Here is a 141,392-nt window from a genome sequence, read left to right as displayed (position 1 = left end):
AGTTTTCTAAGCCGAGGATTTCAAGTCTGGTGGGATAGGGTATTTTATTGTTTTCAGAGGAATGGAGAACTCTTCTTGTTTCCTGCTTTCTAGCTATTATAAATTGCGCAGCACAGCTGATCATCAGAAATACGAACCGGTAGCTTTTATTACTACCGATCGCATTTCACCCCTGCTTGAGCCTCATCTCAGGACCGCATAACCAAGAGTGAGGGTCTTAAGCGACTCCCAGTGACTCAACTTGCGTGTCCAAACACAAGAACCCACAATCTGTGGTTCAGGAGCTGCCTGTGGAGATGCTGCTTTTGAGGCCTCTTCAAGCCAGCAAAGTATTCAGACACTGATGCTGCATCCTGCAGAATCGATCAAATCTCCTCTCGTCTTTTCCTAAACTGGTTGTGAAAACACAAGTTCCTGTTCCATGAATGGACCAGAAGGGGGCAGCAGAAATTAAGAACTGAGCAAGGGACAGTCATAACTCTCTTGTCACCACTAGGTGGCAGCAGGGTAAAAGATAGGAACTGATAGCACCACATCAATAGGTGGGGGGAGAATCTAAATATTAGAACATATCAAAAGTTTTCCAAAGAGGCCCAAAGTTTAAAGGGATGAAGTGAGTGAGAAAAGGGAGTAGAACAGAAGCCACAAAATAACCATGATGTACCAATGTTTCAATTTATGATGTGCTCTGTCTCCCATCGTTGGTTGCTAAAGATGATGGGAAGTGTAGATCAGCACAGCTGCAGGACTTTAGCAATTAAAATATGGGTTTAGTTAACACTTTTCATATACAAGATTTTGGGTCTTCCACTATTTTGACCATACACCTTATTTTCCCATGTTTGTAATGGGCTGTTCTTATTTGTAAAACCGAAAACCCTTTCCAGAGCCCATGGCACAGATTTAATTCCCCAAATATGTAAATAATAATTTCTATTTGTCAAGAAATGGATGGTAATAGTGACTGGACACAAACAGCTCCACTCATTTGCAATACACTTTAATGGCAGTAGCATTAATTTAGCACCCACTCTAAATTTAATTTCAGTTTGGAAATAAAGTGCAGTCCCAAGTATTTTGCAAAGCGTAACGGAACCGTATTTGTCAATGGCCTTAGTTGCTTTAACACGCTTTGCACAGAAGAGCTTCTAAATTAGTGTTAGATCCGTGTTTCTTAACCTTGGACACTTTAAAAGGAGTGGACTTCAACTCCCAGAATTCCCCAGCCAGCTGTGTTTTGGAGCATATCCCAACTTGCAATGCTGGCTCAGGAATTCTGGGAGTTGAGGTCCATACCTGTTGTTGTGGTCTGCCAGCAGCCTGTGGAGCTGGCAATGGAGTCGGACAGTGATGAGGCTGAAGAAGAACATGGGCCAGTCCTGGAGGCTGGGGAAGGCCCGGATGAGGGCTCTGCATCAGAGGCAGAGATGGGGCCAGAACCATCTGGGAGTGAGGTGCGGACTCTGGAGCCTCCAGAGGCTGCAAGTATTGAGGCAGAGGAACAGGAAGAGCCTGTTCCTAATGCACGCATGAGATGAGCTGCCAAAAGGCAAGAACAGCTAAAGCAAAGAGGACGACTCAGGAGTAGGGCCAAGAGATGATTGGCCCCTCCCATAAGGCTTAAAAGACCAGCAACGGCGTTTGAGTTCTTTGCCGGAAAACAACGTTGATAGCTTTGTCTTGCTGCATTTATTTCTTGTCGGCGTCTTCTGCTTTTGAACTTTTGCCAAGAAAAGCCTTTGGCAGTTTGCCTGATTAAACCAAAGTTTGTGATTAAGCCTGAAGAATTGTGTTATGAAGAATTTGTTTTGATTTAGTTTGGACGACACTGAGAATGAGTTAATTCTCAGCTGTTCTAATAAAGTCTGTTTGTTTTCGAACTAATTGCGTCTACTACTGCCTACTTGGTCCTGGGTCACGACCCCTGTTAAAGTAGCCAAGCTTAAGAAACGCTGCTGAAAGATTACTAATGTAGTTGGTAAAGAGTAGAAGACTGGATTAAATCAAGAGACAGGAGAGCGGCTGGGGAATTCTGGGGGTTGAAGTCCACACCCCTTCAAGTGGCCACGGCTGAGAAACCCAGAGTTAGTTTGTGGGGACAGCACAGGTGGAGTAGGAATGTGGCCTCCGAGTGAAGGCAGGTTCGATCGTGAGCTCCAGGTCTTCTTCCCTCATTCCAGGTGGGGCTTGAAATGTGAACCTTTGCAACAGCCCAACCACAAAAATGAAGAGTTCCATCCTGGCTAGGTTTTCTCCAAGACAGTTCCTGCGACCTGCAACAAGTACCCCAAGGTCATTTTTAAAACAGAAGACAGAAAAGGAGACAGACAAAACCTCCTCTCTTTCCTACCCCCAGACCCTCCTCACACAGAGGTCTTCTTCACCCACCGACTGAGAAAGGCAAGAAGGCATCTTTCCTCAGAAAGTTCCCTTCGGCATCCAGAAAATGGTTGGGGTTAAACCTGTAGGGAGTCTCCCACTGGGTTTCGTCATAAAGCACCGATGTCAGAGAGGGAAATATTGGTGTTCCCTGCAGCAGAAGCAAATTGAGAAATTAGTCCAGGAAGAAATGAGTCCCGGCTTTTATGTTTTCAGGGGAAAAGGAAAAGGTTTGAGGTAGGCCCCCTGGCAGGAGTCCTGAATCCGGATGGTCCAAGTCAACGTAAGATGGACCTTCATGGACATCCCCATTCTCCGCAAAGCTTTCTCAGCCCCAGCATTTCTCCTGCCACTTGGGGCTCTGAGCACCACCTCCTAGGTCAGGGGTCTCCAACCTTGGTTGCTTTAAGATTTGTGGACTTCAACTCCCAGAATTCTGGGAGTTGAAGTCCACAAAGCGAGCAAGGTTGGAGACCCCTGTCCTAGGTCATACCTTTGGCCATACCTTTGGAATAAAGTAACCTCGGAAGTGGGTGTCCATGGCGGTGCAGCGTGGGAAATGTTGCACGATAGAAGCAAACCGCTGGACTTCATGAATCATAGCATTGGTGAAGGGCATCTGCTTCCTGTCTTCGTAGACCGGCAAACGTTCTGATCCAACGACTCGCTGGATTTCCTGTTGGACCTTCCCTGCAGGAAGAGCGAAAGTCCGAAAGTTCAGGGCCAGGAAGCTAAAGCTTCTTTCCTTCATCAGCCCCGGGGAGGCAGCTGTGTTTCTTTGACTTGTTCTTCAACTGCAGAAAGCTTGAGGAGGAGATCAGCTGCTTTCCAACCCTCTGAGCAAGTTGGGATGAGCTCCAAAGCATTCTGTCTGCTGGCCTTCAAGGACAACTGCCACTAGCCCATAATAACCACCTTCTAAACTTTGGAGGAACTCGACTGCTATCTCTGCCCCTCCTGTTCCAGGTCAGAGACTCTGTGGCCCTTGACGAGTTTGGAGTTGTTTCTGGCTACTTGTAATTTTCTCCTGGGTGCCACTGACAGCAGGAGGGATAAACCTGGCTCAACAGCCTCTCCTAGGTGACTTACGACTTGCGGGGATCAACCTCCCCCAATTCAGCCCAAAGCAGGTGCCTTAGCAAAAGAGAGTTCTAGCTTACTCTGAATCTCAGGGTACTTCATCATCATCAGGACGGTCCACTGCAGAGTGGTGGCCGTGGTCTCCGTCCCAGCCATGACAAGGTCAAGAACTGAGGCCACGACATTGGGGTTGTGAAATGTGCTCTTCTTGCCGTTCTCTCCCTTAAACACAAGAGGCAAAAATTGGTTTGATCAAACAAAAGAATGTGGACTGGGAAGGCAGACTGGGGTGTGTGGGTGTGTGTGTGTGAGAGAGAGAGAGAGAAAAAAGAGAGAGACATAAAGACAGAGAGAGAGAAATAAAGAGAGAAAGAGAAAGAAATGAAGAGAAAGAGAATCAAAGAAAGAGAGAGAGAAAGAGAGGGGAGAGAGAGAGCGGAAAGAAAGAGAAAGAAATAAAGAGAAAGAGAGAGAGAAATAAAGAGAGAAAGAGAGAGAGAGAAAGAGAAAGAGAAAAGAAGAGAAATAAAGAAAGAGAGAGAAATAAAGAGAGAGAGAGAGAGAGGAAGAAAGAGAGAAAGAAATAAAGAGAAAGAGAGAGAGAGAAATAAAGAGAGAAAGAGAGAGAGAAAGAGGAAAGAGAGAGAGAGCGGAAAGAAAGAGAAAGAAATAAAGAGAAAGAGAGAGAGAAATAAAGAGAGAAAGAGAGAGAGAGAAAGAGGAAAGAGAGAGAGAGCGGAAAGAAAGAGAAAGAAATAAAGAGAAAGAGAGAGAGAAATAAAGAGAGAAAGAGAGAGAGAGAAAGAGGAAAGAGAGAGAGAGCGGAAAGAGAGAGAAAGAAATAAAAAGAAAGAGAGAGAGAAATAAAAAGAGAAAGAGAGAGAGAAAGAGGAAAGAGAGAGAGAGAAAGAGAGAGAAAGAAATAAAAAGAAAGAGAAAGAAAGAGAAAGAAATGAAGAGAGAGAAATAAAGAGAGAGAGAGAGAGAAAGAGAAAGAAAGAGAAAAAGAAAGAGAAAGCGAGAAATAGAGAATCAAAGAAAGAGAGAGAGGAAGAAAGAGGAAAGAAAGAAAGAGAGAATCAAAGAAAGAGAGAGAGAGATAAAAAAAGAGAAAGAGAGAAAGAGAAAAAGAAAGAACGAGAGAAAGAAAGAGAAAGAGAGAGAGAAAAAAGAGAAAGAGAAAGAAGAATTGTAACCCTATACATCTCAGGAACCCAGACTGGAAAATTATTTTAGGATGCGCTTAAGTTTTCTGTGATCTCCTAAGACAGAGACGCCAACCTCTTGTTGCTGTTTGAAGAGCATGGAGTCGATGTAGCTTTGGAGCTGGTTCCTGCTGAGAGTCTCCTTGCTGGCTCGCAGGTATTTCTCGATGATGGTGCAAGTTTCCTTGATCCTTTTCAAGATCCTCTTATGGGGTTTGAGAAGGAAGCCAAGGAACGGGTAGACGTTATACAGCTGGAAAAGAGCAAATAAATCAAGACAAAAACCCATAGATGGGAACGAGACCTTACAATGATCATCTCTGTTCATTTAACAGGTAAAGGTAAAGGTTCCCCTCGCACATATATGCTAGTCGTTCCTGACTCTAGGGGGTGCTGCTCATCTCCGTTTCAAAGCCGAAGAACCAGCGCTGTCCGAAGACGTCTCCGTGGTCATGTGGCCGGCATGACTCAACACCAAAAGCACACGGAACGCTGTTCTCTTCCCACCAAAGGTGGTTCCTATTTTATCTACTTGCCTTTTTTACCTGCTTTCGAACTGCTAGGTTGGCAGAAGCTGGGACAAGGAACGGGAGCTCACCCCCGTTACGCGGCACAAGGGATTCGAACCGCTGAGCCATTAGCCACTGAGCCACCATGTCCCTTTTTCTGTTCATTTGTGTGTGGGGGTGTGTGCCTAAATTTCTTTTAGTCAATATTTTCGTTTTTTGATCTGCGCAGAAACCGGGGAGCTTTAGAGCTTTAACTAAGGAAATCCTTTCCTACGGAAAAACTCAAATTTTAATTCAACATTTTGAAGGTACGAAGAGCAGCTATTCTCCTTATCTTTTTTTTTTTTAAACAGCAAATAAATTTTTGCTTTTAGGGGGAAGCTTTTCTAATCTAGACAGAATCCATAAATGTAAATCTGGAAAAAGGAAAACAAAACACTTTATGGACGGGAAAAATAACAAAAAGACAGCAATGACATTTCTTTTGAAAAAGGAGCAATTTAAAAAAAAACAAAACACCAAAATTTTATCATGGCTCTGTTAGAAATCTGGTAAAGCACAAAGGAGTCAGAGGAGCCAAACATGGAAGCACAACAGATTTCTGCCTGATCTTTAGCATTTAAAAAAGAATTATTCTAGAAATTCCAGCAATTATTAATGGGGTTGAAAATTGATGGGGCCGAAGCTGCCTCCAAGTAAACCAGGAGGAAATGGGAGCACTTGGAAGGGCTGGTCCTCTTCTTCTGCAAAGCAGATGCTGGATTCCATCAAGAGAACGAAGGGGAAAAATTATAACCGGAACGCATCATTCCAAGTCCAGAACTCCGGTCCAAATGTCATTTTGGCTCCTGCCATTCTCTTCCTGCTTTCTGGATGGGAATGGGTGACTCAATGCCAAGATTATCTAGAGGCCCTGAAGGGGGAGGGAGGGGGTGTCCCTTGTTTCCTCAATTTCCAGAAACCCTGACATTTTCTCCTTCCCTTCCAGGCAGCTTTTCCAAGCCACTTATTTGGGTTGCTCCCCTGCGCATCTCTCCAGCCACAAGCATTTCTTTCTGAAGCAAGAAGCAGACATTTGCACAGGGAAGGGTCTTTGGTGGTTTTCTTCCAGATGTTTCATGACCCAAACTAGGTCATATCATCAATGTAAACCCCACTCCCTTCTAGCACTGATGATGTGACCTAGTTTGGTGATGAAATGTCTGCAAGAAAACCACCCAGCTCAGAGAACACCAAAGATCCTCCACCCCTCCTCCTCCTCCTCCTTCTTTTTCTTCTTCTCCTCCTCCTCTTCTTCCCCTTCCCCTTCTCCTCCTCCTCCTGCTCTTCTTCTTCCTCTTCTTCTTCCTCTTCTTCTTCCTCTTCTTCTTCCTCCTCCTCCTCCTCCTCTTCCTCCTCCTCCTCTTCTTCTTCTTCTTCCTCCTCCTCCTCCTCTCTGCAAACCCCACTCCCTTCTAGCATTGATGATATTATCTAGTTCGGTAATGAAAAGTCTACAAGAAAACTACCAAGCTCAGAGAGCACCAAGCACCCTTCATTTCAACCCTGAGCTACAAATATTCTCCTCCATTGGAATTTGCGATATGTTGCAGATGTGACCGATTTATCAACTGAGAGAAGGCACCTTTGGATATTCCTCCCTTGTGGTCCCTGCCATCTTGTCATGGCTTGGAGCAACCTTGGCAAAAGAAGCTGCTATCCAAATTTAGGAGAAGTCAGCCCTCCTCTCTGCATTTCAGGAGGCCTGGAGACACATTTTCCCCTCTGGAGCCTTGTGGCACAAAGCAAAGTTCCAAATGAATAATAAAAAAAAGTGGGAGGGGAGGGGCGATGTTCCTTTCTGTCACATTTGGGTTTAATTTAAAACCATCAGCCGGGCTGGGCGATTGTATCTCCATGGGAGGAATGCGCAGAACAAACCAAATTTGGCCAAGGGACTGACTGGCAGGAATTGAGTGTGTGCTCTGCTCACACGTGGAGAGACAAAGCTGGGAGGTTACAGCCGTGTTTTAGCTCCGGGTAAAAACATTTTTCTTTCTCTGCCTGGAAAAGATGGCTCCAATTCTTCCAACCTTGGTTCCTTGCCCAACAGACCTGGGAGGGTTTGAAACCTGATATGTCGTATGGAAGTTGAGTTTGGATCAGGGGTGAAATCCAGCAGGTTCTGACCGGTTCTGAAGAACTGGTAGCAGAAGTTTTGAACAATTCGGAGATCCAGCAAATGCCACCTCTGGCTGGTCCTGCCTCCATCTATTCTCTGCCTCCTGAGTCCCCACCATCCAGTCAGAGCTGAAGAAGCTTCTTGGATGAGAAGCGAAATGTCTTCAAAGAAAAAAACCCAGAAAGTCCAGTTGCCTCCTGAAAAAGCACCCTTGGGACTTCTCTGAAGGCCTTTTGCCCTTTGCAAGGAAAACCAAGGAAAGGCCATCTTACATGTAAGGCTGGAGCTCCCAGAAGACTCATCACTTCGTAGATGTTTCTTAAGAGCGTGGTGAAAGTTGGGTCGGCGTAGTCAAACCTTTCACCAAAGAGGATAGTGAAGGTGATGTTGGTTGGAGCTTCAGAGAAGGTCTGCAGTGCAAAAGGCTCACCTGAAAAAAGAAAGAAGAACAGAAGATAATTCAAAGAGCAGACGAAGGATGTAGAAGAACCCGGGATGAAGAACGGAAGAAGGCTCTCACCTTTAAAGGAGTTGACCTTCTCCACCAGGAAATTGAGCTCTTCAAGGATCTTTCCTTCCATCAGGGAGCTGCCCATCCCAAGATCCCGCATCGTGGTCAAGGCGAACCGACGGGTGTCCTTCCACAGTTCTCCAATGGAGAAGAACAAACCTGAGGAACACACTCCCTTCATTCATGTCCCATCAAAAGGAGGACCGTATCTCATAGAATTCCCTCAAAGGTCTCCTATAATTGATCAACCTTATTTCTCTTCTTACTAGCTCCATGCAGCAAAGAAGAGATGGGAATGAAGCTGACCAGAAATCAAACAGCAGAAACCTTTCAACCATAGATGGAACCAAGAATGGTTGCCTCAAGGGAAAGGACAACTAAAAGATGGTCAATGCAGAGTGATCTCCAGCCCAGCTCCACCTGTGCAAGAGCCATCTTGGCTGACCAGCTTCTCCTATCTCCCTTGCCTTGATGCTAAGGCCAAATATGGATGCGTGTTGTGAATTTCTGCCTGTGTGCATCTTCAAGAATTAAAGGGCGTTTAGTTGCATGATGATTAGAGTGTCCCTCAAGCACAGTTTCCCAAATTCTCTCTGATTCCCAGGGATTTTTTTTTAAAAAAAGCACAATATATACATTTAAAAAAACCAAACATGTAAAGGACGAGCACTGTGATTCTGCTGCCTCCCCTACTTTCCTTCCGTTGCATCTTTGGAAGGTTGGACTCTAAAGATCAGCTCTCTTATTTATTCCCAGGTACGGTTACCGTTCTCATGCTGGATCTGTAAGAATATGGGGATCGGAGGCCTGTCGATAAACTCATTTCTCTTGCTCAGGAGAGCTTCTTTCACCGCCTCGTAGCCAACCAGCACCACAATCTTCTGTAGACCCAAATGGAACGTGAAGACGGGGCCGTAGGTTTTGGAAAGCTGGAGGAGGACATGGACGAGAAGATGTTCAGAACCCATCCCCTGATCACATTGCTGAGAGTTGGAAGCAGGGGTGAAATGTAAAATTTGTTACTACCGGTTCTGTGGGCGTGGCTTAGTGGGGTGGTGGTGGTCATGTGACTGTGTGGGTGTGGCCAACTTTTTTTTTTTAACTTATAAAAGCATTTTTTCTACCACCTCTTCGGCCAAAGAGGTTGTAAAAAATGCTTTTAAAAGCCTCTGACGATCAGGCAACTCAGCTGGGATTGCCAGAGCCTTTTAAAAGCATTTTTAACAACCTCTTCAGCCAGAGATTGTAGAAAAAAATGCTTTTAAAAGGCTCTGACGATCCCAGCTGAGCCGCATGATCATCAGAGGCTTTTTTTTACTTTTAAAAGCATTTTTTTGGCCAAAGAAAAAATGCTTTTAAAAGTAATGATCACACAGTTCAGCTGGGCATGGTGGGGGGGGGGGCAGGGATTTTTGCTACCAGTTCTCCGAACCACCCACTACCATCGCTACCAGATCAGGCAATCCGGTCTGAACCGGGAGCATTTCACCCCTGGTTGGAAGCCTGTGAGGAATTTAATAGCCTAACAAATTCTATTTTATTTATTTATTTATTTATTTATCTATTTTGTTGAGTACGTATTAGATAATATATATAAGTATAAGCATGAATTGAATACATAAAGTGAATACAACTAAAGGGAACATTAGGACAGGGGCAGTAGGAACACTGGTGCTCTTATGCGCGCCCCTTACAGACCTCTTAGGAATGGAGTGAGGTCAACAGTAGACAGTCTTAGATTAAAGTTTTGGGGGTTTTGGGATGAGACCACAGAGTCAGGTAGTGCATTCCAGGCATTGACCACTCTGTTACTGAAGTCATATTTTCTGCAATTGAGTTTGGAATGGTTCACTTTAAGTTTGTATCTATTGTGTGCTCATGTATGTACCTTGATGAACGTATCTTTTCTTTTATGTACACTGAGAGCATATGCACCAAGACAAATTCCTTGTGTGTCCAATCACACTTGGCCAATAAAATTCTATTCTATTCTATTCTATTCTATTGTTGTGGTTGAAGCTGAAGTAGTCATTGACAGGTAGGACGTTGTAGCAGATGATTTTATGAGCTATGCTTAGATCATACCGAAGGCAGCTTAGCTCTAAATTTTCTAAACTCAGAATTTCAAGTCTGATGGCATAAGGTATTTTGTTGTGAGAGAAGGAGTGGAGGACTCTTCTTGTGAAGTATTTCTGGACTCTCTCAATTGGATTAATATGCAGTGCAGGTTCCAGACAGATGAACTGTATTCGAGAACTGGCCTAGCACATGTTTTGTATGCTCTAGTTAGTAGTGTAATATTACCGGAGAACGTTATGAAAAGTCATAAGTTTCAAAGACTGATAAATTTGGTTAGTTGGAAAAGAGGTTACCAAACTCCTTCCGATGTTTAGCTCCTCTCCTACAAGATCTACTGTGAGAGAAAGCAGCCCTTGAAGTCTAAACCAAGGCGAGGAAGAAGCCAACTGAGTTCCTTAGGTGAAGATCCCACCACCAGGGTCCCCAAAGTCTCTCTTTGAAGGACCCATCTCCTGAACCTCTCTGGTTAGAAGAACATTTTCCTATGACATGGTAAATGCCCACCCCCCTCTGAGTTGATTGCATTGAGAAGGAACAATCGAAGTCTGTGGTCATCAGGTCTTCTTATGATTTTCCTAGAAGCTGTTGTAGAAAGTTAGATGGATGGACCCACTGAGAGGAAGCTGTGTGAGATCACATCAGACTTTGTCCTCTCCTGGCCAATGTTGTCTAAAGTTTCAAATGGGGAAACATCTTCCCGTCACTCTCACTGCTTTTTTAAGGGAGGACCTCCAATTCTCTGCTTGTGTTCTATCTACGGATACATGGAATCCAGGGGTGAAATGCTCCAAGGTCAGACCACATCACCCGATCCAGTAGCGATGGCGGCGGGTGGTTCGAAGAACCGGTAGCCAAAATCCCTGCAGCCCCCCATGCCCAGCTGAGCCACGTGACCGTCAGCACCTTTTTTTTTTAACTTTTAAAAACATTTTTTTTAACAACCTCTTCAGCTGAACTCTTAAAATGCTTTTAAAAGCATTTTAACAACCTCTTCAGCTGAACTCTTAAAATGCTTTTAAAAGCATTTTTGGCCAAAGAAAAATGCTTTTAAAAGCATTTTTGGCCAAAGAAAAATGCTTTTAAAAACTCTGACGATCCCAGCTGAGCCGCATGATCATCAGAGGTTTTTTTTACTTTTAAAAGCATTTTAACAACCTCTTCAGCTGAACTCTTAAAATGCTTTTAAAAGCATTTTAACAACCTCTTCAGCTGAACTCTTAAAATGCTTTTAAAAGCATTTTTGGCCAAAGAAAAATGCTTTTAAAGGGTTAAAACAAGACTCTGACAATCTTGGCTGAGGTGCCTGATCGTCAGAGGCTTTTTTTTTTTTAATTTTTAAAAACATTTTTTTTAACAACCTCTTCAGCTGAACTCTTAAAATGCTTTTAAAGGGTTAAAACAAGACTCTGACAATCTTGGGTGAGCTGCCTGATCGTCAGAGGCTTTTTTTTTTTACTTTTAAAAGCATTTTAACAACCTCTTCAGCTGAACTCTTAAAATGCTTTTAAAAGCATTTTTGGCCAAAGAAAAATGCTTTTAAAAGCATTTTAACAACCTCTTCAGCTGAACTCTTAAAATGCTTTTAAAAGCATTTTTCTACCACCTCTTGGCCAAAGAAAAATGCTTTTAAAGGGTTAAAACAAGACTCTGACAATCTTGGGTGAGCTGCCTGATCGTCAGAGGCTTTTTTTTACTTTTAAAAGCATTTTAACAACCTCTTCAGCCAGAGATTGTAGAAAAAATGCTTTTAAAAACTCTGACGATCAGGCAACTCAGCTGGGATTGCCAGAGCCTTTTAAAAGCATTTTTACAACCTCTTCAGCCAAAGAGATTGTAGAAAAAATGCTTTTAAAAGACTCTGATGATCCCAGCTGAGCCGCATGATCATCAGAGGCTTTTTTAAAAAAACTTCTAAAAGCATTTTTTCGGCCAAAGAGGTTGTAGAAAAAATGCTTTTTTAAAAACTCTGACGATCCCAGCTGAGCCACGTGACCGTCAGCACCTTTTTTTAACTTTTAAAACATTTTTTTAACAACCTCTTCAGCCAGAGATTGTAGAAAAAATGCTTTTAAAAACTCTGACGATCCCAGCTGAGCCACGTGACCGTCAGCACCTTTTTTTAACTTATAAAGCATTTTAACAACCTCTTCAGCTGAACTCTTAAAATGCTTTTAAAAGCATTTTAACAACCTCTTCAGCTGAACTCTTAAAATGCTTTTAAAAGCATTTTAAACAACCTCTTCAGCTGAACTCTTAAAATGCTTTTAAAGGGTTAAAACAAGACTCTGACAATCTTGGCTGAGGTGCCTGATCGTCAGAGGCTTTTTTTTTTTTTACTTTTAAAAGCATTTTTCTACCACCTCTTGGCCAAAGAAAAATGCTTTTAAAAACTCTGACGATCCCAGCTGAGCCACGTGACCGTCAGCACCTTTTTTTAACTTATAAAGCATTTTTGGCCAAAGAAAAATGCTTTTAAAAACTCTGACGATCAGGCAACTCAGCTGGGATTGCCAGAGCCTTTTAAAAGCATTTTAACAACCTCTTCAGCTGAACTCTTAAAATGCTTTTAAAAACTCTGACGATCCCAGCTGAGCCACGTGACCGTCAGCACCTTTTTTTAACTTATAAAGCATTTTTGGCCAAAGAAAAATGCTTTTAAAAACTCTGACGAACCCAGCTTAGCCGCATGATCATCAGAGGCTTTTTGTTACTTTTAAAATCATTTTTTTGGCCAAAGAAAAAATGCTTTTAAAAACTCTGACAATCAGGCAATTCAGCTAGGATTGCCAGAGCCTTTTAAAAGTATTTTTACAACCTCTTCAGCCAAAGAGATTTAGAAAAAATGCTTTTAAAAGCATTTTTGGCCAAAGAAAAATGCTTTTAAAAACTCTGACGATCCCAGCTGAGCCGCATGATCGTCAGAGGCTTTTTTTTTTTTTACTTTTAAAAGCATTTTTTAAAAGGTAAAAAAGCGGAAGCCTGCTAGGCAAAAAATGGGAGGTTCGTTTTTGAGAGAGAGAGAGAGAGAGAAGGAAGGAAGGAAGGAAGGAAGGAAGGAAGGAAGGAAGGAAGGAAGGAAGGAAGGAAGGAAGGAGGGAGGGAGGAAAAAGGAGAGGAAGGAAGGACTACAAACTTGGCACTAGACGCAGCTTCAGAGGATAATCCAGGGCTGGAAGGGACCTGGAGGTCATCTAGTCCAACCCTGCTCCAGCAGGACATTGTTAGTGAGTTTCTGTCTTTTGATCCCCCCAGTCACATAGCCACGCCCACCCAGTCACATGACCGCCCCACCAAGCCACACCAAGCCCACAGAACCGGTAGGAAAGAAATTTAGATTTCACCACTGATGGAAGCCCACCTAGCCCTGTTTTGTATATTTATTGGACATACAACCCTCCTAATGCAAGCGACATAGTACACTGCCTGACACACACACACCCCTTCTACAACGGGGGGAATTTCTAAAGAGGATAGTTACTCTTCTGTCTGAGAAATAATGCAACCTGTGAAACTGCCAATATTGATATTAGGAGCAGAAACTGAGCTTTTAAATACGATTCAAATTAATCTAAAATATGGTTTAAACCAAAGGTTCAAATAGGACTTAAACCAAAGTAAACCAACCATGATTTAAATCAAACCAAGGTCTATCTATGCTGGCTGGAGAATTCTGGGAGTTGAAGTCCACAAGTCTTAAAGCTGCCAAGTTTGAAGACCTCTGATCTATCCTGTTACATCTCCATAACTTCACTTCTCAACCTGCAAAGTCTTAGATAACCATCCAGGTCATTCCTGCTGAGAACCGAAGGTTTGCTCCTTACCTTCATAAATGAGACATCCTGCCTTTGAATATCTATCAAATGCAAATTGCCAATGATAGGAAGGGGAATTGGTCCCGGAGGCATACGTTGAGATGACCCGCTGAGGTTGCTCAGAAACAGACTTGCTAATAGCAGCAGTAGAACCAAGGAGAAAATGATGGTTGGGTTGAGGAGGAAGGATATCCAAAGAGCCATGTTGACAGTAGCTTTGGAGATGAAGAATGAGGAACGGCTCTGATGCAGCAAGTTTAGAAAAAGCATTTTTATTTGGTAAGAAACCAGTTTGGCAATACTTCACAGAATTCGTGAAATGGCCCAGACCAGAGTTCCAGCCCTCTTCACAAACCCTCCCCCAGATGCTTGGCTGTGTCACTCAAAGTGTCAAAAACTCCTTGGTTGCCTCAAGATGGAAAACGTGGTTTACTCAGAGGGGCACCCATCATTCTCAATGCATTTTTTAAATATGAGCTTTCACCACAAAGAACTTGAGTCAATAAATTTACTGATTTAAGGCACATTCCATCTTCACTTTGGGTTCAAAGAAGAATTCAGAGAATTTGTTTCCTCTGAAACTGAAGAGAGGCCATCTGTCAACAAGAGGACATTTGGCCAAGAGAACAGGAGAGTGTTAGAAAGGTGAAATCTTCAAATCAAACGATTGAAAGAAATGTGTTAACTTTCAACGTTTGTTGGCAAGAATACAGAATCTCCTGAAATGCTGGACTTTTGTAACTCAGGGAGGCAATAATTGATGGAATCTCAAGGACGTTGGTTGATCTTACAAAATAGATGCTTCGGTCTCCTTCATCTGAGGAGGCCTCCTTTCTGTAGCCCCACGGCTTCTTCTTTTCCATCTTTTTTGGAGCAATTTTCATTGCAGGAAATCTAAAAGTTCTGCCCACTGACTTTTCCAAGCCACGACCTGGCAAGGACCTTTGCTTTGCACACAGGATCCAAAATCTCTCAGTATATTTATATTTGGCCACAAGGGAGGTCAAGACCTCCTCCATAGCTTGGAGTCCATGGCTTGTTACAAGATGGGCAGAGATCTAAACCCTATAAATAAATAAAGTCAGACTCCCTGAGATTTGTCCACTATAGATGTTTTTCGTTGCATAGATCTCTCTCTAGCAACGGACTCTCAGCGCTTCCTGGTCTCCAGGTCAAAGCACAACCATTTTCCTGGATTGTTCAACTGTTGAGGGTTGAGGAGGAAGGAGGTTGAGGTCCAAGCGATGGTCGCTTCTTTTGTTACCCTTGTCCACTCTTCAACCCGTTCCCCTTCTCGTGCCTCTCAACTGTTGGTCTTCCAACTGTTTGTTCTAGATCATTTATGAGTGGTTCGCCCAACGATGTTGCTCTACCAAAGGAGCGAGACTGGTATAACCATCACTTTCTCTCTCTTCCTTTTGGCCAAATGGCTCTCGAGAATCAATTGAGGAGTGGGTGTTTGTGAAGATAATTAGAACTGCAGAAAAAACAATGGCTACCAACCTGCCTTCCATTGAGGACCTGTATACTGCAGGAGTCAAAAAGAGGGCTGTGAAAATATTTACAGACCCCTCACATCCTGGACATAAACTGTTTCAACTCCTACCCTCAAAACGATGCTATAGAGCACTGCACACCAGAACAACTAGACACAAGAACAGTTTTTCCCCGAAGGCCATCACTCTGCTAAACAAATAATTCCCTCAACACTGTCAAACTATTGACTAAGTCTGCACTACTATTAATCTTCTCATCGTTCCCATCACCCATCTCCTTCCACTTATGACTGTATGACTGTAACTTTGTTGCTTGTATCCTTACGATTTATATTGATATTGATTGTTTCCTGATTGCTTATTTGTAGCCTATGACTATCATTAAGTGTTGTATCATTAAGTGTTAAATTTGTACCCTATGACTATCATTAAGTGTTGTAAGTATTGTACCTTGATGAAGGTATCTTTTCTTTTATCTATGCTGATATGCACTAAGACAAATTCCTTGTGTGTCCAATCACACTTGGCCAATAAAAAATTCACTTCACTTCACTTCACTATTCTATTCTATTCTATTCTATTTTATTCTATTCTAGTACATGAAGATACAGGAAAAGATATCTATGACTTGAGTTCCATGACTAAAAAGCAAGACATTGTTAAAAAAGATGCAGAGTTTTTATTATTAATAATAATAATAATAATAATAATAATAATAATAATAATAATAATAATAATAATAATAATAATAATAATAATAATAATAATAATAATAATAATAATAATAGAGGCCCAGGTTAGCAAGAAGAAGAAGAAGAAGAAGAAGAAGAAGAAGAAGAAGAAGAAGAAGAAGAAGAAGAAGAAGGGGCCGGTTTAGCTCAGGCTGGTAAGGCCTGTTATTAAGAACACAGAAGCCTGCAATTACTGCAGGTTCGAGCCCGGCCCAAGGTTGACTCAGCCTTCCATCCTTTATAAGGTAGGTAAAATGAGGACCCAGATTGTTGGGGGGGCAATAAGTTGACTTTGTAAAAATATACAAATAGAATGAGACTATTGCCTTATACACTGTTAAACAAAAAGAAGAAGAAGAAGAAGAAGAAGAAGAAGAAGAAGAAGAAGAAGAAGAAGAAGAAGAAGAAGAAGAGAGGCCCAGGTTAGCAAGCAGAAGTCCGCCGTAAATCGATTGTTCTCTGCAATGTTGATCATCACAGTTAACACAAAGAACCGAATCTGGGACTCAGATCAGATTTGGCAAGAGAAAGCGGGAGGCCCCTTCTCAAGACATCCCAGATCCTGCAGGCATTCTCCACTGTGGGATTTGAAATAACCGAGTGGGGAAAAGGCTGTGGACTTTGACTTTCCAAAACTTTTAGGTTAAAAACACAGCCAGGGTCCGAAGCTTTCAGGTTGCCTGGGGCAACAGTTGGGATGGGTCAATAGAAAGTGAATTTATAACTAACACGCGTGATCCCCAGGCTCTTTCAACACCATTCCCAGCTTGGGTCAAGCGAAGGCTGGTTTTCTGAGCTGGACTCGCTCGGAAGGTCAGCAATTTTGCTGACTTACGAACGAAACAAATTTGCAGAACTGGAGCAGCGGGTTAAAAATTAAAAGCAAGGGACGTAACGTTTTACCCGGAAGCCAAGAATTTCTGTGAAAAATTAACTGCTAACAGATGTGGGGTGGGGGTCAAGGCAGTGCCAAGAAAAATGCCATGGAGGAGGAATAAGGGGCGTGCATAAGCGCACAAACGTGCCTACCGTTCCTGTCCTATTGTTTTTCTTTTCTTCTTCCTATATATGTTTATATGTGTATATACTATATAATCTTTTTGTATGATGTTGTGACAAAATAAATAAAATAAAAATAAATAAAAATAAATTTAGGACACAGTTGTGGTTAAGGCACAGTTGACTTACACCTGGGATGGAGAGTCAGGATGGTCTCTCCAGAGAAGCTGGGACTGAAATATTTGAAATTTTGGGAGGGGGTGCCAGGTTGGAGAAGAGGGGAAAAAAAAAACCCCACTTTCTCTGTCTCCTTTTCTTCTGCAAGGGGAGAATGAATAAAAGGCTCTCTTAGAGACTTGACAAGAGGATCATCTAAACCAGGGGTGTCCAACTTGGCAACTTTTAAGGCCTGTGGGACTTCAGTTCCCAGCATTCTCCATGCTGGCTGAGGAATTCTGGGCGTTGAAGTCCACAGGTCTTCAAGTTGCCAAGGGTGGACAACCCTGGTTTAAACAAAGGGCTTAAGAGCACTGAAAATAATTACAGGTAGTTCTCGACTTACAGCCATTTGCTTAATGACCATTTGAAGTTGCAACAACATCGAAAAAAGCAACCTGTCTGCAATCATGTGATCGTGGCCCTTGCTAGCCAGCTCACACTTACAACTGGTTGCAATGTTCAAGTAATCACCATTTGCAGCTTCCCTTCCTGGCTTGCCTAGAAGATACTGGAGAAGACAGCAGGGAATGTCATAAGTCATTGGGGATAAATCTCCGCCCCCTCCCCCAACAGCTCAAATGTTGAGCATACTTACTATACTTTGCAACTAAGGAGGAACAGGTCCAGAGGATAAATCTCTCAACCCTCTTTGGATTAGAATTCTCTAGATGATTGGGTTTTTTCCTTCAGCCAGCAGAGGTCACTTCAGCTTCATATTGCAACTTCAGCTTTCGAGAAGTCACTAAAACACGGGGTGCCTTTGCAACCTACACAACCAGCAAGCCGTTCAGATAGGCAGCTGCATGGGAAGGTTTCCCCTCTCATCGGTGGATCTGTAGCCCTATGGTTTGCTAAGGCTAGATACTTCCAGAAAGCTTCACCTCCATTACTTTATTCATTCATACTTTATTCTTTTTTTTTAAAATTTACATTTATATCCCGCCCTTCTCCGAAGACTCAGGGTGGCTTACAGTGTGTAAGGCAATAGTCTCATTCTATTTGTATATTTACAAAGTCAACTTATTGCCCCCCCAACAATCTGGGTCCTCATTTTACCTACCTTATAAAGGATGGAAGGCTGAGTCAACCTTGGGCCGGGCTTGAACCTGCAGTAATTGCAGGCTGCTGTGTTCTAATAACAGGCTTCTTAACAGCCTGAGCTATTACGGCCCTTGACTTTATTACTGCTGAAGGACAGGAAAATCTAGTCCATCTTTCCCAGCCCGATATTCTTCTCATGCTTGCTACCAAGACATTTAAGAAAGGTTTGGGATGAGGAAGGGGCTCCGTGGAGATTCTACGAAGGGGGTGAATAACCCTACTTTCAAATCCTGAACCCACCAGGCTCAAGAGATGGTTGTACATAATTAATATGCTCTGAGAAAGGTCCTTGGTGGTCTCTGAGCTTGGTGGTCTTTTTGAAGAGCGTTCATTACCCAACCTGGGCAACACCATCAATGCTAGCAGTGTTACTTAGTTTGGGTAATGAAACATCTGCAGGAAAACCACCAAGCTCAGAGATCATCAAGGACCCCTCATTTCAACCCTGAGCTACAAGTTGTTGTGGTCCGCCAGCAGCCTGCGAACAGCGATGAGGCTGAGGAAGAACATGGGCCAGCCCTGGAGGCTGGGGAAGGCCCAGATGAGGACTCTGCTTCGGAGGCTGAGGTGGGGCCAGGGCCATCGGGGAGTGAGGTGCGGACTCCAGAGCCTCCAGAGATTGATAGTAGTGAGGCAGAGGAACAGGAGAAGCCTATTCCTAATGCACACATGAGAAGAGCTGCCAAAAGGCAAGAGTAGCTCAAGCAAAGAGGACGACTCAGGAGTAGGGCCAAGAGATGATTGGCCCCTCCCATAAGGCTTAAAAGACCAGCAATGGCGTTTGGGTTCTTTGTCGGAAAACAATGTTGATATAATTGCTCCTTGTCTTGCTGCATTTATTTCTTGTCGACGTCTTCCGCTTTTGAACTTTTGCCAAGAAAAGCCTTTGGCAGTTAGACCAAGGTTGGTGATAAGACTGAAGAGTTGTGTTATAAAGAATTTGCTTTGATTTGGTTTAGACAATGCTGAGAATTTATTTTATTTATTTATTTATTATTTACATTTATATACCGCCCTTCTCCCGAAGGACTCAGGGCGGTTCACAGCCAAATAAAAATACAATACTATAAATACAAATTAAAAATACAATTAAAAAACTTATTAAAATTGGCCAGAATTAAAATTTGGAACTAAAAACCCATTAAAACCCATTAAAACACTAACCCAGTCCAGCGCAGATGAATAAATAGGTTTTAAGCTCGCGTGAAAGGTTGGAGGTCCGGAAGTTGGCGAAGTCCTGGGGAGTTCGTTCCAGAGGCGAGCCCCACAGAAGGCCCTTCCTGGGTGTCGCCAGGCGACACTGTCGCGCCGATGGCACCCTGAGAGCCTCTCTGTGAGGCGCCGCAGGTCGGTGAGAGGTATTCGGTAGCAGCAGGCGGTCCCGTAAGTATCGGCCCTATGCCATGGGCGCTTTAAAGACATTCACCAACACCTTGAGCGCACCGGAAGGCCACAGGTAGCCAGTGCAGCCGGCGCAGGATAGGTGTCACTCGGGGCCACGAGGCTCCCTCAATCACCAGCGCAGCTGCATTCTGGACTAACTGTAGCCTCGGATGCCCCTCAAGGGAGCCCCATGTGAGAGCATTGCAGTAGTCAGGCGAGGCGTCACAAGGCGTGGTGACTGTGCACAAGGCATCCCGGTCTAGAAAGGCGCAATTGGCGCAAGCGAACCTGGTGGAAAGCTCTCCTGGAGCGGCCGTCAAATGGTCTTCAAAGACAGCCGTTCATCAGGAGAACGCCCAAATTGCGCACCCTCTCCATCGGGGCCAATGACTCGCTCCCGACAGTCAGCGCGGACTCAGCTGACTGTGCGGGATGCGGCATCCACAGCCACTCCGTCTTGGAGGATTGAGCTTGAGCCTGTTCCTCCCCATCCAGACCCGTCGGCTTCCAGACACCAGGACAGCACTTGACGGCTTCATTGGGGTGGCCGGTGTGGAAAAGTACAGCTGGGTGTCATCAGCGTACAGCTGGTACCTCACACGAAGCCACTGATGATCTCACCCAGCGGCTTCATATAGATGTTGAACAGAAGGCGAGAGAATCGGCCCTGCGGCACCCACGTGAGGCGCAGGGTGACCTCTGCCCCCGTCAACACCGTCTGCGACGGTCGGAGAGATAGGAGGAGAACCACCGATAAGCGGTGCCTCCCTCCCAATCCCCAACCGGGCGCAGCAGGATACCATGGTCGATGGTATCAAAAGCCGCTGAGAGGTCTAATAGGACCAGGGCAGAGGAATAACCCCTATCCCTGGCCCTCAGAGATCATCCTGTAGCGACCAAAGCCGTCTCAGTGCTGTAACGGGCGGAAGCGGACTGGAGCAGGTCCAGATAGACAGTTTCCTCCAGGTGAAGGGGAACTGATATGCCACCATACTCTCTACAACCTTCGCCGAGCGGGTTGGAGACTGGGCGATAATTACCTAAAACAGCGGGTCAGGAAGGCTTCTTGAGGAGGGCCTCACCACCGCCTCTTTCAAGGCGGCGGAAGACTCCCTCAACAAGGAAGCACTCGTAATCCCTGGAGCCAGCCTCGTGTCACCTCCTGGTGGCCAGCACCAGCCAGGAGGGCACGGGTCCAATAAACATGTGGTGGCATTCAATCTACCCAGCAACCTGTCCATGTCCTCGGGAGTCACAGGGTCAAACTCATCCCACACAACATCACCAAGACCGCCCTCAGACGTCTCGTCCGAATCACTGCAATCTTGGTCCAGACCGTCCTTCAGCTGAACGATTTTATCGTATAGATAACCGTTAAACTCCTCAGAATGAGTTAATCCTCAGCTGTTCTAATAAAGTCTGTTTGTTTTTGAATTGATTTTGCGTCTCATAATACCTACTTGGGTCTGGGTCACAACACAAGTATTCTCCTTCATCAATAATGCTCTGTCCACAAAAATCCATCTACCAAGCATTTCCTTCTATCCAGATAGGGTGTAGAATGGTTTTCAGAGAGATTGAAGTACATTCATGGAGAGGAAGCTTTTGTGATCCTTGGCAGAGACTGACATAAGGGAGATCCAAGTTCAGAAGAAGGATCTTAACTGAAAGCTGGTTCTTTGCAGTCAAAAGTTCAGAAGGATTTACTCTGAGGGCTTCCATGCCTCCTAGAGAAAGCAGCTAAATCTTTGGTTAGAAAAGAACCTTGGATCAGTTATGGGCTGTGATAGCTCAGGCTGGTAAGAAGCCTGTTATTAGAACACAGCAGCCTGCAATTATTTATTTTATATTTATTTATTTATTAAATTTGTATACCGCCCTTCTCCCGAAGGACTCAGGGCGGTTCACAGCCAAGTAAAATAGACAATACAATATAAGTACAATTAAAATACAATTAAAAAACTTATTAAAATTGGCCACAATTAAAATTTGAGACTAAAACCCATTAAAAACCCATAACTTAAAAAACTAACCCAGTCCAGCGCAGATAAATAAGTAAGTTTTAAGCTCGCGGCGAAAGGTTCGGAGGTCCGGAAGTTGGCGAAGTCCTGGGGAGTTCGTTCCAGAGGCGGGAGCCCCACAGAAGGCCCTTCCTGGGTGTCGCCAGGCGACACTGTCGCGCCCGGCACCCTGAGAGTCCCTCTCTGTGAGGCGCGCGGGTCGGTGAGAGGTATTCGGTAGCAGCAGGCGGTCCCGTAAGTAACCCGGCCCTATGCCATGGGCGCTTTAAAGGCGTTCACCAACACCTTGAAGCGCACCGGAAGGCCACAGGTAGCCAGTGCAGCCTGCAGGATAGGTGTCACTCGGGAGCCACGAGGGCTCCCTCTATCACCAGCGCAGCTGCATTCTGGACTAACTGTAGCCTCCGGATGCCCCTCAAGGGAGCCCCATGTGAGAGCATTGCAGTAATCCAGGCGAGGCGTCACAAGGCGTGAGTGACTGTGCACAAGGCATCCCGGTCTAGAAAGGCGCAACTGGCGCACCAGGCGAACCTGGTGGAAAGCTCTCCTGGAGCGGCCGTCAGGTGATCTTCAAAGACAGCCGTTCATCCAGGAGAACGCCCAAATTGCGCACCCTCTCCGCCGGGGCCAATGACTCGCTCCCGACAGTCAGCCGGACTCAGCTGACTGTGCGGGATGCCGGCATCCACAGCCACTCCGTCTTGGAGGATTGAGCTTGAGCCTGTTTCTCCCCATCCAGACCCGTCGGCTTCCAAACACCGGGACAGCACTTGATAGCTTCATTGGGGTGGCCGGTGTGGAAAAGTACAACTGGGTGTCATCAGCGTACAGCTGGTACCTCACACGAAGCCACTGATGATCTCACCCAGCGGCTTCATATAGATGTTGAACAGAAGGCGAGAGAATCGACCCTGCGGCACCCACAAGTGAGGCGCCGCGGGTGACCTCTGCCCCCGTCAACACCGTCTGCGACCGGTCGGAGAGATAGGAGGAGAACCACCGATAAGCGGTGCCTCCACTCCCAATCCCCCAACCGGGCGCAGCAGGATACCATGGTCGATGGTATCAAAAGCCGCTGAGAGGTCTAATAGGACCAGGGCAGAGGAATAACCCCTATCCCTGGCCCTCAGAGATCATCCACCAACGCGACCAAAGCCGTCTCAGTGCTGTAACCGGGCGGAAGCGGACTGGAGCAGGTCCAGATAGACAGTTTCCTCCAGGTGCAGGGGAAACTGATATGCCACCATACTCTCTACAACCTTAGCCATGGCGGGTTGGAGACCGGACGATAATTACCTAAAACAGCGGGTCAGGAAGGCTTCTTGAGGAGGGCCTCACCACCGCCTCTTTCAAGGCGGCGGAAGACTCCCTCAACAAGGAAGCACTTGTAATCCCCTGGAGCCAGCCTCGTGTCACCTCCTGAGTGGCCAGCACCAGCCAGGAGGGCACGGGTCCAGTAAACACGTGGTGGCATTCAATCTACCCAGCAACCTGTCCATGTCCTCGGAGTCACAGGGTCAAACTCATCCCAGACAACATCACCAAGACCGCCCTCAGATACCCCGTCTGAATCGCCACAATTTTGGTCCAAACCGTCCCTAAGCTGAGCGATTTTATCGTATAGATAACCGTTAAACTCCTCAGCACGTCCCTGCAGCGGGTCATCCCGCTCCCCTGGTGAAGGAGGCGGGTCACCCCAGGCTGGGGCAGCTGGGCGGTTATCTGCCGGCGCAATGAGGGAGGGCGTAGCAACGCCTCGCTTCCCTCAGTGCCACTAGGTAGGTCCTGGTATAGGATCTAACTAGTGTCCGATCAACCTCTGAGCGGCTGGACCTCCAGAAACTCTCTAGGCGTCTTCTCCGGCGTTTCATCCCCTCAGCTCCTCGGAGAACCAAGGGCGGTTGGGATCTGCGCGGGTCAGAGGCCGCAAAGGCACGACACGGTCTAAAGCCCCAGCCGCAGCCCGTTCCCAGGCTGCAGCTAGTTCCTCTGCCGTGCCGTGAGCCAGACCCTCAGGAAGTGGCCCAAGCTCCGTCCGAAACCTCTCTGGGTCCATCAGGCGCCTGGGGCGGTACCACCGTAATGGTTCCGTCTCCCTGCGGTGTTGGGTGGCGGTCAGAAAGTCCAGGCGAAGGAGAGAGTGATCTGACCATGACAAAGGTTCAATGACTATTTCCTTTAAGTCCAGATCTCTCAACCACTGACCAGAGACAAAATCAGGTCCAGTGTGCCTCCCCGATGTGAGTGGGGCCATCCACTACTTGAGTCAGGTCCAAGGCCGTCATGGAGGCCAGGAACTCCCGAGCTACCGTCGATGGCGAGCCGGCAGATGGCAAGTTAAAGTCCCCATGACTAAAAGTCTGGGGTCTCCACTGCCACCCGGCAAGCACCTCCAGGAGCTCGGGCAGGGCAGCTGTCACGCAGCAAGGAGCCAGGTACGCGACCAGCAAGCCCATCTGACATCTATGACCCCACCTCACAAGAGGATTCACACCCGGCAATCTGAGGTACAGTGGTCTCCCTCGGCTCTAGACTCTCTTTAATAGCAACCGCCACCTCCACCCCTACCCTGGGCCTCGGCTGATGGAATGCACGGAAACCCGGTGGGCACATCTCGACCAGGGCACACCCCTTCAGTGCCCAACCAGGTCTCCGTGCGCCTATAATATCCGGCACCCCTGAATCAGATCATGTATTAGGGGCCTTATTAACCACGGACCGTGCGTTGCATAACATCAGGCGAGGCCCAGGCTCTGAGGTCTTGACCATCCTTGCTACCAAGACATTTAAGAAAGGTTTGAGATGAGGAAGGGGCTCCGTGGAGATTCTACGAAGGGGGTGAATAACCCTACTTTCAAATCCTGAACCCACCAGGCTCAAGAGATGGTTGTACATAATTAATATGCTCTGAGAAAGGTCCTTGGTGGTCTCTGAGCTTGGTGGTCTTTTTGAAGAGCGTTCATTACCCAACCTGGGCAACACCATCAGTGCTAGCAGTGGTACTTAGTTTGGGTAATGAAACATCTGCAGGAAAACCACCAAGCTCAGAGATCATCAAGGACCCCTCATTTCAACCCCGAGCTACAAGTTGTTGTGGTCCGCCAGCAGCCTGCGAACAGCGATGAGGCTGAGGAAGAACATGGGCCAGCCCTGGAGGCTGGGGAAGGCCCAGATGAGGACTCTGCTTCAGAGGCTGAGGTGAGGCCAGGGCCATCGGGGAGTGATGTGCGGACTCCGGAGTCTCCAGAGACTGATAGTAGTGAGGCAGAGGAACAGGAGAAGCCTGTTCCTAATGCACACATGAGAAGAGCTGCCAGAAGGCAAGAGCAGCTCAAGCAAAGAGGACGACTCGGGAGTAGGGCCAAGAGATGATTGGCCCCTCCCATAAGGCTTAAAAGACCAACAATGGCGTTTGGGCTCTTTGTCGGAAAACAATGTTGATATAATTGCTCCTTGTCTTGCTGCATTTATTTCTTCTCGGCGTCTTCCGCTTTTGAACTTTTGACAAGAAAAGCCTTTGGCAGTTAGACCAAGGTTGGTGATAAGACTGAAGAGTTGTGTTATAAAGAATTTGCTTTGATTTGGTTTAGACAATGCTGAGAATGAGTTAATTCTCAGCTGTTCTAATAAAGTCTGTTTGTTTTTGAATTGATTTTGCGTCTCATAATACCTACTTGGGTCTGGGTCACAACACAAGTATTCTCCTTCATCAATAATGCTCTGTCCACAAAAATCCATCTACCAAGCATTTCCTTCTATCCAGATAGGGTGTAGAATGGTTTTCAGAGAGATTGAAGTACATTCATGGAGAGGAAGCTTTTGTGATTCTTGGCAGAGACTGACATAAGGGAGATCCAAGTTCAGAAGAAGGATCTTAACTGAAAGCTGGTTCTTTGCAGTCAAAAGTTCAGAAGGATTTACTCTGAGGGCTTCCATGCCTCCTAGAGAAAGCAGCTAAATCTTTGGGTAGAAAAGAACCTTGGATCTGTTAAGGATCAAGATGCCCATCAGCCTGTTGAAAGAAATGTCCATCTGGGTTCAGTTCCAAGTGGGGAAAAAGACACTGGAAACATAGAGACTGCTTGGGAAGATGGTTTAATGATGGACAGGAATCACGTGGCTTGAGTTCCTGAGTAGAAAAGGCGATCACATGTTTCAAGGTGTTGGGTGAAGAACCAAAGAGGGAAAAGAGAGACCAAGATGCTGAGACTGCCTGAGGTTATACCTTCTGTGGGTCCCCACCTTAATGTTTCCTGTTCCTGTATAGGAAATGTATCCTGATCGGTTGTCAGACTCCCAGGGGGCAGGGGTCTTAGCTAACTCTGCAGGTTGTCACTCAAGCTTGTCTCTCAAGCTTGCTTCAGTCTTGCCATGTGGGCGAGTTTCTGTTGCTAGATGGGTCCCATTGTGTTGCAGATGATGGTCCCATTGACAAAGTGGGAGGGAGGCAGGAAGCTGCAGGGAGCTGCTTCGTCTTTAAAACATGTTTCTCCATTTCTCATCCAGGGAAATATAATATTTTGCTATTTTAATATTTATTGCATTCTTCTAGGGGATGGGTGGGTGCTAACTTCCTACAAGCCAAACGTCAATGGACTCTTCGTGTCCCTGGAAGCTACCAGGAAGAATCAAAGTTGAGATCTGGTAGGCTATCAGTCAAGCTTTTCACCCAAGATTCGTAAGTTTCATACAGAGATCCATCCAGGAAACCAGTCTCTGAAAGTGACAGAATTAAAAGCAAAAAAATGTGCCACTTGTTAAGTCATACTGAAAATAGAATGCATTCGAAAGAAGAAAAAAGAATAGTATTTGGGGGGCCTCAATTAACAAATTCCTGATGGCAGCTGACGGGAAAAGATGTGTTCTAGACGGCTTTAATTTACAACATTGGCCCGGAAAGCCATTGTTTTCAATCAAAATTTGAAATGTAGAAATCCTGGGAGAAAATCCAACACGAATGGACAAAGTTCAGCGAGTTGCAAAATTACGAAATGTTCTTCTGGTCGGTCTTAGCAAGGATCCATCTTAAGTTCTTGTAGCCCACTGGCCAAATTCTTCATTAATTCTAAATTTTGGATCTGGGCATCTTCTAGAGAAAGGAAGGCAGGAAGAAGGCATTATGGCCACCCACCCTGCACCCTTTAGGGGATTCCTGTTGCCAGGGGTAGAAGACTGTTAGATATAAAGGTTGGCCTTCATTCAAGAAGGTCAGAAGAGGCAACGTTTCATCAGCACCAGAAGCTCCAATTGTCCAAAGGACAGACAGTAACAGGATCTGACTAACTAACTCTATCTAACTCTTCCTTCCGACCTAATGCTCATCTTGTCCCATTTTTAGCACCAGGCCTCTTTTCAAAAGCATTGAAAGCCCACAACGTGGCTTATCCCATCCTTTCCCGCAACTGGTACTCCTCCAGATGTTTTGCACATCAGTTTCTAGGTCTTCAAACCTATAGAGGTAAAGTCACTGTGGAAAACTAGAGGCAGTCCTAATTTTCTTATGGAGGTTCAGTTAAACCCAGTAGCTGGGTTTTGGAGCTGTAGGTGCCCTCCTTGGAAATTGGCCCAAATAAGATAAAAAATGAAACAACACTATTTATAATCATCAGTTTTCCTTCTTTCCTTTCCTCCCTCCCTTCCTTCCCTCCATCCCCTCAATCTATCTTCCTTCCTTCTTTCCTTCCTTCCCTCCATCCCCTCAACCTACTGGTATCTTCCTTCCTTCCTTCCTTCCTTCCTTCCTTCCTTCCCTCCATCCACTCAATTTACCTTCCCTTCCTTCCATCCCCTTATCCTGCCTTCCTTCATTCCCTCCATCCCCTCAACCTACTGGTATCTTCCTTCCTTCCTTCCTTCCTTCCTTCCTTCCTTCCTTCCTTCCTTCCTTCCCTCCCTCCCTCCCTACCTCCCTCCCCTCAACCTCCCTTCCCTCCCTTCCTTCCATCCCCTTATCCTGCCTTCCTTCCCTCCATCCCTCAACCTACTGGTGTCTTCCTTCCTTCCTTCCTTCCTTCCTCCTCCTCCCCTCAACCTCCCTTCCCTTCCTTCCTTCCATCCCCTTATCCTGCCTTCCTTCCTTCCCTCCATCCCCTCAACCTACTGGTGTCTTCCTTCCTTCCTTCCTTCCTTCCTTCCTTCCTTCCTTCCTTCCTTCCCTCCTCCCTCCCTCCCTCCCCTCAACCTACCTTCCCTCCCTTCCTTCCATCCCCTTATCCTGCCTTCCTTCCTTCCTTTCCTGTACCACCATTCTTTTTTTTCTTTTTTTTCTTGGTAATGAAACACCGTACTGTAATGCACAATGCACGCTTGCTTACGATAGTCACTTTTCACGTCCACTTTTCTTTAAACGCCACCCAAGTTTGAAACGTAAACCCTATTTCAGGCTCCACCATGGTCAAAGCCAATTTTGCCTCTGAAGCCTGAGATTATTTCGTAACCTTTTCTTTTTTCTTTTTTTTTAAAAGAAAAACCTGTTAATTCACGTACGTACGTTATTCCACATAATAATTAGGCTTCGCTTTAATTTCTGTCAGGAAATTCTGATCCAGAAAGGAAGTTGAGAAGGGGGGGAGGAGCAGACAGGCTGTATTTTCTGGTCAATCATCCGCCTGACAAAATTTCCGCCATTGTATTCGAACAAAAGGCCTGTATTCGAAAGTGATAAGACCCTCAGATAAGCCTCTGCAGGTTTTTCCTCCTATTGTATCTCACCCCATTCACAGATACGCCAATCAACAAGGAAGCTGTTTTTTAAAGCTCTTTTCCTGCGAAAGCCACAGTGCACCGTTATGTCCGCGTGAAGCTTGCAAATCCCAAACTCTGGCTCACGATTAGGGAGAGGGGAAAAAACCGCCCTGACGTTTTTCTCAGAGTCTGTTTTCTTCTACCTGCGGAACCAGCATGGATTTAAAAGTCTTGAACACCGCATCCCCAATGGCCAGCTGATCACAATTCGGATGCTTCGGCAACTGACTCGTATTTATGACGGCCGCAGTGTCCCGGGGTCATGTGATCCCCTTTTGCGACCTTCTGATGAACAAAAAACCAATGGGGAAGCCAGATTCACTTAACAACCATGTGACTAACTTAATGACTGCAAGTGATTCACTTAACAATGGTGGCAAGAAGTGTCGTAAAACGGGGCAAAACTCGCTTAACAGCCGTCTTGCTTAGCAACAGACATTTGGAGCTCATCTGTAATAAGAAAATTAAAAACAACCCTAAAAAATTAAAGAAGGCAGCAATGATAGTAAAACCACGATGAACCGAAACAGGCAACTGTAAATTACAATTGGCGGATTGCTGGGCTGTTCCAAATGTGTATAAAATGTTTTGCGTTGCCCAATCCTGTCTTGGCTCCTGTTCATGTACTAAATTCCATTCGAATTGTGTTAACATAACACATCTTGAGTTGCTTACATATCTGGCTGCCCAGATGAAGTTGCTTAAATTATTTCTTTGGAAGCACTAATGACTTCCATATTTCACCCCCCCCTTGTTATAACCCCAGACAAATCTCATTTTAATAAGAGTCAAAAGTGGCAAGAAGCTGGGAATCAGCAGCTGGACAATGGTCTAATTAACAACCTCGACCTTTGAATAATTACAAAGCTCAGGGTCCATTTTCCCTCCCCCAGAAGACAGTCTGCAGACGTCTAGCCTCTCAAAACAGAAAAAAAGTGCAACAGAGGGGAAAAAAATCCACACAAAACAAGGTTTACCCAATTGGAAAATCACCCTCTAGCATCAACAATGTTAGGGCCTCTGTGGCTCAGACTGGTAAGACAGTCTGTTATTAACACAGCTGCTTGCAATTACTGCAGGTTCAAGTCCCACCAGGCCCACGGTTGACTCAACCTTCCATCCTTTATAAGGTAGGTAAAATGAGGACCCAGATTGTTGGGGGCAATAAAAGTTGACTTTGTATATCAATATACAAATAGGATGAAGACTATTGCTTGACATAGTGTAAGCCGTCCTGAGTCTTCGGAGAAGGGCGGGATATAAATGCAAATTAAAAAAAAATGTTAGAAAAAAATGTTTCCTCTCCTAACCAAGCAGCATCTACGGGGGTGAGAAGTTGACAGCTATAAACATACGTGCAACACCTGTTTTCATGGGTGTTGCATGTATGATGCAGATCAAAAGTGGTAGGTTTTCAGTCAGAAGATCCAGGCTGCCAGAATTGGGTATGTCTAGACTAGTGAAAAGAAGGACTGGGGGTGACATGATAGTGGTGTTCCAATATCTGAGGGGCTGCCACAAAGAAGAGGGGGGTCAACCTATTCTCCAAAGCACCTGAAGGTAGAACAAGAAGCAACGGGTGGAAACTCATCAAGGAGAGAATCAACCTGGAACTAAGGAGAAACTTCCTGACAGTGAGGACAATCAACCAGCGGAACAGCTTGCCTCCAGAAGTTGTGGGTGCTCCATCCAAAACTTTTTGACCTTGTGCGTGGACAAGGACTTTGCTGCTAACCACAAAGTACTAAGGAACACAAAAATGTTGTGAGCTCTCAGATCAGCTGACAGAAACAAAACAAATATTCAAGATAAACAATAGTGGTCTAGACCAGGGGTCTGCAAACTTGGCTCTTTGAAGACTTGTGGACTTCAACTCCCAGCTAAGCTGGCTGAGGAACTCTGGGAGTTGAAGTCCACAAGTCTTCAAAGAGCCAAGTTTGCAGACCCCTGGACTAGACAAAGGTTACAGCTCCCAGGACTTTTTAGGTTAAACAAAGCGACCATTTAATTGGGAGCCAACAAAATGGATAAGCAGGGAACCTAGTGGGTGGTGGGTGCTCCTGCTGGGTCCTGCCCATCTCGTCTTTTGAGATGGAATGGAACGAAAGTTCTGGAATTTCCAGGTTGAGGAACATCAATCTGGTCTCTGGTCCATTTGAGAAGCTGGAGAGAAACCTCTACTAGAAGTTCGACAGCTGTAACGGTTACCAAAGAAAAGACGGAAAGGAAGCTAATTCTGAAAAGCTGAATCCAAGTATTGTTTTCAATACCGATCCGTTTATTGATTTTGATTTTTAGTTATTTCTTCCACTTCCTCGGCAACCCTGGAAGAGACGTCCAAGCAACACCAGGTTTGTGGCCAAGAGTTTGAAATTTAAAGAACAGCTAAAAATTTATATCCAGTTCTTGTAACTTCATGCCGGTCGAAGGATCTAAGAAACTGAAAGTCAGGAGAGCAACTGCAAAACTTTGCGGATACGGTCACATTTCTCTTCCAGGAGATGGTCTTCCATGTCAGATTGATCGTACTCCTTCATCAGAGCTTCTGCTTTCTGCACCGTTGTGTCTCGGGCATGGCCTTGAAGTCCTTCCAGATACCGCAGCAAAATGGAGAAGTATTGATCGGGGACCTGTAAGAGGGAGAAGGGAGGGAGAGCGAGGTGTTTTTAGCCAGCCACAATTAAGTGGAGCCGTGGCGTTGAGAGAAGACCCAGGCAACCTGGAGAGATGGACATCGAAGTGGCAACCGTTTTCTGAAGAGAAGAAGCTTTTCCTTTCTTATCCTATCCTTTGGAGCAGGGGTTTCCAACCTTGACAACTTTAAGACTGGTGGACTTCAAACTCCCAGAATTCCTCAGCCAGCTTTGCTCTGGGAACTCTGGGAGTTGAAGTCCACAAGTCTTAAAGTTGCCAAGGTTGGAGACCCCTGCTTTGGAGGATGGTTCTGTTCGGTATGGATGAAGAAAATCCAGCTTTTGGCTCAGGCTGCATCTGCATTTAATTCATTTAACAAGCCATCCTTTCTCAAGCTCATTTGCTTTAAAATGTGTGGACTTCAACTCCCAGAACGCTTGAGAGTTGACGTTCACACATTTTAAAGCAAATGAGGTTGAGAAACACTGAGGAACAAAACAATGAAAACCACGCAGCCTGCACAATGTGAAAAAAAACTGAACCTGGAAAAATAACCCACGTTCTGATGAACCCATCATTCTCATAAGGGGTGCCCTCTGGTGCACCCCAAGGGATGGGGTCGGGGCCAGCTCTGAAGGGCTCGTTTTGGGGATCTAATCCAGTACAGGTTGACTCTACTGGATGGTGTAGAATGGGCAGAAACGATAGATCACTATTCACTGGGTGATCCACCTCTTAGGAGGGTCTCCCCCTCCATCCCTGACCAGGTTGGGTACCTAGACCACAGCTGCTTACACAAGAGCAAGGAAAGCAGGGGAAGTCAGCTTGAGGCATCTCCCTCTGGAAAACCCTTAGATGGGCAAATCGTAGAGTTAACCGGACTTTGTAGCAGGGCTGCGTGGCTGAACCTCCTATTTGGGGATGGGAGCGGGGGGGGGGGACCTACCTGGTCTTTGTCATACATGTGCAGAAGAAGCCATGTCTGCCGTGTCTTCTGAAATTTCCAGGCTTGGGGACTCTCAGACCAGCTGCAACAAAGCCAGAAAGAGAAAGCAGGAGGAGGGAATTTAATAACCATCACCAACACCCCAAATCTCCACTTTCAAAGGTATCCAGATTGTTCTTCAGCTCCTGATCCGCCCGGAAAAAAAAAGTATTGAGCAGAACATGCAAAAAGAAAGATAGGATGGCTGGGGTATTCTGGGAGTTGAAGTCCACACATCTTAAAATGCTTTACAGTTGGGAAACACTGTTCTAGAGTCTTTGTGATGGGACCTTTTATTTTACAAAAACTGCTTTAAACCTTCCATTTCAGGGGTCTCCAACCTTGGTCCCTTTAAGACTTGTGGACTTCAATTTCCAGCAAAGCTGGCTGGGAGTTGAAGTCCACAAGTCTTAAAGGGACCAAGGTTGGAGACCCCTGTTCCATTTCGTTCCCAATCTGCCTACTTCAAATAAGTCCATTTTACTTTGGGTTTCCAAAGCTGTCCAGAAGGAAATTAAGATTACAGGGATGCATTTATATCATCCTAAAGAAAGAACAATTTTAGAAGGAAATCCACCATTGGCTCCTGGACTAGAAGACTAGACTAGAAGACCTCCAAGATCCCTTCAAACTCTGTTGTTATTCTGTTCTACTTATTCAGGCAGATTCAGCGATTCTCGTTGGCACAGTATTGAGTGCTTAGAAACACTGAGATTATGGAGCCAGCTTTTTCATGGCCCGCAACTCTGATTAAACAAACCTGGATTATAATTGTTTCTGATGGAATATTTAGACCAGGTTTGGACATACTGGTAAACTATGATGTGTTGACCTTAAGAGTTGTTTTGCATGTCTCAAATCACTCGTGCTTATGAAACAGGCTTGGTCATGGCCAACAATTTGTAATATCCAAACTTAGAGGGTCTGATGAAATTTGTGTTGGATCTGCACTGCAGTTTTTAGGAGTAATTGAAGCTTATTGGAATCAAAGCTTCTTAGAACAGTCCAATCAACCATCAACAATTTTTGCAAATGTTTTCCAAAATACCTTGCTTCTAAATCTAAAGTGTAGAGAAAGAGTTGCTGGCTTTCTTTGTGCAAACACAAAACTGCTCCCCAAGCCAAAATTTGTAACCGAAGAATGTGACATAAAATCTAACGCAGCTTGTTGCAAGTGTGTAAACAAGAAAATTACTTCCCTTATATCATTGAACCTTTGGATTGTTTTTTTTTTATTAAAAAAGGACTATTGCCTCTTTGATTAATCTCACAAAGGTTTCTCCTTGTAAAATGGTACTCTTTTATTAGAAATACAGAGCCCATTGGATCAAGCCAACCTAGAAATCAAGGTAGACACCAACCGCACCAATGAACCAGAAGCCAATACAGACAGAATCCAAGCAGCACATAGCAAATTAAAAGGGAAGAGAGATGGATGGGCCATCCTTAAGATGGATCGGTCCCATAAGAGTTGAGTATTACTTTACTGCAGAGCTGTCTATGTCCAAAACAGGCAAGATGGTGGCCCAACGATGGGATGGAAGCTCTACAACAGACATATAGGACATAGAACTGAGTTGAAAGGGACCTTGGAGGCCTTCTAACCCCCTGCTTGAACAGGAGACCCTATACTATTTCAGATAAATGGTTGTCCAGTCTTGTTTTGAAAGCCTCCAGTGATGTGGAGCACGCACAACTTCTGAAGGCAAGCTGTTCCATGGATTCATTGCTCTCACCGTTAGGGAATATCTCTTTAGTTCCAGGTTGTTTCTCTCCTTGGTTAATTTCCAACCATTGTTTCTTGTCTTGCCATCTAAAAAATGGTGGAGCTACCATCATGCCATATCGTAGTTACTTTTTGGAGTTTTTTGACCATACCCTGTGGACATCCTTACGCTAATTGGAGGAGGAGGAGGATTGTCCAACGATTAGAGTCAAACCAACAGAGTTTCCTGTGTAAACCATCACACAACGCAGCTGTCCCCCCTGTTTGTGTCCAGATGTCTGTGCTATTTTACACTTCATTCTGGTCCGGCTTGAGATCCTGGAGGATGAAGCGAAGGGAAATATAACTTATCACATTTCCCTCCCTCGATGAACTTCTTGGGGGGTGGCAGGGAAGGGAAAGGAGGCCTCCAATTTTGGCAGGAAAAGCTCAGCTCGGACAGGCAGAATCGATGACAAACAGGGTGGCCCAATCTTGTTTTATTTGTATGTTTTCATCCGGCAGGCGATACGTTATCAACTTCAGGGGAAGGGAAAGGGAAAAAAAGCACAATATTTCTCATTTTCCTCATTTCCACGGGGATATCCGAGCTTTTCAGTGCAACATTACAATACAGTCAATCCTCAAATGACAATCGTTCATTTAATGACCGTTCAAAGTTACAACAGAGCTGAAAAAAGCGACTTACGACCGGGTTCCACCCTTATGACCGTTGCAGCATTCCCCAGAGTCTCGCGATCAAAATTCAAGCACTTGGCAACTGGCATGTACTTATGACGGTTGCAATGTCCTGGGGTCACACGATCCCCTTTAGTGAACTGATAAGCAAAGTCAATGGGGGAGACAGATTCACTTAAGAACCATGGGGTGCTCCAAGCATGGAAGTTTTTAAGAAGAGACTGGAGAACCATTTGTCTGAAGTGGTGTAGGGTTTCCTGCCTGGGCAGGGGGTTGGACTAGAAGACCTCCAAGGTCCCTTCCAACTCTGTTATTATTATTATTATTATTACTATATGGAGTCTGATAATAAGATATTTTTTGTTGTTGTTGTTTTACAACAGAATTCCCAGTTTGCCACAGTACATCCCACCCGATATTTCTCCCTGAAGTTTCCTCAGAAGCATCACAATATTTTTTTCTCTTCCTTGCAAAAGAGGGTCTCAGAGCCGAGCGAGTCATCCCAGCGTGATCTTAAACATTTCAAAAATGTCTTGATTTATTTGGACTCACGATGTTTACAACAAACGTACAGCAAAGCAAACATTTCCTTTTTTATATTTTTTATCCTGGTCCAAGTCTCTTTTTAACCATAAACATTCCCTGACAAAATATAACAGAGGCCATAAACCTGGTCTAATGCTGAGGCGAACCATCCTGACGTGGCCGTTTCCTTTGGCGCAAATAAAGGACCGTGACCGGGGTGGGTGGGTGTCAAAATTCGGAGTGGACCGCTCAGGTTTCTCTGTCTGACTCCTTCCTGGAAATCCCGACTGAACTCGAAAATTTAATGTCAGGAAAGGAGAAAATGGCAGTCGAATAAAATGTTTTAAAGTGAATTTTCTTCACCAGGGGACTGCTTGTACTTAAGTCACATTTATAGGTTGTGTTCTGGCAATACAGGTAAGTCCTCGACTTACGACCGCAATTAAGCCCCCAAAATTTCTGTTGTTAAGTGAGGCATTGGTTATGTGAATTTTTGTCCCATTTTATGAGTCCAAAACTTTGGTTGCTAAGCAGGACAGTTGTTAAGTGAGTTTTGACCTGCTTTATGGCCTTATCTTGCCACTGTCGTTAAGTGAATCACTGCAGCTGTTGAGTAAGTGACACGGTTGTTAAGTGAATCTGGCTTCCCCCTGGACTTTGCTTGTCAGAAGGTCGCAAAAGGGGATCACGTGACCCCAGGACACGGCAACCCGTCATAAGTACATGCCAGTTGCCAAGCATTTTAATTTTGGAGATTCTGCCACGGTCAGAAGTGCGGAAAACGGTCAGAAGTCACATTTTTCAGTGCCGTTGTAACTTTGAAAGGTCACTAAACCAAGTGTTATAAGTAGAGAACCACTGCGCTCAGTTGCCTTGGTGTGACCTTTATATGTTTTCACGAAACTGAAAACTTCAAAATTCACCCAAAGGTTTGCAAATAATTGACAAGAATTATTTGGTCGTGAGTTGAATTGTGATCCTGCAATCGTGGTTTTGACAAGCCAGTTTTACTCGTATTTCAATGTCCTACGGCAGAATAGAAGCTCTCTTGAATCTAGGAGGTATTTATTTATTTATTTTGGAATGCTCAAATAGAGGAGATTGAAACTTTTTATCTGAAACTCCCCAGTGACTATTTTGAATTAAGAAACATCAGCAGAGCTGGAAAATATGAAGTCCTCGGCAGCAGAGAAAAAAAGACGAACCACAACGGGGATTTAAAAATCTTGATAGGCACGAATTGTTGGATCTACCTGCTGAGAACTCGCTGGGTGTTACATAATGAAATCCAGATCTCTTACAATGTGGGTCCTTTGGACTTGTCATCTAAACCCTTGCCGTGTTTGAAAAATATGACTTTGTATATAAATATAGTCGAATAACACCGAAATAAATTTCCATGACTCAAGCGTGTAAATAAACAACAATAATTCAAAACAGCAAGACACTGGGCGGAAAAAAAATTAAAATAAAGATACTTTCAACAGAGGCATTTTAACTCATATTCCCACACTAGCCTGCTCAGAGTCCTCGGAAGCCACCGAAAGGCGAAATTCAGGGCAGGTAGTCCTCGACTTACGACCACAACTGGGCCTAGAATTTATGTTGCTAAGTCAGAAATGTGTCAAGTGAATTTTGTCCCGTGTTATGACTTTTCCCGCCACGCTGGTTAAGTGAATCACTGCACTTGTTAAGTTAGTCAGGCGGGCGTTAAAGTCGCTCCGGCTTCCCCACTGACTTTGCGTGTCAGACGGTCGCAAAATGAGATCACATGAACACATAAATATGAGTCGCTTGCCAATCATCAGAATGTAAATCATGTGGCCATAGGGATGCTGCAATGGTCATAAGTGTGAAAAATGGTCGTAAGTCACTTCTTCCAGTGCATTAGCCCCGGTTGTGACATTCACTAAAAACAGGCAAGGCTTCAAACTCTGGGGTGATGGCCACCCTCCGTGACCCCGTAGATCTCCCTGGATTATAATGATCTGCTCAACTGTTCTGGGGCAGCTTCTTCATCCACACTGTTCGTCAACTAACTGAGGGGATCGACCAATGAAATGTGCGAATTGCATGCTAGGAGATGGTGCTGCTTGGTGTCAACCTCCATTGACCCAACAGACCCCAATGAGATGGACCTTTGAGGAGGACCTTAAAGGAGGGGAAACCCAGCTTGGTATCAGACCTAGAAGAAGACCTCTCCACATGAGGACAGAGCCTACTACAGTAGGTCTTCAAAGACTTGGTGTTGAGTGCAGGGTATGGCTACCAAAGTTTTGTAGATGATGTGGTAAAATTTAACCTGGCCACCAAAAGCATCAATCAATCAATCAATCAATCAATCAATCAATCAATCAGAGTAGAGCGGGAAAGGACCTTGGAAGTCTTCTAGTCCAATCCCCTGTTTGAGCAGGAGACCCTGTACTCTTTCAGACAAGTGCCTGTCCGGCCTCTTCTTAAAAGCCTCCAACTTCTGGTTGCAAGCTGTTCCACTGGTTAATTCTTCTCACTGTTAAGAAGTTTCGCCTTCGTTCCAGGTTGCTTCTCTCCTTGATGAGTTTCCACCCATTGCTTCTTGTTCTACCCTCAGGGGCTTTGGAGAATGGGTTGACCCCCCCTCTTCTTTGGGGCAGCCCAGGGGTGAAATGTAAAATTTCTTACTACCGGTTCTGTGGGCTTGGCTTGGTAGTGGTCGGGGTAATGTGACTGGGTGGGCGTGGCCAATTTCTTTTCCTTTACTTTTAAAAGCATTTTTTCTATAACCTCTTCAGTCGAAGAGGTTATAAAAAAGTGCTTTTAAAAGCCTCTGATGATCAGGCAACTCAGCTGGGATCACCAGAGGAGCCTTTTAACAGCATTTTTTTCTACAACCTCTTCAGCCGAAGAGATTGTAGAAAAAATGCTTTTAAAAGTAAAAAAAAACAACCCTCTGATGATCGAGCGGCTCAGCTGGGCATGGAGGGGGGCAGGGATTTTTGCTACCGGTTCTCCGAACCACCTGCCGCCACCGCTACTGGATCAAGCGATCTGGTCCAAACCAGGAGCATTTCACCCCTGGGGCAGCCCCTCAAATACTGGAAGGCTGCTATCATGTCCCCCCCAGTCCTTCTTTTCTCTAGACTGGCCATACCCAAATCCTGCAACCGTTCGTCCTATGTTTTAGTCTCCAGGCCTTCAATCCTCTTAATTGCTCTTCTCTGCACTTTTACCAAAGTCTCAACTTTTTTTTTTAAAATAACGTGGTGACCAAAACTGGATGTAGCATTTCCAGCATCTCTGAAGGCATCTCCTACGCTTCCATAGCACACTGTTAATGAACACCAGTGGATGCTGCCGTATAATGAGCAACTCTTTGAAGTCATCTTAACTGGAAGGGTTCCCGAATCCTCCTTTACAACAAATTCCTCTTTAATTATAATAAATAGCTGCCTCGTTTTTTCTTCTTCTTTAACATGGGGTTGAAAATATCTTCCCCTCCTCCATGGTTTGGTCGCATTCCATCCTTTTTCTTTTCTTTTCGGTCTCTGATGGCGAGCTCATAACTCAAAACAAGTTGCACGGAAACTCCCCTGAACAAACCCTGCATCGCATCGCACTGCGCAGGAAGGAGACAGCAAGGGGGAGAAGATGGCTAGAAGGAATTTCTATCCCGCTCAGGCTATCAGATGATCGAGAACTCCTGTGAAAGAGAACAGATCTTCAAAACCAGAAGCCACCCATCCCACCATGACTGGCGGCTTTTTTTTTTTTTATTTGCATTTATATCCCGCCCTTCTCCGAAGACTCAGGGCGGCTTACACTATGTTAGCAATAGTCTTCATCCTATTTGTATATTTATATACAAAGTCAACTTATTGCCCCCAACAATCTGGGTCCTCATTTTACCTACCTTATAAAGGATGGAAGGCTGAGTCAACCTTGGGCCTGGTGGGACTAGAACCTGCAGTAATTGCAGGCAGCTGTGTTAATAACAGACTGTCTTACCAGTCTGAGCCACAGAGGCCCTATGGATGTGGGGAAGCCTATTTTATTTCCCCCAGTTTTCCCCACCACGAAAACACATCTGGCGCCAATCCGATGAATTTTAAGGTGCTTCTGGTGCCATTGATTTGTTCATTCGGGGTTTTAAATATTGTTTGTTGGCAGTGCTGTTTTCACCCTCCGTGTTTATTTTTAACGGGATTGCCGTATCTCCCATTTCCTCGTCAGCTGAATAGCGGTTGTGGTGCTTCTTCCTGCCACCGCCATCATCAGACCCGGTTTCCGGTCTTCAAATGTTCAAACATGTATTGGCCATATGCTCTAACCGGGGGTCTCCAACCTTGGCAACTTTAAGTCTGGAGGACTTCAACTCCCGGAATTCCCCAGCCAGCGTTGAACTCCTCCAGGCTTAAAGTCGCCAAAGCTGGAGACCCCTGCTCTAACCCTTGCCGGCAAAACATGGACACTAACCTCACAATCGGTACAAAAGCAACGAGGGGCGCAAAGAGCCACGGAAAGACACAACGCAAGACAAGATAGGAAGAGCCACATCTGGATTAGAGAACAAACAAAAATAACGTAACATAATAACAGAGTTGGAAGGGACCTTGGAGGTCTTCTATACGAGGCCATCAAGAGAGGAAACGAATTGAAGTGGAAATGGGGGGAGAGGGGATGGGATGTAGTAAGAAGAACGAAACAAGAGTTCGTTTAGCGACCGTTCGAAGTTACGATGGCACTGAAAAAATGTGTCTTACGACTGTTTGTCACACTTACGACCTCTGCAGCATCCCCAGGGTCACGTAGTCAAAATTCTGACGATCTGCAACCGGTTCCGACTTATGACGGTTGCAGCGTTCTTGGGTCATGCGACCTTCCAACGAGCAAAGTCCATGGGGGAAGCTGGATTCACTTAACAACTGCGTTGCTCACTTAACAACGGCCGTGATTCACTTAACAAGGGTGACAAGAAAGGTCGCAAAATGGGTCAAAGGTCTTGCTTAACAACCGAAATTCTGGGCTCCCTTGTGGTTGTAAGTCGAGGACTCCCTGTATTCTCTTAACGGCTGCCTGATTCATTTAACAACGGTTCGCTTAAGAACCCCGGCAAAAAACAGTGTCGTAAAACTGGGCGTGACTCAGTCAAGAACCGCCTTGCTTAGCAGTGGAAATTTTGCTTCCCGCTGTGGTTGTAATTCAAGGAATATCTCTCCTTGCTTTCGGTTTGCTGGGCAGCCAAAAATCAAGGGAAATAAAGCAAACATCAATATCCACTCGGTTCATAAATATTGTATATTTGTCTCCTGCAATTGCTCAGTGCAAAAAGGGAGCCTGGAATTTATGCATTTGTTTTTCAAACCAGAAAGCTCGTCTTGCGATAATCGCTAACAGACCTTCCGGAGTAGCTATCAGCCCATGACAGATAACCGCACATCCCTTCAAAACAGCCGAGGATTCCAGCTGCTCCCGAAATTGTGTCGTAGAAGCACAATTTGTGTTCTGCTTTCTCTCTTGCTCTGGGCAGCTCGAATCCTGCGTCTCTCAGGCGGGAACACAATTAATTTCTTCCAGCCAGATGGAATAGTAGACGAAGTCCTCGTTCCTAGAAGTCGAAATTTTGGTTCTAAGAACTGCTGAAGATAGGAAATTATGGAAACTGGGGCACTGCGTTATAAATCTACCTTATGGAGAGATGTGGCTTAAATCTTGACCTGTCTTTGATCACATATTAGTCTTGTGGAGTCTAAAATAAGACCTTATTTGTTGAGTGTTAGGGTGGAAAAGGGATGGGTTAGAAATAAATAAAGTAGAAGCCATGGAAACTAGGGTGAGTAGACAGACCAGGTCCAGTGACATGGACTTAAGAGGGCCTCAGACTGATTTTCTCTTCTATAAGTTTGTTCTCCTTAATGTGCCATGTGGCGGAACAACTAAGAAACATTGCTAAAGGTGGCTACGAAGGTTCTCCATCATCCAGGTCATGGTTGTCCAATAGATGCTTTTCCAAGAGGCAACTGGACTTTCTGTTTTTTCTTTGAAGGTGTTTTGCTTCTCATCCAAGAAGCTTCTTCAAGAAAAAAAAACAACCAAGGAAGACCAGTTGTCTTTTGAAAAAAAACACCTTACAGACAACCGTGACCTGGAGGATGGAGAATCTCTGCAGACATTTAATCAAGAAACACGTGAAGGTGGGAAATTGTTGTAAATGCCACCCAATGATATTTCTACTCATTGCCCAGGAGAGAACTTCACAAAAAGGGTCAAACTTACGTAGTTAAATAGTTCAGTGCCAGCTCTGATCCCGATGGCTTCTGAGGCTGGTTCTTCCTGGCCCCGACCGTTGCTTCCCGCATTAGTTTCTTTTGTGCTTTGTTACGCTCCTTCTTCAGCTTTCGTTCCAATACCCTCTTCTCCTCTGGAGAAAGTTCTTCTTCTTTCTCCTCTTCCTCTTGTTTTCTCACCTGGGAAGCAAGAGGACAACCTTAATCCACAGCTCATAATCCACAGGTCCATTACAGACGGCCCACTCGTGAGAGAAGGAGCATCTGAACAGAAGTTTGTGAACCTCCTTGGATTGTCTATTGAGGCAATGGTTGGCTTTATTCATATTTGACTTGATGGTAAATTAAACCGTTTCAACTCCTACCCTCAAAACGACGCTATAGAGCACTGCACACCAGAGCAACTAGACACAAGAACAGTTTTTTCCCGAAGGCCATCACTCTGCTAAACAAATAATTCCCTCAACACTGTCAAACTAGTTACTGAATCTGCACTACTATTAATCTTCTCATCGTTTCCCATCACCCATCTCCTCCCACTTATGACTGCATGACTGTAACTTTGTTGCTTCTTTCCTTACGATTTATATTGATATTGTTTCCCGATTGCTTATTTGTACCCTATGACTATCATGAAGTGTTTTGATGAACCTATCTTTTCTTTTATGTGCACTGAGAGCGTATGCACCAAGACAAATTCACACTTGGCCAATAAAAAATTCTATTCTATTCTATTCTATTGTATTCTACATGCATGCAAGGAAATTTCATTCTAATGTATGCCGATTAGCGTACATCCAAAGTGACAATAAAGTTGTTCTACTCTTCTCTGCTCACGGACAAAGCAATCTATGCTAACATTTCACCTCGATCAGTAAAAGACAATAGAATATAAATGTTAAAAAGATCTACGTACAAATGCCAATGTCTAGGCCCATCTAACCATTTGTTTATATTAATATACTCTGTGTGTGTGTGTGTGTGTGTGTGTGTGTGTGTGTATATATATATATACACACACACACACACACACACATACATACATACAGTGGTGGGATTCAAAGAATTGAACAACCGGTTCTCTGCCCTAATGATTCCTTCCAACAACCAGTTCACCAAACTGCTCAGAAAGTTAACAACTGGTTCTCCAGAAGGGGTGCGAACTGGCTGAATCCCACCACTGTGTGTGTGTGTGTGTGTGTGTGTGTGTGTGTGTATGTTTTCTGAGGTTTTCGCGGGTGTTTGTATGTAGGTCTTTGGTTATTCGGGTTTTCTCCCGCGTAAAATTGGAAGTGTCTTGGCGACGTTTCGACGAAGTCTCATTCGTCATCTTCAGGCTTCAGCTCCCAGAAGCACAAAGCTGAAGCCTGAAGATGACGAATTAGACTTCGTCGAAACGTCGCCAAGACACTTCCAATTTTACGCGGGAGAAAACCCGAATGACCAAAGACCTACATATATATATATATATCTCAGATAGATTTTCCTGGCTCTCAAAGTACATGGCAAAGAAAACAAAAACAAAAACAATGGGACCTTTTTGGGCCCAAAAGACAAGAGAGATCGGGAATATTATTTCGAATTTGCGGCTTGTAGTTTTACATAGCAAGACCATCGCTGATGTATTTCGAGGAGGAAAAAATAAGAGAAGAATTACAGAAACGGACATAAAGAAAGCTTATGTTACAGAGACACTGGAATCACGCTGTGATTTTAGATTGGTAAAACTGGAGCTCGATCAATTGTGGGTTCTGTGCACTGAATATTCATTAAAATGAGTTAAGCAGATATCCTGGAAAGAGGGAGAAACACACAGGGAGCAGTTGGCTTCAAGTCTGATACAATGGAAACACAGGAGAAATGGCAGTTTCCTGGATTCTCCGATAAATGTTTAAAAAAAGGGTGGGGGGGCTGATTATCCTTCCTTTGCTGGGGATTTAATAAATCTGAAGTCCCTTTAACAAGGCATGATACCCACCCACTGATAATTCCTTTTTTAAAAATTATTTATGGGGAAAGGTCAGGAGAGAAAGTTAAAAGTTTTGTGGTAATGTGGTATTTATTTCTCTATGGGAATCCCTGGATCCAGCTTCTGAGAAGGAGGAGTAGGATAGGTGGATAGGGAGGAGGGGGAGGAGAAGAAGAAGAAAAGAAGAGGAGGAGGAGGAAGAGAAGAAGAAGCAAAGAAGTGGAGAAGAAGAAGAAAAGAAGAGAAGAAGAGGAGGAGAAGAAGAGAAGAAGAAGAGAAGAAGAAAAAGAAGAGAAGAAGAAGAGGAGAAGAAGAAGAGGATAATTATTATTATTATTATTATTATTTTATAATATATATATATATAATTATAATTATAATTATATATTATTATTATTATTATTATTATTTTTATAAAAAAGTTTTATTTTTACAATCTTATCAAATAATTCATCCAATGTACAGTTATATTATATAATAATATAATAATATTATTATTATTATTTACACAAAATGCCAGTATATACAGCAAACGAGATAATTATGCTGGACTTCGTATCACAGATATTATTATTATTATTATTATTATTATTATTATTATTATTATTATTATTATTATTATTATTATTATTATTATTATTATTATTATTATTATTATGGGGTCTTTGGAGCTTGGTGGGGTTTTTTTGCAGACATTTCATGATCCAAGTAGGTAACAGCATCAGTGACAGATGAGAGTGGAGTTTGCAGGAGGAGGAGGAGGATTAGAAGGATGCCCTCCATTGTTTCAACTGCCTTAACGGGACGTGTTCCTTGTCATCTGCTTCTTCCTGCCACCAAGAAAGAATTGGCTGGGATGATTCAGCCCGGCGGTCTCTACATTTAACTCGTGAACCTTGAGGTGCCTTCTTCTCAGTTATGCAATCCTGAAGCCTAGCGATGCTGTTCCATCTGAACATCTGCAGAAGTTCCCCTCCTCTGGACCGCAGAAGGAGGCTAAGCCAAGAGCTGGCGAGGTGCCCCGCCTGGCCGCTCTTAACCCAACTCTCCCTGCTTTCATTCAGCACACAGCTCTCAGATCCCAGCATCCGGGTTTGAATAGGGAAGTGCGGTGTGTGTGTTGGGGGGGGGATATACACACACACTACGTGCTTGGCTGCTCCTGGTGGCGCAACCGTCTTGTGGCTTGTCACCCTGGGGATCCTAAGGAGGATGCGTGGCTTTGCAGAGGCATTTCCAGGGTTGCGGGTGGAGGGTGGAGTGAAAGCTTAGAAGGCTTTGGAAAACCAGCCGAGGCCATGAGGGTTCTTCTGAGCCCTGGGATGGGGAAGGGAAGAGGAATGCCACCTCTCTTGCCAAGGACAGCAGGAGGAGGAGGAGGAGGAGGAGGACCACAGGGAGGCGGCTGCCTGCCAAGGCGCTCGGCAGTGGGACTGCGCTGGTTTCTTTAATGAAAGCCAGTATTTCTTCCGAGAGCTGACCCAGCCTCCAGTGACTGAAATCAATAAAACCAGTCGGGCGAGGGGCCCGGGTGGGGGAGGACACCCCCCCTCCGCCACTTCTCCATTCTCCACCAGTTTTCCCTTGGCTTGGCTTCCCACTTTCTCCTCTCCAGGAAAAGTTGAAACTCCGATAAACTAGGTGCTTTTTGCCTGAGCTGCAAAGATTTTCTCTCCCCCACCTCTGGTTTTCCTACCTCCGCACCCCCCCCCTTTTCAACATTTTATTTTCGCTTGACTGAAGGTTTGGTAAGAGGAACAGCCTTGCTGAACTCCCCGTCCGGCAAAACTCCCTTCCTTCCTTCCTTCCTTCTCCTTTTTTTTGGGTCTTTCTTTTTTTTTGAAAGCAATGAAAGAATTGTTTTGGAAGCAGGAACCTGCCCAAGTGGAGACCTCTCCGGATGCCTTCCTGACCTGACCCTACTTTTTGGGAGCAAGCTTTAAAAAATAATAATAATTATTATTAAATAAATAAAAACAAAAGGATTGGGGAGGGAAGGAGGAAATGAAATCCGGTTTAGAGCTGGGGAGGAAGGGGAAAAAAAACCCAAAACAAAACAAGAGAAACCACTATTGAAGAGATGAAGGAAGGGAGATGTGGGGGATTTTATTGCCTGGAAAAAATTCGCAGTTGCTGATGTGCTGAATGCTAAAATGGCTGCAGAAATGCACTGGAGGAGCTGATTCGGCCCCAAAGGCAGAGCAAGAAAACCACCCGGTGTTAAGAGTTCAATCCTTGTTCTTGGTAAGTTTATTTTATTTTAATCTTGGGGGTCAACGCCGGAAATCAAACAGCTCGTCACTTTTGTTGTTATGTAACCCCCCAAAATGTTTTCAATGCGCCTTCTTCTTCTTCTTCTTCTTCTTTCGTTTTTCATTCTTTAAAGACTGAGGGTGCAAACAAAGTGTAATTTTTACGGAGGGTTTGGCCAAGAGAGCTGTCATCGGAAGGAAGGGCCAAGTATGCGCGGAACGCCCGAGGGAATCGATCGCTTTATTCGTGGTTTGCCCCGTTAAGGTTTAACTTGGGTTACTGACAAGCGCTGGATTAGGCTGCCTGATGTGGTGTTTCCATTGGGGAACGTGATGGAAGCCCCGCGGCGAGAGAAGGGCAATTAGGAAGGCGCATGGAGTTTTTTCGATGCGTGTTCTAGAACCCTTAACTGGAACAGCCGCTATCTGGAGCGTCTTGCTTTTAAGTAGAATAACTGGACAAATGTTTTGTTTGAAATGGTATGGGCCTTCCCGCTTGAGCAGGGGGCTGGACTAGAAGACCTCCAAAAGTCCTTTCCAAGTTTATTATTCTGTTATTGTGACTACTTTTCACCAAACTTTTGAGACTTTTGAAAAGCTGAGCAAAAGAACGCGGTGGAGCAAGGCAGGACAAATTTAAGGTGGGACAAGTTTAATGCAAAAAAAGACTAGGGGTGACATGGTAACAGTATTCCAGTATCTGAGGGGCAGCCACAAAGCAGAGGTGGGGGGTGATCAACTTATTTTCCAAAATACCAGAAGGCAGGACAAGAAGCAACGGGTGGAAACTAATCAAGGAGAGAAGCAACCTGGAACTAAGGAGAAATTTCCTGACAGTGAGAACAATTAATCAAAGGAACAACTTGCCTCCAGAAGTTATAAATGCTCCAACACTGGAAGTTTTCAAGAAGAGACTGGGCAATTATTTGTCTGGAATGAAATAGGGTCTCCTGCTTGGGCAGGGGCTGGACTAGAAGACCTCCAAGGTCCCTTCTAACTCCATTATTATGTTATGCCACCTTTCCTCTCTCTCTCTAGACCATTGTGTAATCCAGCCAAATAATGTTATTGCAGTAAGAATAATCAGCATCTTAGGTGCATCTTAGGTGGGAAGATTTTCAAGGCCTTTCAGTTGTTCCTCCCTCTCTCCAGACCTTTGTTTTTTTGGAAGCTTCTGAAGTTTTGTGGATAAATCTTGCCGGCTTTAAGCAAAGGAATGAAAGGCAGACAGAGCTGGAGGGCAAATTCAGAAATGCTCGGCTGGAGGACGAAGTTCTCATACCAGCCACCGTGATATTTTTCGCATGACTGGAAATCTAGCTGACCGTAACATTTGCAGGGCTCAGAACACAAGTATCCTCGTTTTACTATCATTCAGTGGCTGTTTGAGGTTACAGCGCCACTGGGGAAAAGCGGCTTATGACCGTTTTTCACACTTATGACCGTTGCGGCGTCCCCAGGGTCACGTGATCCAGATTCAGACATTCAGACAACTGACTCATATTTATGACTGTTACAATGTCCCAAAGGGGATCCCCTTTGGTGACCGTCCGATGACCGAAGCCCATGGGGAAGCCAGATTCACTTAACAACCGTGTGACTAACTTAATGACTGCAGTGATTCACTTAAGAAGAGTGGTCGAGAAACGTCATAAAACCAGGCAAAACTCACTTAGAAACTGTCTCACTTAGCGATGGAAATTTTGGGCTCAATTGTGGCCGTAAGTCGAGGGCTGTTTTTTCCTTTCCATCTCTGAAAGAGGGACGTGCATGGAGCACCTCTGTTCTATGACCCTCTGTTTCAAGCTGAACATATTTCTGTTTCGCTGAAGAGGCTTCCTGCATGCAGTCTCTAACTCGACTCTTGAACGGAGATCAACGCCAAGAGATGGCCGGTTCCTTGAGATTATCTTCTTCTTCTTCCTTTTCCTCTCCTTCTCCTTCTCCTTCTTCTTCCTCCTCCTCTTCTTCTTCCTCTTCTTCCTCCTCCTCTTCTTCTCCTTCTCCTTCTGCCATATCCATTGGCGATCATGTTGCCGATCCTATTTTCATCAACAGCCACATGAAAAAGGGCTGCTGAGTTTTGTCCAAACCGGTCCCTTAGATTTTGAAGCCACAATGTTCTTCTGACTGGACCTCCTTTGCCTTCAATCTTTCCCTGGGGGATTGAGTGAAGAATGCCATATTTTTCCAGGTGTCGCACCCCATGTCCAAAATATTCTGACTTTCGCTTTTTAATAGTTTTGATGATTTCCCAGCCGGCTGATCCCCTCCTCATTTCTGATTTTGTCAACCCAGCTTATATGTAACAGCCGCCTGTAAATCCCCATTTCAAATGCTTCTAGTCTCTTCAAGGGGCTTTCTGTCCGAGACCAACTCTCCACTCCGTAGAGCAGGATAGAAAAGATGTAAAATCTGACAAGCCTCATTTTTCAATCTTAGGCTTATGTCGTGACTGCACAAGACCTTTTGCGGTTTGAAGAATGCTGTTGGAGCTTTCTCTGTCCTTGTCTTTATTTCAGTGGTCATGTCCCAGCTTGGGTTTAGCAGAGCTAGCCAAATATGATTTGCGCATCTTATAAATAGTTCCAGAAGGTGCAGGAGCAGCTGCTGGGTGTCCAAGGGTCGGAGTGGGCACTGCGTGGGTGGACGGATGGAGCATTTGTGCACAAACACGTCTGAGCACGGGGGCTGGAGGAAAAGTCATCCTCCGCTCGAGAGGTGGGGAGGGAACTGAGATCTGAAGAACGGAGCACTTTGGTTTCTCACACCAAAGTGTATTCAAGATTGCTCTTCTGGAGGACAAAAATAAACATTTGCCGCCTTAAAATGCTATAAAAGCATCTGCATTGTTTAAAAGATTCATAATCTATATCATTAAGGAAAATTTAATTTGGGCCTAGGACATCTGACAGGGCTTCATCCCTCCTTAGTAGCAAAATCTCTTTCTCCTAGAACAGGGGCCTGAAACCTTAAGCGCTCAAAGAGCCATTTGGACCCGTTTCCCACAGAAAAGAAAACACCGGGAGCCACAAAACCTGGGTGGGTGTGGCCAACTCAAGGTCACTCACTCCCACCCAGTCACATGACACACCCCCAGCCACGCCTACCCAGGTATGTGGCTCCCAATGTTTTCTGTGGGAAACAGGTCTCTCTCTGTCTCTCTCTCTCTCTCTTTCTGTCTCTTCTCTTTCTCTGTCTATCTCTCTCAGGCCAGGTGAGGAGTGACTAGAAGGGGAGGGCAAGGGGTGGGACCACCCAGTGGTAGGTTCAGCCGATAGGGAGCCACAGCAGGGGGACGAAAGAGCCGCATGTGGCTCTGGAGCCACGGGTTGCCGACACCCGTCCTAGAACATTGGTGCATTGGGACATGTATGGCTATGATTCTGTCTTCTGGTTGGTTTCTAGGTAGCTCATTGGTAGGACAACTACTCTCCGTGCAGAAGGAACCAGGTTCAACCCCATCAGCATCTTTAGATGAGCTTGAGGGAATGATTCTTGCAGGACCTCCGCTGGTCTGGGTGGACAAGACTAAGCTAACTGGTCAGGGCCTGTTTGCCTCCTTGACCTTGAATATCTAGCCAGCTTTGGACTTCCCAACCTGCCACAAATTTTGTCCAGTCATTCAGGCTGAGACCTTCCATCTTCTCTGGCTGCTTAAAGTCTGCCCTTGTGCTTCTATTGGAACCAGACTCTCAAGCTTTAGATGATACGCCTCTAGTGTTCATGGAACAACGAGGGAGTATTTGCCAAACCTTGTCCAGTAATGTTAGCTAATCCACATTTCTGTTTAACCAAGGATGAAGTTCTCTCTTCTATCTGGCGCTGATCCTAAGTTCTAAATCAGGGCTCTCCAAACATATTATGTTTGGAGAGAAACATACCATGTGCACTAAACCAACAGGTGGCATGAAAGTAGGGGCAGTCAACACAGGTTATGTAGACAGTAAACACAAGATCAATCCAAATGGACTCAAATGTCTATACACCAATGCACAGAGTATGAGGAATAAACAGGGTGAATTAGAAATCCAAGTAAATGAGGGTAGATATGATATTGTTGCCATTACGGAAACTTGGTGGGATGAAACTGACAAATGGAACATACAGCTAGAGGGATATAAATTATTTAAAAGAAATAGACCAAATAAAAGAGGAGGTGGAGTTGCACTATATATAAGAAATAACTACATCTCTACAGAAATAGAGCACAACAATGATGAAAATCATCTTGAATGTATTTGAGTCAATATAAAAGGGGTGAAAAACGATATTGCCATAGGTCTATACTATAGGCCACCCAACCAAACAGAGGAAGTAGATGAACTTTTTGCTAGTCAGCTAACTAAGGCATGTAGGAAGCACATCACAGTAGTAATGGGAGATTTTAACTACCCTGACATCAACTGGGAGACAAACTCTACACCAAGCGGAAGATCCAACAGGTTTCTAACAAACCTAGCAGACAACTTTGTTTCCCAAAAATAGAGAAGGCGACAAGGATCAGCCATATTGGACTTAATTCTCACTAACAGAGATGAAATGATAGAAGGTGTTGAAGCTACAGGAACCTTGGGGCAAGTGACCACGCAATATTGGAATTCAACATTACAAATACAAGTAGTAGAACAAAGTCAAACTAGAGTCTTGGACTTTAAGAGAGCTAATTTCAATAAACTTAGAGAGATCTTGAGAAGGATTCAATGGATGAGAATCCTCAGGGGGAAAACAACTCAAGAAGCTTGGGAAATTTTGAAAAGTGAGATTATAAAAGCACAGTCTAACACAATACCAATGAAGAAGAAAATAGTAGATCACAAAAGAAACCAGCATGGATGCATAAAGAACTATCTGACAAATTGAAAGACAAAAGGACAAATATAAAAAGTGGAAAGAGGGGCAAATAACTAAGGCAGAATATCAGCAACAGCCCGAGCCTGTAAAGATGAAGTGAGGAAAGCTAAGGCTCACAATGAACAAAGGCTAGCGACAAAAGTAAAAATAATAAAAAGCTTCTTCCAACATGTTAAAAACAAGAAAAAAGTCGAGGAAACAATTGGCCCATTGCTGGGAGAAAGTGGCAAGAAGATGACAAGCAACAGGGAGAAAGCAGATCTACTTAACTCATATTTTGCATCTGTCTTTACACCAAAGGAAAAAACAATCCAACCTATCAAAAACAGCATCACAAAAATTAGATTAGAAACACAAGTTAAAATAGGGAAGATAGGTAAGTGAACACCTATCTACCCTAGACGAGTTCAAATCACCAGGACTGGATGGATTACACCCCAAGGTTCTGAAGGAACTGGCAGACGTGAACTATATCTTTCAAAGATCCTGGAGCACAGGGGAGCTGCCAGAGGACTGGAAAAGAGCTGATGTAGTTCCCATCTTCAAAAAAGGGAAAAAAAACAGATCCAGGAAACTACAGACCTATCAGTCTGACCTCAATACCGGGGAAGATTCTGGAAAAGATAATCAAGCAACGAATCACCGAACACCTAGAAGCAAACAAAGTAATAACCAAAAGCCAACATGGGTTTGTCAAAAACAGATCATGCCAGACTAATCTTATCGCATTCTTTGACAAAATGACAAAATTAGTAGACCAGAGGAATGCTGTTGATATAATTTACTTGGACTTCAGTAAAGCATTTGATAAAGTAGACCATAACCTACTACTAGATAAAGTAGAAAATGTGGGTTAGACAGCACCACCACCAGATGGATTCAGAACTGGCTGACCAACCGCACTCAACGTGTAGTCCTCAACGGAACTACATCCACATGGAGGGAAGTATGCAGTGGAGTACCCCAAGGCTCTGTTTTAGGCCCAGTACTCTTCAACATCTTCATCAATGACCTGGACGAGGGGATAGATGGGGAACTCATCAAATTTGCAGATGACACCAAGCTGGCAGGAATAGCCAACACTCCAGAAGATAGGCTCAAGTTACAGAAAGATCTTGACAGACTTGAACATTGGGCGCTATCTAACAAAATGAAATTCAACAGTGAAAAAGTAAGGTTCTACATTTAGGCCAAAAACAAAATGCACCAGTACCGTATATGTGGTACCTTGCTCAATAGTAGTACCTGTGAGAGGGATCTTGGAGTCCTAGTGGATAACCATCTAGATATGAGCCAGCAGTGTGCAGCAGCTGTAAAAAAGCCAACACAGTTCTGGGCTGCATAAACAGAGGGATAGAATCAAGATCACGTGAAGTGCTAGTACCACTTTATAATGCCTTGGTAAGGCCACACTTGGAATATTGCATCCAGTTTTGGTCGCCACGATGTAAAAAAGATGTTGAGACTCTAGAAAGAGTGCAGAGAAGAGCAACAAAGATGATTAGGGACTGGAGGATAAAACATATGAAGAACGGTTGCAGGAACTGGGTATGTCTAGTTTAACAAAAGAAGGACTAGGGAGACATGATAGCAGTGTTCCAATATCTCAGGGGCTGCCACAGAGAAGTGGGAGTCGGGCTGTTCTCCAGAGCACCTGAGGGTAGAACAAGAAGCAATGGGTGGAAACTGATCAAGGAAAGAAGCAACTTAGAACTAAGGAGAAATTTCCTGACAGTTAGAACAATTAATAAGTGGAACAACTTGCCTTCAGAAGTTGTGAATGCTCCAACACTGGAAATTTTTAAGAAAATGTTGGATAACCATCTGACTGAGATGGTGTAGGGTTTCCTGCCTGGGCAGGGGGTTGGACTAGAAGGCCTCCAAGGTCCCTTCCAACTCTGATGTTATGTTATGTTATGTTATTAAACTTAAGACTTGTGGACTTCGACTCCCAGAATTCCCCAGCCAGCATGGCTGGCTTGGGAATTCTGGGAGTCGAAGTCCACAATAAAACTTGTTGCCAAGTCAGAAATTGCCAAGTTAGGAGACCCTTGTTCTAAATCATTCTTCTGAATCCGCAGCCTGATTCAACCAGGACACCGTATACTGCCAACCATTCATGGTCCTTCAGTAGAGAAACAATTTCTGCATCTCCCTCAATGCTTTTAATTTCGCTCATGCTGATTCCCAACACGTATTGATCTCTTAAAGTACTTTTTAGCGGGGGGGGGGGATGGCCAGGTCTTCTGGTTTATTTTTATTTATTTATTTATTAAATTTGTATACCGCCCTTCTCCCGTAGGACTCAGGGCGGTTCACAGCCAAGTAAAAAATACACAATAAATACAATTAAAATACAATTTAAAAACCTTATTAAATTGGCCAGAATTAAAATTTAGAACTAAAACCCATAAAAAACCCATAAACTAAAAAACTAACCCAGTCCAGCGCAGATGAATAAATGAGTTTTAAGCTCATGCGAAAGGTCTGAGGTCCGAAGTTGACGAAGTCCTGGGGAGTTCGCTCCAGAGGCGGGAGCCCCACAGAGAAGGCCCTTCCTGGGTGTCGCCAGACGACACTGTCGCTACCGACGGCACCCTGAGGAGTCCCTCTCTGTGAGAGCGCACGGGTCGGTGAGAGGTATTCGTAGCAGCAGGCGGTCCCGTAAGTAACCCGCCCTATGCCATGGAGCGCTTTAAAGACGTTCACCAGCACCTTGAAGCGCACCCGAAGGCCACAGGTAGCCAGTGCAGCCTGCGCAGGATAGGTGTCACTCGGGAGCCACGAGGCTCCTCAATCACCCGCGCAGCTGCATTCTGACTAACTGTAGCCTCCGGATGCCCCTCAAGGGAGCCCCATGTAGAGAGCATTGCAGTAATCCAGACGAGACGTCACAAGGGCGTGAGTGACTGTGCACAGGGCATCCCGGTCAGAAAGGCGCAACTGGCGCACCAGGCGAACCTGGTGGAAAGCTCTCCTGGAGACGGCCGTCAGGTGGTCTTCAAAGACAGCCGCTCATCCAGGAGAACGCCCAAATTGCGCACCCTCTCCATCGGGGCCAATGACTCGCCCCTGACAGTCAGCCGCGGACTCAGCTGACTGTACTGGGATGCCGCATCCACAGCCACTCCGTCTTGGAGGGATTGAGCTTGAGCCTGTTTCTCCCCATCCAGACCCGTGACGGCTTCCAAACACCGGGACAGCACTGATAGCTTCATTGGGGTGGCCCGGTGGAAAAGTACAGCTGGGTGTCATCAGCGACAGCTGGTACCTCACACGAAGCCACTGATGATCTCACCCAGCGGTTTCATATAGATGTTGAACAGAAGGGCGAGAGAATCGACCCCGCGGTACCCCACAAGTGAGGCGCCTGGGTCGACCTCTGCCCCCGTCAACACCGCTCATGCATCGGTCGGAGAGATAGGAGGAGAACCACCGATAAACGGTGCCTCCCACTCCCAATCCCCCAGCCGGCGCAGCAGGATACCATGGTCGATGGTATCAAAAGCCGCTGAGAGGTCTAATAGGACCAGGGCAGAAGAACAACCCCTATCCCTGGCCCTCCAGAGATCATCCACCAACGCGACCAAAGCCGCCTCAGTGCTGTAACCGGCCGAAGCCGGACTGAACGGGTCCAGATAGACAGTTTCTCCAAGTGCAGGGGAACTGATATGCCACCATATTTCTACAACCTTCGCCGCGAAGGTTGGAGACTGGACGATAATTACCTAAGACAGCCGGGTCCAGGAAGGCTTCTTGAGGAGGGCCTCACCACCGCCTCTTTCAAGGCGGCCGGAAAGACTCCTCCAACAAGGAAGCACTGTAATCCCTGAGCCAGCCTCGTGTCACCTCCTGAGTGGCCAGCACCAGCCAGGAGGGGCACGGGTCCAGTAAACATGTGGTGGCATTCAATCTACCCAGCAACCTGTCCATGTCCTCGGAGTCACAGGGTCAAACTCATCCCACACAACATCACCAAGACCGCCTCAGACATCCCGTCCGAATCACTACAATCTTGGTCCAAGCCGTCCTTCAGCTGAACGATTTTATCGATAGATAACTGTTAAACTCTCAGCACGCCCCTGCATCGGGTCATCCCGCCCCTGGTGAAGGAGGGAGCGGGTCACCAAACAGGGCAGCTGGGCGGTTATCTGCCGATGCAATGAGGGAGGAGGCGAGAACGCCGCTTCCTCAGTGCCACTAGGTAGGTCCTAGTATAGATCTAACTAGTGTCCGATCAGCCTCTGAACGGCTGGACCTCCAGGAGCTCTCTAGGCGCCTTCTCCGCGCTTATCCCCTCAGCTCCTCGGAGAACCAAGGAGCCGGTTGGGATCTACGCCGGGTCAGAGGCCGCAAAGGCACGACACGGTCTAAAGCCCCAGCCGCAGCCCGTTCCCAGGCTGCAGCTAGTTCCTCCGCCGTGCCGTGAGCCAGACCCTCAGGAAATGGCCCAAGCTCCGTCCGGAACCTCTCAGGGTCCATCAGGCGCCTGGGACGGTACCAACGTAATGGTTCCGTCTCCCTGTGGTTGACCAGGTCTTGTTTCTCCAAGACTGCAATCTCAGCCTTTATTAGAAAGACATCCTTTGTGATCAACAGAACTTACTTCTGTACGTGTGGTTTAAACTTGCAAAAAAAAATAGTAGGAAAAGTGTGGCTTCACTCAAATTAAATAGATATTCTGCCGAAGAAATCCTGAATACATTTCTGATCAGAAGAAAAGGCTTGCTTAGAGGGTACTTCTAGATCCATTTAGTAGTCATAGCAGACACATATGCTATTCTCAACTGAACAAAAATTAAGTTGTAAACCTTGAATCATGGGTGTTTGCTCTCCTGCGGTTTTCCAGCCAGCGGTGGGCTGGGAAGGCCTGGTACCAATAGGGTGGCCTCCAAATATTTTGGAAAATACTGTATCCTGTCCAAGACATTTGGCCAATATTTAATTTCCAAAGAGAGCTGTGAGAACTCTAGTTTGTCCCAAGGAGCATTAAAAAGTAATGTTACGCTGAGGATTCTGGAAACATTCAAGGACTTGAATTTCAAAGAGTCTTGGTGGAAATATCTTCTCAAGGCCATGGAAGTTAGAGTTACCGAAATAAACTTTACTAGCTACAGAGAAATGCTCGATTTGCACTGCAGTAGCTACATAATCCAGAGCTGCTGATCCAGTTCTGCAGAGGAATTATTGAGTCTGTCATCTGCACCTCTATAACTGTCTGGTTTGGTTCTGCAACCCAACCAGACAGACACAGACTTCAGAGGATCATTAGAACTGCAGAAAAGACAATGGCTACCAACCTGCCTTCCATGGAGGACCTTCTATACTGCACGAGTCAAAAAGAGGGCTGTGAAAATATCTACAGACCCCTCACATCGTGGACATAAACGGTTTCAACTCCTACCCTCAAAACGACGCCACAGAGCACGGCACACCAGAACTACTAGACACAAGAACAGTTTTTTCCCAAACGCCATCACTCTGCTAAACAAATAATTCCCTCAACACTCTCAAACTATTTACTAAATTTGCACTACTATTAATCTTCTCATCGTTCCCATCACCCATCTCCTCCCACTTATGACTATATGACTGTAACTTTGTTGCTTCTATCCTTACGATTGATATTGATTGTTTCCTGATTGCTTATTTGTCCCCTATGACTATCATTAAGTGTTGTACCTTATGTTTCTTGACGAAAGTATCTTTTCTTTTATGGACACTGAGAGCATATGCACCAAAGTCAAATTCCTTTGTGTGTCCAATCACGCTTGCCCAATAAAAAAATCTATTCTATTTTATTCTATAAACATTTCCAACAGTCATCAAATAAGCTGCTTTGGTGTCCAAAACCTTCACCATGTATGAACACTGCTGAGGTTCAGGCCTTGCTGTCCACTAAAAACTTCAGAGTTAAAGTTTTATCTCAGCCATGAACTTCCCTGGTATCTCCAAGAAACTACTTTTCCATCTGGACAATGGTATGGTGGCAACCTAGGGCAGCATCCCATTCCGGTACTACGTAACTACCACTACATCAAGCCACTGTTCCTCCCACTTCAGAACGGAGGATCTTTTGCTTGTGAGAGAATCGGAAACAACCGGTACGTTTGGACCCAGGGAAACCCTTTGCTCAGCCATGACATGTTCAGTGATGCAAGAGGGATGTGTACATGAAGGCATGTTTGTACAGCCTGCAGGATTGCCAAATGCTCTTTCGCATCGCATGGTTGACTCTGGAGGATGAATAAAGGCAGGAAGGAGGGTGTTGCACAAGCTAAACCTCTGATGGGACGTCTCTCAATCTAGGTCAATGTCCTATTTTTTTTTTTTAAGGGAACGAGACAGAATTATCCTCTGCGCTAACAGATGAGGTCTCCAAGGAACTGTGAACTTTTATTACTCGCAGGTGGAAATTTGGACTTGGAAATTTATTTATTTCTTTTAATTGCTCTTTGGCTACTTGTACCCTTTGGCTAAATTTTGACACGCTAGTTCTGACTGGAGGCCTCGAACAGGCCGTGGTTCTCAAGAAACAGCTGGATGGCTACATCTTTGGGTATAAACCAGGGGTGAAATCCAATTTTTTTTTACTAGCGGTTCTGGGGGCGTGGCTTGGTGGGCGCGGCAGGGGAAGGCTATTGCAAAATCTCCATTCCCACCCCACTCTGGGGCTAGTCAGAGGTGGTCTTTGCCGGTTCTCTGAACTACTCAAAATTTCTGCTTCCGGTTCTCCAGAACCTGTCAGAACCTGCTGGATTTCACCCCTGGTATAAACGGAGCTGCAAATTCTGAGTGTGGCATCGCATAGGGACTGAATTGCACATAGCAACTGGAAAGAATAATCAAGAAGAAGACACAATGTCCAAAGAAGGAAGCTCTTCAGAATGCAGGAAAAGCAACCTTCACAGGCAAAACCTCACTTTAAGTCATTTCTACTGTTATGCAGAACCCCCCACCCCCACCCCAAATATTCAGAGGTTGACTAAATACGAAGACAACATTAAGTATATACCATACACACAGATAAATGCAGACAGATTTCTGGCTTTAAAAAGTTCTTCTTTTTGGTACGAAAGTCAAGAACAATGGGATTCACCCTTTAGACTGAGCCATGATATCCTTGGTTTTGGGTGAACAAAACCACTGCGGCTTGTTCAACAAACTGTGATTAAGAGTGGGGTTCCTGTGCTCTTGGAGCTTGGCTGGTTTTTTTGCAAATGTTTCATGACCCAACTAGGTAACATCATCAGTGCTAGCAGAGACTGGGGTTTGTGGAGAGGAGGAGGAGGAGGAAGAGGAGGACTGTGTGATCCTTGATGGTTGCTGAGCTTGGTGGTTTTCTTGCAGATGTTTCATGATCCAACTAGGTAACATTATCAGTGCTAGAAGGGAGTAGGTTTGAGGAGAGGAGGAGGAGGAGGAGGAAGAGAAAAGTATTGTGAGGTCCTTGATGCCCTCTGAACTTGGTTGTTTTCTTGCAGATGTTTCATAACCTAGCTAGGCAACATCATCAGTGCTAAAAGAAAGTGGAGTTTGTAGAAAGGAGGAGGAGGAAGAGGAGAGTAGGAGAAGGACTCTGGGGTCCTGGGTGCTCTCTGAGCTTGGCTGTTTTCTTGCAGATGTTTCATGATCCAACTAGGTAACATCATCAGTGCTAGAAGGGAGGGGGGTTTGCAGGGAGGAGGAGGAGGAGGAGGAGGAGGGGCATGGGGTCCTTGAGGATTTCTGAGCTTGGTGGTTTTCTGTAGACATTTCATTATAAATATCCCCAAGGGGGAGAGTTTGAGCTCCACATAGCTTTGGCCAATAAAGGCAAACTCGGAATCAAGCAGGCCCTCCAAATCAGAGGATAATTCATGAGGGCCCGGGAAAAAAACCACTAACCGCAAGAACGCAAGACGTGGCGCCTCGAATTAGCTTCTCCAATGGTGTCGTTGTCGTGCAGACCCACACATGGGCGCACGTTCCCCTCCCTGGCTTCCCTGTGTGAAAGCCGCCCATTCCATTGTGCATCTCCTGATGGCGGGTGATGAAGTTTGGTCCCTTCCACAAAGCTTTCCTCCCTCCACGGAGAGAAGCTGGATCTCAAGTGTCAGGAAGGGCATGCAGAAGTTCAACCCAGGGGCATCTGCTAAACAGCTGTGGGTCGGGCTGTCTGGCAGTCTGGGCGCAGATGCTCTCATCCTCATATCTGCCTGCCTACACCTACGCTCGTAGCGACATATGTGCAGCAGGAAAGCCAAAAAACCGGCTGATTTTAATTTCAGGAATGCCATGCACCCGCACACAAATAGACAGACGGCGTGGTAAATGCCATGCATGCACGGGTCTGAGGCATCTTGGGGAGTTAATAGGATTCCTCACTAATACTTTGAAAATGCAACCTTTTGTGTGGCCAATAAAAATTCTATTCTATTCTATTCTATTCTATTCTATTCTATTCTATTCTATTCTATTCTATTCTATTCTTCCCGTCAATGCTTTCTCTTAAGTCGAGTCGAGGCTCAGGTCAGGAAGAGGATATTCTGCTAGAAAGAAAGTATTTTGTCCATAGCTAAAAATAAAAGAGCGTTCAAGTCACTGGTGAAGGATAACAGAAAGGAGAATAATGGGGCTCGTGGGAATTAAATCCAGTGAATTCTTGCCTTGATGCAGGCCAAATCATGGTTTATAGTCTTCCCTGAAGAGTTACACCTTGGAAGAGTATAGAGAAGAGCAACAAAGATGATTAAGGGACTTAATTAAGGGTTGCACCTTATGATTCTTGATGAACGTATCTTTTATGTACACTGAGAGCATATGCACCAAAGACAAATTCCTTGTGTGTCCAATCTCACTTGGCCAATAAAGAATTCTATTCTATTCTATTCTATTCTATTCTATTCTATTGATTCTTAATGAATGTATCTTGTCTTTTTATGTACACTGAGAGCATATGCACCAAAGACAGATTCCTTGTGTGTCCAATCACACTTGGCCAATAAAAAAATCTATTCTATTCTAAGGCTAAAAAATTCGAAGAATGGTTTCAGGAATTAAGTATGTCTACTTTAGTGAAAAGAAGGACTTGTGGGGGGGGGGATAATAGCAGTATTCCAATATTTGAGGGGTTGCTACAAAGAAGGAGGGGGGTCAACTTCTTCTCCAAAGCACCAGAAGTCAGGACAAGAAGAAATGGATGGAAACTAACCAAGGAAAGAAGCAACCTAGAACTAAGGAGAAATTTCCTGACAGTCACAACAATTAGCCAGTGGAACAGCTTGCCTCTGGAAGTTGTGGGTGCTTCAATACTGGAGGCTTTTAAGAAGAGCCTGGACAGTCACTTGTCTAAAACATTTTTTTGCACATTTCCCACATAATTTATTTCTTAAATTATCTACATTCCACTTTTCACTGTAAGGTGTTTAAGTTGCAAAAGTAGCTTAAGAACCAAAAAACAAAAAACCAACAACAAAAATACAATTTAAAACCCTGTGCTGTGAGATGACCCTGCTCTAACCTATTCTGGACAATTTTTCTTTTATGTAACCCATTTTGGCTGCCCGAGTTATTCTTTCCAGCTCATTTTATGCATTCTTCGGTACTTATTTCCTGTTCATAAAGAACAACAAAACAAATTCAGGAAAGACCAGCCCCGCCACTTGGAAGATCATAAGAGCTCCGAGCTTGATTGAGGAAATAATGTTCCTTCGTGGCAGAGATAGGATTGGTTTCCTGTAGGTTGGTTTGTGGATAGGAAACACGCAAAGCTTCCCTCTCGCTCCTATCTTTTGTTCACAAAAAGCCACAGAATGATGCCAAGAAGTGATTTCTAACCACATTTTCTTTCCTGGTTTGAGTGATCAAGTCGTGGTTGATTCTTAGCGACCACATTGATGTTCTCCAGGATTCTTTCTCTGAAGAAAAAATTGCCATTTTGTTCAGACTAGGGAAAAAATGAGAATTTATACTTGTGTAGAGCTGAACTCTCAGAATGGGAAAGGAGGCAGAGGATAGCAAGGGAAAGAATGACGTGAGATTGGAGGAAGAACGGCATAAATCCAAGATTTTTTGACTGCTTCTTCACATAATGTCAGAACACAGTTTGGCACTATATCTAAGCTATTTCTGGTGTTATGATCATTTTCATCTTTTCAGACTGACATCCATCTACCCATCCATCCACCCATCCATTCTTCCTTCCATCCATCCTTCCATCCATCCAACTACCCAGCCAGCCAGCCAGCCAGCCACCCATCTACCCATCCTTCCTTCCATCCTTCCTTCCATCCATCCATCCATCCACCCACCCACCCATCCATCTACCCATCCATCCTTCTATCCATCTGCCCATCCATCCATCCATCCATCCATCCACCCACCCATCCATCTACCCATCCATCCTTCTATCCATCTGCCCATCCATCCATCCATCCATCCATCCATCCATCCATCCATCCACCCACCCATCCATCCACCCATCCAAATTTTAAAAGAAATTTCTTTCTCTTAAAGACTTCTTACCCAAGGAAAATACTATGGATCTTGAATTCCCGTAACAATCCTTCCTAATATATCTTTACATTTTACGAGATTCTGGCAATAACTTCAGCCATCCAAAAATAATTCTCGTTTTCACTTGGGTCATTTTCACCCTGATACGCACAGGCCCAGTTTGACGGTGGGGCTATTTGGGGAAAGGGCTTGCCAAAAGATGAAGCTGTCAAAGCCTGTCACAGGATGGAAAAAAAATTGCTCCCGGTGCATCAGCAGAATTTAGAATTGAGCAAGGGATTCCTTAATAACCACACGGTCTTGTTTGTACCTTTGAGTGAGTTACACATGTAAATGCAAAATTGGAACAAATGCCTTAAAGATATTATTAGCTTTAATTTATGCAAAGGAAAAAATGTTGTCAACATAAACCAGGCTACTTAAATGCCTCTTGTAATGAGTGTAAATTAACTCTAAGCAAGCAACTCTTCTCATAGCCAAGGTATTCAAAAACGATTATCTCTTCTCCTTCTCCCGCCCCCCCATCCCCAGTACACCGATCCTGTCATTTCATTAACCGGCTTGCATGCACCAGTCAATATAAAATTCAGAAATTCAAATCACGCCAGTGCCCCAGTGGGAATTTCCTGCTGGTGGCAACGGAGGGGATTTTGTATCTAGAGTGGCTGTAAATGCAAAAGCCCCAAATCCTGAGCTGAACAGGGTCCCTCGGTCTTCCTTGTGCAGAAAGCCCAAATCCAGCAAATCTTACGAAAATCTAGAAGGAAGATGTGGTTACAGGATTGGCACTTCCCTGGCACCTCCCAGCTGGGAAATTTTTCTGTGGTTAGAGCAGCCACAAAGCTTCCCATCCCTCGATGGAGAGGCCCTACAATGTAGCCACAACTTCCCCGGGATGTGTGTGTTTGTGTGTGTGTGTAATGAAACTTTCCATCCAGTCGAACCTGGGAGTTTTGTAAAGTTAGTCCTACGGGGCTGTCCGAGACGACCAGGTCTTGCTTGCAATGGCTTCAACAGAAGTGGTGTTTTGGGTGACCAATTTGCAGGGCAGCAGTATCTTGAGTGGGCACTCAAAAATGTGGCAACGGAGCTGTTTTACGACTCTCACACCTTATTACTGCAAAGGGCAGGCTGTCAATTGAGGACTACCTATATATACTAAGGAAGTTAAACCTGGACAGAAATGATCAGAATTTTGCCACGTGAATCTTTAGCAACATCTACTTCATGCTGCAAATTGTTTGGTTAGGAGACGGGCAGCAAATACATTTAATCAATCAATCAGTGCCAGCTCTAACTCCATCCAATTTGACGACATTTTGCGTTAGGAAGATTTAGATGGCTTGGGACCTAGAATAATCATTTCCAAGAATTGCTTGCACCCACGTGGATTTCTCTGAACGTGAACTGCTTCAGGAATACGGCCATTCCTTCTTAAAAAGAAAAAAATACTGACAAACCAGAGTTTCTGTTTTTCCCTGACAGCCTCTCTGAGGGATGGGCCGCATCAGCAAATATTCCACATTTTTGCCTAACCTTGAGGTTTGCTGAATCATCCGAGAAAAGCCATGGCTTCCAATAACTGTCCTTTTCAAAGGAGTCTCATACGAGGCAGTAGTGGGTTTCAATTTAGTTTGCTAGTGGTTTGCTTGTGCGCGCGGGGAAGCGTCTGGGTGGGCGGGTGGATTCTCCCGTCACGGCCGCCGCTACCAGTTCTCCCAATCCGGGGCGAACCCAGGGGTGAAATGCTCCTGGTTTGGACCGGATCACCTGATCCAGCAGTGATGGCGGCGGGTGGTTTGGAGAACCGGTAGCAAAAATCCCTGCCTGCCCCTCATGCCCAGCTGAGCTGTGCAATCATCAGAGGGTTTTTTTTAACTTTTAAAAACATTTTTTTGGCTGAAGAAAAAATGCTTTTAAAAGTAAAAAAAAAAGCCTCTGATGATCGTGCGGCTCAGCTGGAATTGTCAGAGCCTTTTAAAAGCATTTTTTCTACAACCTCTTTGGTTGAAGAAGTTATAAAAAATGCTTTTAAAAGGCTCCTCTGACGATCCCAGCTGAGTTGCCTGATCATCAGAGGCTTTTCTTTTAAAGGCAAAAATGCTTTTAAAAGAAAAGAAAAGCCTCTGACAATCAGGCAACTCAGCTGGGATCATCACAGGAGCCTTTTAAAAGCATTTTTTTCTACAACATCTTTGGCCAAAAGAAATGCTTTTAAAGAAAAAATGCTTTTAAAAGTAAAAAAAAAAAAATTGGCTACGTCCACCCAGTCACATTACACCCCCCCCCACCAAGCCACGCCCACAGAACCGGTAGTAACAAATTTTACCACTGGGTGAACTGATAGCAACCCACCACTGATACGAGGGGATGAAAATAGCATTGCACTCATTTACTCAGGATAAAAAAAAAACAAACCCAATAAGTTTTAAATATTCAATGCAACCTGTAACGTAGACATTCCTTCTGGCACTACGAATAATTCAAATCTGTCGATTACAAAATGTTACCTTGGGATAAGATGGGGGGGGGGAGGGGCTAATAAATTTTATAAATTATAAAGTAAAAATAATGAAAAAGCATCAGCTCGGGCCAACTTCTGTCTGATAAACCCCGGTTTCCACGTTTTCACAACCTCCCTTCCAAAACGGAACAATTCCCACGATTAATGTGTACAAAGGGGCGGAAAGCAAATAGACGTTTAGAAGCATCTGCCCAGCTCATATTGGAAGGAGGGGTGTGTGTGTGTGTGTGTGTGTGTGTGTAGAAAACCCCCCACATATACACAATTTACTGTACTCAGCTGCAAATATAAACAGGCTCAGTTTTGCTACGCGTAGAAAAACATGTCAATGGACAATATGGACGATTCAAACGCAGTACAAAGCGCATCATTGAATCCGGGCCCCGATGCCAAAGCTTGCATTGATCGAGGAGGGTTTCCGAGTGCCAGGAGAGTGAAAACAGTGGCAATTTTCTACTTTTGCAAAGAGAGGGAGGCAAAAGGGTGAATGGTCCTCTGTTCTCAACAAAGGGGCTTCTTAGATCCTCCCTTCGCTGAAACGCGCCGGGTTTGGGTCGTTAAGAGACCGACTTTTCCAAGCGATGGACTGGGTTATGAAAAGCCAACTTTACCCAGCGGAGTGAATGACTCTGGCACGGGGCACCCCAGCTGGGAAAAATGCCATTTTGGGCTTCAGAGCTCTTCTGACGTTATTTTATACAGTTCCTGGCTGCCCGACGTGTATCTGGGGCATCCAATTGGAAGCATCTTCGCGGTCTCCTTGTGGGGCTGGGAGGAAGGTCTGAAGGCGGCTGAGATGAGGTTGAACACAAACATAACAAGGTGGTCTGGCTTTATCCTTCCTTCCTTCCTTCTTCCCTTCCTTCTTTCCTTCCCTTAACCTTCCTTCTTTTCCTTAGCCCTGCTTTCCTTCTTTCCTTCCTTTAACCTTTCTTCCTTCCCTTAGCGCTGCCTCCTTCCTTCCTTCCTTTCTTCCTTCTTTTCTTCCCTTAACCTTCCTTTCCTTCCTTCTTTCCTTCCCTTAACCTTCCTTCCTTCCCTTAGCGCTGCCTCCTTCCTTCCTTCCTTTCTTCCTTCTTTTCTTCCCTTAACCTTCCTTCCTTCCCTTTCCTTCCTAACCTTCCTTCCTTCCTGCCTCCTTCCTTCCTTCCTTCCCTTAGCCTGCCTCCTTCCTTCCTTCCTTCCTTCCTTCCTTCTTTTTCCTTTCTTCCTAACCTTCCTTCCTTCCTTCTTCCTTCCTTCCTTCCTAACCTTCCTTCCTTCCTTAGCTGCCTCCTTCCTTCCTTCCTTCTTTTTCCTTTCTTCCTTAACCTTCCTTCCTTCCTTCTTCCTTCCCTTAACCTTCCTTCCTTCCTTCCTGCCTCCTTCCTTCCTTCCTTCCTTCCTTCCTTCCTTCCTTCCTTCTTTTTTTCCTTTCTTCCCTTAACCTTCCTTTCCTTCCTTCTTTCCTTCCCTTAACCTTCCTTCCTTCCCTTAGCGCTGCCTCCTTCCTTCCTTCCTTCCTTCCTTCCTTCCTTCTTTTTTTCCTTTCTTCCCTTAACCTTCCTTTCCTTCCTTCTTTCCTTCCCTTAACCTTCCTTCCTTCCCTTAGCGCTGCCTCCTTCCTTCCTTCCTTCCCTTAGCGCTGCCTCCTTCCTTCCTTCCTTCCTTCCTTCCTTCCTTCCTTCTTTTTTTCCTTTCTTCCCTTAACCTTCCTTCCTTCCTTCCTTCCTTCCTTCCTTCCTTCCTTCCCTTAGCGCTGCCTCCTTCCTTCCTTCCTTCCTTCCTTCCTTCCTTCCTTCCTTCCTTCCTTCCTTCCTTCCTTCCTTTTCTTCCCTTAACCTTCCTTTCCTTCCTTCTTTCCTTCCCTTAACCTTCCTTCCTTCCCTTAGCGCTGCCTCCTTCCTTCCTTCCTTCCTTCCTTCCTTCCTTCCTTCCTTCCTTCCTTCCTTCCTTCCTTCCTTCTTTCCTTCCCTTAACCTTCCTTCCTTCCTTCCTTCCTTCCTTCCTTCCTTCCTTCTTTTTTTCCTTTCTTCCCTTAACCTTCCTTTCCTTCCTTCCTTCCTTCCTTCCTTCCTTCCTTCCTTCCTTCCTTCCTTCCTTCCTTCCTTCCTTCCTTCCTTCCTTCCTTCCTTCCTTCCTTCCTTCCTCCCTCCCTCCCTCCCTCCCTCCCTCCCTCCCTTCCTTCTTGCTGAGTGAATCTGGCTCCCCCACTAGCTTTGTTGGTCAGAAGGTCATAAAAGGGGCTCACACGATCCCGTCTTAAGTAGGAGTCAGTTGCCAAGCATCTGGATTTTAATCACGTGACCACGGGGATGTTGCAACGGTCGTAAGTGTGAAAAACAGTTTCTAAGCAAATGGCTGAATGGAGCTATAAAGTCGTAATGTTTCATGCAGCTGCTTAGGGCTATCCTGGCCTTTTTCACAGGAAGAGCTCTGACTTATGCAGACACCTTAGGAGCCAAAGTACACTTCACAACGGGTCCAATAATTCAGATAATCCATCTGTCCCAACTGAGGGGCCGTCAGTCATTTTCCATCCACCCCCTGCCTGACCACTACAAAAAAAAATTAAATAAAAGCGACAAACATAAATTAAAAATTCTTAGTTGTGTGGCTTTAGAGTAATACAATTTCCTCAGCCAGAGAGCAACATTACTCACTGAGTAATTTTCTCCATCAGAGGACTGAAATCACCACTATTTATTTAACTTACATAATCGTCCATCTCATACTTGTGATTATATATTGAATTTATATATACACATGAACACACACACACCTGTATGTATGCCAAAATATGCACGAATACATTCCAAACATCACCTCCTTGTGTACCTGTATTTCTATGTATATATTTCAATATATACAGCTATGTTGAACCACACCACTTATTTGCATTTCTAGATTGCAGATCCAGGAGAAGGAAAACATCAAACTGAGATTTAACTAACAATTACAGTACAGGAAGTCCTGCAAATATGTCCAAATTTGTTTTGAGGATTGTTCGCTGCTCTGAGTCACTGGTTTGAGATGGGAAGGTGTACAAATTGAATAAATAAATACATTTTTTTTTTAAAAAAGGAATCCAGATGCATTTTTAAATTGTGGCAATAGGGTTATTCAGGAGCTGCAAATACTTGTATATGGAAAACAAAGGAATGATTCTTTATATTGACATAAAAAGAAGAACAGGATTCTGTTAATGCCACTGTATAATTTGGGTTTGTCTGTACGTGGCACGTAAAGAAAGAACGGGGGGAAAAAGGACGGGAAGTTACAAGCAACATTAATACTGCAGATTTACAAGACTATTTCTGCTAAAAGTGAACATAGGGGGATTATTAACATAGAGAATAAATAAAACTAGCGGCATTACCTATGAGGAACAATGCAACCAGGAGATAAGTCAATGTTTAATTCTATTGGGTTTTTTTTGTTTTTGTTGAAAAAATGGATGTATTGCTGTGAGAGAGACTTCTTTCGTGGCTTCTGGAATTGATGTGTTTACCTGCAGCTGTGAAACAATAGATTCATTAGGTTTAAGATCCTGCATTTACTTTTCCTACCAGATATTTGCAAACAAACGGAACACAGCGAGCAGGAGGCGGTTACGTCTTAGCGCAAAAAGAGACTTTGGGGTGACCTGCCACTCAGCCCAGGATTGAGAAATGTTGCTCTCCAGACATGGGATGTGAAGGTGGCTTTCTTGCAAGCCGGGTGCGATAGATTACAATATTCAAATTTACAACCATCTGTTTAGTGACTGCTCAGAGTCCACAACGGCACCGAAAGAGTGACGGAAGACCCTTTAGTTTTAAAGTACGCAACTGACTCCCATTTAGGACGGTGTGCGGGGTCACACGATCCCCTTTTTGCAATTGGGAAAGCCAGATTCTAACTGAACGGCTGCATTTCTAACTTAACAACTGTAGTGATTCACTGTAAAAGGAGCTCACTCACCACGTGTCTCACTTAGCGATGGAAACTTTGGGCTCAACTGTACTCATAAATTGAGGACTACCTATATCTCTAAGGCAGGAGGATGGCTGAAGGGGGGATTCTCAAGCTGCAATGGTACATTTGCAAGCTGCAAACCATCCATTGCCTCACACTGCCCCCAAATGTTTGAAGGCTGGTTTTGGATCTCACAGCTTCAAAGAGGAGAACGATCATTATATCCCATTCCAATGTTTCAAAAACAAATAAGATGGGTTTGCTTCCAACCAACAATACGTGTGTGTGTGTGTGTGTGTGTGTGTAACTGACAAACATGCACACACATGTATATACAGACAAAATACCCAAGAACTTCTCTCTCTCTCTCTCTCTCTCTCTCTCTCTTTTTTGGCATTTCGATTTCACTTTCCACAACAACTGCAGCTGATGAAAGCCAAGAATTAAAATTAGTCTGAAGTCAGCTGCTGGTGTCAAATAAAAATCCCCCTTTCCACCTGATAATGTTTGTCTCACAATATTTTTTTTTTAAAACAAGGGGGCCACACTGCAGTTTATTTGTATGCTGTGTCGTAAAAAAAAAAGAAAATCAAAACCAGATTTTTAAAGCATGCATAAATGTTCCCTTTTGTGCACATCTTAAATTACGCCAAGTGGCATTTAAAAGTATGTTTTAACTCTGACCATTAGGGTGTTTACGTTTGCAATGTGTGTTTTTTTTTAAATTATAATGAAGTAAAATTTGGAATCCGTGACTAGTTAAACACTCTATTTGGATAATCCGCCGTGCTAATATCAGTCCCCCCCCAAAAAAAAATTTTAATTTCGTATTTAAAATTGATTATATCTGATGACACAATATTGACAAAGCAGTAACTATCTCTAATTACAAGGAGGATTGTATTTCGAAAGACGGTATAGACAGTTTCACGCTGATCAGGTTAAGAAATCTGGGACGTGGAGGCAGGTTTGGGCAAGGTGCGAATTCACAAGTTAAATGAACAACAAATGGGCATTTTAAACCCCTGGTGACTCACTGCCGGTGGACCGCAGTGCAAACCTTGCCGCGTTTCCCATTTGGAATAATTTCATTCATTGAAAATAAATCTTCTCGTTTAAATCCGGAAGACGTTTAAACCATGGGTGGTGCTGCGAAACCTTTCGTGATGTCAAGTTTTAAATATTTATTTAAAACTTCTTCCTCTCCAGTGATTAACGCTACGCTTAATTGCACCAAGAAATGCAAAAGTTACGATGAGGAGGGCGAGGGGAAACAGCGCCAGGGCCCAGGTAAAATGTCGCTGTTCGTTCACTAAGAATTGGATGGCACGCAAGACGGGTGGCCCTCGGACTTACGACCACAAATTGAGACCCAGAATTTCCATGGCTAAGGAAGGCCTGCGTTTATGACATTTTTGCGATAGTCGTTAGGTGAATTCCTGCCAATTGTTAAGTGAATCAAATGGTCACTAAGTGAATCTGGCTTCCCCTCGCTGCTTTGAAGCCAGCTGGGGACGTCAACGATGATGGTCATGTGACACACCCCGGGATGCGTGACGGTTGCTAAGCACCCAAACTTTGGTTGTGTGTGATTGCACAGCTGCTGGGATGGTTGCTCAGAGTCCCTCGTGGCAGGGCTGCTGTTAACTTCCGACAGTCGCTAAACGAACCGTCAGGAGGTCTCTTGTCAGCAGCATTTCAATGCCGGCAGTCCTCGACTTACAACCATTCGTTTAGTGACCATTCAAAATGACAAGGCAATGGAAAACAAGAGACTCGGGGCCGTTCTCACACTTAAAACCGTTGTAGCATCTCTCCACGGTCACGCGATCAAAATTCGGATGCTCGGCAACTGACTCGTCTTTAGTTTAGTTTATTAGATTTTTATACCGCCCTTCTCCCGAAGGACTCAGGGCGGTGTACAGCCGGAATAAGAACAAAATATATACAATTTAAAACAACAGTTAAAAAGAGCAAATTTTAAAAGGCTGAATTATTAAAATTTAGATTTAAAATTTAAAAATATAAAAATACCCAATTTATGACGGTTGCAGCGTCCCGGTGTGTGTGTGTGTGTGTGTGTGTGTGTGTGTGTCACGCGATCCCTTTTTTGTGACAGTCGACGTTGAGGGGGAAGCCGGATCCACTTAATGACCATGTTATTAACTTAACCATTGCAGGGATTCGCTCAGCAATTATGGCAAGAAAAATTGTAAAATGGGGCAAAGTTCATTAACAAATGTCTCACTTAGCAACATAAATGTTGGGCTCCACTGTGGTCGTAAGTCAAGGACCACCTGTATAGCCCTGGTTCACATCCCTTTAACTCAGCCGCTCTCTAAAATGTCCCTGTAAAGTAGGCCACTTTTACTATTTCCTTACACCCTGTCGGACTGATCGTGTGAGAGAGATCAGACTAAGCACTTGCAAAACGTTTCTAGGTGAAGCAAAGCTCCAAACCAGGATTTCCTGATTCACAAGTTTCCTTAAGCTTCCCACCGTCTCTGCTGATGCCTGGAAAACGCCACCTTGCTGAGTGGACAAGTCTTGGGTTTTAATCTTCACGCAATGTGGCAGCAGCAGCAGCAGCTTAATCCGTGGTGTAATGAAATGAAATAAAATAATAATTAAGCGGTTGCAAAAGGAAGGAGAGGCGAAACCGAAGCATGCCAACTCCATCCTCGGTTTTCCTCCACTCGGAGATCCCCTTCTCGGCCTGCTTTGCTGGGTTACAAAAATCATGTGGTTTGCACGTGACTCTGCATGGTGAGAAAAAGGACTGAAATCCTTAAAAGGCACCTGCTGTCGCTGGGAGAATGCAACGGAGCGACACCATTAAAAGGCGATTTTAATTTTATTATTAAAAGACAACTCTATTGCAAATGTCTTTTTTTCCTAATAAGGCTTCTCTGTTGCAAACGAGCTGGAAAGTCTCTCAAATCCCATAGAGCAACGCTGGCTGGGGAATTCTGGGAGTTGAAGTCCGCACATCGTAAAGAATGGAATAGAATAGAATAGAATAGAATAGAATTTTATTGGCCAAGTGTGATTGGACACACAAGGAATTTGTCTTGGTGCATATGCTCTCAGTGTACATAAAAGAAAAGATACATTCATCAAGGTACAACATTTACAACACAATTGATGGTCAATATATCAATATAAATCATAAGGATTGCCAGCAACAAGTTATAGTCATGCAGTCATAAGTGGGAGGAGATGGGTGATGGGAACGATGAGAAGATTAATAGTAGTGCAGATTCAGTAAATAGTCTGACAGTGTTGAGGGAATTATTTGTTTAGCAGAGTGATGGCCTTCGGGAAAAAACTGTTCTTATGTCTAATTGTTCTGGTGTGCAGTGCTCTATAGCGTCGTTTTGAGGGTAGGAGTTGAAACAGTTTATGTCCAGGATGCGAGTGATCTGCAAATATTTTCACGGCCCTCTTCTTGATTCGTGCAGTATACAGGTCCTCAATGGAAGGCAGGTTGGTAGCAATTATTTTTTCTGCAGTTCTAAAGTGGCCAAAAGTTGAGAAAGGTTGCTGAAGGATGGTTATGTAGGAGTTTACAGAGATGTAAAGGAATTTAAACTTCCACTACAGAGTGGAATGTGTAATTTTGGAGGGAAATTTACCCAAATTATTCATGCAATCAATCCTCCAAAATAATACGAATGTTGTCTACTAAAAATTATAAATGTTAAACAATCCTATTTTTTCTATGCTGGTTTATCCTTTTAAAAGAGCAAAAGATTACCATTGAAAAACCTGTAAAAACCATGTCAAATTTGCGATGTTGCTAGTTTACAGAATACAGACTAGAATACAGAATAATAAAAGAGTTGGAAGGGACGTCGGAGGGCTTCTCGTCCAACCCCCTACTCAAGTTGGAGACCCTACACGAGTGTTGGCGAACCTTTTCGGCACTGAGTGCCGAAACAGGAGCACGTGCGTGCCTGCAGGGGAGCACTGGAAACAGGAAGTGCATGCGCACACAGGGAAGCTGAGCTTCCGGTTCCCAGCACGCACATGTGCACCGGTCACCTGGTCTTCTGGTTTCTAACCCGGAAGTGCAACGGGTGATGACTAGAGATGGCTCTGCATGCCACTTCCGGCACGCGAGCCATAAGTTCACCATCACGGCCCTTCAGACAAGTGGCGTCCAATCTCTTGGTGAAAACCCTCCAGTTATGGAGCGCCCGTAACTTCTGAAGTCCTTCCACTGCTTAATTGTTCTCACTGTCAGAAAATGTCTCCTTAATTCCAGGTTGTTTCTCTCCTTGGTTCGTTTCCATCCTTTGCTCCTTGTCCTCTGGAAAATAGAAAAAATTCCCTGCCCTAGGAAAGACAGCTTTGTCTTCAGCTGCATTTGAAAACCATTTGTATCAAGGAGATCAGCTTAGATGGAGACTAATAATACCACCTTAATACATTGAAAGCCTAATTGATTTATGGTGGCATCAACCTGGTAAAAGAACATCTTTCATTGGCATCTTCTACGCTAATGTGCTGATTTCAAAATATGGTGCCATGGCTTGGTTGGGCAATGTTTAAATTCTGTCTGTAATTTTGAAGTACAGTAACAAGGCACACAGACACACAGATGCGCACACACACACACACACACACACAATATTTACTGACAAAGAAATAAAGGGAGACTACTATAGATCTATTTCAAGCTATTTAGCTCTCATCAGCTAGCCATATATATATACCTACCTACCTACTTTGGTAATAAGTTGCATTGTTTCATAAGCATGCTTTGTTTTGCGACAAATAAACAAGAATATTGTTCAGGTTTGCTAGAAGGGTTAACTGTCCGCGTCCTTTGAATATATCCATTTTCATCATTTGATATTCGGCTGCTTTATTTCAAATAAACGTAACTTTATTTTGTGACAAGCAAGCGAGAATATGTGTTAGAAGAGTTAAGAGGTCCCGTCCTTTTAGGTAGATTCATTGTCATCATTTGATCATTTTTAAAAAAAATTGTGGCAAACCAAGAATATTATTCAATTCTGTTAGAAGGGTTAAAAATTCCTGTCCTTTGGAAGGAAGTCCATTTTCATCACTTGACGTCAATGTGCTTCATTTCATAAACTTTAATCGCAAAAATACGATTCCTCTATCACAGCAGGGTTAACCGTTCCTTTCCTTGGAAGATGTCCATTTTCATCCTTCGATACCGAACGGCTTCATTTCAGAAACGGAAGTTTGTTCTGGGGGCAAGCAAGCCAGGATAGGATTTCATTCTGCTAGAAGGATTAAGCGCTCCTGTCCTTTGAACGCAGACCATTTTCATCATTCTCGTTTCACCGTGGCTAAACCAGCTTTAAGGCCGTAATCAGATGCTGCGATTAAATTAATGTCCCTTTCCCCTCCTGACTTAATCACGGGAGGTATTCCTCTCCAAGACCTGATTTTGGTAAAGAGAACCTCTCCGCCAATCGCGAAAGGTTGCTGGAGCTTAAAGGATTATGTTGGGAATTACGTGCAGGGGAAGGTCATGTGAATATATCAAATTTGGTGCCAGGAAGAGCTGCGAGGTGGTGGAGTCAGCACACCCGTCCCTTAAGCTGTGTTGTTGTTTACCTTCCACAGCTATGCAACATCACAACTAAACTTCAGCATGGCAAATGGAGAAGCAAAAACGTTCCCACCTGAGGCCAAGCGGTCGCTGGATCCCATCGCTTTGAAGCATGGCGATGCTCGCCAGGTGAGTGTCCCGTGGATTCATTTTGCAAACTTTTTCATTAAAACAACAAACAACAACAACAAAAACAACCCACCCCCACCCCACGGACCATAATTATTAGTTAAACTTGCACACACAGAACGGTGGAAAGGAGGACTGTTATGCGATTCGTAATTCAAAAGGAGGCCGTTGCATGGGTGAGCTTTTCCAAAACGGGGGAATATAATGGTCCGTGCACCGAGTAAATCCTTAGTAATCTTAAATCAGCTTCCTTAATGGCATTTTTTTTCCCAGGCAAAACTCGCGCTGCAAATCCAATGCTATCGCCGCGCTTAATGTAATTATTTTTCCTTTGTGGCTCATGTGATGCACCAGAACACAGAGCCCAGGAAAATGGGACCAGGGAATTATTATTATTTTTTTAATCTGAAAGTTCATTTTTATGAAGTGCTTCTAAGCTGTCTTGCAAATGCCTGAAAGATGGAGCAGCATCCTAATTGAAACACTGCTTCCTTCGGCAACCACCTTGGATCTGGAAGTCCCACAAAAACCTCTCGCTTCTCACCACTCCAAAGGAAATGGAATATAAACACCCCAGATTCTGACTATTAAGTCACAGAGGTAGAGGTAAAAATTAGATCCACTTGCCTGCAGATTGGTCGTTTTTATTCTCTTAAAGATATGGTTTCAGGACAGAATAACAGAACAACAAGAGTTGGAAGGGACCTTGGAGGTCTTCTAGTCCAACCCGCTGCTCAGGCAGGAGACCCTACACCATTTCAGACAAATGGTTATCCAGTCTCTTCTTAAAAACCTCCAGCGAGAAGGAAGGAAGGAAGGAAGGAAGGAAGGAAGGAAGGAAGGAAGGAAGGAAGGAAGGAAGGAAGGAAGGAAGGAAGGGCAGAATAAGAGAATAACAGAGACATCAGAGGTCTTATAGTCCAACCCCCTACTCTGGCAGGAGACATTTCAGACAAGAGGTTATCCAATCTCTTCTTGAAAACTCCCAGTGTCGGAGCACCCACAACCTCTGGAGGGAAGCTGTTCCATGATGAATGGTTGCTTTCAAAATTACCTGGCTTAACTATTGTTTTTTTTTTGCTGTGAGATTTTTGTTCTGCTTCTCCCATGTTAGGGGTGCAAGTGGCTGAAATAAAACAGGTGAGCAGCAAAAGTCCATGAAATTCCCAACAAATAAAGATCCTGAACTGAGTACAAGGAAGGCTTGTACATATTCCACACGGTAGTAAAGTTCTTGACTTACGACCATTCGTTTAGTGACTGTTCAGTGTTACCAAGGCACTGGAAAAAAGGTGACTGATGACCGTTTTCCACACTTGTGACCGCTGCAGAATATCCCCGCGGGCACGTGATTAAAAACTTGGGACATTTGGCAACTGACATGTACTTACGAAGGTTGCAGTGTCCTGGGGTCATGAGATTCTCCTTTGTGACCTTCTGACAAGCAAAGTCAAGATTTGCTTAACAACTGTGGCAAGGAAAGCCATAAAAGGAGGCAAGGGTCCCTTAACACCCACCACGCTTAGCAACAGACATTTCGGGCTCAATTCTGGTCTTTAAGTCTGTAGTTCCAGCATCTTTGTTAGCCACCCTTCGAGGACTTTCCTCCAAGGTTCCTACTGCATCCTTCCCTCTTTTCCCTCTTGGAAAACATACCAAAGGCAGAAGATCCTTAATGCAGATTTATTCAGTATTGATACCAGACAGTTTTTTACTCAACACCCTAAAGCAATTATCTGCATGTCGTAGGCTCCTGCGAGCCTTAAAAGCGTTCCCGTTGCATAACCGTGGAAAACTCCATTCTCCGAATTTCCCAGCTGAGAAAGGAGATCAAAAAGCTCCCTTGGCATTCATCTCCCACTCCTTTAGAGGCGCATGAGGTGGCTCCCGCTGAACATGATGTAGTAACACAGGCAGACAGGCAGCGCACGCTGAAATAGAATGGCCTTATATTGCTTCGGCTCCATTAACGATTAAGAACGGGATGGAATCGGTCCTCCCTCCATAGCAAATTGTCAAGGCAGATGATCCATCTCTGTAGAGACTTTAAGAGGCTGCTCTTGAAGATGCTACCTAAAGGCCATATATGGAAATAAACCCAAGAATACAGGACTGGCCAGGAGTTGCACGAGACAGAAAATAGATAAAATTAACACGAAAATCCAGACACTGGGTGCAGCCCCCAATTATTATAAGGAGGTGGTCTCTGAATCTAGCTTGGCTCATGAAATGTGTCCAATAAATCATTTCTTGGCAACAATGCTAAGAGAAGTTGCTTTCTTATGCGATTATTATTATTATTTTTAGACTTTTCGGTCAAGTCTATATCCCGATTATTTCTTGGTAAGGTCCTGTCCAAGCAGTAACCCAATCAAGACCCCTGTTTGCTCTCTGAGATCGACCGATGTGGATTAGAGCAGGGGTCTCCAACCTTGGCAACTTTAAGACTTGTGGTCTTCAACTCCCAAAATTCCTCAGCCAGCAAAGTTGAAGTCCACAAGCATTAAAGTTGCCAAGGTTGGAGACCCCTGGATTAGAGGTTTGCTATCTAGTGGGACTGAGGATGAAAACAAGGAGACAATTTAGTTTCTGAGACCTAACCATACGTTGTACAAAAATGCAACCGAGCCCCACCGCTAATATTCACAATGAAAAGCAATTTGGAGAAGGAACTTAGTGCTCTTAATTAAATCTTCTGGTCCACTCCAAATCTTCCTCAACTGCCTCGAAGTTTTTGCCATGTATGAAGCTCCAGAACTATATTTGGTTCCATGGGAGGGAGGGAGGGAGGAAGGAAGGAAGGAAGGAAGGAAGGAAGGAAGGAAGGAAGGAAGGAAGGAAGGAAGGGAAGGGAAGGGAAGGAAAGGAAAGGAAAGGAAAGGAAAGGAAAGGAAAGGAAAGGAAAGGAAAGGAAAGGAAAGGAAAGGACATATGTTATCCATACTTCTAAAAACCTGATGTTCACTTGAAGATATTGAATCATGCCACACAAAAATCTTTGAAGTGACAATCTGTAATCAAACGGCAAGTCCCCCGTTGGTCAAATCAGGCCCATTTAGGCTTCCCTGTTCAGCCCTAAATGACATGACTTGGAAAAGGCTGGTAGGTTATTTGTAGAGTAGTACCCACACCCTTGACCAAGCTGGATTTTCTTCTAGACTAATTCCAAAAACATTTTATCTTTGCTCGATCAAATACTTGTGGGTTACAAACAGTGATGACTCAGGACGTGAGCAACTGAAGCGTTAGTCCCAGCCAAACCTAAACCCTTCCTACTTCAAGGACAGACATCAAGAAGGTTCTGGTGACAGAATATAAACAAATCCTGGGGGGAACAAAATGCAAAGCACTTTACATTTTTTCCCTTTGGAATTCCAAGCCTTCCTGTACCAATTTGGAATCTTTTTTGCTGGGTTAATATTATTCTGCTTGACTCGGGGTGACCAACCCCAGGTGGCAGCTGTCACATTCCAACCCATGAGCCAAGCAGACTGTAGCACCAAAACTATGAGGAGTAAACAAGGAACTTTCTTTATAAGATTCCAGCAAGACTTGGCATGGCCTGCTGGATCCTGATCGTTTGAGCTATCGAAGATTTCAACTGGGATCTGAAACTGGAAAGGTTAGATGTTTCAAAATTCATTCCTGGTGTAGTAGCCCCTTATGTGAAGATCTGGGTGAGGGGAGCAAGAAATTCAGGCCGTAATCCAAATTCTGCTAGTAAATACCCCTGGAATTTATGCATTCAGAGTACTTATACAGCTGTTGCTCGCTTCATCTTTCATTGCAAACCTTAGGAGGGACCTTTCAGGCCAACTGATGTTGTTAAAAAGCATAAGCACCCACAAAAAGCTGTCGGCTTTTAATGGCACAGTTTGGCTGGCAAAGGGTCTGAGAGTTGAGGGGGTCCTTGGTGCTTCTCTGAGCTTGGTGGTTTTCTTGCAGACGTTTCATGACCCAACTAGGGAACATCATCAGTGCAAACCCTGCTTCTTTCTAGCACTGATGATGTTACCTAACTGGGCAATGAAACACCTGCAAGAAAAGCACCAAGCTCAGAGAAGCACCAAGGACCCCACAGTTCTCCTCCTCCTCCTCCTCCTCCTCCTCCTCCTCCTCCTCCTCCTCCTCCTCCTCCTCCTCCTCTCCATCAACCCCATTGCCTTCTAGCACAGATGATGCTACCTAGCTGGGTCATGAAATGTCTGCCAGAAAACCACCAAGCTCAGAGAGATCCAAGGACATCAGAGTCCTCCTCCTCCTCCTCTTTCTCTTTCTCGCTCCTCCCCCCCCTCCTCCTCCTTTCTTCAAACTCCACTCTCTTTTAGCACTGATGATGTTACCTAGCTGGGTCATGAAACATCTGCAAGAAAACAACCAAGCTCAGAGAAGCACCAAGGACCCCTCCTTTCAACCCTGAGCTACAGATATTCTCCTTTTATCCTGGAACCATCACAGCCTGACTCAGTTCAAACGCTGCCAGCAACACAATCAGAGACTCTTCCATTCAGCTCTCCAGACTGATCGATCATGTTGTCCTCCTCTAGGGCAAAAAAAAAAAAAAAAAAAACCAGATTGCCTGGCGTCGTCTTCTTCTTCTTCTTCCCAAAACCCAGCCGTGAAAACTGAGCCTCGGGAAGAGTTTTGCTGGTTGGCTTTTTTTTTAAAGACCCTCCCTGGAATCTTCCTATGGCAAAGCTGGCTTCCTTTACAGGAATGCTAGAAACTAGGCTGGTGAGTTTCACCCCCACCCCCACCCCCCCAAAAAAAAGAAAAGAAAAAAGAGAGAATGGGTGGGAGGGAGGGAGGGAGGGAAGGCAAGCAGGCAGCAGCGGCTGTAACCCAACACCCAGATGGATTATTCCAGGAATATCTGCCTTCCTACCAATCGATGGGAAGGTTCAGAAGAGAACAGCCTGTGTACCCCTCCCCTTCCAGATCCGAGAGTGAGTTTCCTATTTCTTGAAACTGGCTGGTAAACAGAGCTAGGGAGGAGCCACACGGCCTTTGCTGTGCCAACAGAAGCAGAAACTTTGTGAGTAATGTACTAGGAGGACAAACAAGTGCAGCTCACATGCGGGAAAAACACTCAGCCGGATCGCCCGGCCGGAGGAAGGTCTAGGATGGCTCTTTAAGAGCAAAGGGGTTGGGGGTGTGTGGGGAAGAGGAAAAACCATGGGAGACCCCCTCGGCTGCCTCTCTCCTTCACCTGAAATGTTATTTTATCAGCCATGTTTGACTCTGCAGTACAAAGGAACATGAGAACTGGATCGAAGGTAGGAGCTGGGGAAGAGAGAGGAGGGGAGGGGGGGGAATGGATGGATGGATGGACAGACGGACAGACGGAGGGATGGATGGATGGAGGGATGGATGTTTGTGGAGGGGGAGCAGAGCAAACCGCCCTGGCCAAACATTGTCAAAGCAAACAGAAGAAGGAGAGCTTGCAACCAACAGGAGGGATGGGATGTGGGGTAGAAAGGCAGGACTTGGCTTCAATGTCTGGAGGATTGTTTTGGGTGGGTGGGTGGGAAAAAGATTCCCAGTAGAGACCTGGGCATCCAAGTGTGGGTTTACATCTTGTAGGATGGCTTGCTTTAAGGCAGGGGCGTCCCACCTTGACCTGTGGACTTCAACTCCCAGAATTCCCTGGCCAGATGTGGAGCAGGGGTGTCCAACTTTGGCAACTCTTAAGACTTGTGGACTTCAACTCCCAGAATTCCCCTGCTCAAGCAGAAGACCCCCATGCCATTCCAGACATTTCTTCCTAAAAGGCAAGCCGTTCCACTGATTAGCTGTTCTAACTGTCAGGGTATTTCTCCTTAAAAGTTAGCAATACAATGAGAATCCAAGATGTGATGATCCCAACGATTATTCCTATCCTGTTTTCTTCAACTGTCATATCCCTGCTCTGAAAGATGCTCTTGTTAAACCAGCATCTCCAAGTATAGGAATGGAAGGGACCTTCAAGATTTTCTAGTCCAACTCCGCTGTCCATGGCAGGAGACCTTATATATCATCTTAGATCGTCCAATCCTTTCTTGAAAAGGTCCAGCGATGGTGCTGCTTGATTACAACTCCCAGCATTCCCAGCCAGTGGGCCACCGGTCAGGTTGACTGAGAATTCATGGAGTTGCAGATCAAAACATTTGAAGGACATCCGGTGGGAGAATATCTAAGGGGTTAGGAAGGTCCCAGATTTACAAATGAGTTATCTCCAGTTGGTTAAAAAGGGAGGTCGAATCAAACAGAAAGCTCTGGTTAGCCATCACTTTATTTTTGAAAAAAAAAGTCCGAAGTGCCTCTTTGAAACATTACGTTTCATTTTAATGGGTGTTTTTTTAAGGAAGTGCATTTGCGTCTGCGGCTCTAGATTTGGGAGAGATGTTATCTCAAAGACATCATGTTAATCCTTGAGTTTAATAAAAGGAAATTACAGTAAGCGTGCCTCCACAATAAGTTGGGAGGAAAGCAATTATAAAAACATTAAGTTTGGCACTCTTTGGGGGAAAAACGTCTTATAGGAGGAAGGCCAATTCTTAGAAATTACTCGGCGTGTTTATTTCAGATAAAAACGCTGAGGTTCTGCTTCCCGACATGTCGGAGAAGGGGCTAAATGAAAGACAAACAAGGAGCTTTAAACTGCAGGGAAAGTGCAGTGTTGAGCCAAGGCCAGGTTTTGCAGCTATGCACCAACGCAACTCTTGACACCTCAGCTGAACTTTTCTCGAGTTGCAGCCCAGAGATCTTCCAGCTTGTCTGAACTTCCAACCCTTGAGTCAGTTTAGATCTATCGGGATCAGCAAGATGATAATTTCTACTGGGCTGCAGGGTGGAAGGAAACAGGAGAAGGTGGGGTCCATCCATTATCCAGACCACCTGAGGGCAGGACAAGAAGCAACGGATGGAAACTCATCAAGGAGAGAAGCAACCTAGAACTAAGGAAAAATTCTCCTGACAATTAACTAGTGGAATGGCTTGCCTTCAGAAATTGTGGACGCTCCATCACTGGAAGTTTTGAAGAGACTGGACAACCATTTGTCTGAAATGGTATAGAGTTTCCTGCCTGAGCAAGGGGTTGGACTAGAAGACCTCCAAGGTCCCTTCCAACTCTAGTATTCTGTATTCTGTACTTTAACCTGCTCCTTAATCCTATTTTTCATTTCAGGGGTTGCCCTATTCTCACAATGACTGTATTTTCTCATGGGGTTCCCCCCCCCCTAAATTAAGGGAGAAATTCTAAATCACGTGTATACGGAAGCTTCCTTCCAGAACAACTAGACACAAGAACAGTTTTTTCCCGAAGGCCATCACTCTGCTAAACAAATAATTCCATCAACACTGTCAAACTATTTACTGAATCTGCACTACTATTAATCGTTTCATAATTCCCATCACCAATCTCTTTCCACTTATGACTGTATGACTATAACTTGTTGCTGGCAATCCTTATGATTTATATTGATATATTGATCATCAATTGTGTTGTAAATGTTGTACCTTGATGAACGTATCTTTTCTTTTATGTACACTGAGAGCATATGCACCAAGACAAATTCCTTGTGTATCCAATCACACTTGGCCAATAAAATTCTAATCTATTCTATTCTTGAATCACGCACAGACACGCTCAAAAATTTGGAAGGAAGGAAGGAAGGAGGGAAGGAAGGAAGGACGTAGTCTTTTTAGGTGTCTTCCCAAGTGAGCCAAGGTCTTGCCTGCCACATGAAAATGGCCAGAGGTAGGGAGGCTGATTCATGTGGCGAAGCAAAAACCTTCCCCATACAGGGATGAATTTTAGGAAGGACTTGTAAACATGTGAAATAACGTGGATGTTCTGGCAGATAAAATGCGTCTAAAAATAGAAAAACCGAAGGTCATCCTCTGCAAAATACTGGAAAGCAATTAAGAGCACAATACTTCTTGATTCAACCTGACACTATTAATAACCGAAACACAGAAATGTTTTACATGCCCATATTAAAAAGCTGCCTTTAAGGCTATGCGCACTCTATTACTGGGGGGGGGACATGTGTCTTGGGAGGAATGTTGTCTCAATTAGCAACACAAATATTACTTAAGTTTTTACAAGGAGTTTTCAGAAAAGAACACAATCTACTTTTGATTTTGCTTTGCAAAGATGGATTAGAATAATGCAGCCTTTGTAAGGGTCAGAAACAGAGCGAGAGAGAACTGCCTTAAACCAAAGTAACACAAAGTACCTAATAATTATTAAGCTGTATTAATAACTAACCCATTAGGATCACAGGATCTCTGCTGTTTTGTTTTTTTTAAAGACATAGACATTGAATGTGAATCTATGAAATCCATAGATCCATAGCAGGGGGTCTCCTAACTTGGCAAATTTGTGGACTTCAACTCCCAGAATTCCCCAGCCAGCAGCTCTAGGAGTTAAATATCTATGGAGATTCTCAGTCATCCAGGTCACGATTGTCCCAAAGGGGCTTTTTCATCAGGCGACTGGACTTCCTTGGTTTCTCCTTGAAGACGTTTCGCTTCTCGTCCAAGAAGCTTCTTCAGTTCTGGGAGCTGAAGCCCACAAGTTGCCAAGTTTGGAGAACCCCCCTCCCCTCCCCCGGTCTTGAGGAACCCCACCTGAATAATTCCACACCTGGAATTATTTCTGTTACCCCATAATACAACTCAGACCTGGTCCAATTCGGCATGCTGCAGATGTTGGAAGATGCTTTGATTTGGTCTCCTCGAAAGAAGGGCATTGATGTTCTTTGTTTTCTCTTCTCCTGTAGAAAAGCTGGTAACCAGCAGAAAAGACCGCCCTGGTCTCGGGAACATCATTATGTGGAGCTGTGAAGCCCTCAATGGCTCCAAAAACACCGAGGACCAGAATCTGTGCCACGATTTTCATCTGGTCATTTCCATTTTCTCTTTACTCTACCTCGTCATCTGTTTCCCCATCGGCCTTTGTTATAATGGGCTCTTGGTCGTGGTCAACCTGTGCAACAAAGCCACGATGACAATGCCAGATGTCTACTTTGTCAACATGGCCATCGCTGGCCTCATCATCAACGCCATCGCCCCCATGTACCTGCTGGGACCTACCAGCACCAAGTGGGCCATCTGGAATTTCAACAACGAAGTCTACATCACCTTGCTGATTCTATTCAATGTCTCCTCCTTGGTGATCATGTACTCCATTGCCTTGCTCAGCCTGGACTACTACATCGAGCGGGCTCTGCCCAGGACTTACATGTCCAGCGTGTACAACACAAAGCACGTCTGCGGGTTCATCTGGGGAGGGGCCATGCTGACCAGCTTCTCCTCTCTCCTCTTCTACATCTGCAACCACGTCTCCACCAAAATTATCGAGTGCTCCAAGATGCAGAACAAAGAAGCTGCGGATGCCATCATGGTGTTCATCGGTTATGTCGTGCCGGCCGTCGCCGTGCTCTACGCGCTCGTGCTGATCTTGCGGATACGTAAGGAGGCCACACCGCTGGACCAAGACACTGGAAGACTGGACTCCTCCGTGCAGAGGCTTCTGATCGCCACCGTTTGCACCCAGTTCACCCTGTGGACACCTTACTACGGGACCCTGATGGTCAGCACGCTGGCCGCCATGCAAGGCAAAGCGGTGGAGGAGAGCTACGGCCGGGCCTTGCATTTCACAAAGGGGCTCTCCAAATTCCTGGCTTTTTCCAGCAGTGTTATCCTGCCTTTGCTCTACCGGTATCTCAGCAAAAACTTCCCGGGGAAACTGCAAAGGCTGCTGAAAAAACTGCACTGCGGGAAACAGCCGTGTTCGCACGAACGCACAGTGGTTCAGCAAATTGTCACGTAGGTATGGAGGAACGCTGGTGGGTGCCGGGGCGCCGACCGGAGTCTGGAGGTTGCTGCCGAGTGAGACGGGCGCGCGAACGTCAGTGCCTCGCCGTCCTAGGCCTACCCAGGTAGCGACTCTGTGGAGGAAACTGTTGGGAATCCTGTCTGTGGGTTAAAAATCGTGGCTTGGTTCCATGAATTTCAATGCACTGAGTCGGTTTTGCAGGATAAGCTTTGTTTTAGCAATCTTGTGTGAAGAAAAAACAAAAAAACAAAACCCACAGCAGGCTTTTTGACCGAACACCTAGCACTTTGTAATCTTGTAGAGTTTAAAACGAAAAAGAGGTATTTTTATGTTTTCGTATAAAAGAATATGAATTTTAAAATTTACAAAGCAGTTTTATGTCAAGGTTGGAGCAGCAACCTTTTCAGTTAGGATAATTATCCATTAATAATCATGCTGATCAAATTGTGTAACAGCCCTAGTACGATACTAAATTTTTTTCCTAATCTGCAAAGTTAGAATTTAAACAAAATCTTCACTTCTAACTCTGAAGGTTTGAAGGTTTCTCTTCGAACGCAGTTGTGTTTTCCTCCATTTACAAACAAACAGAAAAATGGGTTTCCCCCATTTTCTTGACTTTACACTGTAAAAGCATTTCAAGCAACCAAAAGGATGTAATTTTGCAGGAATTGTAGGATGTTGCTATGTCTAGTAAAATGAAGGACAGTTTAAGATGAAGTCAAGCTTAAGGTGCCAACGAAAAACCCAGTTGCATTAAAGGAAAGGGCCCCTCCTGAATCACTCGCAAATATTCCTTAAGACGTACAACTTTCTTTTCATGGCTGAATTAAAAGCTGGTTCAAAGGGACGGAAGAGATAACACAATGGTGTGAAGGCACACAGGGAACAACAAGGATTTCTTATAATTCTGGCCCTTGTTTTTATCCTGCTTTGGATTTTAGTTCTCTCCCTACTCAGTAGTGCCATGTCTCTTCTGTCCCTTTGGTTGGACCTAACAGCAAGCTAGCATGAAGAAGTAGTCTAGACTAGGCTACCAAAAGCCATATATACCATGTCATCCTACGAGCACATAAGGACAATGTTTTGTATCTGCTCCACCCCATCATCACAAGAAAAGCTGTCCAAGAGGTTGGGAGATCCTCCAGAGGTCACCACATCTTAGAACAAAGAACTGGAAAAGGGGTGAGAAACATATCTAGATGTTCAGATGGCCTCCAACACAGGGCAACTTCTTTTCAGTTTAACTGGCTGCCTCCTAGGCATAACAGAATAAAACAGTTGGAAGGGACCTTGGAGGTCTTTTAGTCTGCCCGCCCTGCTCAAGCGGGAGGCCCTGTACCATTCCAGATAAATGGCTGTCCAATCTCTTCTTGAAGACCTCCAGCGATGGAGCACCCACAACTTCTGAAGGCAGGTTGTTCCACTGATTAATTGTTCTCACTGACAGGAAGTTTCTTCTTAGTTGTAGGTTGGTCCTCGCCTTGTTTAGTTTCCATCCGTTGCTTCTTGTCCTGCCCTCCTGCTTTGCAGTATAAGCCCCCTCTTCTTTGCGGCAGCCGCTCAAATATTGGAACATATTCTCCATGTTCCTCGGCTGAAAGAGATGATGAGAGTTGAAGTCCCAACTCCACTGGAGGTCACCAAGTAGGGGAGAAAGAGTAAATGAAGTGGTTTTGCTTCTCCAGAGGTGGGGTCAGATCAGGAATTTTGGATTTTTTTGAGCTGGCTGGTCTGCTCCTACCAAGCTGCCGTTCATAACAATCGTTATTTGCGCCACCTGACATTTTGGCTGGGACACAGGATCTCAGAGGTGTAGACTTGTAAAACAAATAGCTAAGAGGCCTTGAGGGCTGAACTGGGAGGTTATCGGAGTTAAGACACTAATTTAGCCTAGGGAGTCACCACAAAAGTCTAATTTAGTGGAGGGAGTTGCCAAGGTTCTCTTCAGGTAAAGAAGAAAACAATAGCTCATATGTTTACCAGGCTGCAAGGAGTCTTTGGCTTAGCCGAAGTCTGATTAGTCATGCCATCTAGGTCAGGGGTCTCCAACCTTGGCAACTTTAAGCCTGGCGGACTTCAATTCCCAGAATTCCCCAGCCAACTTTGCTGACCAACGCTTCTGAAGACATTTTCCGTGGTTATGTGGCCAACATTGCTAGACGCTAAGGGCGCATGTAATGCTGTTGCCTTCCCACCGAAATGGTACCTATTCATCTACTCGCATTAGCTTTCAAAACTGCTAGGTGCACAGGAGCTGCGGCAAGAAACAGAAGCTCATCCTGTTGCGCGTCGGGTCTCAAACCCAGGCCATCAACTTTCCAGCTGACAAGGTCAGCATCTTTAATCACTAAACCATCATGCCCCTCTCTGTAACTATACTATACAACTATATTATAACTCCCATAAACCCAACAGGCGCAGACTTCATTAGTTCACCTTACCACTCACAAAGGCCCTAACTTCTCTGTCCCTCGAAACCTCTCTGGGCCATCCTAGTTTCTTCAGACCGAAGAAAGTTAGTTTCTCGTTTCTCTTTCAACGGACAATGTCTTTGGCTTATTTCAGGCTAGATTAAATTATTTGGATCTTTGAGTCCCTGCAGGATTTCTTACCAGCCATCAACATTGGATATAAATTCAGCGATGTGACTTCCTCTTTCCCAAACTAAGCATTCCTAGGTCAAAAGACAATTCGATGTTTTGTAAAACAAGAAACAAAAAACCAGGAGCTAAATGCTCATGCCTTATTTAATGCCATCTCCACATTATTAATATCTTGCACATCTACAGCCACTTCAGTTCAAAACATCTACACATTTCTTCCCAAATCTTACTCATTGCTAATATCTTAAGAGGCGTGCCTTTTCCCATTAAAACTGAGTCAGTATTAGAGGGAAGGAAAAAATAAAAAACCAGGAGCTAAATGCTCATGCCTTATTTAATGCCATCTCCACATTATTAATATCTTGCACATCTACAGCCACTTCAGTTCAAAACATCTACATATTTCTTCCCAAATCTTACTCATTGCTAATATCTTAAGAGGCGTGCCTTTTCCCATTAAAACTGAGTCAGTATTAGAGGGAAGGAAAAAAATAATAAAAAAATCAGTATGAACCTAATAACCTCTAAGCTGGTTTCCAGAAATGTTCCACAGAACCACTAATGTTTATTCTTAGATCTCACTTTCCAAGAACTACATTCCCTTTTCTTAAACTCTGAATTAGGAGTGTTTTCCAGATCAGAATTTTAGCGCGTTCCAAAAAGCTAACAAGTAGGTATTTTTAATACAACCAGTAAGAGACGTAATATAAGGCAAATGTGATCGAAGAATGGAGATAGAAAATTTGAGGGGATAAGATTTGGAAATCTGTTCTCGTATGAACTTTTAGCAGACATTTCTGCTTAAACCTCTGAAAGATTCCAGCTATTTTTGTAAATAAAAGTATTAGCCATTACTCGCTGAACACATGAAACAGTCTACTGATGTAAAAAAAAAAAAAAAGAACATTTAAAAGAATTTATTAAATTATTTCCTAAGAGTCAGATTTTATCACAGCTGAAGAATAAACTCGCTCAATGGAAAGTACTGTATCTGGTCATACATAACAGAAATTCAGCACAGGAGTGCTGAGATTAACAGTATTATTTCAGAATAGTATTTTTTTTAAAAAAAGTGATTTTATGATTTGTAGGTCTCCTTTTAACCGGGGAGGCAGTTATGTCAAATCAATAAACTGATAAAATTGTTTACTTCGGAATCATCTTTCTCATTATTCCTGTCGATTTAACCACATTTCAAGTGTTTGCTTGGTCTTCTTGGCTTTAAGTCCAGGTGGTCCTCGAGTTACGACCACAACGGAGCCCAAAATTTCTGTGGCTAAGTGAGAAAGTTGTGAAGTGAGTTTTGCCCCATTTTGCGACCTGTCTTGCCACTCTTGTTAAGTGAATCTGGCTTCCCGAATGACTTGGCTTGTCAGAAGGTCTAAAAAAGGGGATTTGTGTGACTCCGGGACACTGCGACCGTCACAAATGTGAGGCTGTTGCCAAGCATCCAAATTTGGATCACACGATCACAGGGGAGGCTGAAAAACAATCATGGCACTTTTCCCCGCACCACTGTAACTTCCAATAGCCACTAAATGAATGGTCGTAAGTCAAGGACCACGTATACAGAAGAACAGAGAAGGAGAGTGCGACTATGGGCTGGTCGATAAACCTAAATGCCAATATTATCGATCCTGATCAGAGGCAGAGTTTGGATGTCTTCGTGACGGCTTGGGTTGCACGACAGAATTATTCAAAGGTGCTTTTTCGAGAGGCGATTGGACTTTCTTGGGTTTTTCCCTTGAAGAGGTTTCGCTTCTCATCCAAGAAGCTTCTTCCGTTCCGAGCTGAAGGGTGGGGAATTCAGGATTCTTCCGCTAGAACTGAAGGAGCTTCTTGGATGAGTAGCGAAACCTCTTCAAGGAAAAATCCAAGAAAGTCTAGTTGCCTTTTGGGGTGGGGGGAAACCCCGATCTGAATGATTGGGATTCTCCATAGACCAGACCGAATGACCAGGTCAATTGCCCTGGAAGGGAATTCTCCCCATCACGCAGGTTGAAGCACACAGGCACCTGGCAAAGCAGGTGTCGCACAGGTGTGTTTTGTGTCAGACAGCCGGGGCTCCTCCCAGGAGGTTTTGCTGCATTCCAAGGAAAGATCTTCTCCCTAGCAGAACAAAAGCCCAGGGCAGGGCAAGATCCAATATCGGTGGGGAGGGGGGGAGAGGGAAAAGGAATTGCAGCCGGGGAAGGTTAACCCTGATGAGCAGCATAGCCTAGGAGTTGTTTTTCCATAAATCCAACCATTGTGTTTCCAGCTGGAACTGAGGACTCTCGGTTGCAAGATTTCCACATGGAAGAGCATTGGGCTTCATGGAAGATAAACATCCTGAGTACCAGACTAAAAAAAGAAATATTCCCTGTTATGCATTCAATTCCTGGAAGAGCACCTGCAAAAGCGGATATCCACAAATGAACACACACACACCAGAGAGAGGGGGGGGAGGGAGAGGGAGAGAGAGAAAGAGAGAGAAAGAAAAAGAGGGAGGGAGGGAGGAAGAGAGAGAGAAAGGGAGGGAGAGGGAGAGAGAGAAGGATAAAGAGAGGGAGAGAGAGAGAGAGAAAGAGGGAGAGAGAGAAGGAGGGAGAGAGGAAGAGAGCGAGAGAGAGAGGGAGGGAGAGAGAGAAGGATAAAGAGAGGGAGAGAGAGAGAAAGAAAAAGAGGGAGAGAGAGAGGTAGGGAGAGAGGAAGAGAGAGAGAGAGAGGGAGGGAGAGGGAGAGAGAGAAGGATAAACAGAGGGAGAGAGAGAAAGAAAAAGAGGGAGAGAGAGAGAGGAGAGGAAGAGAGAGAGAGGAGAGAGAGGATAAAGAGGAGAGAGAGAAAAGAGGAGAGAGAGGAGGGAGGGAGGAGAGAGGAGAGAGAAGGATAAAGAGGAGAGAGAGAGAGAGGAGAGAGAGGAGAGGAGAGAGAGGAGGAGGAGAGGAGAGAGAAGGATAAAGAGAGGAGAGAGAGAGAGAGAGAGAGAGGGAGGGAGAGGGAGAGAGAGAAGGATAAACAGAGGGAGAGAGAGAAAGAAAAAGAGGGAGAGAGAGATAGGGAGGGAGAGAGGAAGAGAGGGAGAGAGAGAGGGAGGGAGAGAGAGAGAGAGAAAGAAAGAAAGAAAGAGAGGAATAGCATCCCATCAGAATTCAAATTCCGGGAAGCTTGCTCATGAGTCACTTCGTGTCACGAGCCAAAACATCAAACCAAGGTTGATCTGGGTCATTTTTTAATTAAGTGGAGCCTGACAAAACCACAATTCCTGATTCTACTTAGGTGTGCAACGAGACAAACTGTGTTTAGCTAAAAGAATAAAAACCCTTCGCTTCTATTTGCCCACAAAGGAGAAAAAGAAAAGAAGGGACCCAGAGGCTCATGGCAGCTTGATCACCATAATCCAAAACCATGTTAGCTGGGGATGATGGGATCTGTCATTCAGAACTCCAGGGCGCCCTGCAGAAGATGTTGTCCTCCGGCCAGGCTCATCTAGGAAAGTAATGGCGGGAGGATGAAGAGAACTAAGTTGCAGTCCGTATTTATTATGCATTTCCAGGGATAAAAATTGCATTTCCCTCGATTTTTGATAAAAGCTTTTCAGAGTTTAGTTTGTTCTCCCAAAGCGCCCCCTTGTGGTTAATGGGAGAATGCCACGTCAGGAAACTCCACTGCCTTTATTCTACAATTATCCCCCAAAGTTAACTGGCATTTGCTGAGCTGGCTGGCTTAGCTCAGGATGGCTCAGACAAGCAGAAAAGCTCATTTTCCAGCAGCGACACATCGGGGAAAGACTGCTGAGCAGGACATATTTTATGGGAGAGAGCGCAGAGGACAGAAAGCAAGGCTTAAGGGAGACTTTTTACTAAAGAAAAAGGCTTAAAGGGTAAATCTGAAGGAAGTTACAAGCCCTCTTAAGGTCCCACCAAGATCAGAAGTCATGTACCACACCGATATGCAGATTTTAGTCTATTTCTCTTCGGCCAATTTCCCTTGTGTGTTTGTGCAAACTAGTTCTATGCAGAAAAAAGGAGAAAGCAGAGAATTGCAAAAAGGGTCCATAAACGCATCTTTTGAACCGGCTCAGGAGTCACTGAAGCTGGAGCTCTCCATCAAGAGAAGGTAATAATAATAATAATAATAATAATAATAATAATAATAATAATAATAATAATAATAATAATAATAATAATAATAATAATAATAATAATAATTTAATTTGTATACCGCCCTTCTCCTGAAGGACTCAGGGCGGTGAACAGCCAAATAAAATACAAACAGAATAGAATAGAATAGAATAGAATTTTTATTGACCAAGTGTGATTGGACACACAAGGAATTTTTCTTGGTGCAGATGCTCTCGGTGTACATAAAAAGACAAGATACATTCGTTAAGAATCAATAGAATAGAATAGAATAGAATAGAATAGAATAGAATTTATTGGCCAAGTGTGATTGGACACACAAGGAATTTGTCTTGGTGCATAGGCTCTCAGTGTACATAAAAGAAAAGATACGTTCATCAAGGTACTACAACATTTACAACACAATTGATGGTCAATATATCAATATAAATCATAACATACACAATATTAAAAACAACTCTTAAGAAACTTATTCAATTAGCCAAAATTAATCAGAGTTTGTTAGACAAGCACCCAAAATATCAAGGCAGTGAGTGGGGTAGTTTAGTTCGTAGGCTAGGCAACTGTGCTAAAACATAAAATAGGGTTGGAAGGGAACTTGGAGGTCTTCTAGTCCAGCGGTCACCAACTGGTGGTCCATGGACCGCTGGTGGTCTGTGAGAAAGTTTTGCTGGTCCGCAGAAAAATTATTTGCATTTTTTTATATTGCACTAAATCAGGGATCTTCAAACTCCGGCCCCTGGGACAGATGCGTGCAATGAACGTTTGTGTTACTGCAGAGAGTCTCCCCCTTCGGGGTCTTTTTGTGCAGGTCGCAGAGTAGCAGAAATTCGGATTCAGGATCTGCTTCAGCTGCCCGGTGGGGGGCTTTGGGCAAAGGCTGGAGGGAAGTGCCGCTGGTGGCAAGGAACCGGATGGCCTCGTTCCAGGGGGACTGTATCATGGCCTGGAACTGGCTGACCATCTCAGCCCGCTGAGCCTACCTGGCCTTGCATTCCCGCAGGTCTTCCCTCTGCTTGGAAAGCCTATGCTTGTAGTCCTCAGTGAGGTGCTTCTGCTGAGCCTCCTTCTCAGTCAGAGTTGAATTGAATCTCAGTCAATTTGAACTGAGCCAGCTGTTTAGCCAACTCTTTCTCCTGGTGGCAGCTTAGCTCCAACAACTGCTTCCTGTTGGGGCCCTAAGGAGCCCGGGCGGGCAGGCGAGGAGAAGCTGGGAGGGGAGGGGTGAGTAGAGGTCAGCGAGGCGCCCCTCAACGTGAGTGACATTGAGTTGGCCACGCCCACCCAGTCACGTGGCCACCTAGCCACGCCCACCCAGGCGGTCATTAGGCAGATCATATTAGTGGTCCATGGGATTTAAAATTATGAATGTAGTGGTCCTTGAGATCCGAAAGGTTGGGGACCCATGTTCTAGTCCAACTCCCAGCTCAAGCAGGAGACCCTATCCATTTCAGACAAATAGCTGCCCAGTCTCTTCTTAAAAACCTCCAATGTTGGAGCACCCACAACTTCTGTAGGGAAGCCGCTCCGTTGGTTTATAGTTCTCACCGTCAGAAAATTCCTCCTTAGTTCTAGGTTGTTTCTCTCCTCGATAATGTTCCATCCCTCACTTCTTGTCCTGCCTTCAGGTGCTTTGGAAAACAAGTTGTCTGTGTCAGCCCCTCATATGTTGGAAGAGTTTCATCAGAAAGTGGCAACAGAGAGACGGGACTGAGAACAAGCAACAGCAATGATATTGGAACATTTGAAAAGAAGGGTAAATGTGATGAAGGAGAGGCTTGTTTACATGAAGCCTAGGTCCTCCATACCCCTTGGGTCACCCAAAGACAAGGAATTTCATTCCTTCTTCAGTAAGTTCTTCACTAAAAGCCACTGTAGCATTTCAAGGGCTGAACGTCTGTTCCTGGAAAATGGAATTTCAAACACCGGAAAGTGGAAAATGCACATAAAGGGTTTTTTCTCCCAGAGAAAAGCCACTGGATGGCCTCAGACGCTCAGAAATATATAGCTAAACACTACTTTTTCTGTTTGGGAGCACCAAGATATCCCTCAGCTTAAGTCAACTTTAAAGTCACGTGGTCAAGCCCTTTTCGGCCACGACGGAGGCAACGTGTATGGTTTGAATTATGTGAAACCGAGCTCCTGTTCCTTAAAGAACTGTAGGTCTTCTGTAAGCCTCACAGCTGGGTAATTGAAAAACGTCACCCGCTACAGGAAGTGGAGCCGTGGAAATCATCTGCCGTGCGTGCGAGCAGCCGTTATCTTTCAATCTCACCAGAAAGGAAGTGTTGATCTGTCGCATCTTCCGAGCTTTTTCCTTCGCAGGTAAGTTATCGACTTTGTTTCAAATCAAATCAAATCTTTATTTATGGTCCTGAATTTATCCATTTCTCCACCCCATAAAAGCCCCAGAGTATTGTGCAAGAAAACCGCTTGCTATCCAGATCCTTCTCCTTTTGCAATACGTTCAAAAACAGAATTGCAAAATAGATATAGCTGGAAAATACATAGCGGTATTTGGAAAATGGTACTGTGAAAAAGGAAAAAAAGTTTTTTCCCCCTCTATCTCTGTTAGAATAATTTTCCGTAAAGCGTTAAGAAAGGGTTAGGTAGTTCCTGAGTGGTGAAGAAGCCACAGAGAAAGAGAAATAAACCATTTATTAAAGTGAAATGCGGATGTTTGGGGCCCAAAGCAGGAATCACAACCAACCCAGGTCTCAAATGCAGCCTTGTTGACCTTCTTTCAAAATTAGTTTCCGTAAAAATAACCTTTCCTAAATTAAATTATTAGTGAAATACTTTCTAGGGCTTTTTTTTTTTGCCTCTGTGATTCTGGCTCTAAATTTTCCTAGGAAAGATTAATCAAGCATTTACTATAGGGGTGTCCAATCTGTGGACTTCAATTCCCAGAATTCCCCAGCCAGCCAGGGAAATTCTGACAGCTGAAGTCCACAAGTCTTAAAAGCTTCCAAGATTGGACACCCCTGATCCTGGGGTGAAATCCAGCAGGTTCTGACAGGTTCTGGAGAACCGGTAGCGGAAATTTTGAGCAGTTCGGAGAACTGGCAAACACCACCTCTGGCTGGCCCCAGAGTGGGGTGGGAATGGAGATTTTGCAATATCCTTCCCCTGGAGTAGGGAGGGAATGGAGATTTTGCAGTAGCCTTCCCCTTCCCCTGCGTGGTAGGCCACGCCACGCCTACCAAGCCACACCCACAGAACCGGTAGTAAAAAAAATTGGATTTCACCACTGCCCTCATCTACTATTAAGAATAATAACCCGTTGGCTCTGGGTATTTAAAAGGACACCAAGGAATAATCAGCAGATTTAGGGTTAGGCACAAAGCGGTTGGGGTGAGTGCAACATTTATTTTCTGAAGCAAAACAGGGGCAGGAAAAAGAAGCTTTAAAAAAGAAATAGCGTGGGTTCCTAAAACGATCGTCCCGAAGGCAGGCAGTCGTGTGATTTGCAAGGCTTGAAGTCATCAGTTTGAAATCTAGGTCTTCTGATCTAAGCGTCTGGGACAAACACCAATAAATCATTTCAGCCTTCTGGAGAGATTTGCAAGGCAGTATTTGGCGTCCTGCTTGAGCCTCGCAGAGAACAGTCTGACTAACAGAATAACAGAATCACAGAGTTGGAAGGGACCTTGGAGGTCTTCTAGTCCACCCCTCCTGCTCAGGCAGGAAATCCTATACCACTGAAGGCAAATCTTTTTTCCCCTCAGGTGCCAAAGTGTGCATGCCAACACATATAATGCAATGCCCCCCCGGCAGGCCCCATCCCCCACCCATGCATGTGTGATCCCCCCCGTGCTTCCCCCCCACCCCTGCATGCGCATGTGACCCTTTTGGTGCTAGCAGGCCTCCATGAAGCCTCCTGGAACCAAAAACGGGTGTGGGGGGGGGACGCCGCACTGAGCATGCATGTGTAACCCATCCCACCTCCCGCGCATGTGCGTGCGTCTCCCAGCAGAGACCCAAAAATCAGCTAGCTGGCGGGAGGGGTGCAGACATGAGCGGTGGAACTGACCTGAGCATCAGCTCGCGTGGCCCCAGAGATGGCTCTGCGTGCCACCCGTGGCACCCATGCCATAGGCTTCTCATCACGGCCCTATACCATTCCAGACAAATGGCTATCCAACATTTTCTTAAAAAATTCCAGTATTGGAGTGTTCACAACCTCTGGAGGCAAGTTGTTCCACTGATTAATTGTTCTAACTGTCATGAAATTTCTCCTTAGTTCTAAGTTGCTTCTCTCCCTGATTAGTTTCTACCCATTGCTTCTTGTTCTACCCTCAGGGAGAGTAGCTTGACTCCCTCTTCTTTGGGGCAGCCCCTGAGATATTGGAAGACTGCTATCATGTCTCCCCTAGTCCTTCTTTTCATTAAACTAGGCATACCGAGTTCTTGCAACCGTTCTTCATATGTTTTAGCCTCCAGTCCCCTAATCATCTTTGTTGCTCTTCTCTGCACTCTTTCCAAAGTCTCAACCTCTTTTTTATAATGGGGTGACCAAAACTGGATGCAATATTCTATCGACAGGCAGAAATGACAGAAGACAGAAAAGGGGTCTATCCAAGATGGAGAATGAAAGAAGAACAACAATAAAAAAAATGATTAGGAAGATGCTGAGAAAGGAAGCTTTAAAAAAAAAAGTTATTTTGTCTTTTTTTAAAAAAGGAGAAAAGCTTTTTAAGGTTTGCAAGCAAACGTTATAAGACAAGATGGGCCAAAACAGGATTAACAGTTGTTTCTACTTAATTGCAAAATGAAGGAGGTGGTATTGGATGACAATGGCAGTAGTTACAAAACGCTTGTTTGCCTGTCATCTCCAGTCTAAATTGTTTAGGATTTTATTTATTAAATTTGTTCCCTAGAAGGTGACTCTAGGCTGGCTGGAGAATTCTGGGAGCTGAAATCCACAAGTCTTAAAGTTGGCAAGCTTAAGGGACAATTGTTCTGTCCCCCGCACCTCAGTCCGGGAGACACGTGAACTGACTTAATTAGCCAGCAATTTAGTCCACGGCAGCTATCAGCTCTGGCAGCAGACCAGCGAATGTCTGCCAAGGTTTTCTTTATCTTCCCTGATGCCGGCATCACAGAAGCTCGTTACTGGAGCAACCAGAAAGTCAGGAACAAACAGCAATCCAGGCCAAATGCTCAGTCAAATAGTTCAGCTCAAGTTTTCTCCAGTCAGTTTGTTTTGTCCGTCACGAAGTAGTAGAGCAGCCCCTCCTGCTTTTATACCCTGTGGGGTGTGACTCCGTGACTCAGCACTCTCTAGGCCTGCTCCACCTTCTTCTGTTGTTCCCGCCTCTCTTGTCTACGAAACCGGGGATCTAACCAGGACTGATTGTCCACAGCTGGGTCTGGAAGCATTGCCTGGGCTGGGGGGGAGATACAGGAGACAGAGGCCTCATTACCTCCTCCACCTGGCCTGCCTCTGGTTCCTGGAGCTGAACCAGAGAGGCCGGCCCTGCAGAGGGGAGCCCTGATGGCCCTTCCCCATCACTCTCTGAGTCATTTTCAGGCAGGGGGCCAGGCCTGGGTGGGGGCTGGAGCCACGACAACAGTGTTCTAAACTTTGAAAGCCAAAATCCCATAGGATGCATTCAAATTCATAATTCATCCCTGATCAGTAATTCTCAATTAAGAAATCCCTTCCCCACCCCCACATTCTGCTCCTTTAATTAGCCTCCTGCACCCTGAGCCGCTACTGAACCGTCTCCATTCCAAGCCAGCAGTTTGGTGATGCCGCAAGAAGACACCGAGAACCACAGAAGAATGCAAGGCGAGGCACCCAAGGGAGGGCTGGGAAGTGGAAAATTTTCTCCGCCTTTGTAACTTTTTTTTTGCAGCCAGCTTTTCCGTTTCAAGCAAAAAAAAAAATAACAACAGCAAATGCATGGCTTCCAGAATGAATATGAAATCCCATTTCTAAGGTAGTGAATCCATCAACGTGAACAGTTTCTCACTTTGAGAATAATTGGATTTTAAATTTGAGTTATTCTGAGAATCACTCGGTTGGATTAGGAGGCTTCCAAAGTCCCTCCCAACTGCGTTATCCTCTATTAGTAAAGCAAATATTTATGTTATGGTATCCAAGACGCTTCTTTGGGCTAATAAAATTCTGTACGTACTTAATTTGCAGCCCAAACGATGCCAGTGGGGCTGCTATTCTGGGCTCATTAGATAAGCTGATTAAAAATTCAAGAAAACCCTAGACTTTTAACCCAAAGGTGCTTTTTTCAAGAGACAATTGGACTTCCTTGTTTTTCTTTGAAGAAGTTTCACTTCTCGTCCAAGAAAAGCTTCTTCAAGGAAAACAAAAAAACTCCAGTTGCCTCTTGAAAAATGACCTGAATGGCCAAGAATATCCATAGACATTAGATAAGGTGGATTCAGACTTACGACCCCCTGATCGGCTTAATGACCTTGGTGACCTGTTTTAACAATTGTCCTAAAAGTGGTTGGAAAATCAAGTCCGTTCCTGTGGTGACGCCAAAATTCCAGGTTCAGTTGTGGTCATAAGACGAGGATTGGCTGCAATGCATGTCGGGGAACAACTTTAAAAAAAACACTCCTGTTTGAGATTTGGAGAACGGATGTAAAACCTGCTTTTTATGCAACAGAAAGAAATCAAAAGTGAAAAGCAGAAGGGTAGCTTCTGTTTTAATGTTGCATTGCCTTGGGTTTGGGTTTGCGGTTTGGGGAAGCTGCTTGGAGCCTTAGCCGATAGAACAGCTTGCGTAATGCAGAACGCCAGCAGACATGACCTCTCCATGGGCAGATTTTCAAAATAGCTTTTTTAAAAAATAAAATGAAATAAAATAAAGCTGGCATGAAGCTTGGGCAGTTAAGAACTGATGGGTAAAATATGCTTTTGAATACTTATGAAAGTGCCACATGGCATTCAATGCAAAATGCTGGTCCTATCGCAGCACAAGCCGTGTTTGTAAAAGAAACAAACAAACACTTGTCAACTCATTTTCTTCTAACGAAGGAGAATATCACCTTTTGGATAACAGACACAAGTCACTTTGAGAGGGCTTAGGCAGTGAGAAAGGGTGGCTCAATGGCTAAGACGCTGAGCTTGTTGATCGAAAGGTCGGCAGTTCAGCGGTTCGAATCCCTAGCGCCGCATAATGGGGTGAGCTCCTGTGACTTGTCCCAGCTTCTGCCAACCTAGCAGTTCGAAAGCAGGTAAAAAATGCAAGGAGAAAAATAGGGACCACCTTTGGTGGGAAGGGAACAGCGTTCCGTGTGCCTTTGGTGTTGAGTCATGCCAGCCACATGACCACGGAGAAGTCTTCGGACAGCGTTGGCTCTTCGGCTTTGAAACAGAGATGAGCACCGCCCCCTAGAGTCGGGAACGACTAGCAAGGGGAACCTTTATCTTTAGGCAGTAAGACAGGCTGTATTGGCTGCAGTGGTTTGCTGCAGGAAAAAAATAAAAGCAATCCGATCCTTTTGTGTTTTTATTTGCTTAAAAGGAAAGGTGATGCTTTTCCAGGACAACGGATTCGGGATGGGAGCATCTGACTGAGCCATTATACTTATTTTTTTCCCCAGTTTCGCCTAAAGAAACCCTTAACTTTTGGAATTTATAACCGCTATCAGGTGTACATTCACACATATACCTTAGCAACTAACAGCATCATCAGATAAAAGCTAAATTACCTTTAGAAGAAAAATATTAACAACTCTGTGATGAGGCCTGGGTGGTATTTAAAATTGTAAGGGCCTCAAAGTAAGGTTAAAATTCTCTCATTGCAGATCTGTGTATTTCTTGACTATTGTTCTGAAACACCAACAGGGTGTCAGCAAGGAAACTCATACAGATTTTACATGGCCTGGAAGGATAATATCCACATTTAAAATATCTGCACCAATGGGATGTGAACATCACACCAAAGTAGCACAGATAATCCTCAATTTACCACCACAATTAAGCCCAAAATTTATGTTGCTAAGCGAGACAGTTAAGTGAATTTCGCCCCATTTTACCACCCTTCTTGCCACGTTTGTCAAGTGAATCGCTGCTGTTCTTAAGCTAGTCACAGGGTCGTTAAGTGACTCAGCTTGTCAGAAGGTCACAAAAGAGGATTCCACGATCCCAGGGCGCTGCAACTGTCATAAATATGAATCGGTTGCTAAGTCCCCAAATTTTGATCGTGTGATCACGGAAATGTTGCAATGGTCGTTAAGTGTGAAAAAGGATCAAAAGTCAAGTGTTTTCAGTGCCGGTCTAACTTTGGGTCACTAAATGAACTGCTGTAAGTCGAGGAGGACTACCTATAGGAGGATCTCAGAAACAGAGAGGAAAAAGGATGAATACATTTCACTCTTCCAGGATCCTGTTAATGGCGCATGGATGAGACTCGGTTTAGTTTAAACATGAAGCCATTGGCACCCGTTTTGAATCTGGAAATACAATTTATACAAATTGCCTACAGCAAAAAAGAAGATTGAACCAGCACTTCTCAACTTTAAGATGGGTAAACTTCAACTCCCAGAATTCCCCAGCCAGCATCGCGATGCTTGCTGGGGCATTCTGGGAGTTGAAATCCACTCATCTTATAGGTAACCAGGCTGAGAAACACTGACCTACTCTATATACTGCATAAACAGAGGGATAGAATCAAGATCACGTGAAGTGTTAATATACTTTATAAGGCCTTGGTAAGGCCACTCTTGGAATATTGCATCCAGTTTTGGTCGCCACGATGTAAATAAGATGTTGAGACTCTAGAAAGAGTGCAGAGAAGAGCAACAAAGATGATTAGGGGACTGGAGGCTCAAACATATGAAGAACGGTTGCAGGAACTGGGTATGTCTAGTTTAATAAAAAGAAGGACTAGGGGAGACATGACAGCTGTGTTCCAATATCTCAGGGGCTGCCACAAAGAAGAGGGAGTCAAACTATTCTCCAAAGCACCTGAGGGTAGAACAAGAAGCAATGGGTGGAAACTGATCAAGGAAAGAAGCAACCTAGAACTAAGGAGAATTTTCCTGACAGTCAGAACAATTAATAAGTGGAACGACTTGCCTGCAGAAGTTGTGAATGCTCCAACACTGGAAATTTTTAAGAAAATGTTGGATAACCATCTGACTGAGATGGTGTAGGGTTTCCTGCCTGGGCAGAGGGTTGGACTAGAAGGCCTCCAAGGTCCCTTCCAACTCTGTTGTTATATTATACCCTGTTGTTATATTATACCCTGTTGTTATATTATACCCTGATTCCCCGAAAATAGGACCCATAGAATAGGACCTTATAGAAAATAAGTGCTAGCGTGATTTTTTTCAGGATGCTCGTAATACAAGTGGCAAAAACAAAGTTTTGCAAGTTGACAATAAGCCCTCCCCCTAAAATAAGCCCCAGTTAAGATTGTCAGCCAGATGGATGCATTTAGTACCATATTTTCCCCAAAATAAGCCCTAATGCGTTCTTTGGAGCAAAAAATTAATATAAGATCAGGTCTTATTTTTTGGAGAAAACATGGTATTTCTAAATAAACTTTCCCTTTTGGATATGGGCCTATAACTTTATTGCCTTCATCTGGGCTTCTTCAGAAATATATTGGGCATTTTTCCTTTCTGGAGTAAAGAGCTTTGCGTGAGACTTCCACAGTTTATTGTGACTTAACCTCCTTCTCTTCCCTTTCAGCTCCCGTGGGGCCCACCGCCCTCCTAAAAATGCTCCCACATAACATGACCTGGATGAAATACCCAACCCTGAGCAAGGATCCCTCCACCAACTTCCAAGAGATTATGTTCGCGCAACAAGTCATATCAAGGTTCATGCACGTTTACATCGCTGTGTTTGTGCCGACGGGTTTATTAGCCGGCATGGCTACCCTGAGCATTTGCATCCAGAATTATCGAAATCATGTCCTGGACAAATTAGACATCTTGTTTTTATCCCAGACAATTGTCAACCTCTTTGTCATCCTTCTATCGCTCACCATTGCCGTGCGGCCAGCTTATCTCAAACTGTCCTACTTCGGGTGTGGGGCGCTGTCGTTCTTCTTCAACCTGGGTTACTTCTCTTCCCAGTTCCTCCTCCTCTTAATCATTCTGAACCTTTTCCTTGGGAGGCACCCGCCACAAAATGCTCTAATCGGCACGGCGCACCAAAGGCCAAAGGCCTGTGTCGGTTTTGTCCTAGTGTGCGGTTTCTGCGCCGCCTTGATGCTGAGCGGGCTGCTCGGCATCGAACATTACCAGGAGGAAACGGACTGCCAGCTGGATCCCTTGTTTGCCTGGCCCGAATACGAGATCATTAAATTTGCCTTGGGGTTCTGCGCACCGTCGTTGGCCGAGCTCCTCTTCTCCATTCTAGCATTTGTGAAAAAGACGCCGGCGGGTCGATATTCTTCGAGAAAAAACAGCCAGCCGCTTTGGGCCGTTTTGGCCATCGCAGCGAGCATGTTGTTGTGCCGTCTGTTTTATAACGCCCTGATCCTGGCTAGGACCAGCTTGAAGATAAAGGGAGAGGCAGGGACGGTTCGGAACGAGCTGATCATGAATATCTCGGAGGTGGTTTTGTTCAGTGAAAGCTGCGCCAGTTTGGTGCTTGTCCTCTTCCTGCATCACCCCTACAGGACCGCCCTGCTGAATACGCTTAAAAACCTCACGAGGGGTTGCAGGAGGAGACGGGATGCCAACCGGGCCCTTGAAATCCAAGACAATCAAACTGGACTTTCCGAAATGCGCTGACACGATTGTCCAAGATGCTAAGACTTGGAAGAACTGCGTGTCAGCGGACGTCTACCAAAACCAGAAACTGATTTTTCCTGATTCGTCAGCTGCGGGGAAAAATACTGATGTTTTTCTCAAGGGGGTACACCTTGATGGTATGAGGACTACCCTCCCCATAACTCTGCCCGGGTTTCATGCCAGGCTGGTGTTTTGTTCCTATAGGCCTGGATCGATGGACGGTAGGCCGGGCAATTATCTGAACAAACAGGACTTTGGAAGAAAAGAAAAGAAAAAAATCTGCCTTCGTTTCATTTCTGTGTAATCGGGATTTTTTAGGGGGAGTGCAGGTGGGAAGGTGAGTTTTTGAAGTTTACAAAAGGGCTTTTTTCCCCCAGGATCAGCAAGAGGAAATAATGAAAGTGTAAGTGAAAGGGACGGCAGACCTCAGAAAGAGAAAGGGGATTCCCTAAAAGTGACCCCCCCCCTTTTAAAATCTTGTGATTGAGAAGGGGCAACCACCAGCGGGAACTCTCTAGAACAGGGGTCTCCTACCTTGGAAACTTTAAAACTTGTGGACTTCAACTCCCAGAATTCCTCAGCCAGCAAAGCAAAGCTGGCTGGGGAATTCTGGGAGTTGAAGTCCACAAGTCTTAAAGTGGCCAAGGTTGGAGGCTCCTGGTCTAGATTCCCCCCAACCCCTTAAAAACAGCCCTTTTCCTTTAGCACTGATTATTTTTTTCAAAAGAAGCAAACACAGGCAGTCCTTGACTTACAAGAGTCCGTTTAGTGACCGTTCAAAAGTTGCAAAGGCACCGAACAGTGTGATTCAGGATCACTTTTCACATTTATGACGAAGGCAGCGTGCCCGTGGTCACGTGATCAAAAGGCGGCTGCGTGGACATTGGTTTCTATTTATGACGGTTGCCGTATCTTGGGGTCAAAGGATCCCCCTTTGGCGACACCTTCTGACCCGCAAAGCCTAATGGGGAAGCCAGATTCACTTAACAACCGTGTGACTGGCTTAACAACGGCAATGATTCACTTAACGACCATGGCAAGAAAGGCCGTAAAGTGGGACAAAACTCGCTTTAACAAATGTCTCGCTCAGCCACATAGATCCTGGGTTCAACTGCCGTCGTAAATCGAGGACTACCTGGAAATACGTCTAAACCAGCCTAGGAAAGCATCCAGCTTTTGAAATCCGGACCGGCAGAAAATTTGGCAACCTTCTAAAAGGTTTTGCAGCTTAGACGAGATTTGAGTAAAGAGCCTTGGGCAAAAAAAAAAAAGAGGCAAAACTTAACCATACATCGCAAAAGGACCGGCACCCGTCGATTGCCGGCACCGGGCGAAGAGCTTGACGACCAGGAAATGTGGATTGCGGTGTCAACGGCAAAGGAAGAATCTTGTTTGCAGAGTGTGACAAGGGGAAGCAGGTCGCTTTTGCAAAGGAATAGCAGGTCTCCTGGGCTCGGAAATTCTCTTCTCGGTGATATGAGAACAGGCTCAGGGGGGTTTGCTCAATTCTGGCCGAAGGCTCGACTGATGGGACGAAGACGAAGGCCGTGCTAAAATGACGTAAGCTGCTGAAAAAAGATGAGGGACAGTGAAAGAGCCCGGGACCTCTTGATGGCACTTAGGATCGTTACAAAAAATAAATGGATGGGAAACAGAAAAGATGCCCAGGATTGATGGCTAGAAAAAACCCGAAGAGGATAAGAGCAAAAGTTCTCTCTCAGTGAATAAAGCAGGGCTTTTCCAAACTGAATAACTTTTTAAGACTCGAGTAGATGGCAACTCCCAGAATTCCCCAGCCAGCATGTACGCAGCTAAAAATTTAGCCACAGAATAAAGGGATCAAAACCATACTTTTTTATTTATTTATTAATTATTATTATTATTGCAAATAACGCCTGCCTTCTAGGTCTTTTCTCTCTTGCTTCACTACGTAACCTAAAAAAATAGATCGGTAAATATTATAGAACTGGTTGACACAGTCCTTAGTGACCATCTGTATACTATTAGAGAAAACACACGCACACACCAACACACACAAACACACAGAGTCAGAATGTCCTCTCCTCCCCATGAAAAAATAAAATAAAAGGTGAATTTGGAATTTTGCAAAAAAAGAGAGGGGGGGGGGAAATAGTCACAACGAATCCTTTAAATTCCTAACCCGATTAGGACTCCTTTGTGGGACCGAGGCTTCTTTAAACGTCCGCTTTTCCACCGAGTCTTTCCTTGGCCCCGTGAAACGAGGCTGTCCAAATAAATGCTAAAAGCTGCCCAAACTCCCGCATGGGACCATCTCAGGTCTGGGGTGCAGTAAGTGCGCAGGCCAGAGTGGGGCTGGGAGGGTTAAAAGCCCATCAGAAAAATGATAGCTTGTTCAATTAGCCAGATCCTGCTTCTCCTTCTGGATGTCACAATTATTCAGGCAACAAGCAAGGCCACGTATGATGAAGATACGTTAGGGAGGTGGTCGTTCCCCGGTTAGAATTTCTGAGATAGGTAAAATAAAGATTTTTAAAAAAAATAAAAATAACATTGGCAGGAATTAATACCCTTCTGCTACCCTGAAGATCCCATTTAGAATTAAGCTTCTGGCTCACTTCTGCTTCGCTCTTCGTTGCACAACAGGTTGCAAACAATGGAGTTTTCTGTGCATGCCAATAAGATGTGAATTTTCAGTGGTCTCTCTCACACACACACACACACACAGACACAAATTATTTTTCTAGCAAGCACAAACAGGATGTTAGAAATGTCTTGGTGTCTAATATTTGTTTCCTGGGAGGAGGAGGGGGGGAGGGAGGGAAGAGGAGGAAGATGAAGAAGGAGAAAGAGGGAGGAGGAGGAGGAGGGCAGAGGGAGGGAGGAGGAGGAAGATGGAGAAAGAGGAGGAGGAGAAAGAGGACAGGGAGGGGGAGGAAGGAAGAGGAGGAGGAAGAGGAAGAGGAGGGAGAAGGAAGGGGAGGAGGAGGAGGAGGAAGTTGAAGGAGAAAGAGGAGGAAGAGAAAGAGGACAAGGAGGGGGGAGGAAGAAGAGGAGGAAGAGGAGGAGGGGAGGAGGATGAAGGAGGAGGAGAAAGAGAAAGAGGAGGAGGAGGAGAAAGAGGACACGGAGGGGAGGAAGAAGAGGAGGAAGAGGAGGAGGAGGAGGAAGAAGGAGAAAGAGGAGGAGGAGGAGGAGAAGAGGAGGAAGAGGAGAAAGAGAGGAGGAGGAAGAAGAGGAGGAGGAGGAGGAAGAAGGAGAAGGAGAAAGAGAGGAGGAGGAGAAAGAGGACAGGAGGGGAGGAAGGAAGAGGAGGAGGAAGAGGAAGAGGAGGGAGAAGGAAGGGGAGGGAGGAGGAGGAGGAAGTTGAAGGAGAAAGAGGAGGAGGAAGAGAAAGAGGACAAGGAGGGGAGGAAGAAGAGGAGGAAGAGGAGGAGGAGGAGGATGAAGGAGGAGGAGAAAGAGAGGAGGAGGAGAAAGAGGACACGGAGGGGAGGAAGAAGAGGAGGAAGAGGAGGAGGAGGAGGAAGAAGGAGAAAGAGGAGGAGGAGGAGGAGGAGAAAGAGGAGAAAGAGGACAAGAAGGGGGGAGGAAGAAGAGGAGGAGGGGAGGAGGAAGAAGGAGAAGGAGAAAGAGAGGAGGAGGAGAAAGAGGACAGGGAGGGGGGGGAAGAAGAGGAGGAGGGGAGGAGGAAGAAGGAGAAGGAGAAAGAGAGGAAGAGGAGAAAGAGGACAGGGAGGGGGGAGGAGGAGGAAGAAGTGGAGGAGGAGGAAGAGGAAGAAGAGAACAGACAATTCAAACACGCAGGCTATTTTTCCTCCTGGGACAATAAAGGAAATGCAATTATACTAACCCATAAGCTAAGTGGGGAAAAAAATCTCCCATAGCAAAAGTAAGATGAGTGAGAATGACAAGACTAAGGACGGCGATAGCACACTCAACTCACATTATCCCTTTACCTGGAGCCTCTCTTCTTTTAATCTCCCATTTTTCCTGCAAATGTCTGGACCATAAATATCTGGGCAGCCAGGGCTTAAATTTCAACGGGCCTGGAGATTAGCAAAGCAAACAGGCTATTGTGTTCTGTGCCCATCACTCCTGCCAATTAGAGGTCATTTTATATTGTAAAGCCACATCAAATGTACACTGGTTTTAAAAACAAAACAAAACATGGGAAAACTTTACTTTCTAGCCCAAAATGATGTACAACATGCATCGATTTTTGTCCTCTTAAAAGATTTTTATTAGAAAGTAAAATTAACTAAAAAGGAAGTCCTCCACTTATGACCACAACTGAGGCCAAAATTTCGATTGATGAGACGGTTAAGGAAATGGTTGTAAGTCGAGTTCTGCCCCATTTTAAGATCTGTTTTGCCACAGTTGCTAAGCGAATCACTGCGGCTGTTAAGTTAGCGACACAGTCGTGAAGCTGGATCTGGCATCTCCATTGTCAGAAGGTCACAAAAGGGGATGACGTGACCCCCCCCCCCGCCGGACACTGCAACCCGTCATATATGTGAGTCCGTCGCCAAGTGTCCGGATTTTGATCACCTGTCCGCAGGGACGCTGCAACGGTCATAAGTGTGAGAAATGGTCATAAGTCACTTTTCTTAGCACTGTTGTAACTTCAGTCCGTAAACAAATGGTTGTAAGTCGAGGACCACCGTAACTTTTTCTTGGGGCCGGGGGAAATGGCATAGTCGGGGATTACCAACGTGCATGAAAGAGGTATGGAAATTGTATTTTTTAGAGTCCCTAAAGCAGGGGTCTCCAACCTTGGCAATTTTAAGCCTGGAGGACTTCAACTCCCAGAATTCCTCCACCATCCTTGGCCACAAAAAGAAACACACACACACACACACACACACGATCCTTGTGCCTTATTCTCAAGGTCTATAACAGGGGTCTCCAACCTTGGCAACTTTAAGCCTGGAGGACTTCAACTTCCAGAATTCCCCAGCCAGCAAAGAATTCTGGGAGTTGGTCCTCCAGGCTTAAAGGTGCCAAAGTTGGAGACCTCTGCCCTAATGGATGGCTTTTGAAGATCTTCATAAGAATCTCAAGGAGAAAAAAAAAACGTTCACAGTACAAACTGTACCGAAAGCCAAATCTTTTCCATTACTAATTTCTCTTCTACAACATGCCTCAAGCCAAAGTATTTTGGATGTGGCCATCGTTCAACTAGGAGAGAAGTTAAGATCCAACCTGCCAAGACGGGTCCTGACAGCAGATACGTCCAGAAGGTTATGAAAAGCTTCCAGAGCCAAGTAATTTTGTGGGCTGGTGGCCCATGAACGGAGAAAGGATTTCCAAAATAGCAAGGATCTTCACACCGGAGAATGGAGGGCGCTTTGCTTCCTTTACATAACGGATGCATAGAATGGAAAAAGCATACGGGGGTTTTAACCAGAACAAACATTCGGGAGGCACCTCAAAAGACTAACAAATATAACGTCGTGTGAGCTTTCATAGATCTTGGTCAACAAAAGCTGACGCAGTGCTACGTTGCTTGTATCTCTGGCTACTTCTTTGAAATCTGCATTTAACAATCCAGCGTTGCCCAATCCTGGCCACTTTTAAGACCGGTGGACTACAACTCCCAGCAATGGCTCAGGGAATTCTGGGAGTTGTAATCCAGCAGTCTTCAAGTGGCCAAGGTACCCCTTGACACCCCTGAGTTTAGATTATATAGCCACAGGAGGAAAGTTTTAATTTTAAAATTTTAATTGAAACCTAAAGAGGGGAGGCGGAAGGGGGAGTGGATTTGGTGCACAGACTTTTGTGAAAGCTAAAATTAAATACACAATTTGTGTCGTTCTTTAGAACAGTGGTTCTCAACCTTTTCTTCACCGCACACAGTCTGTGGCCCACCGGATGAGAACTGCTGTCTTAGACTAAGAAAACCTTGTTTTTTAAAAAGAGAAAAATAGAAAGATAACTTGGAAGGGTGGCGAGGCTTCCAATGGCCCCCTCTCTCATCCTTCCAAACGGTGCGTTAGAATTTGGGATGCTTTTTACTTTTTTCCCCCTCCAAATCTTCCACCTGACTCTTCTTGTAAATTTAACTATAAATTTGGAGATAAGAAATGTCAATGATAGCTTAAGGCAGCGGTCACCAACTGGTGGTCCGTGGACCACTGGTAGTCCATGAGAAAATGTTGGTGGTCTGCAGAAAAATTATTTGCATTTTTGATATTGCACTAAATACTACTTGTCTTTTTTAAAAAAATGCATATTAGTGGTCCGCAGGATTTAAAATTATGGATTTAGTGGTCCCTGAGGTCCGAAAGGTTGGTGATCCCTGGCTTAAGGGATAGGTCCAGTGGTGAAATCCAATTTTTTTTACTACTGGTTCTGTGGGCGTGGCTTGGTGGCCATGGTGTGGCTTGGTAGTTGTGGCAGGAGAAGGATACTGAAAAATCCCCATTCCCGTCCACTCCTGGGGGAAGGATAATGCAAAATCCCCATTCCCACCCCATTCTGGGGCCAGCCAGAGGTGGTGTTTGCTGGTTCTCCGAACTACTCAAAAGTTCCGCTACGGGTTCCCCAAAACCTGTCAGAACCTGCTGAATAGCACCCCTGGAGTAAGACCTATTCAGTGCGATTTGGGTCTTTTTCTTTTAGCATCCCAAAGTTTCCCCTCCTTCTTGTACCCTGAGTTGCTTTTATAAGTCCCTCCAATTTTAAAGGCAGTTTGCAAGGAAGGGTACAATCCAGTTTAACTAATGCAGGGCCCCACAGCTACCAGAGACAGCTTGCCAAAAAAAAAATCTAGAAAAGCACAATTGAGTCTCTTTTTGGATAGCCCAGATTTGGGTGACCTTAATGGACCTCCAGAAGTGGTGCCATTCTGGATCCTCATCTAATGTTCTACCTGGGCATGAACGTGGTCATAGAATATAAAATCCTAGGCTTGGAAGGGACCTCAGAGGTCTTCTAGTCCAACCCCTGCTCAAGGTAGACCTTATACCATCCCGGTCAAACAATTCTCCAGTCTTATTTTTGAAAGCCTCCAGTGATGGAACAGCCACAACTTCTGGAGGCAAATTATTCCATGATTTGCTCTCAACATTAGGAAATCTCTCCTTAGTTCTAGATTGCTTCTCTCCTTGGTTAGTTTCCATCCATTGTTTCTTAGCTTGCCTTCTGGTGCTTCAGAAAATAAGTTGAACCCCTCATCCTTGTAGGAGCATCTCAATACTTTAATACCCCTTTTAATGAGACACGGTGGCTTAGTGGCTTAGACACTGAGCTTGTCCCTCAAAAGGTCGGCAGTTCAGCGGTTCGAATCCCTAGTGCCACGTAACGGGGTGAGCTCCCGTTACTTGTCCCAGCTTCCGCCAACCTAGCAGTTTGAAAGCACATAAAAAATGCAAGTAGAAAAATAGGGACCACATTTGGTGGGAAGAGAACAGCGTTCCGTGCGCCTTGGGCATTGAGTTGTGCCGGCCACATGACCACAGAGACGTCTTCAGACAGCGCTGGCTCTTCGGCTTTGAAACGGAGACGAGCACCACCCCCTAGAGTCAGGAACTACTAGCACATATGTGCGAGGGGAACCTTTACCTTTAATACCCAGAACTTACTCACAGACTACGCACACACACACACACTTTAAATGCACATGTGATGAACTGTCCCCCAACAGTCAGAAAAAGTTCTCCTTACTTCTAAAGTTGGGTCTTAATGAAAGGGGTCCTGATGCCTAAAAACTTTGCATCTGCCTTCTCGAGAAGGATGAATGGCTGAGCTGAAGAGGGTGGGGGGAGGGAGGGAGGGAGGGGGAGAGAGAGAGAGAGAGAGACTGACATGGCACATAGAGAGCAGAGCATCCCCTTCTCCAGAGGGAGCATGAGAGAGAGAGAGAGAGATCCGGGTGCTGAGCCTTGTGGACTTGGCTGTCATTCCATTCCGAAAGCAGAATTCAGCCCAGCTGCTCAACCCTCATTTTCCCACAGCCGGTAGATCGATTCTGGCCGAGCAACCACCAGGTGGGGGGGGGGCAGGGGGGGGTCAATGCCTCTGTCAACCGGCTTCCTCCCCAGACAAGGAAGGTCACTTTCCACCTGCGGCATCAGGATTTAGAAAGGGAGGGGCTTTTGAAACCGGCCAGGTTTCAAAAAAGGACACCTGAAAACAAGTTATTTCGAACGGACGGAAACATGAAACATGCGGGCGATCCAGAAGAGAAACCTGATGAACAAAGAAAGGTAAAGGTGATCTTATTTGACTTGCTAATTTTGGGGGAGTTGATCGGCCTCTTCTTCGTGCGTCTCCGTTTTCATCTCTTTTCGTTTCTCTGGCTAGCGATACTTGCAGCGAAGTCCTTAAAGTGAAGTTTACTTAAGTTAGCAGAGCCGGTGCAGTGGCATCTGGCTTTATCTTGGTGTTTAAATAGGCGTTCAAAGAAAAGGAAGAGCGGCGAGAGGGAGAAGGGCAAACAATTCTTGAAAGGAGGATAAAAAAAAAAAAAATCAAACGAACTCGTTCAACTGGCGAGAAGGAAAAAAAACCAGTCAGCAGAAACGGAGTTCAGTTTCAACAAGTTTTTTTTTAAAAAAAAAAGTTGGAGAGGAGACCATCTATAATCTTCTTTTTATTATTAGTACAATTTGATGTCAGCTATTAATCTGTTGCCAGTAACAATTTCAGCCCTTTTGAAGCCCTTTTTTCTTTTTCTTTTTTTAAAAAAAGATGTCATTCCATTTTTAGCAAAACCATACCTCTGTATACGCTGGTATCATCTGAATAAAATTAATTTCAATTACTGGACTGTCGAGACGCTGCCCTTAAATATAAACCAGCCTACCGATAGTTGAAGGAAACCAGGTCTGGATCAGCTAATATTTATGGATGTCCAGCTGTGTACAATAAATGCAAAAATAAATGAACCGGCGGACAGCTGAAAGTAAGGAACGTTACTGAAATACTGTAGGTTTTTTGGCACATCTTGTGCTTAAACGGATTGTCACCAAGAAAGCATTGTTTCAAGTATTTTTTTCTAAAAAAAAACACCAACACTATGCACTTTGGTGTACTTCATGGTTGTTTATAAAAAAAGATTTAGTGTCCTCTTTCAGGAATGAAGCTTTTTTAAAAAGCAGGTTAAAATACAGATGTGCTATGCTTCAACCTATGTCAGCTAGTCAAACTTTTATAAGATTTTTCATACTTTTGAAAGGACGCGTTAATCGTAAAAACTGGGTCAGCGACATCTCCACGTTAATTCAGACATTACGGTATTTAGGTAAGAAAGTTGGTTTTTTTGGTTCTCGAAATAAAACAGAACCAAACCCACGAAGCTTACTTTTTGCACGTGATCATATAAAAAGAATAAGAACTGACTTACGACTCACGAGCAAGACTTCAGAGCCACAAGCCATCGATTAACTTCGAAGGAACACGGTAGACAGTCCACTCAACGAGTCCTAGCAGTATTTAATCAAACCAGGATCAAACCGTAGCTCAGACGCATCTAGGAGAAACAGCAGCTACCAAGCAAAACAATCAAACGCCGTTTTCGCTGACAAAATTTGCTGCTCGTGGCTGAAAGCGTTAGTCCTCTGGATAGCTCCCTTGGTTAATATATTTCAATTTTTTAGAAGAAGAGTAAAAGAGGGAGAGGTTTTAACAGAAACAGCAGCTACTTTAAGGTGCATTTTTTAGAAGCCTTCCATTCTTGAGAGATTCCAGGCAGTCTCTTAATCACAATTAAAAACGTGCACCAATTAGCCAGATTCTTTTTATTTATTTTTTAAAAGGGGGGGAGTAAAAAACCCAGGAAAATCTCTTTTTTTTTTCTCCCTCTAGTGTGTAAAGGTTTATCCTTTCCTTTCAGCCACAGGAGGAGATAATACTATGGGCTGTTATCTATAAGAAGAAAGAACTCAATTCAGCAAAAAGCTGATCTCTGGTTTCTCCCCAAATCTGCTGCATTTCTGATTTTTATCCTTTCCTTGAAAAAGCAACCCTAAGAGGCACTTTTCCTCTCGCCACTAAATGGATCTCACCTGTCAGAAGATGCTTGTTTGTTTAGTGCTTTCTGCACTTAACATGTGCACGTCCCCGGCCTGTGCGGTTCCTCTCACTAAACCCCCCAAAGACAATAGCCGGAGTTTACATGAGCAGATGCCAAAGCCGTTTGTGTTGCTATCCACCGCTGAATGCTTCCAATTTTGCAGAAGAGAGATTGATTTTCTTTTTCGTGAATTGCAGGTCGAGCGCTCACTGCGGGACCAACAGCAGGAGATGGTCCTAGATGGCTCCGCATCTTTCAAACCGTGAGGAGGACCGCAAGGGAAGCAAAATGCACACCTGTCCAAAACCGCCTCTATTGCTATTAAAAAGTTCCTTAGTGACACAACACGAATTCACAGGCACTCATCCTACTGAGGACTAGCATCTTCCCATGTTCTCCAAGAAGTTCAGAATATTCTAACTGATTCAACCTTCAGGGGCTACAAACATGATCTCCGCAGACCTCTTTGGAACCACGGTCCACCTGAACAGCCTGGCGCAGAAATCCAGGTTTGCGTATTTCGCGGAGAATCACACCACGGGAATTTACGTGGGAACCGCCTCTCCGGCGCTGTGTAACGGCACCTACTTTGAACTCAACGGATCCCGTTTTTGCAACGAGAGCCGGGCCCTCAACCTGGTCGACAGATCCGAGCATCAGCAGTATGTGATCGGCCTTTTCTTATCGTGCCTCTACACGATCTTCCTCTTTCCCATCGGCTTCGTGGGGAACATCCTGATCTTAGTGGTGAACATCAGCTTTCGCGAGAAGATGACCATCCCCGACCTCTACTTCATTAACCTGGCGGTGGCCGACCTGATCCTGGTGGTGGACTCCCTCATCGAGGTGTTTAACCTCGACGAGAAATACTACGACATCACCGTCATCTGCACCTTCATGTCCTTGTTCCTCCAGATCAACATGTACAGCAGCATTTTCTTCCTCACCTGGATGAGCTTCGACAGGTACATGGCGCTGGCCAAAGTCATGAAGTCCAACCTGTTCCGCACCATGGAGCACGCCAGGCTCAGCTGTGGCCTCATCTGGCTGGGCTCCATTTCGGCCGCCCTGGTGCCCTTCACGGCCGTCCACTTGCAACACTCGGGGGAGGTCCACTTCTGCTTCGCCGACGTGGCGGAAATCCAGTGGTTAGAAATCACGGTTGGGTTTATCATCCCCTTCGCCATCATCGGCCTCTGTTATTCGTTAATTGCCCGAGTGCTAATCAGCGCCCACAAGCACCGGAGTCTGCGCCTTCGCCGGCAGAAAGCCCTGCGCATGATTTTCGTGGTGGTCCTGGTTTTCTTCATTTGCTGGCTGCCGGAAAACGTGTTTATTAGCGTCCAGCTTCTCCAGCAGACCGAAGAGTCTTCGTCCAGAGGCCGTTCTTTCAGGCATAACTATCCCTTAACGGGGCACATAGTCAATCTGGCAGCCTTCTCCAACAGCTGTCTGAACCCACTTATCTACAGCTTCCTAGGGGAGACTTTCAGGGACAAACTGAAGCTGTATATTGAGCAGAAGACCAAAGTCTCCATGTTAAACCGCCTTTGCCACGCGACGCTGAAATCGGTCATTTCGGATAGTGCCGAACAGTCGGAAGTTTAGCTTAGCCATGAATAGACTCTGCTCACTCCTGCTTCTTACTAGCAGAAAAAGTGCAGGCTTTGCCCCCTTCGCCATCTTTTTATAAGAACGTGTAAAATGTGACACAGTACTAGGGACTTGTTTAATTACGGGAAAAATAACAGCTTCACCCGAAGGTCAGTTGCATTTATATAGGCAAGGAATCCGACAATTACTTACGGAAAGATGTAACTATAATACGATTCCTGAATATTGTTACCTGCCTGATCTATGTTAGATGCCCTAGGAAATATAATAAAACTGCAGCAACGCTGGCAAAAATTCAATAGAAGCTATTGATATTAGGAGGCAGAGAAGTCAGTGGTTTTCCACTCCTATATATATCATCTCGTAAACTCAGTTAAGGAAACAGCTACCATGTTCAGCACACGATTCGATCTCAGGCAGACGTATTCTCTGACATAAACTGAATTAAGGGAAACAGAGAACGGGTTTAGAGTAGAGTCCTTCTCCTGCTGTCATTTTCGAAACGGGTCAGTCAATGTGTTTTGGATTTCCGGTGTGGATGTGAATCGGTTTGTAAACTAAGCAAGATACATACATGTGTAAGATACATGGAACATAGAGTAACAGGTTTGGATGGGACCTTAGAGGTGGTCTAGTCCAGCCCCCTTCTCAAGCAGGAGACCCCTGTGCCATTTCAGACAGGTGGCTGTCCAGTCTCTTCTTAAAAACCTCCAGCGATGGAGTGCCCACAACTTCTGGTGGCAAGCTGTTCCGCTGGTTAATTGCTCCCACAACAAAAGGCCAGTACCAAATCCAGTTTCCTCCGATCTCTTTCAAAGTATTCTTTACACAGCATTATGAGTTCCACAGATGCCCACATAGCAAATGCATATTTGCACTGCTTCCTTCTGGCTACTCTATTGAAGAGCTGGAATTTAGGGAAAAAAAGGGAATCTTGGTGGATCCTCGTCTAAAAAAACCTCATTGGTTCCTTAGGTTCTTTGAGACGCAGATTTCAATGTCCTCTTATTTATCACTGAGGGACTGCAAGGATCGGACAGCAGCGGTGAAAATCCTTCCGAGTTAGGAGGGTCGTGAGAATAGAGGCTTGTGAGCATCTCTGGCAACGCTAGCACAACTCAAGTTGTTGCCCCTGCTGGTCCTCGGCGTGACCGGAGGTGCAGATGGATCTGAAGCAGTTTTCAGATCATTCCTGCATGGCGAGGTTCTTCTCCAGTGTGGGCTGTGGACTCTCGGTGTCTGTGCATTATGGGTCCTGCCTGCCATCCTCGGCATAGGCCTGGTTGGGCTGCTGAAAGATAAGGAGGCATAAAGAGAGAGCTTCAGATAGCTTGATGGGCCATCTGAATCTAAAAAAAAATTAATCACTACATGACGGGGGAGTCTCTATTTTTTCATGGCACTAAATCTGCAAAGTACTGCAAGTCTAAACCTAATTAATAATTTGGAGGTCTGAACAAAGTATGATCAGGTATGCATTTATTAAAGCAGATGCTGTTTCTTACAAGGAAGAACGCTGATCTAAACCTGGACTGAAATCTTAGGAAAAGTTTTATGAAGGGGAAATAAATACTTGGTGCAGAATTAAGAGTCATTTGGGTTACATCAATGTCCATACGAAATATCTGGGCAACTCCCACTATTGCGAATCTCCCTCCCTCCCTCCCTCCCTCCCTCTCTCTCTCTCTCTCTCTCTCTCTCTCCCTCCCTCCCTCCCTCCCTCCCTCCCTCTCTCTCTCTCTCTCTCTCATAGGTGTTTTTAATACTCAGCATTTACTCACAGACTTCCTGCAGACTTTTAAATTCACAGCCTGGTCTTTAGGATAAGCTCTGAGCTTGCATTGCCTAGAAATGAGAGATAATCTACAATCTCACCTCATCTTTAGTTGAAAAGCAAAAAGTTAACAAGAGCTAGCTGGGTGACAAGCTATTGATTTTTTTCCTCCCTTATTCTTTGAATTTCATCTGTCATATGGACAGCAATACTGCCCTCTTTACACTCAAATGTAAGGAAATGTCAAATATTTAAACCTCTAAAATGCTGCATTAAAGAATTATTTTTTGTGTGTGGCTTCTGTTAGTATTTTACAGCTGGATCCCGGTCAAATTTAAAGGATGATTTGAATCTTGTTGCAATTTCAATGGGATTTAAGTGCTATTTCGTCTGGATCGAGGATAAAGCGACCTCTTGTCTTCGGTGGGAAAGTTTTGGACAAAGAGGAACAGAGAGAGAGAGAGAGAGAGAGAGAGAGAGATGCCTTCAGCCACAGCCTGGCCCTGGCCGCTTTCCAGCGTTGCAATGAATAAATGTTAAACCAACAGCATGCTCTCGTTTCTACTTGCAGTTATCTAACTGAGCAAATCTGTTTGTGGAGCCCTTGGGAACAGTCAAGAGTCCAGTGTGTGCCGGCCTCAGGGTGGGCTGATCACGAGAGCATTAAAAAAACGACAACAAAAAAAACACACACAAAAAAAACACAATCCAACCGTTTCCACAAGGAATGCCAGATCTTCTTTTAATAATCTTAAAAGCTTTCCTCGGTGGAGATGCTAATACGAAAGACACAAGGTTGTTGCAGCATTGCGAAAAAGCAGCAAACAGCACCCACATTCTTGGCGGAGTGGGGGGGGGAACCACACAGTGAGGAAGTAACCCATGAGAAAAATCTGTCCGCAGAAGGAAGTGGGAGAAGTCTGGTATGTGGGATGTCTTTCAAAATGGCCAGGGATGCGACTCGCTTCAAACACAACTGCATCAGAACGGAGCTGGAAGGGACCTCGGAGGCCTTCGAGGACAACCCCCTGCTCAAGCAGGAAACCCTATACCCGTGATGCCGAACCTATGGCACGCATGCCGGAAGTGGCACGCGTAGCCATATCACTGGGCACACGAGCTCAGCTCCGCCAGCTGATTTTCGGGCCTTCGGGGCCCACCAGAAGTAGGGAAACAGGCTGTTTCCTGCCTCCAGAGGGCCGGGGGGAGGGATTTGTGTGTGTGGGGTGGGGAAAGCCCGTTTTTCTCTCTCACCTGGCTCCAGAGCCTCTCTAGGAATCTCTGGAGGCTGGGGACAGCAAAAAAAGTCACTTTCTGTCCAACCAGAAGTTGGCAATGGGCCGTTTCTGGCTTCTGGAAGGTGGGGAAGACCGTTTTTGCCCTCCCCAGACTCATAGAGAGGCTCTGGAGCCAGGTGAGAGAGAAAAACGGGCCTACCAGGCCATCACATGCCAGGTGCGGGGGAGGGGAGGGAATCGCACACACGAGGTGCGTAGAATTATGGGTGTGGGCATGTGCATGCGCGTGCCACACCCACCCGCCCGCCCGCCTCCTGGCATGCGATGGCAAAGAAGTTAGCCATCACTGCCCTATACCATTTTAGACAAGTGACTGCCCAGTCTCTTCTTAAAAACCTTCAGTGTTGCAGCACCTACAACTTCTGGTGGCAAGTTGTTCCACTGGTTAATTGTCCTCACTGTCAGGAAATTTCTCCTTAATTCCAGGTTGCTTCTCTCCTTGATTAGTTTCCACCCGTTGCTTCTTGTTCTGCCTTCGGGTGCTTTGGAGAATAGCTTGAGTCCCTCTTCTTTGGGGCAGCCAGTCAAATATTGGAATGCTGCTACCATATCACCCCTAGTCCTTCTTTTCTCTAGATCAACCATACCCAGTACTTGAAAGAATACATACTTGAAACAATATTTTGCCGAAGAAATTTAAAAACGTATAGCAGGAGACAACAAGGCAGCCGCTTTTGATATAATTCTGCATGAAGAATAGAATAGAATAACAGAGTTGAAAGGGGCCTTGAAGGTCTTCTAGTCCAAACCCTTAGGATCTTGTTTGATGAAGATAAAACAAGATCCTAGGTTTGGTGCAAGGAGCTCCGTAAGACCAGGAAAGACCTAAATATTCCCTCTGAATCCGATCCCGCACCCCCAAATAAATCTCCATAGCCTGGAAACAGCCGGGAGTCACTTCTAGGAACCCCACAATTTGCAAAGGCAATGCACCAATAGCCATAGCTGGTCCAACAGGAACTCTTAAGGCAAATAGACAGACAGGATGGAAACTGTGTGTGTGTGTGTGTGTGTGTGTGTGTGTGTGTGTGTGTGTGTGTGTGTGTGTGTATTCCCTAGCCCCCACCCCTCTGTGGCTCCTTTGGTCAAGATTAAATCAATATTTAATTAGGGCTTTGTTTACTGTTTATGGCATATCCTCCTTCCGCACCCCCACTTAGAATAACAGAGTTGGAAGGGATCTAATCCAACCCCTGCTCAAGCAGGAGACCCTACACCATTTCAGAGAAAGGATGCAGTTTCTTCTTCAGAAACCTCCAATTATGGAGCACCCACAACTTCTGGAGGCAAGCAGCTCCACCGATTCATTGTTCTGACTGCCAGGAAAGAAAGCGGCCAATTAATTAATTGCCTTTTTTTACGTATGCCAAGACCACTGACTAGCAGGGCCACCAGTCTACTGTCTGAGGAATTGGAGTTAACAACTCAGCGTAAGCAGGGGAAAACCCTCTGACTGAGAGTTGAGCTACCTCCAGCCCCTGCGTCTTCCCCTAAGCTCTCTCCCGGAGCTGGTAAATTCAAATTTGATGACATTTCAGGCTTTTCTTTCACACTTCACTTATCTCCCTTTTCCCCGTATGGCAACGCCAAAGGCTAAGAATAAACACCAGTTTGCTGATCGAAGCGCTCCTGGTTGCCAGCTCGGTTTTGTTCTCAGGCAAAACAGGTTATCGCCTTATCTCATAGTGGCTGCTGCGATCTTCAGTTAACAAAATTGTTATTGCAAAGTCTGTAGAAATATTACAAGGTGATAAAACGAAGCCGCCCATCCCCAAGCTCCATAGAGCTGGGAAGTTTCGAGAAAGGAATTAGGATAGCTGCACTTGGAAACATACCTTAGCTAAATCAGAAATACATCCCAGTTCTTTTAACGCAAGCAAGGATTGCGAGTTTAGAGATGGTTGCAGCAAAGAGCAGGGAAATTATTTACGTTTTATTTGTGCTGGCTAGTATAAAGGAAAAGATTCCGAGCTAAAAGCTATTAAGATAAAGAAATGACCGCTTATCATATTTCATTAGACTAGAACAGTGTTGGTGAACTCTTTTCAGCACCGAGTGCTGAAATGGGAGCATGTGCCGTAGGTTCACCATCACGGCACTAGAATATCATATTCAAATCACTAGACTAACATTTGGCATTAGTGATTTATTAGCATTTGAAGCGAAATGCCATGGTGGCTCAGGCTGTAAGATAGCCTGTTATTAAAACACAGCTGCCTGCAATTACTGCAAGTTCAAGCCCCACCAGGCCCAAGGTTGACTCAGCCTTCCATCCTTTATAAGGTAGGTAAAATGAGGACCCAGATTGTTGGGGGGGGGCAATAAGTTGACTTTGTAAATATACAAATAGAATGAGACTATTGCCTTACACACTGTAAGCCGCCCTGAGTCTTCGGAGAAGGGTGGGATATAAATGTAAAAAAAAAAAAAAGTTCCTTGGTAAGCTTGGGGAATATTTTGTATGTGTGTCACAAGTGACAAAGTTGAAAAAAGTGTCTTAAGGCCATTTTTTTCATTTTTTTTACAACTGTTGCCGAATCCCCGTGGTCACATGATCAAAATTCAGATGTTTGTCAACTGGCATGTACTTATGACGGGTTGCCGTGCCCTGGGGGGTCATGTGATCCCTTTTTGAGACCTTCTGACAAGCAAAGTCCGGGTGGGGGGAGAGAGCCAGATTCACTTAACCACTGTGACACTGACTTAGCAAGTGCAGTGATTCACTTAACAACTGTGGCGACATAAAATGGGGCACAACTCACTTCTGCTTAGCAACAGAAATTTCGGGCTCAGCTGTGGTCGTAAGTCGAGGACTACCTACCCGGCAAAATGGGAGCCAATGTTCCTATTTACTCGTCCGCGTTTTGAACAATCCGATTTAAGCAATGGCAACGCAGCCCAACTGTATATACTGTACACGGTTGGTGGGATCTGTTGGTAAAGCCCGAATTCCTAACCTTTTGAAACTCTGCTGAATAGGACGCCAAATATTGTGTTTATATCAGAAACAGTGGGAGATGGAAGCCTTTCGCCTGGGAAAACCACTTTCAAAGTAGGAACTGTTTTCCCAGCTGTGAATATGCCTTCCTGGGAAATTTGCTCAGTCCATTACAAAAATATTCAAAGGAATGCAAGATTATTCGGCTTTATCTCTGCATATCAAATATTTCAAACAAATCTCTCCGCGTTTTCTTGAATTTGTGGCCGCCGAAGGGTGAATTAAGCTAGAAGCAGGACAGCAAAAGTAATCCAGTAGTCCCAGAAGGGAATGAATAAACTACCAGTACTCAAGTTTAGATCGATAGATAGAATTCTTTATTGGCCAAGTGTGACTGGACGCACAAGGAATTTGTCTTTGGTGCATACGCTCTCAGTGTACATAAAAGAAAAGATACATTCGTCAAGAATCATAAGGTACAACACTTAATGATAGTCATAGGGTACAAATAAGCAATCGAATCATACTAGGAAACAATCAATATAATCGTAAGGATACAGCAATACAGTCTTAAGTGGGAGGAGATGGGTGATAGGAACGATGAGAAGAGTAATAGCGATAGCAATACAGACTTAGTGAATAGTTTGACAGTGTTGAGGGAATTATTTGTTTAGCAGAGTGAGGGCGTTCCAGAAAAAACTGTTCTTGTGTCTAGTTGTTCTGGTGTGCAGTGCTCTATAGTGCCATTTTGAGGGTAGGAGTTGTTATAAGTTATAGTTAAGGGAGGCATAAAAAGAAATGTGCCCTCACCTCTCTAATACCTTCAAGACACGGTTTTGCCTTCCAGAAATAGACAGCTTTGCTTACTTTAAAGCAGGGGTTTCCAACCTTGGAAACTTTAAGACTTGTGGACTTCAACACCTATGCTGGCTAAGGAATTCTAGGAGTTGAAGTCCACAAGTCTTAAAGTGGCCAAGGTTGGAGACCCCTGCTTTAAAGAACGTATTTATACCGCGGGATGGCTGGTAAGTTACCCGAGATAAACCAGGTTGTTGACATATCCAAAGATCCCTTCTCCACCTTAACAACTACAAAGGAAATTGTTGCAGTTGTTTCAATGCTTGGTGGATGCAGTAAGTTGGAAGATGTTCACACAACACTTGGCCAAGATGAGAGCTTTGAATAACACAGTTTTAACCAAGCATCAGTCTCTCCCCAAAAGTAAGGAAGTTGCAGATTCTAAGGTCTTTCTCAGTAATGAGAAAGTAATGCTTACTCAGTAGCCTTGACCTAGCGTTCTTATTGTAGATCATTTTTCTTGGATTACCTCCAAATACGACTGGTACTGCTGTTTATTTATTTAGAAAACTTAAATGGGTGCCAGTCTCATAAATAGCTCATATGATGCCATAAAATCAGAATAAGTCCCCGAAACCCACAGCAACATACCCATCATACCAAAACAATCCACCAGTTCTACATTTAAATTTTCTGGACTCACTTCTATTAATGCCTGGGGGAAAAGCCAGGTCTTCACGGCTCTCTAGAAAACTGGTTTCTGTATGAAGATATGAACCTATTCTTGTTTTCCAGTTTGTCATCCTCACTTGAGCATTACAGAACACCACAGTCCAAATTCTGACTAGGCAAGGCCTCTGGAACTGCTCAGCAAATCCCCAGCTCATTAGATTAACATTACACCTATGTCAGGAACGACAAAATCCTTAGCTGAAGAGAAAAAAAATTGAGAAACTAAAAAAAACCTAAACAATGCTGAATAGCGGGAGAGCAGGGGTGAAATCCAGCAGGTTCTGGAGAACCGGTAGCGGAAATTTTGAGCAGTTCAGAGAACCGGCAAATACCACCTCTGGCTGGCCCCAGAGTGGGGTGGGAATGGGGATTTTGCAATATCCTTCCCCCAGGAATGGGGAAGGAATGGGGATTTTGCAGTATCCTTCCCCTGGAGTGTGGGGGGAATGGAGATTTTGCACCATCCTTCCCCTGCCACACCCACCAAGCCATGCCCACAGAACCGGCTGTAAAAAAAATTGGATTTCACCACTGCGATAGAGTCAACGTAACTTCCATTTCTTACAAAATACTTCATTTCGCTGTGATGCGTCTTTGCACCAAATCAAGTTTGAAATCTGCATTTTAACAGAAGTTCTTAATCAAACCCAGTTCTGTACATGTCAGCGAAACACAGCAACAAATCGGATTAACTTCCTCACATTAACAAGTACATGTACCATATCCCTCCCTTTAAAATTAAACAAGAAGGCTGTGGGGTATTTGGGCCATCAAGCAAGAACAAGAAACCAAAGAATGACATTTTTTTTCTCCTCATAAAGAGACAAGAAGTCCAGTCCCACGTCCACCTTTTAATTGATCGCGTACTTCAGTTGCTACAAACTGGAAGTTTCCAATGTCCTGTGTTACCAACTCTATACTACGTGAACTTGAAAAGGACGGCATGCCAAAAGTTCACACAAACTCTTCTTTCTCTTTACTCAGCCTAGTCCCTAAGGGGCTAGCAAGGAGAGGGGATACAAGGGATTTCCTCCTGTCTCAGTAGGGAAGGTCAAAAGCGGTCAGTCGGGTCTGGCTAACAAAAGCCAGATTGTGGGGCTAAGCACAACATCTGATGACTGCCGTAATATATGCTGTATGGTTAGTGCGCAGAGAAGAAAAAATGTTCCCAAAACTGTACGAGCCTTATAATGCCTTGGGAGAACATGAAGCAAATTCACTGCAAATATGCAGAAAATGAAATGGCCGCTTAAATGTAAATATCTTATTTGTTTTCTACAAGTGTGAGACGCTCCACTGGTCCAAAGTGACTAAATTAAAAGGATTTGATCTCAGGTGTAACTTTTAAGTAAAGGCACACATTTACAATAGATGTTGCTTATTGTGAATGTTAAAGTAAAGGCAACACAGCCAAGTATATTTACCCCTGGTTTCTAAGAATGCACATAGAAATGTACATAGAAGACACACAGAAACGGTCAAATATTCTTTTGCACACGGATAATTTTAACCAATGATGGGCATACTTGTATCGCAAATACACCTACATCTATTTATTCTGTATGTTATTAAATGAAGGCTAGAGAAGTTATCCTTTACGCACAGGAAAAATTAGATAAAGAGAATGATATCTTTAAAATGTCTGGTCTGCAGTTCTTTCATCCAACTATAAAACACTGCATGCATATATTTTGTAGAGAACTATGAAAGATATTAAGAATGAGGGTCCTGTTTAAAAATCTAAGGTTAATAAATAGGTGTTTTTAGCATCCCAGCACTCCCCATGTTAAATTTCAGATTCTCTTCACTCAGATTAAAAAAAAGAAAAATATAGACCACGTGGCAATAATCCCAATAGATTTTAAAAATTATAACATATTGTCTTGCCTATATTTTTGAACAAGTAGGACTCGCAGCTGAAAATTTGAAAGAAAACACTTCTAGGATCAAGGAACTCATAGTTATTTACTCACGTTAAGTTTCTGTTTTTTCAGCACAGGTTCATCTTCCTCTGGTGCCATCTGTGGTTTTGGATGCTTTGCGGATTTCTTTTTCTGCTTCATCTTCTTCTTTTCTGGTAAAAGGTGCTTTTTCTTTTCTGCCTTCATCAGTTTTCCTGTGACTTACAACTCTAAGAACAAATAAATAAAAAGAAGTCGTACCTGTTAAAGTGGTTTGTTTGTTCAACAGAACAAATCGTAACTTTTCCCCCCCCGGAAGATTTATTTTCCTTCCGGATGGATGGATGAGAAGCAAAACGTTTTCAAAGGAAAACCAGAAAGTAGCCTCTTGAAAAAGCACTTTTGGGCCAACACTGGAAGTTTTTCAGAAGAGATTAGACAACCATTTATCTGAAATGGAATAGGGTCTCCCACCTGAGCAGTGGATTGGACTAGAAGACCTCCAAGGTTTCTTCCAACTCTGTTATTCTGACATGAAATCATATCTTTAGGGGAATAAAAATGACCAAGATGCAGGCAAGTGGATCTATTTTTTTCTGTTCTAAGTCCAATTTCAGGAAATCCAATGCGCCCAAGATATTAAATTTTTAATATCTTGTTAAATTTTTTAAATTTCTAAATTTCTAGATGAATTTTAATGGGTTTTTAGATTTTAAATGTTTTTAATTTCGGCCAATTGTATAATAAGTTTTTTAATTTTGTTCTTAATTGTATATAGTTTGTGTTTTATTTGGCTGTAAACTGCCCTGAGTCCTTCGGGAGAAGGGCGGTATAGAAATCTAATAAATAATAATAATAATAATAATAATAATAATAATAATAATAATAATAATAATAATAATAATAATAATAATATGTGCGTTGATTCTACAACTACGGCAAACAAATACCTTAGGTTTTTTTACAATGTTTATAAATGGACATTTAAAGATAAATAATCTGCTGAAATACATAGTTGCCAAATGAGACCTGAACTTAGTTTCCTTTTGCAATCAACATTTATTTGGCAGATTTGCACTAATGTTGCATTAAATTCTCAAAAGTGTTCAGAAAAATACAGCAGGGACAGGAAATTTCTGATTCTTAAACCTAAATTAGAGGGTCCTTCATTACAGAGCCTGCCAATTCTTGCCTCTTCTTTTAGCAAATCATCTTTTACTGTTGAATACAGGTAGTCCTCGATTTACAACCACAATGGAGCCCAACATTTCGGCCACTAAGCAAGACGCTTAGCTGGAGTTTTGCCTCATATTTACAACCTTTCTCGCCACCATTGTTAAGTGAATCACTGCAGTTGTTAAAGTAACACGGCCGTTAAGTGAACCTTGCTTCTCCCTTGACTTGGGTGGGTGGTCCGAAGGTCGCAAAAGGGATCACGTGATCCCAGTACATGCGACCGTCATAAATAGGAGTCCTTCGCCGAAGGGCTGGATTTGGACCACGTGACCACAGGGATGCAGCAACGGTCGTTAAGTGTGAAAAAACGGCCATAAGTCTCTTAACTTCGAATAGTCACTAAGTGAACTTCTATAAGCCGAGCACTGTCTGTAGCTTATTTCCCCGTCTGCTTTGGAGAAGCCGCCCAGAGCCACCTTCTTGTAGCCGGTTGGGGCTAATGGGTGTTGTAGTTGCTTGTGGGCATTGTAGTACATTGTAGGGGCCGGGATAGCTCAGGCAATAGAGAAGCCTGTTATTAGAACACAGCTGCCTGCAATTACTGCAGGTTCAAGTCTCACCAGGCCCAAGGTTGACTCAGCCTTCCACCCTTTATAAGGTAGGTAAAATGAGGACCCAGATTGTTGGGGGGGCAATAAGTTGACTTTGTAAAAATATACAAATAGAATGAGACTATTGCCTTATACATTGTAAGCCGCCCTGAGTCTTCGGAGAAGGGCGGGGTATAAATGTAAACAAAACAAAAAAAAGTACAGCATCATCGTGAGTCCTCCCCCTCCCCCCTCCCCCACCCAGGCGGGCCTTCCTTTGGTTTGGCAAGGGAGAAAATAAGAGACTGGCCGACCCTGCGGGGCTGTTGTGAAGGTCGAGGCGAGAAAGGAGGTGAAAACGGGCCGAAAGGTCAAAGGGGGGAGGGGAGTTGCCCCGCCCACCACTCCCCCTCGGAGCACGTGAGCGACCCCCCCCCACCCGCTCCGCCACCCACCTCGGGTTCACCCCCGGCTTCTTCAGCGACCGCTCTTCCGCCTTTTCCCGCCGGCTTCCTTCTGGCCGCCGCCGTCCCACCCTCCTCCAGCCCCGATTGGCTGCTCGGTCGCCCCCGCGCTGAGATTGGCCGTGCCGCCCGCCCGTCCTCTCGCGACAGTTCCCAGGAGTGGCCGCAGCGTCTTTTAACACCCGCCCCCCTCCTCGACTCTTCCGGATGCACGCTCGCTCTCTTCGCACGCGGCGGGGGCGGGGCGAAGGGAGTGGCTCCCGATGAACGCCGGCGCGGCTGCGCGAGGTGCGGGCGGAGAGCGCGTGCGCCCTCCCTGTTTCTTGATTGGACGCTGCGTGTGTCAGCCTCTCCTCCCCGTTCTATGCTCTGTTTAAATGAAACTTTTAAAATGAAAAATTAAAAAGAGAAACACAAGAACCGTGTTGAGTTTGCCTTTTAACAACAACCTTCCCTCCAAATAAAAATAAAACTCATAATTTGATGAAAAAAGAGCAGTTGCAAACTTTTTCCTAGTCTGATTAGTCTTAAAGCAATATTTCTCCTGTTTTAAAGCAACGTGGACTTCAATTCCCAGAATTCCCCGCAGAGCATAGCGGCAATAAAATAATATAGAAATTTGCAACTTGCACCGATGTTACCTACTTCGATAATGCAACGTCTGCAAGCAAACCTTCTCAGGGAAGGACCCCACAATTCAACCCTGAACTACAGAGTCTCTTCTAAATTGATTATATTAAATGTATCTTGAGTTTTTAACTGTATGAAAAAGTATACGTTTTTGAGCTTGGTGCCAGTCTGCACTATTTTATAAATCCCAAAAAACAAAAGAAAACACCCACCAAACCATTATACATATTTTTCTTCAAATTGCATAGCTCTTTCCCATTTAATCCATTCCTTTCTCACTCTAGAAGGTGTGGGGGGGAGGAACCAAGTTTAAAAGAAGTTCAGCGTTCCCGCCTGACATCTGTATTTTTGGGAGGCTGAATAAGGAAATGTCTACATTACACTCTTGTGTTTGAAGAGGATTCGGCACTTAAAACGTGCTAGTTTTGTGGGTAGCGACACCCTGTGGGTTATTCATATACTGCAAATAAAACCAAGTTTGATGGAAAAGTTTCATCCAGCAAAATAAAAGACAGACTCCCTGCTCCTATCCTTGGAAACCTTGTACTCTTTGAGCTGTTTTCAATATTCCAATTAGTTGGACAATTTAGATGACTTGTCAAACTTGGCAATTTGAAGACATGGACTTACAACTCCCAGAATTTCCCAGCCAGCAGAGTTGAATTCCACAAAAGGGGGTCATAAATAGCTCTGGGGATGTCTGTTGTAATTTTGAACGGCTGTTAAAAGAACCAGTCATAAAACGAGGACTACTGTTACTAAAGCTGCTGCTTCTGCTCACAAGAGCAATGTGTAGCATTCATAGGTTAAGGATGCTTACAAAAGGATGGCTTGATTTCAAGCTTAAAAGATGTGCTTTTTTCAGTCTTTCTTTGCAAAAATGCAAATACAAGTGCTATTTGTATTTTATTTTATGCAATTTTATATGCAAATACAGCCATCAAGAAACCTGGAGTGGACCAATCTCTCTCTTAAAAGGCCTAAGTGTCCATGGAGATTCTCAGTCCTCCAGGTCACGGTTGTCCCAAAAGTGCTTTTTCAAGAGGCAACTGGACTTTCTGGTTTTTCTTTGAAGAAGCTTCTTGGATGAGAAGTGAAATGTCTTCAAAGAGAAGCCAGAAAGTCCAGTTTTCTCTTGAAAAAGCACCTTTGGGTTAAAGGTCTAAGGTTTTCTTGAAGTTTATTTTGCTCCAAGGAATCATATGTTCATATGATCATATGTGGGAGGCATATGTTACCATATGCCTCCCACCGACCCGTACGCTCTCACAGAGAGGGACTTCTCAGGGTGCCGTCCGCCAAGCAATGTCGGCTGGCGGCCCCCAGGGGAAGGTCCTTCTCTGTGGGGGCTCCCACACTCTGGAACGAACTTCCCCCGGGTTTACGCCAAATACCTGACCTTCGGACCTTTTGCCGCGAACTGAAGACGCATCTTTTTATTCGCGCGGGGCTGGCTTAAATTTTATGGATTGTATAGTTTTATTATTAATTTTAAATGGGGTTTTAATTTCTATATATTTTAAAATTTTAGGCAAAGTATAATAAGTTTTTTAATTTTGCATTTTATAGATTATTGTCTTTTCTGTTTTTATCTGCCTGTACACCGCCCTGAGTCCTTTGGGAGAAGGGCGGTATAAAAATCAAATAAATGAATGAAATGAAATGAATCTGCTGTGGCCATCATCCGAGGCAAGACAAGGTGAGCGCAGCCTTGCATGTTCTTCAAACATGTGTCTCATGTTCAGCAGTTCTGTGACTTAAATTCAAGCCAACCACCACAACAATATAAAGAATCTGTTTAATCAGAAAATGTGCAAAGGGGTACAATTAATTTTTTTAAAGCTAAAGATGGACAGCTATATGCAGATTTCAAATAGATTCAGATCCCAACTGTAGACATCAACTTTTTGCTTTGCATCTGAAAAAAACAAAAATGCAATTAGCAAGTTCCAAACTAGTATTTCTTGGTGTTCATAACTTCTATTTTCACTTTTTATTTCTTTTCTGCTGTATTTGAGACATGTACAATATTCTACATGTACAAACTAACTAACCAGCTAAGTCAGGCACATTCAGAAATCAATAATAAAAGTTTTGTGCTAAAGTTTCAACCGGGCATACCTGACGCATGGGATTACTTATTGATCAAAAAAGATCCAATCTTACCCATTTTGTAGGAGCTGACAGTTGGGAGAATTATTCTTGTCTTGCAGGGACCTCATTATAGCTGCACACCTGGGAGGAAGTTAATACACATTTAAGTGAAGGATTTTTGATGATGAATAGGAAAGTTTCATTATTAACTATCTGGTGTGTTTATTACTTGGTACAACTGTGTTTTTTTATTATTCATAAATCACCTGGACCTGTTTTGAAGCTTCAGAAACCTATAAATTAATAAATAAACATTAACAAACATTAACTAAGCTGTGGCTCCTTGCTATAATTTTCACTTCCTCATTAAAATATACCCCCTAGCATAAGCACAAAACTTAAGACTGAATTCTGAATAGAGGTTAAAATAATTTAAATAAGAACGTTGGTTTATAGAGATACTTAGAAGTAGAATCTGTATATAGAAGTTAAATAGGATAAGAGATACCGATGTAGGAAAAGCTGTTATGAGTAATGTAATTTTGATGCGTGAAAACCTCAGAAAACACACACACATATATATATATAGGTCTTTGGTATATGTGTGTCTTTGGTTGTTCGGGTTTTCTCCCGTGTAAAATTGGAAGTGTCTTGGCACATATATATATATATAGAGAGAGAGAGAGAGAGACAGAGAGACAGAGAGACAGAGAGAGAGAGAGACAGAGAGAGAGGGAGAGAGAGAGAGGGTATTGTGCTTTTTTTTGTATTGTGTATTTTAACTTTTGGAAATTTAATAAATATTATTTTTATAAAAAGAAAGATATCCCGTAGCTACCGTGATAACAGATTCCTTCATCAACCAGCTGGACTGGACAAATTCTCCTAAGGTCTTCTCCCACAACCCAACCATCTTTAAAAACCACCTAGACTCAATTTGGGACATGCCCTGAAAGAGGTCCATCATGTTGACTTCCCAACCCAGTAGCCTTACCCAGCTTTGGAGACGGGCCAAACCCGTCCTGGGCATTGGTGGTCCAAAGGATGTCGATGATGAAGACAGAAGTTCTGGTGACACTGATCACAAACCAGCCGCATCATCTCTTTCTTTCTGCAGCCCGCTTTGAAGCATTTGTTGGTGAAGATCTAAACACCAAGGAAATCACACCAAACTGGGTTATATGCTGATATTTGGTACACCTTATGAACAGTCAGCCTACCAATAAAGGAGAATAGTTGGTAAATTGGAAATGCTAGTAAAATGCAAGGTGGGGGGGGGGTTCAGTTCAGACCCAACCCCAACCCCAACCTAAAGCTGGCTTCCCCATAAACCAGGGATGAAATGCTCCCAGTTCAAACTGGATTGTGCGATCCGGTAGCGATGGGGGCAGGTAATTCGGAGAACTGGTAGCAAAAATCCCTGCCCCCCCACCACTGCCCACGCCTCGCTGTTCCTCTTCTCTGTCCCTGAAGCTCTTGGTGGTAATATAGCTGCAAACAGCCCTAAATGACTGCCGCGGCACTTCAAAGGGCCGCACTACAGCTGATCAGCATTGTAGGCGGCTAGTAGATCGGTGCCTCTATTTTTGAAGAAGGTAGACCAGGGCCTGTCAGTAAAAGGCAATTGGTAGACCGGGGTCTCTATTTTTAAAGAAGGTAGACCGGTGTCTCCCAAGTTTTGTATACTTTATTATTTTTATTATTTATTATTATTGAGCATGCCCATTCAGTCACCTAACCACCAAGCCACACCCACCAATTAAGCCACACCCACAGAACCAGTAGGGAAAATTTTTAGATTTCACCCCTGTCATAAACCAGTGTTTCTCACCCTTAACTACTTTGAAGATGCATGGGCTTCAATTCCCAGAATTCCCCAGCCAGCCATGCTCTTTCCAGCCTTTCTTTAAGGAAATGTGATCCTTGGCTCAAATTAGTCCTTAAAGCAAGATAAAGTCACTTTCTAAAGACAAGAGAAGGCTCCATGAAGGCAAGAGGAAGACCGAACCAAGAATGAGAAGATGAAGTGGCCTTCAAGGGGTCTACCCTTCTTAAGAAAGGTCCTTACTTTCTGCTTCTGCTGGGCGGAATCCTGTTGACAATCCCGGTCCATATGGGCCCCCACAGCTACATCGGGTGTCTGTCCCTTTCTGATGGGGACCGGAGTGTTGCAAAGAGGGCAGACTGGAACCTGCACATCCTAGAACAAAAACATTATCAGGTTGAAGTCAGCAGAGACGAGTCGAGGTAAGTTGGTGCTTCAAACCGTCCCTAATATACTCCTGGTGTAACCCCCAAGGGTGTAATTATTTGGCTTTGCATGCTGCCAACTAGGTCCCGAACACAAATCTTAACAGAAAAAAGTCTTTCGTCAATGCAATAAGCCTATTTTAAGACTTGAACTTTTTGCAGCTTCCAGAACTATCCTAAAGGCTATAAAAAAGCCCCTTTTCCACATAAATCTCTCCCTTTTCCACAGCACGTCATGATTTTAGACAGTAGAGCAGGAGTTCTACTTTACCAGCTTGAAATAATGCCAGTGTTAAAAGTCTGTAGGAGATTCTCAGTCATCCAGATCACGGTTGTCCCAAAGGTGCTTTTTTCAGGGTACAACTGGACTTTCTTGTTTTTCTTTTGAAGACGTCTCCATTCTCCACTATCCTGTCAGAGCTGAAGAAGCTTCTTGGATGAGAGAAGCAAAATGTCTTCAAAAGAAAAAAAACAACCAAGAAAGTCCAGTTGCCTCCTGAAAAAGCACCTTTGGGAGAATGCCAGCGTTAACCCTCAAGAAGAAGCCGCCAGCGCAAGGACAAGTTTAAAAACTGTTCCCACCCCAGCAGTTTTGCACAGCTAGTTATGCATTGACGCACTCTCTGTCCCTGTTTCACCAGCTTCCTAATGCCATAAAGACGGATCACCTTCTTATGCGCAGAAGAACACTTGTGTCGGCTGTAGATAATGTGATCTTTGCAGAAAAGCTCCTTGCAGGCGTCACATTTCAGAGGAAGAAAATCTTCAGAGAGGGGGGGAAAAAAAACCCCAGCAAACACGTTAAGTTGGATTTATCCTACCGCAAGAGGTCTTCCCAAATCACAAAGGTTGTGGTTATCCTTTACAGGGGGGAGACACCAAACCCACACACCCCTCCTTCCCGTGATCCCTACCCAGCCGCCTGCAGCTCTTCTCAAAGCAGTGTTGTCCTAGGTCTGGGAATTCCATTTCTTCAGAAGGCCCCAACTTCCCAGAATTAGGGTTACCTAGAAGGAGAGGTGTTGTGTAAGTTTGGTTTTCGCACAGGACACAACTATTGTGGTCTGCCAGCAGCCTACGGCTAGCAACGGAGTCAGAAAGCGATGAGGCAGAGGTGGGGCCAGGGCCATCGGGGAGTGAGGCGCGGACTCCGGAGCCTCCAGAGACTGACAGTAGTGAGGCAGAGAAACAGGAGGAGCCTGTTCCTAATGCAGGCATGAGAAGAGCTGCCAGAAGGCAAGAGCAGCTCAAGCAAAGAGGACAACTCGGGAGTAGGGCCAGGAGATGATTGGCCCCTCCTATAAAATTTAAAACAGACCAGTAATGGTGTTTGGGCTTTGCCGGAAAAAAAGTTGGTAGCTTCGTCTTCTGCTTTGTCTACGTCTTGCATTTATTTTTGTGACTTGTGAACGTTTGCCAAGAAAGGCCTTTGGCAGTTTGCCTAATTGGACCAAGGTTTGCAAGAGAACTGAGGAATTTGTGTTGGGAGGAATTTGTTTTAATCTGAGTTGAACTACACTGGGAATGAAGTAATTCTCAGCTGTTCGAATAAAGTTTGTTTGCTTTTTCACGGACTGAGTTTCCTGCTACCTACTTGGGCCTGGGTCACAACAACAGCAGCATCCAGATTCACACCCAATGCTGACACGTGTGACTTCTTTAGTCCCTGTTAAAGTCACATTAGCTGATGTCCAATATCCCATTAACCCAGAATTTTGCTTTATTGGAAAAAAAAAATACCCCACAGCAATTATTTAAACCGGAGGTGTCCAAGCTTAGCAACTTTTAAGACCTGTGGACTTGACTGGCTGGGGAATTCTGGGAGTTCATCCACAAATCTTAAAGTTGCCAAGGTTGGACGCCCCTGATTTACACAACTGCAAAGACTCTGGGCAAACAAACCCTTTTAGAACTTGGGGCCAAGTGTGTGAACACAACCAGTTTTGACCTCAAGCCACCCCTGTGCCAAAAAACTAGACCCACCAAGGTCAGAATCAGAATAGAGCTGGAAGGGACCTTGGAGATCTTCTAGTCCAACCCCCTGCTCAAGCAGGGGACCTTACACCATTTCAGAGAAGTAGCCGTCCAGTCTCTTTGTGAAAACTTCCAGTGATGAAGCATTCACAACTTCTGGTGGCAAGCTGTTCCACAGGTTGTCCTCACTGCTAGGAAGTTTCTCCTTAATTCCAAGTTGCTTCTCTCCTTGATGAGTTTCCAACCATTATTTCTTGCTTGTCTCTCCTCCTCCTCCTCCTCCTCCTCCTCCTCCTCTTCCTCTGCCCCAAAAGTTCTAAGTCGTAGAGATTCCCCACCGCCCACCTTCAGAAAGCCACATATGCTTAATAAATAAGCTAGAATTTGAATACAGAACTTCAACACAACCACTCTACCCAGGATTGCAATCCCATAACGACTTTAGCCGTAGTTGGCGCAGGACTGACCCAACACACACACACACCCCCACACACCCCAAGAGGAACGGATTCACACAACCTACTTAGCCAACCCCGCTGGGTTTAGCAAGCCGTGGGAACGCACTCCCGTGTCGGTCCTCTCCAACGTGGCGGGCGGGGGAATAATAAACCTCACAGGATCTGCCCGAAATGCACAGGGAAAAAAAGCCGGTGGTCGGTGTAGACACAAAAACACACAACCGCAACAACACACAATGCACACAAGCGCCCCTCGGCAGCCCGTAAAACGCTCGGGCGGCTCATGCAGCTGAGCGCGATTCGGCTGACTCGTTTTTCCCTTCCGCCCCCCCCGCCCCCCCCGCCCGCCCAATCAGAGCCGACTTTGACAACGTCACCGACCAATCACGGGAAGCCCCGGCTTTGCGTTTCGCTGAATCACGGCGCCCCGCCTCCTGGCTGCCCTAAACGTGAATCAGCTTTTTTTCTGTTTCTTTCTCCCTCCTTCCTTCCTTCCTTCCTTTCCTTCTTGCTCTTTCCTCCTTCCCTCCTTCTCTTTCTTTTTTTCTTTTTTCTTTCTCTCTCTCTCCTTCCTTCCTTCTTTTCCTTCTTTCTTTCTTTCTTTCTCTCTCCTTCCTTCCTTCCTTTTTTTCTTCTCTCTCTCCCTTCCTCTTTCTTTCTTTCTTTCTTTCTTTCTTTCTTTCTTTCTTTCTTCCTTTCTTCCTTCTTTCCTTCCTTGTTTCCTCCTTCCTTCCTTCTTTCTTTCTTTCTTTCTTTCTCTTTCTCTTTCTCTCTCCTTCCTTCCTTTTTTTTCTTTTCTCTTTCCTCACTCCTTTCTTTCTTTCTTTCTTTCTTTCTTTCTTTCTTTCTCCTTCCTTCCTTTCTTCCTTTCTTGTTTCCTCCTTCCTTCTTTCTTTCTTTCTTTCTTTCTTTCTTTCTTTCTTTCTTTCTTTCTTTCTTTCTCTTCTCTCTCTCTCTCCTTCCTTTCTTTTTTCTTCTTTCTCTTTCCTCACTCTTTCTTTCTCTTTCTTTCTTTCTTTCTCCTTTCTTCCTTCTTTCCTTCCTTGTTTCCTCCTTCCTCCTTCCTTCTTTCTTTCTTTCTTTCTTTCTTTCTCTTTCTCTCTCTCCTTCCTTCCTTTTTTCTTTCTCTTTCCTCCTCCTTTCTTTCTTTCTTTCTTTCTTTCTTTCTTTCTTTCTTTCTTTTCTTTCTTCCTTCCTTCCTTTCTTCCTTTCTTGTTTCCTCCCTTCCTCCCTTCCTTCTTCTTTCTTTCTTTCTTTTTTCTTTCTTTCTTTCTTTCTTTCTTTCTCTCTCCTTCCTTTCTTTTTTCTTCTTTCTCTTTCCTCACTCCTCTTTCTTTCTTTCTTCTCCTTCCTTCCTTTCTTGTTTCCTCCTTCCTTCCTTCCTTTCTTGTTTCCTCCTTCCTTCTTTCTTTCTTTCTTTCTTTCTTTCTTTCTCTTTCTTCCTTCCTTTCTTTTTTTTTTCTTTCTCTTTCCTCACTCCTTTCTTTCTTTCTTTCTTTCTTTCTTTCTTTCTTTCTTTCTTTCTTTCTTTTTTTCTTTCTTTCTTCTCCTTCCTTCCTTTCTTGTTTCCTCCCTCCCTTCTTCTTTTTCTTTCTTTCTTTCTTTCTCTTTTTTTCTCTTTCTCTCTCCTTCCTTCCTTATTTCCTTCTTCCTTTCTTCTCTTCCTTTCCCTTTCCCCCCGTCCTCCTCCTCCTTCCTCTTCCTCTTCTTCTTCCTCTTCCTCTTCTTCCCGCTTTTGTCAACATTTGAACTCAAGACCCTGCACACGACTCACGGGGCAAACACATGTTTTGCTCAAGGGTCGTGGAGAAGCAGCCCTGGCTTCCTCACTCCCACTTGGGTTGACACCCATGATGATAATAATAACAAATCGGTTTATATAGCCACTGATCTCACATACGTCACTCTAGGTGGCTGGGTGATAAATAAATCCAAATTATATTTCTGCCCATCTCTCATCATTTGAAGTGCCCTGCGATAAGAATAGATAAAACACAAATAATATAGAAATCATCCTCAGGATTTTTCTTTTTAGTTTCTTATTAACAGTAACTATTATTGGTGCTTCCAGAGTTTTATTTATTTATTTTGAAATATTTTGCTTTTTTTCTTGTAATGTCTTTTGATTCCTCTTGGCTGACCAGAGTCATTTTTTTTTTTTTGCATTTATATCCCGCCCTTCTCCGAAGACTCAGGGCGGCTTACACTGTGTCAAGCAATAGTCTTCATCCTATTTGTATATTATATACAAAGTCAACTTATTGCCCTCATTTTGGGTCCTCATTTTACCTACCTTATAAAGGATGGAAGGCTGAGTCAACCTTGGGCCTGGTGGGACTTGAACCTGCAATATTGCAAGCAGTTGCTGTTAATAATAGGCTGCATTAGCCTGTTGCACCACCAGAGGTGGTGATTTAAAGTCAGGTGGCATAGAAATTTGTTATCCCCAGAATTTGTGGCTTAATTCTGTGGCACATCTGAAGTCCAACAGAACTTCTCCTGTTTAAGCAGAGAACTGGACTAGAAGACCTCCAAAGCCCCTTCCAACTCTGTTATTCTGGAAAATGTCAGAAAACATGAGAATAATTTCAGGATATGGGACCTTATGGGTGACTAAGCAATTCCTGTTTCTGACTCACCCAGCTCTGACTCATGGATGTTGTATCAGATAAACAAAGGTGCACAGAGTTTCTAGTTCCTTCCAACATATGTCAAAAGGGCCATATTAAAAGGCCGGAATAAAGCCACTTTTTATGCTCCAGAGCATTGTGGGTTGATCAAACAGGAGGAGGAGGAAGGATGGAGAAAGAGAAGAGAAGAAGGAGAAGGGAGGAGAAGGAGGAGTGAAGGAGAAAGAGAAGAAGGAAAAGAAAAAGGAGGAGAAAGAGAAGGAGAGGGAGAAGGAAGAGAAAGAAAGGAAAGGGAAAAGAGAAGAAGGGAGGAGAAGAGGAGGGAGAAGGAAAAGGAGTGAAGGTGAAAGAAGGAAAAAAAGGAGAAGGGAGGAGAAGGAGAACAAGAATGAGGAGTGGTACAGAAAGAGAAGGAAAAGGAGGAGAAAGAGTTGGAGAAGGAGAAAAAGAAGGAAAAGGACGAGAAGGAAAAAGGCAGACGAGCATGTGGGGCACAATTCAATAGGATTTTCAGCTTCTGTTTGCAACCACCCCAGAGATACTTGGGGGACTTCTGAAAGGAACAACTGGCCTGACCAACGGGAACCTCACCTGGATCCAGTTTGAGGACTCTTTACAACTGGAGGAAAAACTGGTGCTTCCCATTAAAATCTGATTTTAACAAAAAACATCTTTCAACCCAAAGGAGACCATGAGTAGTCCCTGTGCACAGGGGGACCCATTAGACGCCAGACGAAGCCTCCACCTTACTTGGTTACCTGTGATTCCCCCATCCCTTTATCTGCTCCTCTTGCGGTGGAAGCATCTACCTGGCTTCATTCATCATGCAGAGCAAACCCCATTTGTTGAAGTACAACCTGGTTGAACGAAACCGCAGTGCTTGGGTTTCCATACCAGAGGTGGGTTTCAGCAGGTTCTGACCAGTTCTGGAGAACCGGTCGCGGAAATTTTGAGTAGTTTGGAGAACCGGTAGCAAAAATTCTGACTGGCCCCGCCCCCATCTATTCTCTGCTTCCCGAAACCCAGCTGATCAGAAGGAAATGAGGATTGTGCAGTAACCTTCCTCTGGAGTGGGGTGGGAATGGAGATTTTACAGTATTTCCCCTGCCACGCCCACCAAGCCACGCCCACCAAGCCACACCCACAGAACCGGTAGCAAAAATTCTGACTGGCCTCGCCACCATCTGCTCTCTGCTTCCCGAGTCCCAGCTGATCAGGAGAAAATGGGGATTTTGCAGTAACCTTCCCCCTTAGTGGGATGGGAATGGAGATTTTTTTTTTTTAAATTTACATTTATATCCCGCCCTTCTCCGAAGACTCAGGGCGGCTTACAGTGTGTAAGGCAATAGTCTCATTCTATTTGTATATTTTTTACAAAGTCAACTTATTGCCCCCCCCCCAACAATCTGGGTCCTCATTTTACCTACCTTATAAAGGATGGAAGGCTGAGTCAACCTTGGGCCGGGCTTGAACCTGCAGTAATTGCAGGCTGCTGTGTTCTAATAACAGGCTTCTTTATAGCCTGAGCTATCCACGGATACTATTTTACAGTATCCTTCCCCTTCCATGCCCACCAAGCCACACCACAGAACTGGTAGTAAAAAAATTTGAAACCCACCACTGTTCCATACCCGGCTAAACTCAAAAAGAAGCATCATGGCTCAGAGGTTGGGTGAACGCAGCCATTGCGGCCTAAATCATCTCACACACCTTCTAGCGCCACCAGGCCTCCTAGCTCTGGTTCCTGCCTGGGAGAGAAGAAGTCAGGAAACGAAGTCCACACCCCCAGTCGGGAACCGCTGTGATATCTCTGGAGAAGATGGAGAGCCATCCGAGGTCAACCTTCTGCCCAGCTCCTGGCCTTCTTGAACCCCGTCCCTTCGGGCTGGCCACTTCCCTGCTCTGCTGGCCGTACAGCTGGCTTGCTGGCCGCCTTCCTGCTCAGATGAGGGATCCCACCCACCTTGTCTGTGGTGGTGGGACACACAGAACCCCTCCTGGCTTTTTGACAGCGGTGGAGACCAGAAGCCCCAACTGAGCGAAGAGCTCAGCCTAAATTGCTCTCCCCCCCCCCACCGAGCCAAACCAAAATGAGTCGGTGTCTCTGAAGAGGAGCCGAGCGAAGAATGGAAACCCTGAGCTGCGACAGCGTTCTTGGGCTTATGTTCTTAGCCGGGCTGAGACCAGGATCATGGGCTGTGCGGTTTGATAGAGGAGGTGCCCACAAGAAGATAACAAAGCCAACGTTTGTGCAGCGGATTTGAAGTTCTTAAGGAAGCCTGCAAATCCAAACAGAAACGGAAGCCCAGCTGGCCCAGGCAGAGAGGGAGACATCTTTAAAAAAAAAAAAAAAAAGAGGACAAGGATTAGAAATTAGCTAAGGTCTTAAGAGGGTCTATTTTTAGATGCTCTCCCCTTCTTCTGACACATTTTGGGCTCCTGAGATCTGGAGAAGCAAAGCGCCAGCCCCTGGCTTTGCTCGTGCGCGCACCCGGGAAAGATCACACGAGACGAGGGGAGAGATTACAGCGGCTGGCTTAGCGGCCCAGGAGTGGGAAGGGTTAGAAATGATTTGCAGGGATTTGGCAAATGGGAAAGTGCTCGGAAAGCAGAATTTAATTAGCAAGAGCCAGCATGAATCGGAAGGGTGGGGAGGTTACATGTCCTAGTAGCCTAGGATTAAGGGGAGGTGGGGGAGAGAAAAGCAGGCCTGTAGCCAGAAAGATTGAAAGGGGGCAAAGTTAAAATCAGGTCTTCCTTCCTTCCTTCCTTCCTTCCTTCCTTCCTTCCTTCCTTCCTTCCTTCCTCCCTCCCTCCCTCCCTCCCTCCCACCCACCCACCCACCTTCCTACATTCCTTCTTTCCCTTCCCTTCTCTTCCCTTCCCTCCTTCTTTTATTCCTTCCCACTTTCCTAACTTCCTTCCTTGCCTGTTTTTCTTCCTTCCCATGCCTTCCTTCCCTTAACCTCCCTCTGTTTTCTTCCTACTTTGCTAACTTCCCTCCCTCCTTCTTTTCTTCATTCCCTCCTTTCCTTCCTTCTTTTTCTCCTTTCCTTCCTTCCTTCTCTCCTTCCCTCTTTCCTTTCTTCCCTCCCTACCAGGAGATTCCAGGATTGTGGGTGAAACAGGGAACCTAAAGACCCATCACAGCAGATATTAGCAAATCATTCTACTTCATTGGAAAACAGCACCAATCCGTCCATACAATCACCAGCAGCCAAATTTGACTCCAAAAAGGAAAAAAAGAAAAAGAAAAAAGTTTTTACTTTTACCTTTTCAATGTTGCAAATCTCCAGCATTTTGGGGAAGTAAGAGGACTCAGATCTACCCCTAGCAAGAAGAGGGGAAATCCTTCTAGAGTATTTTCATTTTTGCACATTTTCTCTGCCATAATTTAATATACCATACAAACTAATAAAATTAAGGGCAGTATATAACTCCAGAAGCACCATTAAAAGAATTCTAACCTGCAAGATTAATATATAACGCTTTAGCCCAGGGGAGATTGCAAATAAAAGTGAAATATGACAATAGCAATTCTGGGTTAATAAATAACTTTAAAGAGAAATAATGAAGAGGCGGTCTACAACTTTAATGGCCTTCTTAAGATTCATTATTTCGGAAATAGCTACTGGTCTCTCTCTCTCTCACTGTCTCTCTTGGTGGATGCACACAAAATTTACCGGCTGAGTCTCTTGAATGCCTTCTGGGTAAGGAGATGACATTTGATTTGTCACAGAAGTGTGGCAATGGGCAGACCCACGTTCCTCCCCTCCTCCAATGTTCTTGGACTCCAAATCCCATCATCCCCAGCCTGTATGGCTAACGATCTTTGAGCCGAGCAACAAATTAGACTGCTCCAAATCTAAATGGCGATTCAGAAGTTTGGTGTGGTCTCTTCCATAGGTCCAATTTTCCATTTCCCCTTGAACTTCCGCAGTTTATTAAATGTTAAAGTTAACTATGAAACCCTTCGACAGTTGTTACTGGGCATGTCAGAAGAGGCTGGCTGGGTGACAAACACCAGGGAAGCCTTAGCAGAATTAACATCCTTTCCTTTCCCTCCCTCCCTCCCTCTCTCCCTCCCTCCCTCCCTCCCTCCCTTCCTTCCTTCCTTCCTTCCTTCCTCTCTCTCTCTTTCCCTCTCTCTCTCTCTCTCTTTCTCCTTATCTTGACTCTGATCAAAGGAAGACCAATAGAAGACAAGCAGACAGTATCTATTCATCATTCAATTATCAGCTCTGACCTGCATTTGGAACTATCTGCCACTAGATGGCAACAGCTCCTTGCTGGGTTTGGGGCAGTTCAAGAAAGATTTGATTCAGGATTTTAGAATCAGAAGAAAAGTTACTGATCCCCTCTGTGACTTGGTTATTATAAAGTTATATATGCCTCATATATACTTCAAAAACAACACCTGGAATTTATCCTGAGTTGGTGGACTCTAGAAAAGCGTGCAGAGAAGAGCAACAAAAATGATTGGGGGTCTGGAGGCTAAAGCATACGATGAACGGTTGCAAGAATTGGGTATGTCTAACCAACAGAAGGACTAGGGGTGACATGATAGCAGTCTTCTAATATTTGAGGGGCTGCCACAGAGAGGAGGGGTTCAAGGTATTCTTCAAAGTACCAGAAGGCAGGACAAGAAGGAATGGATGGAAACTAATCAAGGAGAGAAACAATCTAGAGTTATGGAGAAATTTCCTGACAGTGAGAACAATTAACCAGGGGAACAGAAGTTGCCTCCAGAAATTGTGGATGCTCCAACACTAGAGGCTTTTAAGAAGAGACCGGACAGCCATTTGTCTGAAATGATATGTATAGGATCCCTTGCTTAGCAGGGGTTGGGTTAGAAGACCTCCAAGGTCCCTCCCAACTGTTATTCTGTATTCTGAGATCCATAGTCAAAATAAGGAGGAATTTCTGACGTTTAGAACAGTTCATCAGTGAAAAAAACCTGCCTTCAGAAGTAGGTGCTCCATCACTGGATGTTTTTCAGAAGAGACTGGACAGCTGTTTGTCTGGAGCACTGCAGAGTTTCCTACTTCAGCAGGGGGTTGGACTAGAAGACCTCCAAGGTCCCCTTCAACTCTGCTGTTCTATGTTCTATGATAAAATGGTCCAATTTTCTGCAAGAATTTGTCAGTCAAAACCAGGAGCAAAATCCTACCAGCAGAGAGCAGCAGCCACCTCCCTAATCTCCCAGCCCGCATTCTCCTGCCTATTAACCAATGTCTCCCTGTAATCATAAAATGTAACTTTGCAATTACGGTGTCGGATTGGAAGTCTCGTGCCAAATTGATATTTTAGCAACAACAGTAAACTTTTGCTGATGGCCGATAATTTGAAGAGCGGGGGCCAGATAAAAAATTCATAATGGCAGAGGCGGCCTGGAGAACGGACAAATTATATTTAGTGCTCAGAATTGTCAAGCAATTTGCTGTAGGCCCTGGACGTAATAAATAGAAGACGTGACAAAATGGAATCACACGAACCAGGTGTCCTTGGGATGCAGAGAAGCCTAGATGGACACGCACAGTGTTTTAAGAGATAACTGGTTAGGAGTTTCCAACTCGGCCGTCGTGTTTCCACAATCCTGGAAAGCTGAGGAGCAACCCTTGAGTGTGCGTACTACGTAGCTGTATGCGACCTTACACAATGGGGTTTGCTCCCTGTTCATATGCCACAGCTTGCTCTGTCGGTGTTTGTGGGAGTGTGGTTTTCTCCTTGGTAGTTCCTTGATTAGAGCATTGCTTTCTGCTTGATTGTTTGTCTGGGGTTAATCCCTGCTTATCTGGATGTTAGTGGCTGGAGAGGATCTGTTGTGTATCCCTCCTTCCTTCCTTCCTTCCTTCCTTCCTTCCTTCCTTCCTTCCTTCCTTCCTTCCTTCCTTCCTTCCTTCCTTTCTCTTCCCTTCCCTTCCCTTCCCTTCCCTTCCCTTCCCTTCCCTTCTCTTCCTCTGTCCTTCCTTTTCTTTCTTTCTTCCTCCCTCCTTCCTTTTCCTCCCTCCCTCCCTTCCTTCCAGTCATGATGATCATAAATCAGGTCACCCATGTGGCTGACCTGATTTTATGACCTTTCTTGCAGTGGTCATTAAGTAAAACCACAGTTGCTAAGTGAACCCATTTTACAAACTGTTGTATAATGTGGTCACGTAACCATAGAATGCTGTAAACAACTGTAAATGCGGGCTGGTTGACAAATGACCAACTTGTGGTCACATAGAAGGAGTGGGGAGGCCACCAGAACTTCAGAACTGGGTCATAAATACCTCCCAGGAAAGTCGGTCGTAAGTTCAAATGATCACTAAGCAATTGGTCATAAGTTGAGAACTATATGTAAACAATTCTGCGTCAAGTGCCTGATCTTCGGACCTTCCGTCGTGAGCTCAAAACATATTTATTCATTCAAGCGGGACTGGCATAATAGTGCAGAATTTTAATTTGGGTTTTCTTAATATTTTAAAATTTAAAATTTAAATTTTTAATTATCAGCCTTTATAATTTGCTATGTTTTAAATGTTGTTTTAATTGTATATATTCTGTTTTTTATTTTAGCTGTACACCGCCCTGAGTCCTTCGGGAGAAGGGCGGTATAAAAATTTAATAAATAATAATAATAATAATAATTCTGCCCACATTAAACACTCCTTCAGAACTCAAACCATCTCCGAGAAACTGGAACCATTGTGGCAAGAGTGGCTGGAAAATAACGGGCTCCAAGGAGCCTCATGAAACTCCAGCCAGACAAACTGCTGTTGAGGGGTCTTCGGACCAGAACCATCCTGTAGGGACAGTGAAGAAGGAGAGGCGACTTGGACAACCAAGGAGAAGAGGCAAGTTCTTGAAAGATTAGAGGCAGCTCTTCGAACCGGCAGCTGGGATGGTGACCATTTGAAAAATGACCGCTTTGAAGCTGGGGCAACCAGGATAAGATTTTGTGCAGGAGCAGTGTTTGAATGGAATACTGGTACCGGGTGAGTGATTGGCCAACTCACAGATAAAAAAGGAAATTTTAAAAAAAACTTTAAAAGGTGTCCCAGAGAGGAAATGAGCAGCTAATTGGCACTTAGGAATTTTAATGGAGGAAGAAGAACAAAGAGGAAGTGAAAGTACTAAAGCCCAGAAAAGAAAACTTTATATTTGGATTTAAAATTGGATTTGGAGAAATTAAAACTAATACAAGAAAAAGAAACCCAAGGGAAAGTACTTTTTAATGAGGATTTGAAATAATTTTAACAGTTTTGAAATTTGAAGAAAGAACAAAGAGGAGGTTAAAACATTAAAGCCCAAGAAAGGAAATTTTACAACTGGATTTAAAACTGAATTTGGAAAAATTAAAAACAATAAAAGGGAAAGAAATTTGAGAGAAAGTATTTTCTATGTGGATTTAAAATACTTTTGCAAGCTGGATACTTTGTTGTTCTGAGAATTGTGGATTGGAAACAGACATCTGCTGGTGGAAAGAAACAACAGTGACCTTGATCACTACAAAAGCTGTGAGAAATTTTAAGGAGTATTTGTTTCTACTTAAACTGCTTGGTTTTGATTTCTAAAGGAGGTGGAAAACAATAAAGCTTTCAATTGGAGTGGATTGGACAAACATTTGTACTGGATATCATAAAAAAGAGACTATATGGACTTAAATCTTAATTAAACACAAGTTAAAATATCAATAATTTTTTTAAATTGACAATATGGAGTCTTGGATTCTGAAGAATTGAGATGCTTAAAAACATACGTGAAACAATAAAAGGCAATAAAAAGATAGAAACTTAGAACACACTGAACAGGAAAAAGAGAATATAAATG

The 141,392-nt window shown here is 44.5% G+C and overlaps 6 protein-coding genes across 14 annotated transcripts; 3 read left to right on the top strand and 3 right to left on the bottom strand.

Annotated features, from left to right (window-relative positions):
• Nucleotides 1-984: 984 nt before the first annotated feature.
• LOC131185090 (cytochrome P450 2W1-like) lies at nt 985-13,985 on the bottom strand. Of its 2 annotated transcripts, XM_058157198.1 has the most exons (9): nt 13,746-13,984; nt 8,612-8,774; nt 7,855-8,004; nt 7,607-7,764; nt 4,741-4,917; nt 3,540-3,681; nt 2,885-3,069; nt 2,389-2,530; nt 985-2,273 (listed from the first exon to the last, which is right to left on the bottom strand). In XM_058157198.1, the coding sequence occupies exons 1-9, from the start codon at nt 13,938-13,940 to the stop codon at nt 2,086-2,088; spliced, it is 1,500 nt and encodes a 499-aa protein (XP_058013181.1). In that variant the 5' UTR covers nt 13,941-13,984; the 3' UTR covers nt 985-2,085. The 2 variants fall into 2 exon arrangements, with proteins under 2 accessions (XP_058013181.1, XP_058013182.1); XM_058157199.1 differs by lacking the exon at nt 2,389-2,530 and having other exon boundaries at nt 2,107-2,273; nt 13,746-13,985.
• A 16,676-nt stretch (nt 13,986-30,661) lies between these two features.
• Nucleotides 30,662-123,630, bottom strand: C14H7orf50 (chromosome 14 C7orf50 homolog). The gene is made up of 5 exons (XM_058157211.1): nt 123,536-123,630; nt 121,387-121,544; nt 41,231-41,421; nt 32,011-32,092; nt 30,662-31,060 (listed from the first exon to the last, which is right to left on the bottom strand). Exons 2-5 carry the CDS (start codon nt 121,519-121,521, stop codon nt 30,878-30,880), a joined length of 591 nt encoding a protein of 196 aa, XP_058013194.1. The 5' UTR covers nt 121,522-121,544; nt 123,536-123,630; the 3' UTR covers nt 30,662-30,877.
• Nucleotides 44,367-85,720, top strand: GPR146 (G protein-coupled receptor 146). 5 transcript variants are annotated; one of them, XM_058157200.1, is made up of 4 exons: nt 44,367-45,454; nt 72,878-72,992; nt 78,576-78,763; nt 81,758-85,720. In XM_058157200.1, exons 2-4 carry the CDS (start codon nt 72,976-72,978, stop codon nt 82,807-82,809), a joined length of 1,257 nt encoding a protein of 418 aa, XP_058013183.1. In that variant the 5' UTR covers nt 44,367-45,454; nt 72,878-72,975; the 3' UTR covers nt 82,810-85,720. The 5 variants fall into 5 exon arrangements, with proteins under 5 accessions (XP_058013183.1, XP_058013187.1, XP_058013188.1 ...); XM_058157204.1 differs by lacking the exon at nt 78,576-78,763 and having other exon boundaries at nt 44,396-45,454; XM_058157202.1 differs by lacking the exons at nt 44,367-45,454; nt 72,878-72,992 and adding an exon at nt 77,926-78,268.
• On the top strand, nt 90,307-100,845 carry LOC131185093 (uncharacterized). 2 transcript variants are annotated; one of them, XM_058157207.1, is made up of 3 exons: nt 90,307-91,865; nt 95,238-95,334; nt 99,211-100,845. In XM_058157207.1, the coding sequence occupies exons 2-3, from the start codon at nt 95,295-95,297 to the stop codon at nt 100,260-100,262; spliced, it is 1,092 nt and encodes a 363-aa protein (XP_058013190.1). In that variant the 5' UTR covers nt 90,307-91,865; nt 95,238-95,294; the 3' UTR covers nt 100,263-100,845. The 2 variants fall into 2 exon arrangements, with proteins under 2 accessions (XP_058013190.1, XP_058013191.1); XM_058157208.1 differs by lacking the exon at nt 95,238-95,334 and having other exon boundaries at nt 90,310-91,865; nt 99,211-100,844.
• GPER1 (G protein-coupled estrogen receptor 1) lies at nt 103,986-112,137 on the top strand. Its single transcript, XM_058157206.1, has 2 exons — nt 103,986-108,451; nt 110,457-112,137. Exon 2 carries the CDS (start codon nt 110,707-110,709, stop codon nt 111,865-111,867), a length of 1,161 nt encoding a protein of 386 aa, XP_058013189.1. The 5' UTR covers nt 103,986-108,451; nt 110,457-110,706; the 3' UTR covers nt 111,868-112,137.
• A 2,323-nt stretch (nt 123,631-125,953) lies between the features above and the next one.
• Nucleotides 125,954-135,619, bottom strand: ZFAND2A (zinc finger AN1-type containing 2A). 3 transcript variants are annotated; one of them, XM_058157444.1, is made up of 7 exons: nt 135,291-135,619; nt 129,433-129,525; nt 129,187-129,281; nt 128,337-128,468; nt 127,263-127,414; nt 126,341-126,409; nt 125,954-126,092 (listed from the first exon to the last, which is right to left on the bottom strand). In XM_058157444.1, exons 1-7 carry the CDS (start codon nt 135,409-135,411, stop codon nt 126,074-126,076), a joined length of 681 nt encoding a protein of 226 aa, XP_058013427.1. In that variant the 5' UTR covers nt 135,412-135,619; the 3' UTR covers nt 125,954-126,073. The 3 variants fall into 3 exon arrangements, with proteins under 3 accessions (XP_058013427.1, XP_058013429.1, XP_058013428.1); XM_058157446.1 differs by lacking the exon at nt 135,291-135,619 and adding an exon at nt 131,012-131,240; XM_058157445.1 differs by lacking the exon at nt 135,291-135,619 and adding an exon at nt 131,016-131,240.
• Nucleotides 135,620-141,392: the final 5,773 nt, after the last annotated feature.

Source organism: Ahaetulla prasina, chromosome 14 (genome assembly GCF_028640845.1).
Source record: "Ahaetulla prasina isolate Xishuangbanna chromosome 14, ASM2864084v1, whole genome shotgun sequence".
Lineage (NCBI taxonomy): Eukaryota > Metazoa > Chordata > Lepidosauria > Squamata > Colubridae > Ahaetulla > Ahaetulla prasina.
Note: the sequence above shows the minus strand (reverse complement) of the source record. Positions and strands in the feature narration are given on the sequence as shown.

Coding starts and splice junctions, on each gene's coding strand:
- LOC131185090 (XM_058157198.1), bottom strand. CDS start 13,940: ATGGCTCTTTGGATATCCTTCCTCCTCAACCCAACCATCATTTTCTCC. Junction 4,918..7,606: donor TGGGAGCTCCAGCCTTACAT/GTAAGATGGCCT, acceptor GCTCTTTTCCAG/CTGTATAACGTCTACCCGTT. Junction 2,274..2,388: donor CTTCTTGCCTTTCTCAGTCG/GTGGGTGAAGAA, acceptor TACTTGTTGCAG/GTCGCAGGAACTGTCTTGGA.
- GPR146 (XM_058157200.1), top strand. Junction 78,764..81,757: donor CAGACATTTCTTCCTAAAAG/GCAAGCCGTTCC, acceptor CTTCTCCTGTAG/AAAAGCTGGTAACCAGCAGA.
- LOC131185093 (XM_058157207.1), top strand. CDS start 95,295: ATGCCGCAAGAAGACACCGAGAACCACAGAAGAATGCAAG. Junction 95,335..99,210: donor GAACCACAGAAGAATGCAAG/GCGAGGCACCCA, acceptor CTTCCCTTTCAG/CTCCCGTGGGGCCCACCGCC.
- GPER1 (XM_058157206.1), top strand. CDS start 110,707: ATGATCTCCGCAGACCTCTTTGGAACCACGGTCCACCTGAACAGCCTG.
- C14H7orf50 (XM_058157211.1), bottom strand. CDS start 121,521: ATGAAGGCAGAAAAGAAAAAGCACCTTTTACCAGAAAAGAAGAAGATG. Junction 32,093..41,230: donor GCACTGAACTATTTAACTAC/GTAAGTTTGACC, acceptor GCTTTGTTGCAG/CTGGTCTGAGAGTCCCCAAG. Junction 31,061..32,010: donor ACATGTATGACAAAGACCAG/GTAGGTCCCCCC, acceptor TCCCTCTTACAG/GTCCCCGATCAATACTTCTC.
- ZFAND2A (XM_058157444.1), bottom strand. CDS start 135,411: ATGGCTCTCCATCTTCTCCAGAGATATCACAGCGGTTCCCGACTGGGG. Junction 129,282..129,432: donor GAAGAGCTGCAGGCGGCTGG/GTAGGGATCACG, acceptor CCCTCTCTGAAG/ATTTTCTTCCTCTGAAATGT. Junction 126,410..127,262: donor TGGCCCGTCTCCAAAGCTGG/GTAAGGCTACTG, acceptor ACTTCCTCCCAG/GTGTGCAGCTATAATGAGGT.